This window comes from Equus przewalskii, chromosome 7, assembly GCF_037783145.1.
Source record: "Equus przewalskii isolate Varuska chromosome 7, EquPr2, whole genome shotgun sequence".
Taxonomy (NCBI): domain Eukaryota; kingdom Metazoa; phylum Chordata; class Mammalia; order Perissodactyla; family Equidae; genus Equus; species Equus przewalskii.
Genome location: NC_091837.1, coordinates 62,507,905 through 62,652,083, shown reverse-complemented (window position 1 = coordinate 62,652,083; position 144,179 = coordinate 62,507,905). Strand labels below are relative to the sequence as shown.

At 36.2% G+C, this 144,179-nt stretch overlaps 1 long non-coding RNA gene across 2 annotated transcripts; it reads right to left on the bottom strand.

Moving 5' to 3' along the window:
* Window positions 1–38,697: 38,697 nt before the first annotated feature.
* On the bottom strand, window positions 38,698–139,467 carry LOC139084542 (uncharacterized). Of its 2 annotated transcripts, none has more exons than XR_011541998.1 (3): window positions 139,355–139,467; window positions 42,807–42,895; window positions 38,698–41,815 (listed from the first exon to the last, which is right to left on the bottom strand). It is a non-coding gene; the product is annotated as an uncharacterized lncRNA (long non-coding RNA). The 2 variants fall into 2 exon arrangements; XR_011541999.1 differs by lacking the exon at window positions 139,355–139,467 and adding an exon at window positions 45,986–46,116.
* Between the last annotated feature and the right edge of the window lie 4,712 nt (window positions 139,468–144,179).

Sequence of the window (144,179 nt, the reverse complement as noted above, 5' to 3'; positions counted from 1 at the left end):
CCTGTAAAGCCTTTGCACATATTTTTCTTTCTGTTTAATGGGCTTCTACCCAATGCCCAGCACGTTCACACTTGGTATGTGATTTCATTTTCATCATCCTTGAGGCTTCATTCAGCATAGATGTCATTCATTATGTGATCTTCCTCAATCATCATCTCTAGAAGAATTAGTTATTATTTGTTGTCTGTTTCAGTCCATTTTACTGTTTCCTTCAAACACTTCCTCACAATTTAAAATGATCTCTTTTCTTCATTTGTTCATTGTCTCTCTGCTGTATTTCAATGTTATCTCCATGATGGAGGAGCTTCATTTGATTTACTTACTGCTATATCCCCAGTGCCCAGCACAAGCCTTGATACAGAGCCGGCATTCAGTAAATATATTTTGGGTTAATGAATGGTTAATGAAGTAAGAAATGCAACTCATGCCTATAGGAGATGCTTACTCTCTAGACCCTAACCTATCTGGCTTGACTTGTAAACTAATCAGAAGAAAATACTCTCAAACCTTGGAAATGATATTTCTCATATAAAGTCACACTAATTTGATACCTTCTTTTAGCAAGAAGCACAAAACCTTTAGAGAAAAATTTAATAGCACTTCTGAGGAATCAACTGAGCGTGATGTTTTCTCATCATTTAAACCTTGGTTGGGATTTGAATTTCAGAGAAGATATTCAGTAAATAGCAGACACCAACCAAGCAAGAAAAATATAACAGAATATTAAGTGAAAATGGACTGAGGAAATGCAGCTATAATTTCAAGTCAACTGTGTCTTTTGACTGTGATCAGCAAGTCAGCTTTTTAAGTACATTAGTTGATCGACATTATCTAGCAACCACTACTACCTGCAAGTCATTGAGTAAGTTACTGGAGATATCAACGTTAAACACAAAAGGTTGCTCTCTAGGAACTCACACTTAAGTAGATGAGATACTTAAAGTTCACTTCTCAACCTTATCAAGGAAATTTAGAAGATTCTGTATCTGATCCACAAAATGTGTTCAACTCAATATTAAGCCAGGATTAAGCCTTTCTACATGCTAGCCACTATATTCAAAGGGTCTCATCTTCACTTCGCCCTGATTTAGATTATGAGATTCTGGACCATGTCTAGATACTGTAATGGTATGAGACTTTGGATACTTTAGGAGAGTATAAATGTATTTTGCATATGGGGGACATGGATCATTGGGGGGCCGGAGGGTGGACTGTGGCAGACAGACTCTAGGGTAGACTCTCATGATTCTTACTTCCTCGTAGTCAAGCCCTCGTGTGATCCTTTCCCTTTAGTGTGGATAAGACCTGTAACTTTCTTCTAACATGTAGAATATGGCAAAGGTGATAGGATGTACATGATTACATGTGTGTGATTATATGGTTATGTTTCGTAAAATTATGGTGCCCACCTTGCTGGAGTCTTTATCTCTTGCTGACTTGATGAAGCAAGCAGCTATGTTGGCTTATCTCATTATTTCTGTGGTTCAGGAGTCTTGACATGATTTATCTGATTTCTTTATTTCAGAATCTCACAAAGATATAGTCCAGTATTGTCTAGGTCTGTGTTCTTACCCGAGGCTCAGCCATGGAAGGATCTGCTTCCCCACTCACATGAATGTTGGAAATAATCAGTTCCTTCTGGTAGGACTGAGGGCTTCAGTCAGATATAAATGTGTTATTTTAAGCCACTTACTTTGTGACAATATTGTTTTGTAGTAATAGATGCTAACACAGAATTGCTTTGCATTCTCCCTGGATCTTCCTTTATTTTCTCTGCTTCCTGGGCCAGTCATGTTTTGTTAAGCTCCATAACTAAAATCTCTGATTTCTGTAGGATGCCTTCTTCACCAAAGTCACAGTTAGTAAGAGTAGACATGGGTTTCATTCCATCCTTGTGAGTTCCAGCTTATCTTCTGAGACTTCAGGCTGCTCATAATCTTTCATTCTCCTTTGGACTTTCGGCTCCAACATTAGACATGACAAGCCTTATGAAGACTGATTAGCAACCCTGCAGCCATAATGTGTAAGCCAATTCCCTGTAATCAATCAATCAATCCATCAATCCATAACTATCTATCTGTCTGCCTATTGACCTATTTATCTATCTATCTATTTACACTTCTGGTTCTGTTTCTCTGATTGAACCTCAATTAATAGAGTATATACTAGGCACTGGGTTATGTGTTGAGGATTCAAAAAGTGATAATACATGGTTCCTTGCCTTGATAAACAGACCAGTGAGGAAGACAGGTATACAAATGGAAAAAATCCAACACAATACAATAAGCCAAAGTGAATTGCAATATAATGTTTTGCATAGCTGTAACAGAGAAATGACCACAATGCTTTGGAGACTCAGAGAATGATGCTTCTGATTGCTATTGAGACACAGGGAAAGATTAACAAAGGAGAAAATATTTAATTAGTAGGGATTTACCAGAGGAAGAATGAAGATAGTTTTGGGAGGAAGAGAGAAGTGGGTAGAAAGACAGTGTTGAGATACTGATGAAAGCAGGGAGACAGCATCAGAAAAGAAGTTTTGGGATGAATGATAATTTCCATGAAGTTGTTTCATAGAGTGTTTGGGTTATTAGAAAAGTCACATAGTGACGGAGTGTATCCTAAAGTAAGACTTTGTATCCTATGGTAAGAAGTTGTCATATTTTCCTGTGGATAGCAAGAAACTATTAAAAGTGTTTCAGGAAGTTAACTCTAAAGGCAATATGGAAAAGCAGTTGGAGAGTAGAAATCTAGTGGTGGAGAAACAACCAAGTATGTTATAATAGTCCAGGGAGAGAAAGATTATAGCTTTAACTAAGAAAGAAGTACTGGGGATAGAGAGAGGGATGCAGACATTCCTGAGGTAGACTCTTAGGATTTAGATTGGGGTAGTGGCTATGCAAAAGATGGAGATTTCTATAATTATTTCTCAACTTGCATATTAGGAAATACCAAAGATGTTATTTAGTATACCAAATCTAATAAGCACCTCTTTAACCTTCAGTTCTGAGAATTTGAGAGAGGTGAGGATTTTCTCTTTTTCTTTCTCTTCTTACCAATTTAGCATATTTTTAGGGTAACAGGAAAAAAAAAAAAGTGTGGGAGATCCTGAAGATAAAGCAAGGGTAAGCATATTGGAATTATTGAAAATCATGGTGATGAAAGATGAAATTCCAGTACAGACTGAAGAATATATTTTCCTTTGAGATGGAAAAGGTAACGCCTTTGACAAATTTGGATGTAAAGAGTTTGATAAGTTGTGGGGAAACAAAAGCATTCGTATACTGCTAATTGGAATGTAAAATGGTACAGTTCTTTGGAAAACGTTTTGGCATTTCCTCAAAAGTTTAAATATAAAGCTTCTGTATGAGCCAGGAATTCCACTTCAAAGTATACGTCCAAAGAAATGAAAACATATGTCTACACAATAACTTTACAAAAATTTTTGTAGCCTCATTATTCATGATAGCCAAAAAGTGAAAACAATCCAAATTTACATTAATTGATGAAAGAATTAAAAAATGTGGTATATGCATTCAATTAAAAATTCTTCAGCTATAAAAATGAATGAAGTACTGATTCACAGATGAACATGGATGCACCTTGAAAATGTTATGCTAAGTGAAAGAAGCGGGACTCAAAATATGACATACTATATGATTCCATTTATATGAAATATCCAGAACAGACAAATCCACAGAGACAGAAAGAAGATTAATAGTTGCAGGAGCTAGGGGCAGAGGGATTAGGGAGTGAGTGATAACAGGTACAGGCTTTATTCTGGGGGAAAGGTGAAAAAGTTTTTAAAATTAATTAGTGGTAATGATTGCATAATTCTGTAAACTTGTTAGAAATCACTGAATTTTTAAAATCACTGAATCCTTTAAAAGGGTGACTCTTATGAGAAGTGAATTGTATATACATATTTATATATATATATATATATATATATATATATATATATATATATATATATATATATATAAAAGAGCAGATATGTTGAGGGGTCACCCATTTGATGGCCTCTATTTTCCCTAAACGTGTATATCAAACGTGCAATGATAAAAATTGTAAGAATATTCTGGGATTATTGTCAATATATTTACATTAAAGGAAAAGATAATATTTCCTGTCTTTACTAAGTCTCAATAAGTAAGAAGTGAGGTTAGTAGCAGCTGCCCTTTCTGGTGTTCAGACTCTTTGCAATATGCTGCTCCTTGTGTTATCAGTATTTACGTAGATAATCTTTTTTAGAGCTGGAGAACCTGATTCAGGGAGACTTCAAGATAATCTCTTAATTTGGGGGTCATGTTTCTTATGTCTACAGCTAGAATTTTCTCTGTTTCAAATGGTTCACTTGTTTTTAGAGGGATCTACACCCAGCAATCTGACACTAATGCATGTTGGAGATTGATTTAACCCAGGAAGCACAGTGTTTTAAAATAGCAAACAAAGGTTCATCAGTCTCCGGTAATAAATTTCATTCTATTTTATATGTTTTAGCCCTATCTACTTCATCTGTAAACTGGAATTCAGAGGAGTTCTCTAATTTAGTAATGAGTCTCTGGTTCTTCCAATTTTGACACTGGTATATTATAAACCAACCAACCAACCAACAAACAAATTGGATCAGGGATAGTTAGAATGCAAATCCAAATTTCTTGTCAGTCTCTCAGATTTGATCTAAAATGTGTAACAGAATCACTTTAGTTCACACTGTTCTTTAGATTCATTGTCTGGATGGATTCATGTGTGGAAGGTTAGGCTACATGAAGGGTAGAAACTCACTGTCCTAGCCAAGAAAGAAGGAGACAAAAAATAAACTAACATTGTAAACACCAAGTGAGAACTTAAACAAACAATTGATCTTCTAAGGATATTCTATGCAATATTTTACACTTGTGCTATTTTAATATGGCCATTAAAGTAAGTAGGCCCCTTGTTTAGTTGCTCAGAGAACAACCTTCACTTGGCATCCTCTTGGTACAGAGCAGTGTCATAATGAATCTCTTCCTCCCCATTAATGTCTTTTACTAAATATATAAAACATTTTACTTCTTATTAATGCTGTTCGTTAAGTTAAAAAAAAAATCCTGAACACATATATTTCTATTAAAACCAGTGGGATCCTAAATTCACTAAAAAACTTTTGCTAAGATATATCCTGCACATTTTTATCAGTGTACTGTAATCATAGCAAGGTAGAAATAGTTGCACCTGACAACTGTGAGACAAATTGTACAGAGGGGGGAAAAATCTGTTTGGGAACTGAGGTCTGAGGAACCCAAATTCCTGCCTCTACAACTTCTAGTAAGCAAAGGCCTAGAGCAAAACTACCACTGGAAGGAAATTTTCAAATTACTCCTTTACCAAGTTAAGCACAGCAGGCTGCCTCATTCCAAGTATTTGCACACAGGAAGGTACACTGACCCAGCATGAGTTAATCAGAGGTCACCTCCTGTTTTCTATTTGATTTTGGCCTCAATCACTTGGCAGCTGCCCCCTTGCCCTTTCCAAAAGTGGATAGACAGGGAGCATAGCAATGATCTCAGGAGGCCAGAACTTCTGCTAGCCCTATATCTTGGCCTCTACTTCTCTTGTGTTGGAGTTACTATACTTACAATTATGTGTATAATATTTACATTCTCAACTAAAGAGTAAGCTCCAAGAAGACAGGGTCAAGTCTTGTTTGCTCAGCGTAGCATCCAAGAGTCTCAATGCATATATGTTGACTGACCAACATGGACTAGAAGAATAAACTGAGTAACTTGTTGTCCACCTACATAACATCCCCAAATTTAAGGTTAGTTTGCACTGCCATCACACCTGGATGGCCTCATCCCAACTTGCCAAGGAATGGAGAATGCGGTCGGATAATGGGATCCAACCTCCAAACCCTAAACATTGGCAGTGACAAACACCCCATACAGGGGCACAATCCTTACTCCTGCTCTATCAGAGGTTTAGACTGTATCCTCCCCAGAGCTCCCTTTAGATTCTCTATACTTGTCCTTATGATTTTATACCTCAACTGATTTGGGATTTGTCCTAAATGCTTCCATGACACCACAGCCCAACCAAGAGTTCATGAAGAGGCAGCAAGTGTGAATTTGACATCTCTAGTGGTGTAGCACGGCTTCTGACAGTGACCATGCCCCAGCTCCAATTTGGCTTAAATGAACAAGGTTCTAGTAAAGAATTGATGTTCTCTAGGAACTTGCCTTCATTTTCAGTCTCCTATAGACAGGTTTTCTCAATCTCAGCTCCATATGCACCCAAAATAGGACAATGGGCCAATTTTTATAGACTTATTTTCTGTCTTTAAAGGTTGTTTGGATTTAACAGCATTATAACTTTCAGAACAGTTTTCTTCCTCACTTTTTAAAAATTTTATCCTTAGAATTGAAAATCCTGCTGCATTTCAGACCTTCTTATAGCTGCATTGATTAGTCTTCCAGGAAGCACAGCTGTGGCAATAATCCCGTCTCTGCATCTTTGCAAGAAAGCGGGAAGGCAGGAGATAAGAGTTGCCACAGGGAGTCTATATTTAATCTACAACTGGCTTATCCAAGTGTCTTATTGCTCCCCGAGGGTCTCACCACATGCACTATTGTGAAAAAAAAATGATAGAGAAGGAAGGATAGAAAAATTCACCTAAGATTGGTCTTCAACTAATTAATTCATTTCAGAATTGGCACAGGAGAAGTTTTTGCTTTGCTATTAATGCAGACTCTGAGAAAACTAGTCCTTCTCTATACCAGCGCTGCTCACCTTTCTGGCTTTGCCCTGTGGCTGCTATTGGGGGACAGCTGAGCTTTTTCTTGGCAACAATCATTAAGGCTGCTGGGAGGCATCTGTAAATGGTAACTTCAGTAGCTCCATCAAGGAAACCCCACTGATCTACACTGCAGAATTTTATAGGCATTCACACAGTGGCACAAAGTGGGTATCTGAGACAATTATAAAATCAATTACCAAATAAGTAAATACATAAACAATTAAAACACAAAACAAAGTAAATAAACCTACACCCTCAAAGAGGGGAATAGAGGAATGCTACTCTTCTTTAAAAACAATTTTTATTGTCCTTCCATTTCTTAGGAGACTATAGTGATTATCTACCTTATTTGACATCAAGTTGAAAACACACCTGACTTTGCAAGTCCTCTGTTGTCTGGTCCCACCCCAAATCTTCAAGTACTCTAAAATGAAACCTCAGTCCAATGTCGTTGTCATGAAATCACACCCCATTTGTACTGACCTGAGAATCTTTGAGCTTTTACTTTCCCCTAGAATGATCTTCTTCCTGCTATATGCTTATCTTAATTTCTTGAGAATGATCTCAAGTACACTTTTTCCCTAAAACTTACATTGTCTTATTTCTCCTTCCTTCTCTGAACATCTTTAGCATATGTTATTGTTATTATCATTATATCACAGAATTGGAATTCAGTGAGTGCAGAGGTTGGGAACCAGTTAGGAAAAGACTAAGGTCAGTCAGGACTGTACAATTAACGTGTTTTTCCTAATTCTCGAGATGCTGAATTGCTTATGGATAGCAAAGGATTAAATGAGAAGATCTCAGTCCTTTTCTTTTACAAGATAGTCACTAACAATTATGACCTATCCATTTTTTTAGGATATTTTTATATTTTATTCCTCTAGAACAAAAGATAAGTCATGTTCAAAATCATTGACTAAAACTTCTCATAGGAACTAAAACTCTCCACTCAGTCTTAGGAGAGACTGCAGAGAAGAGAGACAATGGAGCTCTTCTTTGGAGCCAGTAGAAGCTAATTAAAATGAACAGTTGACACCTGAAGGCATAGAATTCACAAAATACAGTGACTAAGAACATGGGTTCTGTCACTGAAGTCATCTGAACTTCTCTATTGATTGTTTTGTAGGGAAGGATGACACATACCTGGAAAAGTGAGGGGCATGGGTACTGGATGGAGAAAACTCTGAAAAGACTGCTGGAAGAGAAAGATGAGAGAGTGGGATGCATTTCTGCCTGGTGAAGTGCAAAAAGTTCATAAAGGTTGGGCCAAAAGCTCAACATGTGATACTCCCCACTTCCCCTTAAGTACAGCTTTGGGACAATTCTTTGAAATTGTACACTATTCAGAGTAATGAGTTGGTAACTATCTGCAGAAGACTACCCAGTAAAACATCTGTGAAACTGAACCTTTGCCTTTCTTCTCTCTGTATAAGAAGACAGTCTTACTTTTGGATATGCAGGAGACAGCAACTCCAGCTCTCTGAATACTAAACTAAAAACCCCAATATGTTTGGTCAATGCTATTTATTTGATCAATGCGATAGTGTTTCCGGAAGCTGTGCTTGCTTAAAAATATCCCATGTTGTATAATTTAAACCCAGATGTCCCCCCATCAAATTCTATATGAACAGGTTTTGTTGGTTTTCAGAAGCAAATAAATTAATAGACAGAATTTTCTCATTTCATTTTTTCTCACATAAACTTAATTAAAATCTGATGTCTGTCATACTTGTCCTACTAGGAAAAAAAGACAAAAAAAAGAATAAGAAGCAAGCATTGAAAATAGCTGATTATACTTAGATTGATGTAATTAAATGAGCAAATGTAATATAATCAGTGTCTGATTGGTGGTTCATAGGATGGAACAGTACTCACCAAGAGGAGCGCTATAGACTTTCCCAGATGATCAAATTCAAAAATTAATGCTGAGAATTTTTATCAAGCATATATAATTAAGATGCTTCCATTAGCTAAGCATTATTTAGTAGTAGAGACCAGAATAGTTTGTGAATGTGCTTGTGTGTAGATCAAATCTTAGCCAATATCAGTTTCTGCTCCCTAGCCACTATACTGCCAGAATTCTTCAATATCACAATCACCGTTATTAACCAAAGCAAAAATTCACTTGACCATGTACTATGTCTGTTGTATAGAACAGCTAGTCTTAATCCAAAATAGATGCCCTAAAATTTCTCTTTCACTTTTCTTTTGATTTGACTCACTTGAATGGTATTTTCTGTTCTCTTGCAGGTATCTCAATGTAGTTTTTTGCTTGTTTGTTTTGTTTTGCTTGAAAATAGTTAGCAGGGCATAAAGACAATATTCATGAAATGCTCTCTCCCAACTTCCCCTAAAATCCTATATTTTTGGATAAAGAAAGTATGGAACAAAGTAAAAAGAAGTAGAGAGAGTGCACTTGCACATGTGAGTGATGGTGTTGGGTGTGTCTGTGAGCATCTTCCCACAGACACAGTTGCACTTGCACAGTTAGCTCCCCCCTTACTGAACTACTCTCCCCTTTGGTTTCCATGGTCTTATACTCATTTTTTCACAATCTTTGGCTGTATTTCTTTGTTTTTCTTGCTCTTTTCTTCTCTTCTACTCAAATATTACACACTGGAATTTCTTACTTCTTTCCCTAAACCCTCTTTTCTTCTCATTGTACAGTCTCTTCTTAGATTATAAAATGCATTCTCAGGGCTTATATTACCACTTACTATGTTGACAATACTCATGTTCTTACATCTGGCCTCAGTTCTTAAACCTAACTGTCTACTCAACATTTAAACTTTTCCATTTCTCTTCATCTAATAGACTTTCTACAATAAGTACTTTCTGACCATGGGACTAGATTAGAATCTATCTGTTATTCATTCACAAATATTCTCTGCTTTTCCTTTGTAGCCATCATCATAGGATAATTAAATTATTTAAAAACAGAGTGAAATAATTAATTAATTTATGGTTATGCACAACCTTTTCATCTCCTTTCACACACCAAAGCAAATTACAGTTTAGCTTGCTCATCAGCTTCTGCACTTGTATTATGCTGATGGTAGAATTTGGTGAAGTGGAGAATTGGGGAAGTGGGTGAAGGAGCTTGATTCATATTGCAAAGGGCAGACTTACTCCTGGAAAAGGAAGTGAAATTTATTGCCACTGAGAGTGAGGGAGGCATATTTCAAGGCAAGCTGTTAGGTTGTAGATAGAGTCTGGGGGCAGTTTGGAATGGGAAGAAAGATTTTGGAGCAACTGCCATATATATGAGTTATTGAGAATGAGACAGGTGGCGTAGTTTTCTCTGAATCCTAATTAACTTACTTGTTCAAGCTTTCTCTTTTCCACTTAACTGTGAAGTTACATGAATGGAGAAACAATGCTTATTCTCCTCGATGATTTACGACTAGCACCTATCAAGTATTGAGTTATTGGAGGTGCTTGATCAACATTTCTTGATTAATGGTTAACTATCTGTATGCATGTTTCTAAGTTACTTTATAAACTATAACCATGAGCCTCAGTGTGAACTATGGGGACATGGATGAATTAGGGAAAGGCTTTTGACTCCTTGAGGTGAGGTTATATACATATCACCTACTAGGTTTGGATTAAAGTTTAGACTGAGTTATATTATTTTCAAAACTTTAAGAATTATGCAAATTTAGGCTGGGGTCATCAAAGAAGGCTTCTCAGAAAGGATAGGAGATGAATACAGGAAGATCGAAAAAAGTGGAATAGAAGAAAAAATTTTAAAACATTCCTCAGGGAGGAGAAGAAATTTCACCTACTATTTCAACAGTTTGCATTTCTTTGAGTGCAACATTTCCACAATGTTGTAGGTTGAACCAAAGTCTAAATAGAATTATTTTGTTTTAAGTCATTGAGTATATGAATTAATAATAAGACTTCTGTTGTATGACAGATATGTGTTTAATTTGATTTTGTTTAAATTAATCTCTATTGGTCTCATTTTCCTTTTGTGAAAAAGAGTGTATAACAGCGCTTGACAATAATTTCCTGCAAAGGGCAAGATAGTAACTAGGCTATTTACCTTTTAGTAACTAGTATAAAGACTTTCCAGACCATATGGTCTCTTTAGCAACTACTGATCTCTGACGTTATAGAGTGAAAGCACTCACAGACGATATGTAAACAAGCGGATGATGTTGTGTTCTGACAAAACTTAAATTATAAAAGCAAGAGATTGGCCAGATTTGGCTAATGGGGTGTAATTTGCTGACCCCTGGTTTACAACAATAAATATTTTATGGATTGGTCATATGAAATAAATGGGATAACTGAAATATGCTTATCACAATGCCTGTCACATAGTGTAACCACTGACTATATTATAGTTATGGGCATTAGGCAAAATGTGTTTTGAAAGACATGTATTTACTTATTAATTTAATTGTTTATTAATATTTGCTTAGTTCTTCTTATATGACAGGCTCTGAATAGTTAGATATAGGTATGAAAAATAATTACAAAACAGAAAGTCAAGCATATTAAATAAATTATGAAGATAAAAATAGTACAGAGAAAATTCTGGTCTGGCCATGAAAGAAGAACTGGTACCACATTTGTCCTCCAATATTAAACACCTAGAGAGCTGAGTACAATATATGAAACAACTGCTTGCAGACACTGGATACCACTCAGCATAGGACTTTGATGTCTTTAGAGAAGCAAAACAAATAGAATGAACCCTATGAGTACCCTGGCATAGTGCTTGGAGGCACTTTCAAGACCTTGGTGCAAAGAAGGGAATCCCCCAAAAATAATGGCCATCTTATTGAGTTGAATATAGAAGGGTCAGAGCTCAGAGAGGTGCAGTTGGCTTGAATTTATGGGACAGAATATTGGAAAGGAAAGAAGTATGCACAGAAAAGCCTCAAAAATCTGATCTGGATAAGGGTTCCCTTAAGATATTGACTAAAAGAACAAAAGGACAGAACAGAAAACAATTACTCTTGAAGATCTGTAAGGTGAACAATTTCAATTGCTCACAGAGAGCTGGGGGATATTTGAGTTTCTACCAGCCAGAGTAGAAAGACCTCAGTGAACATCGAGGGTAGGAATTTGGGTAGAAATATCAAACAAAAATATATTTCTTAAGTTTAGGGCTAAATTAGCCCCAGAGTACAATCTACTGTAGTCTTACCCTAACAAATCTTAAAAACGAGCTTCAAAAAGAACCAATATCCCTAAGTAACTTAACCATCTGCCAAAACAAATATCAACACCATCTAAAGTAATATGATAAAATTAAGGCATTTAAAAACATAATATTTGCAATGTCCAACTCCAGTGAAAACTTACTGGACATACAAAGAAACGCAAAAAATTACTCATAGCCAGAAGAAAAATTAGTCAATAGAAACACACCCAAAATTGTAGAAACGATAGAAGTGGCAGGAAACATTTTAAAACAGCTGTTATAAAAAAATGCTGAAAGGTTTAAAATAATAGGGGAGGAATAGAGGACATGAGTTTGGAGTTGCTGTATTAATGTTAAATAAAAGAGGGTTCAAAACAGAGGGAATTAGTAGAGACAAAGGGAAAGTTTTTATAATTATGAGTCAATTCAATAAAATGACATAATAATCATAAACATAAATGCTCATATATCTAACAGTCGATCTTCAATATATATGAAAGCAAAACTGAGAGAATCTAAAAGAGGAATAGGTAAATCTGAAATCATCATTGGAGATTTTTAAATCTCTTACATTTGATAGAACAATTGGGAGAAAAATTCAGTAAAGACATAAGTGATTTCACCACGGTATTAAATAGTTACTTAAATGATATTTGTAGAACAATATCCCAAAGGAGTGGAGAATGCATATGCTTTACAAGTGCTCGAAGAACATTTATCAACATAGACCATGTGTTGTGTCTCCAAACCTGTCTTAATAGATTTAAAAGAAATTAATGAAATTATATAATGTAGGTTTCCTAACCACAATAGAATTAAACTAAAATCAATAACAATAACAATTGGAGAAAATCTCCAAATATTTGGAAACTAACACACTTCTAATTAAAAATTGGGTCAAGAAAGAAAGCATAAGGGAAATTAGAAAGTATTTGAACTGAGTGATGCATTTGTGACATGAACTAAAGCAGTTCTTAGGGATATATTTGTGGTTTTAAATTTGTCTATTATAAAATAGAAAAAATTCTAAAGTCAATGATCTAAGCCTCTACTGTAAGGAGCTAGAAAAAGTAGAACCAATCCAAAGTAAAAGAAAATAAATGTAAGAAAGGAAGTCAACACAATAGGAAACTGACAAACAATAGAGAAAACTAACAAAGTCAAAAATTGATTCTTTCAAAAAGACCAAAAAAATTTAGAAAATCCTAACTAAACTGATTAAGAGAGAAAGTACAAACTATAAATTTTAATAATAAAAGGGAAGTTATCACAACTGATTCTAAAAACACTAATAGAATGATAAAATATTATTATAAACAGCTTTATGCCAGCAAATTTGACCACTTTGAATAAATGACAAATTCTTTGAAAACTAGAATTTAGCAAAACTGATAGAAAACTAAACAAAAAATGAAATATCCCTATATTTATTTAATACATTTAATTTGTCATCAAAAACCTTTCCTTAAAGAAAATTCCAAGACTGGATGTTTTTATTGGTAAATTCTACAAATCTCTAATGAAGAAATAAGTATATTATTACAAAAGCTTTTTCAGTAAATAGAGGAAGAAAAAATATTTCCCAACTATTTTATGAGGTTATCATAAGCCTAACACCAAATGCCTTGTATTACAATCTCATTTTCTTTCTTTCTTTTTTTAATAATCATTGCTGGACAACAAAATTGCTACATCTCACTCTAGATTCCAACTCTTCTGGAGGCAGCCATTCTGGTATATGTTGGTATCAGGGAATCCACCTCTAACTGTAAAGGGACACACAGAGCAGCAAGAAACTACTGAGGACACTGCTTGAGACCATCAGTCACATTAAACTAAATTCATGGCTAGAGCTTATATGGACCACCTAGAAGATACAGATTTGTGCTCCATTCTCAGCACTGATAACTGTGGTTACAAACTCTTAGGGATATGATTTCTCTTTTGATTTTCTCAGACGCAAGACTGTTTTGTGTTCCCTTAGGTGTATGTGGACTGGGGAGTGAGAAGCACTTACTTCTGGTTCACCCTTAAATTGAGAGTGTAACCCTATAGAATCTAATTTTATCAGGGAAGTATGGTATAATTAGACTCCCTACTTTGTGCAGGCCTTAAGCTTTGTCTTCTGTTCCTCAGGTCCTTCATAAAATGCATGGACTCCAAAGTCAGATTGATTAGTTTCAGATCTCAGCTTTACTACTTACTAATCATGTGCCTTTGGGCAAGTTAACCTTTCTATGCCTTAGGTGCTTCAACTGTAAGATTGAGAACACGGTATATTTATCGGACGCGGTTGTTATACTAAATGTGATAACACATGTTAAGCTTATAGAAAATTCTGGATGTATAAATAAGAATTCAAGTAATGATGGATAAATATAGCCTTTCACCCACAGTGATTTATGGTCTAGCAGGATAGTTGCAAGATGTATATAAATAATTTTGATAAATCTAATGTGATATGCTCCATAAGTGACACAATGAAGCTGTTAAGAGAGTTTAAAAGAAGGAAAGGATATTTCACCAAAAATACCAACAACACTTAGGGGGAAAAATCCATCAATGTAGAATAATAGTTATGTTTTTCTGTATCAAAATAGTATAGACAAAAGCAGATTAATTATGTGTCCTTTCCCCAGTCCTATGTAACAAGCCACATAGACAAACAGACACAATACAGATCTACAGGCAAGCAGGCCCTCACTCACATATGTGCTCTAAATCATTGCTCTGGACATCTTGCTGTGCCCTGCAGTTTGTTTATTTTGTGGTCATTGTATCGGTGAAATAAAAAAAAAATATAAAGAAGAGTTTTGGTGTCTTTTTTCTAAATGAGGAGAAAATTTGGACTTGAAGCTTTCAGAAAAGTCATGGATATCTACCCTTCAACACAGACAAGAAGGCAAATTTTGTCTTATTTTATTATGATGATTATTATTACTTTCGGTCACAGCCTTGAAATTGCCAAGGGATTGTTCGAACGCAACTCTGGTCACAATGCTCTGTGTGCCCTCCTCCGGCATCTGCCTTTAATCACAGACAATATGGTTTGTGTTTAGAATCGAATGACTGTCATCATCTAGCGCTAATGTTCTCTGTCACAGGGACTTAACAACCCATTTGGGGAACACTCTCAGAGACTTTCAAATTCAATATTCTCTCCAAACTCCTGGCTTTTCATTAACTATGCCATGTGGGTTTCCAAGGCATGATGCCCAATGGTATTATTTTTCCAAAGAGGTCATAGGAGAGAGGAGGTTTTTTTTTCTCTTTCGAGTGTACATTTCAGCTCATCTAAACATGCAAACCCACTAAAGTCCCTATGTAGAAGTCTGCGTTCACGGATAGCCTACATTCAGGGCTCAATATGATTTTACAATAGAAAGTGCACATGCTTTTGGATTGCATAATATGCAATTACCCAGCACATGATTGAACTGAATTACAAACTGTTGTTGATTTTCTGCATGGAGCTTACTTGGCTCTTTGATATATATTTTCTCATTAGCTTTCCCCTGATTTATTTATGATATTGTTATGCATATAAAGGGCAGATTGCTGAAGTTCACATTGCAATGACCGAATTAGCAGTTGAAAAATTCACGGTTATGATGTGCAAATGACTCCCTGAGTGTTCTGAAGGTGTGCTCTCCTCTCCTTTATCATTGTGAAGCTGTCAACTCTATCTTTATGACACCTCTCATATCTATCCTCTCTTTACCTTTCCCCTGACCACCATTTCAGAGCCCTGTCTTCTCTTGCCTGGAAAATTGTAGTATTTTTCTAATCCTTTCCATGCTCCAGGCTAATCTCCTTGAAGTTCATGCTTCTTAGCGCTAAGATTGATCACCTCAAATCATTGTCCCAGTCATGTCACTTCCAAATCCAAGAGGAAAGATAAAGAAAAGAAGATAAAGGAGAAAAGAAGGTAGAAGAAAGAAGGAAGGAAGTGAAGAGAAAGATGAGAGGAGAGCAGGGAAATTTCTAGAAGAAACTAGGGATGTAAGTAGGAAGGGAGAAACATAAAGAAAGGAAGGCAGAAAGGAAGGTAACCGCACATGTGATAGCGGAAAGGCGGCAAAGTTCTGTACCATTGATTTCTGTCTGACATCACCTTCCTTTAATAGGACTTGTTGTTATGCAGTTGAATATAGGCCAATGATGGCTTCTGCAGTTACACACTTCAGTGGAACATTCTGTTCAATCTGCCTAACTAGCTACTTCTCCACCTGTGTATCTCTCTGCTTGTCTAAATGGAAGGCTATTCTCAATGCATGCAAGCACAGGACGTTATAGTTAGGCCATTTTCAAATAATTGTGAGAAAAAGAAAGGCATCCTTCTCTCACCCCCTTGCAGCAGGGGCCGTTATTGATTGCATGTGCTTGGAGGATTGGTAGGGGGTGCAGAGGACAAATGTTGTTAGTGTCGATCATACCACGTGAATCTGAAATCTAAGGCATACGAGAGAAGAACGCTGTTGAGCAGCTTTAATTTTCTCACAGTCTAAGAAAGTGTCTGAATTAGGAGATGGGAGAAAATAAAGAGATCATCACGCATTGGAAGTGGAAGTGATGTTTCTTTCTTTCATTTTTATGATTCTAAAGGCCAACTTATAAAGAAGAGCTATATAAGCAGGTTTAAAAATTCTGAATTATAAGATAAAAATTTAGTGCCTCACAAAACCAAACAGGGAAAGTAGAAATCTTAATAACTACTTCTTTTAAAAAATGAAGGAAATGAGGAATTGAAAATGATACAAGAATTCAGCAATATTTATATTTACGAAACATACAAAACAATGACTTGTCTAAAAAGAGATTGGCAAACTGCTAGTGTGTTTTTTAAGAAAAGAGATGTGTGAATAAGTGAAATCGTGTGGCTTAACGTGAAATCATATTTCAAATAATATAAATTCAAACTAACAATAAGAATATAGAAGGGAAAGGAACATTCTTCTCTAATTAAAGTAAATGTTGATATCCTTCTCATCTCCATTCTAATGACACAAATTCCTGAACATGAGGATTGAAAATATGCTTATTTTTTCACCAATGCATCTCTATTAGCTCAGAGACAAGAATGTAGCAATTACTCAATTATTACTATTTGCACGAATAAATGATTTAATTATATTGTAAGATGCATTGTGCCTTCACTATTCTCAGGGCCAGAAGAAGAATGAGATCAAGAATTACTGTTATTTATGGTAAGGATTAGCTTAAAATTCTTGTTGAAATTTTTTTTGACGTCCAAAATATATTTGGAAGTTTAAGAAAGGGGAATGTATGGTTTCTACACAATTTTTTTTAAGTGAACATAGTTTAGTATTAGTGATGGACACCAGTAGCTCTTAAAATATAAATGATCTATTGACCGTAACTTAAGATTAAAAGTGAGGTTACAGCAACCAAGATTCCCTTCAACAGGTGCATGAATAAACAAACTGTAGTACATCTATACAATGGAATACTATTCAGTGATAATAAGAAATAAGCTATCAAGTCATGAAAAAACATGCGGAAACTTAAATTCACGTTGTTAAGTGAAATAAGCCAGTGTGAAAAAGCTACCTACTGTATGATTCCAACTATGTGATATTCTGGAAAAGGCAAAACCATGGAGACAGTGAAAAGATCAGTGGTTGCCAGGGGTTAAGGAGGGGATGACTTGGGTCAGTACTGCTCGTGACGAGTAGGAGCCAAAACATATCTTTTCCCCCAGATGAACACTATATTACTAAGCCAGAGTCAACTGAATTTGTACTAAGTCCTAATTATGCCAGTTGTGCTCAATAACTTCAAGTCTTAAAAACGTACTGTCTGACTAATTGTGGGAGAGACACTGTATAAGAAAAGGAAAGAATCTAGTCACCTTATAAATTTTCTCTCCATTTTAGAGGAATAAACGTTGATAATTGTCAACAGTGAATGATTAGTGAGGTATATATAAAGAGACACAACTTCAGTCAGCAAACACAATCTAAGAAAAGGTAGTGGTTGTACATCGAGAAATTGTTAAATGAATAAGCTATATCTATGCTTAAAGTTAAAATGTGCAAGGAATACAAGTATCTTTTCCATGATTCCAAGCTTATCCTAACTTTTTCTGCTATTGACCAAATATAGATCTCAAATATGTTTACTAAGAGAACTTCTACTTCATGTTGGTATCTTAATGTTTTATTTATAGAACAACACCAAACAAAATGCCTGTAATCTGTGTGTTGTGCAGAGGTGGTCTGGGGAGGGTACATTTCTCAATTTTCTGCTTTTTATTTCCGGAGAAAATGAAAACATAGATTTGTTCCATAACCAAAGATATTGCCACTTGCTCACTGATACTAAAATTGAAGGCAAATCAGTAATAGGAACTAGCATCTATAATAGTCCCTTTCAAGCTGTGGTCGACAAAATTCCAGAAAGCTTGGGAGCTTTCTTGGGGACAGTGAGGGGCGAAAAGAACAGAGAGCATGTGCAGAATGCTGAGCTCCTGACATTTACTATAACAAAACAGCTCCATGTGCTTGTTTTATATTTTAGACATAAGCATATGATTTTGTTCAAATAAATGCTTTCTTGGCTAAAAAAATAATTAGAAAACTGTTGGTCTAGAGATAATGCTTTGAAAATTCAATCTAATATATTAATGGCATATGTCACAAAATCAAATGTAGGAACAACCATGTAGAAAAATGAAGAGAACAGTGCGAGATAATGCTAATAGAAGGGGAATAAAGGTGAAAAATGTTAAACGGATTTTGGAAATGTATACTGAAGAAAAAATATTGTAGAAAAATAGGTCTTCTAACAAATGAGAATAGTCATTGAAAAGCAATAATTTTAAAATAGTTGAGATATTAGACTCATTTAAATCAGTTTAATAATAACAGGAAGGAAAGTGAAATTTCATTCATTGGAAGAATCTTTTAAAATATGTTTTATTACATACTTGTTGAAATTTGTGCCTCTATAATTCCCTATGAAATAATTTTTATACAAACAATGAAATTTGGTTGTCCTTTAAGTAAATCATTTCAAATTTAATTTATAGATTTTTTTTGAATTTAAGAGAAACCAAAGGACACCTTCCAGAATAAAGGAAAAATAGGTTTGAAGTGTGTTGAAAGAGATCTTACAATAATAGGCAATTATTGTAATACAGAAGAAATATAAGCTATATTCCAAAACTTTTAAATTTAAAGATATTTAAGGTTAGGGTGCAATATTGTATACATTCCACGTTATCTTTTGGACAAGTTCAAACTCCTTAGCCTTACATTTGGTGTTTTCCATTAACTGACCCAACATTCATTGTTTGCTCATACTGAGCAATAATTATTAAATACTGACCATGTGCAGGGCAGCATATGGGATGATATGCACGTTACTTTCAAGCTTTCATTTATGTTATTCATTTTATTTAGAATTGTGCCACTTTGTCTTTTGTCAATACAAATTCTATTACTTCTTTAAAATCTTTCTCAGGTCTTGTTCCATGGAGTTCTCTCAGAAAATGCAGGCCCAAGGAGATTGCCCCGTCTGAATTCCTAAAACAATTAAAATATGACTGTTAAAATAGATGCTTGATTATATTATTCCACGTTCTCTAGCAATTCCATTTATATATCTTATCTCCAACTGAGTTTTAAGTGTTTGCTGAATGCTTAATGAATAAATATGTGTTCAATGTTGAATGAATTATAATTCCTTGAGATTAAGGTCTTTGTCTAGTCTTTCCTATTTCTTCCCAAAACTACCATATAACTTGGCAGCAACATGGTGTTAAATAAATGTGTGCTGATTTTTAATTAAATAATTAGTGGAGTGCAATGGCTTTTTTGTGTTAAAAATTTACGCTTTTAAAACCACTTTCGTGTCTACTATTTTTAATGGTATTATTATAACAATTCTACTATTTGGTGTGTGGAGAAAAAGAGAACGAAATCCACTCAACTCGTCAGTGTCAAGTAGTACCTGAGCAGAACTTACATATTCTGATTTCTAGTCCCATAATTTTAAGATTACGAAGGAAACTCATTAAAGTTTAAATTCTGGGAAACATCAACTTTCCTAAAATATAGCTAAAAATTGCTTTTAAATTTTCTTTTCTCGTCCTTTCTCTTCTTTGTTCTCATCCCTGAGTTAACATTCACTGTCAGAAAAATTTGTCCCAGAATACTCATAGAGTGAATAAGGAAGTCCAGACATAACAGATGTTCTGACACTGTGCTATTAACTATCACTTCTTCCAAACCTTGGTGCTTCTGTAATGATCCACATTTCTTTAGATTTTAATTTACTCCTTTCTGTATATTTTTACTTCCTCTGTTTGGGTTGTCGCCCTCTTCATGACAGGACTGGATCATATTTACTCCTGCGCCCATCAAGGCCCTCCAGTACAGTGTCTTCAACAGGGTAGGCACTCAATAGACCTCTGCTGAAAACAAAAGTTATGTGCATGTTTGTATGTGTGCCTGTGTACAAAGGAACAGATCAATAGCCAATGAAGATCTAAAAGGAAGAGGAATTTTTCCACTAAGTGTCTATACAGAGCATCTAAATTTTCTGTTTCCAATGTGTCCCACTCCTACTTTGGTAGAAACATAAATCCATTGCAATTCAGTTTATGTCTATTCCACTCCACTGAATCTCTTGGGGCAAATATTAGTAATGACTTCATGTATCAAAAGACAGCGGAAATTTCTCAAATTTTTAAATATTTTTTGCTGGACTTTTATAATAGCTATAATAGTATTTACAATTATTTCCTTTTTCTTTATCTGTGAAACTCTCTATATCTTTTGCTTCAGTAATCCACTTCATTCGTCTAACACAGCTGTATTGGGCTACAACCATGTCCTATGCACTGTGCTAAGTGATGTGCATGCTGAGATGAAAAAGAAAGGTTCTTCCCACATGGAACTCATATTCAAATGGATGGAAAAAAACATAATATAATAAATAAATGAATTGGCAACTAATTCTTATTTGTGGCAAATTCTATGAATGAGACAAGCACGATATTGAAGGAGAGGTTGACAGGAGTGGACGAGCTTAGATCTGGCAGCTGTGGAGGTCCTGTCTGAGAACGGAAGGATGGTATAAAACATACACCACCATGATGATCTCACTTGGTGAAGAACATGGAGTCAAACTCATTTGGCAGGGGGTATAGGGTAGCTACAGGTGCTGAGGATGCAGAACTAACGAATGACACGCTAACTGGGTGTGGGAAAGGACCCAAGATTTGGCATAAGAGGAGGCTGCAGAAATAAACAGGGCCAGATTATGCAGATCTTGTGAGCTTGGGGAAATAAGTAGGTTTTATTATAAAGGTCGTGGAAATCCTTGAACAGCATTCAACAGAGGAATAACTTGATCTAGTGCCTGTTATTTAAAGATTACTCTGGCTGTTCTGGGAAGTCCTGATAGGAAGGAGAAAAGTGTGGCTGTCTCTTGGCACCCCTCTCCGGTCTCTGATAACATCTCTAGCTGTTTTGTTGATTCCTTCCACCTGACTCTTACACATGGGTTTCTTTGTTTTGTTTTCAGGCCAATGCTGTTTTTCTCTCTTCATGTATTATCCATTAAAAATCCCACCTAGGTCATGGTTTTAGCACACACCGATAGCATAATGATTTCTAAATCTAAATCTCTTAGACAGACATCCTTCTGGCTTCTGTCATATACATCTGCTTTTCATCTGAACATATTCATTTGAATACCCATGGATGACTAGAATTCAAACATCCAGAAGAGAATTAATTCTTTCATCATCCTTAGACTGACTCTTTCTCATTTATTTTCTATCACAATTTCAGGAAAATGAAATAGGAATTGTCAGTCTAAACCCAAACATGAAATTCATTTGGACTTCAATCTCTCACCATATCTAATAAATCATAAATTACACTGTTTCTCCTAAATTCCTCCTGAATCCTGGTGCATTTTTGCAACCCTACGGTAACAGCACTAGTTCAGGCACTCATCAGCTCTCTGGTCTCAGTAGCATTCATGCTTTACTCTTGTTCCTTTGAATCTAGACTGGCCCTTCACAATCATATCTTTAACAAGCCGTTTGAGCTTTCAAGACTCAACTTTGGAAACAAAGCTCAAGAAGAAAGAATCCACAAAGTAGTCCAAGATATATCAGAGGCAGTAAATGGGTATGTAGAGACAGCAGATCCCCAAAGTATCTCCTGCACATCCTTTAGGAGCCCCCTCCTCCCTCTCCTTGATGTCACTGCCTTTGTGTAGGTTTGAATCTTCTCCATCCAGGACTCTTACCAGCGTCATCCAGTACATACACTGGATCCATTTATCCCGTTTCTAATCCATTTTCCATGGCAGTCTTTCTAATAAATAAATTTTATTACATTAACCCTAAGTTTAAAATTGTATTTAATGGTTTCTTATTTCATATGGGCTCAAGTCCAAACACCTTAGCTTGTCTCTAGGACAAGCTTCACCTTACAGTCCTAGCCTTGGATTCTGACTCTCCTGTCTTCCATTGTTCTCTTCACTCAAACCACACCAGAGGCCCAATATTACCAGAACCCTCAAGTCCACTCATTCCTTTCTGAATATGCATATATGCTCTCATCCTATAGCAAATGCATAATCATATTTCAAGGACAACTCAAATGTGACTTTTACTGTGGAACTCCTTCCCTTGTCAGCGTAAGTACAGACTGCCATGGAGTCATAGAGAAAAGAACAACCAACTTTGCATAGCATTCATTGTTGAATTACCATTAGAGTATGGGCTGTTTAAAGTGAAGGACCATGTTGCATCTTATTTGTACTTTTAATAGTGCATAGCACAGTGTTTTATCCTTTTAAAAGTTGATAACACGTGTTTGTGGAATGAATGAATAAACAAACGGAAAAATGAATGAAGAAAGATGACTGCAATCATAGAATTAGGAATAAATTTAAATATTACTTGGATGAAAGGAATGGAGAAAATAATGAGAATTGTAAAAATGAGATTCATTATGTGAAGAAATTCCTATCAGTGGTTAAAATCAAGACCAAAATAAAAGCAAACAGTCCAGAGAGAATTTAATGCTTTTACCAGGTGAGAGAAAACAGAGTGGTAAGGGTTGATCACACAGAAAGGTTATAGCATGTGACATGTAGGAAGAAATTATAATTGGAAATTGGAAAGAGGCAAAAGTGAAACTAGAGAAAGAGAAAGGGAATGTGAAGAAAATGTTAAGTTACAGGCATGATGAAACCGCAAAGAAATATACAAGGGAGGCACAGAAAAATACGACAACAAAGATTACTTTAAGCTTGTTTTTAAACTTTTTTGAAACTTGAGTGTGGGGTGAGGGAAGACACAACAGCATCAAGAGAGGATACCTGAGTTACAAGAGTTTAAGTGGAGGGATTTTAAAAAGCAACTAGACCAATTTTGATTAGGATTTTTCAGAGTAATTCGTTCGAAGTCCCTACTGAGATACAGACTGATTTCTAGCCTTGGTTGGCACTCCTGTTTCCAAGAAAGGATGCTGTACAGTAAAAATTGGTTTAGATTTTTGAAAACAATGTTTGTTTAAAAAAAGGCAACTTACAGAAAAGTTGAGAACAAGAAAAAAGTTTGTATTTTCCTAAACCTTTTGATAGTAAGTTGCCAACCTGATACCCCATCCCCCCTAAATATTTTGGTGTGTATTCCCTACAGACAAGGACATCTTCCAACCAGCATTTAAAATCAGGAATTAATATTGATACATTCCTACCATCTTCTTTTCAGAATTTGACCTATTCAAATTTTTCTCACTGTCCCAGTAATGTCTTGCCTGGTAAAATGGTCCATTCAGAATAGAGAGCTCATTAGTTGTCATATCTCTGCTTCAGTCTAGAAGAGTTCTTTAGTCTTTTTTTCTTTTCTCACTTTTAGAATCTTAATGCTTTTGAAGATTATTTTTGAAATTATTTTGTAAAATTGCCTCCAGTTTAGGTTGGTATGATGCTTTCTTGTGATTGGATTCAGGCTCCTCTTCATTAGCGGGAGGATCGTAGCAGTGTTGCCAACTTCTCATTGCGCCCTATCAAATGGTGCATGATTGTCATTTGTCCCATAGCGGATGATGTTCATTTTGATCACTTTATTACAGTGCTGTCATCCAGATTTCTCCAAGTAAAGTTACTTTTTTCCCTTTTTTAACTAATAAATATTTTGTGAGGTGGTACTTCTAACAATGTAAATATGCCATTCCTCATCAAACTTTCACATCGATTTTTTATTTGTATCTGTATGCACTCATGGTTTGTTATTCTATTAAATGGGACCATCAGCATCAGCATCACTTATTAGAAATGTGAATTTCCAGGCTCCATTCTGGATTTACCTAATCAGAAACTCTGGTGGTGGGGCCCAGCAATCGTGTGTTTTAACTGTCCCTGTTGGTGGTTGTGATGCACGCAAAAATTTAAGAATCACTGGAATACTGGATTTCAATCCTGGTTGTGTTTTAAAAATCACCTACAGGGACATTTAAAAGCTATTAATTCCTGAGTCTCACCCCCAGAGATTAGACATAAATTGCTAAAGGATGGAGCCTCATCATCATTCCTTTTCATTTCCTAAAATGATTCTAATGTGCAGCCAGGGTTTAAAACCACTGGAGGATTTTATCTGAGGCAGTGGTTCTCAAACTTGGCTCCACATTGTAATCATCTAGGGAGCTTTAAAAAATACTAATGCCTGAGTCTCAGCCATAGAGATTCTGCCTTAATTAATTTGGAATGCAGGATGAGCGTTATAATTTTAAAATATTATAATCACCTGGGAGAATTTTCAAACCACTGATGCCCAGTTCAGGCCACTCCCTATCCTAATTAAACTCTACATAACTCTAGCACTTGGGTCCAGCGTCAGTAGTTTTAAAAACTCCCCAGGTGATTACAATGTTCAGCAAGTTTGAGAACCAGTGCTCTGGGTTCTTCTATACCTCACAATACATTATTTTATAACAAGGCTCCTCCCTTATAATAACGATACAACTATACCTTGTTGAAGCCGTAATGTGTGCTAGCATGGTGCTAAGAACTTTGCGTTTAAATATAATTATCACAAGAACTCCCTGCAATTTATGGTATTTTTACACTAAACAGATGAGGAAATGAGACTCAGGGCAAAGAATTACCTTGGCCCAACCCACACAACCAATAAGTGGAAAAAGAAACACTCCAACTTAGCCTCTGCCACTCCAGAACCTTTGTTCTTAGCAATTAAACTCCATCTCTTCTCATCTTATATGTGTGAGTCTTGCTTTTTATGGGCTCATTTATTTAATTTTAAAAAACACCTTGATTATAAGGAGATATTATACTAGGTTTCAGATATGCAAAAATTAAAAGAACAAAATAACATGCACAAAGACTTCAGAAGTCCAAGGAGCTTCTCTTCAAGTGGGCAGAGTGCTGGGTTGGGGGGCATATTAAAGGTCTAGTACCACATTGTGACTCAGCAAGAAAGAATGGAGGAAACAGCTCAGGATTTGGAGTCAGGCTGAATTTGGCTGAATCCTGCCTTTGCCTATCCTTCTGATTTCTTCACCTATAACATGAGAAGATGATAACCATTTCCTAGGATTTCTGTGAGATTTAAATGATGCAAAATAGCTAACGCATCGTGCCTGCTGTGAAGAAGATGCTTATTAAACTAAATTAACATGGCTCCAAGTCTTCTTTTATGAAATTGCTTTCTCCCAGGTGTAAGGGAGATGGGAGGAGCAGGAACAACAGACATTTGGATAAACTTAGCATCCTCTTCAGACCAGCAGCTTGGTATTACCTAAGAGATTGCTAGAAATGCAGATTCTAGAGTTCCACCCCAGATTTTGTCTTTCAACAAAAGCCCGGGTGATTTGCATGTGCAATAAAGTTTAAGCAGGTGTCCTAGCAAATCTATGATAGGATGAAATACATGTCACTTAAATTTTGATGGGACATATGGGGAAGTTGGTGGTTGGGCGTGAGGTGGAGTTAGGGAGGGAGTTTTGAAAGATTTTAGAACATAAAATTTAAGCCTCAATTATATACAATTCTCCTTCAAGCCAGCCCTAAGCTAAAATCTTCTTTTTCACAGAATCTGGCTACAGGTTTTAAATTCCTTTTCTTATTACCATCAAGTTAATGACGTTCCAGCCCAATTCTATCTGCGATTATTCAGTGAATCATGTTGACCGGTTGCTGAGGGTTTTACTTTGAACTTTTGAATTAAGAAGGTGTTTATTTTCAGGCTAGGACTTTGGCTTTTTCTCCCAAGATGAGCTGTTTGAGAAGGAAATGAACTAGAAAGTGGGAATGGTTCAGTGGTAACAGTATATATAGTGGAAAGAGTTGTATACCATCCTCGGACCCTGTCCTTGTGATAGAAAAGAAAATGCCATCCAGTCTCATGATTACTACTGTCAGGAATAAGGGAGAGAGAATGGCAGGGACAATTAACCCACATTCTCTTCTTAATGTTGAGTGGTTTTTCCTGGTTAAGGTTGTTTTATGTCCATAGACTATCTTGCACACTTTGAAGGTACAATCTACAACAGATGTAATTATGAAATTTCTAACATTGTGTTTGCAGCTATTCGAAATTTTGATTGCTCTTGTTCCAATTACATCCATTGCATTGTGCATGCTTTTTTTTTTCCCAAATGGCATTAAAGGTTGCTCTTTGTAGAACGGTTGTGGGGAAAAAACCAGGGTGTGGGGGAGAGAAAATATCATCAAAAGAACTGCAAAATAACACCATGAAAAGGATAGCATATTGTAGGAGGCGCTGATATGGTAGATGGTCCTTATTCAATGAAGAGTGAATCTAGACCTAACGACCAGATGGCAGAGCTGAACACAGAAATTCCATATGTGTGATGGCAGCGAGGGACGGCCATTGACATACTTGCTTTTCCAGCCAAATGCCTCGGCAGATGCAGAGTTTTACACTTTAACATTGCAATATGGCACTAAAACCCAGGAGAAGAGTTAGATGCAAGATTTAAAGCTGATTTAAAGTGGCAGAGTTTAAGTCAGATTCTATCCTATCAGGGTGAAAGCTATAAAGGGAAAGTGAGGGGAGATTAGCCCTCTCTAGGATTGTGTTTTGGATCTGCTGGTCTCATCACGTTTTCTAAAGAGGAGCCAAACTTGGTCATATTAGTTATAGGCTTCTTCCTGTTCCCAAGCCTTTCTAAAAAAATAAAATAAAATAAGAATCAAGTCTCAGAAATGGATTATTGAAGGAAAGCAGCATTAACATGCTCTGCCTGGAGTCTGAAAGCTCATAATGTGAGTTATTCTCTACTTTGAATAAACTGCGAGATGTACTTGAAAATTAGATTTTCATTTAATTGCATTTTTCTGTGTGAGGTGCTTGAGGCAGCCATCTTTGTGGAAAAGGGATCATGTCTGTGCTGCACTGCTTAGAAAGCTCTAAGAAAAAATTAGTGAAAAAAAAATTAACAACATCCAAAGACTTTTACTGTTTTAATACATAGATTTTTTGGAATATTGACAAACATCAGTTTTTTAAAATTGTTAAGCTATGGGCTAGAAAGTCATTTGCAGCCTCTTTTCTTGGATCTCAGTTGTCTTCCATAAGGAAGATGACTGCCAAAGGCAGCAACAGCAAACTTATTTCCCCAAACATATCGTAAGTTGAGCAGGGAAAGAAATTATTTTCGACTTTTATGTTAACTTTGTCCATGCTCTTGGTGTGATGTGTTGTTTGAGGTTCACTGAAGGCAATAGTGTGAATCAGCTTTGGTCTTATCTCACTTGCTTCTGCAGTGAGTCCTAATGGCCTGTTAAGAGGAAGAACCATATTCTGTGACCACTGCCTTCCCTTTTTAACCAACCTCCCTCTATTTTCCTATGTGAATCTTATGATTCAGGGGTACAAAACTGCTAGCCATTCACTGGACATACCCGGTATTTTCACATCACTGCATTTCCCTTCCTGGTGTTCCACTGAATGTTATCCCTACTTTTCTATATTTTATTATTTTTTAGTGGTTTCTTTTTAAACATGAATAAATGTGATCATAGTTCCTGGAAGACAGGGATGAGGACTTTAGTTCTTATTTCCCCATGGTGCCAGGGGCACTGATATTTAATAAGTATTTATGGAATTGAATTAATGATCACAAGACTTACTAGGTCCATATGGTACACTGAGAAAACCTGGGGGAGGGAAGGGAAATGCCAAGAAATAAAGTTGTCTTAGTACGGCTCATAGATATGGCGGCACTGGGGTACTGTCAGACAGGACAGATCATCTGCTGCTGCCTGCAGTACATTTGATGCCTACTGGGTAGCAATGCAACCACCAAGCTCATTGCATTGTGCTCAGTTCAAACTCTACCTCCTGCAAAAGCCATGTCTGATGACACTAATGAGCTATTAGTCCTGCCTTTTATGAACTCCCAAAGTAAATGGTTTAAGGTAAGCAATAGCAGTAAGTGTGCTCATAGTAACAATAGCAATAATTAACATTTATGAGCATGGACTACATACCAGATACTATATTAAGTAAGCATTATCTCATTTAATCTTCCAAACAATTCTGTGGAATAGCATTATTATTTTCTTTATTTTTAAAGATTAAAAATCTTACATTTAAGATATATATATATATTAGGGAGATTGTGTAATCTCTCTGAGGTTATACATCTGGTAAATAATATAGGTGGAATTAAAGTCTGTTCTATTTAATTCTAGAACCCAAATCTTAATTGCTGTGGTATTACACAGAATAGAATACCCTCTTTGGAGACTTTGAACCAAGTTTGTGTCAGAATATTTTTAGGCTATTATTCACGGCGTGTCTTAGTCTATTTAAGTTAATGTTCAAGCCCTTTCAAGTCACATGAACACAATCAAGCACTTCTATTTATTGGTCCAGAATGTGGTCTTAGCACCTTCCAAAGTGCATGTGTTTCCATAAGCTATTTTCCTTACTTGAGATTTTCTTACCGACCCCCAACCATGCACTTGATTTCAACTGTTTCTCAAGATTCAGCTCAATTTCCATATCCACACAGAAACTTCCCCTGTCCTCTTAAGCCCAGAAGGATCAATTTATCTAAAGTAGCTTTAAATATCTCCACCTCCCTTGACCTTCCCAGTAACTGCCTAAGTCCAGGTTGCCATAATTTCTCACTTAGACCATTACAAACACACCTTAACTGGGCTGTTTCCACACTGTCTTTTCTACCTCTCATCTATTATCTATTCTTTTCCAGAATTAATCATTACGTACTATGTCACCCACCCTGTATACATAGTCCAGTGGCTTTCCAGTGACTTTAGGATAAAGCCTTTTATCATTAATCAAGGCTGCAACCCTGGCTCCTGGGTAACTTTCTGAGTTCAGCTGCCCTATGCATAACCTCTCATTCTTTGTGCTCACTCACACTGGCCTTCTTTCCTTGACTCTTTCCTGCTCTCCTCTTTGTTTCTTACCCCAAGATTCTACACTGGCTGCTCCTTCTCCCTGGATTTGTTCCATCTCTGCCTGCTTTGCTCTTGAGCATCCTTCAAATTCAGAACACTTCGAGTATGAAGAAGAAGAACCAATAGCCTCTAAGCCATATGCTAACTTGTGGCCGAATACTAAAGCCAATGTAACACTAAAAAATTTTTCTAGCTTGAGTTAAATTAATCATCACTTTTAGAATTTGCTCAATATTTTAGAGAGATAACTGAGAATTAGCAGCTCTCTCCCTCCTTAGAGGGATACATAGACATCAAGACTCACAACATTAGAATGCATTGACTGATTCCTTATTCTCCATACCTACAAACTTGCAGCATATTGTCTACAATAATATCCGATATCTCAAATACTCTTTTTACTTGACCTTGTGACCTTGATGTTCCTCCCATTCAGTGATGGGACCTGTGACCCGTTTCTTTGATCCTGGGCTGAGTTCTGTGACTGCTTTAACTAATAGAATAGGGAGGAAGTGAAACTGATGCTCTGTGTCAATTGATCAATCAAACACCTATATTTCTTAGCTTCAAATTATGGCCTTAGCACATGGGTAAATGGAACATGCTTTTCCCTTGCTCTTTTGGGATTCTCACTCTTGGAACCCAGCCACCATTGCTGTGACCAGGCCCATTGAGAAGTTATATAGAGAGGTCCCACACAGGAGTTCCAACTTTCAGCACAGCCGAGATCCCTGCTGGCAGCCAGTATCAACCACTAGATTTATGAGTAAGGACACAGCCAAACGATTCAAGCCCCCAGCCATTGAATCATCCTACCGCTGAGCACAGATAAGCTGGCTGCACTGAGCCCTGCCTGAATTCTTTACAGAATTTTTGAGTATAGTAAAATGGTGTTTTTACATTAGTTATTTTTGGACCTCTTTGTTATGTAGTGATAGTGACGACACCTAACTTTAATGGCAATCCCTGAATTCACTGTTCTCTTTCTAACAGGTCAAAACCATAAGACTTCTAAGGAAAACACTATGGGCCCAAAGGCTGATGATAGTGATTTCAGTTAGAAAGGTAGTTCTGGGAAATTTCCTCATCTAGGATTATGTTCTCCTTTAATATTTTTATTTTCCTCTTCTTTGGGGTCTTTTCTATGTAGCTGCTATGTTAATATAGACCCAGAGCCAAGTTCCACTTTAGAACTCCTAGCAGGCCCATGTTGGGGTCCAGGAGAAAGAGGCATAGATTTGACACCTTAAGTGTTGACTTGGTTTTAGGGAGAAAGGCTGGGCACCCTTGGAATTCTTTTTCTTTTTCTTGCTCTCTATTTACCACATAGATGGTTTATCTTTAAAGTTAGCTCTTTGTTAGTTAGGTAACTACAGTTATCTTGCTTGGACTTTAAAACAGAATAACCAGCCAAGATTGTCTTAGTTTGGGCTAATATAACAAAGTACCATAGACTGGGGGCTTATAAACAAAAAAATTGATTTCTCACAGTTTTGGAGGCTAGAAGTCTGAGATTGGGGTGCCAGCATGGTTAGCTTCTGAACTCTCTTCTGGAGTGAAAGTGGCCGTCTTCTCCTTGTACCCTCACATGGCAGAAAGAGGGCAAGAGAGCTCTCTCGAGTTTCCTTATAAGGGCATTAATCCTATTCATGAGGTTCCACCCTCATGACCTAATTACTTCCCAAAGGCTCTACCTCTGAAAACCAGCAAATTCAGGATTAGGACTTCAGCACATGAACTGGGGGGGAGGGATGCACAAGCATTCAGTCCATAACAAATATTCAGGCTAAGATTAGAATGTTTATTTATCTGGAGTATCTTTTCTTACATAAACTCTTCTGAAACCTCCAGCTGAGCGGGACAGACAGACTTCTGCTAGTCAAGGATTCCCAGAGTCTGTTTTCTGAATTTCATCTTCTTGAAGACATGTTTAAGATTTCCCTGTTCCATTTTCTTTGCCTTTGCATGCGGCTACCATCCTTGTTTAAGCCGTATGTATGTTTTCTACCTAGAATACTGGAAACAAACAAACAAAAATCAAATAAATTCCAATCTCTATCCATTTTATTCCATCTGCCATGTGATGAATTCAAGTTCATATAAAAAATGATTAAATCATAGGAGTAGGAATACCTGAGGTAAGTTCTGGTTTTGCCCCTTATAATGTAGATAACTTTGATCAAATTTCTTAACTACAGTGAACCCAAGCTTCATCATCTGTAATATGGAGTGAAAAATGCCACCAACCTGATAGGGCTGTTGGGAAGATTAAGGAAACCCACACATGTAAGTCAGAATAGTGCCTGACCCACGGTAAGAGAGACCAGCTATATAGGAAACTTACAATGTGTGGAGGTCAAAAGATAAGAATACAAAAGTGTCATATGTAAAAGATTAATAATTATGTTAATATGTACAAAGCACCTGCTCTAATCTGGGAACTGTCCTAGGTATATAAGAATTAATTATATAGTTTCCCTATCAATTAAGGTTCAAGAGTTTCAATCCCAAGGGACAGACTCTATGGTAGAAATGTAAGAGAACTTTGCAGGGGAAGGTGGTTTTAAGATTTGAACATATTGATTTGAGATCTCATTGATTCATCTATATAGAATTGTGACAAATTGAAAATTCTCTCTCACTGATGGTCTGCTAGAAATCCCCTGCTTTTTTTCACTGCAGCTGAAGAATTTATTTAACTATTGAATATGCATTGCATTAATTAAAACAATTTGTGTTGTTCTGTGCTTGATTCTTGTCTTGCTTACAAACTACATTGAAAAATGCCTGGAGGCAGGATTATGCTCTCTTTGTTGCCTCTGCTATAGCACTTTAACTTTTGTAAATACTTGTGTCGAGAAAAGTCATACAAAGCTTGAATATAAGGCAAAAAAGAAAAGAACTTGTACTTTTGATGTCATTCTGGGGGCGTAATTTATCATGTTCAGATAAGGATTATTTAATTCTCTAGGAAAATGTACCTGCCTTTCACATTGCTTTTAACCATTTAATTAAAGCGGACACATTTTGATGCTATGTATTTACTTGCAGGTTCTGTCTAACAGAAAAGAGAACTTTAATGATTATTGCCTTGTAGAACATTAACCAATTTTGTATTTAATCTGGCAATTTTATTTCTAATATTTATTTTAAAAATTACCTAGAACATCCAGTTATTCAAATGCTCTTAGGATCAGCTTTATCAGCTTGCTGGTTTCCTCATTAGTGACTTAAGAAATCTTTGACATGTATACGGTCTATCTGTACTGGAGTCATATTTTTAACTTGTGAAAGTTGTGTTCTGATTCTTGTTAGCTACATGTGAACCAAGAATTTTAAAAGTATTATAGATTACTGATTATAGCCATAAATTTATGGCTATAAATTTCCCTCTAAGCATATTCATATCCCTAGCTTCTCTGGGCTGTCAAAAGTGCTCTTCTCCCTCCCAGGTTCCATCTCTGGAAGCTACATTTCTTTACATGAAAAGCAGACACAAATGCTGAAGTCAAATTTCTTGTCTGCTTCCATTCTTCTCTGGTACTAATTTGAGAATTTCTCACAATTTTGTTAGCTCTCTGGTGCTTTTTGATTTACAGACACACCATCAACATACACACATCATATACATTTGAATTTTGTCCAGTATTACTAGCTGTAGTCAGCTGGAATATTGGCATGAATTACTAGTCTACTATCACTAGAAAGGAAACTCTCCCTTCTCCACTTTTCCAAATGTCTCTTCTCTCATAAACTGCACCCTCTAAAAATCAGAAACTCAACCTAAAGTCTATAAGCATCTAAAGTAAATATCACAAAGTGTGCACACTCATTTCTTTTCATAGAAGATTAGCCTCAGACCATGTTGTGATTCAGACTACTTACTATAATATCACACACATACATAACAAATTTGCAATCTAGTTCTCTATTCTACCAAAGAGCAGAGCAACAAATTCAGTAGGGGAACGAGAAGCAGAGTGACTTTGCTAGAGGTAAACATACTAACTGCAGCTTGAAGTAATGTTGTCAAGGAAGAGTTAGTCAAAATTCAAAATAATATAGCAATGAAAGGATAAACAGTCTCTCCTACCTCCATACATAAGCATTAATGTGCAATCGTGAATACTTTTAACAATGTTTCCATGCCCTGCACAAAAATAGCAAATGCTGTTTAGCAAGCTCTACCTTAAAAACATAGTGAGGTTCGTGATGAACTTAGTATAAATTTCATTATTAATTTCTAAGTGTAGATTGGCAAATTTCAATTGTATCCACCTATATGAGCAACTCCTTTGATGATTGCCATTGAGAAAAAGGGTATCCTTTCCTTTCCCCAATTACTTCCTTACATTGCCAATAATAACTAAACCTTTTAAATACCTGTTTCTTTGTTGGTTTTAATAAAGCGACTTAAATTCTACTTACTGTGTGGCTAAATTTTAAATCGTTAATTATTCTTGAAGTTGGAATATATTTTTCAAGGCCTTTTTTCACTTTATGCCAACGAGCACTGAGCTGTTTTCAGTACAGAGAAAGGAAACAAAATATTGCTGATATAGCAAATCTTTTTTTCTGCTGAGTCTTTTATCCATTTTGGCCAGTAGTACATATTGGAGTCTTTAAATTATTACTTTCCTGTTCATATAACCATAATGTATAACAAATTGGACATCAAGCTGAATGGATATACCTACTCGTTAAATTTATTTATTTCTTTTGATCACTACTTTAAACCAATCTAGTACTTTATCTGACCTCAACTAAATTCCTGGGAAACTGGATCTATTTTTAAACAGATGTGAATTTGGCCAAGAAACACTCTTTGATCTGCTCTACCAAGCAAATTGTATACATTTATAAATGAAAATGTAAACGAATAAAGAAAGGCTAGAATAATATTTGCAAGCCCAGCATATCTTGCTAGCATAGATCACTAGTCATCCATGCTTCAAGAAGTTGGCCTTAGCAATGGTGCATCACCTTTTCTTCCTATTAAGAAAGGTCATTTTATACTTGAGATTGTCTAAAGGCTGTTGTACAAGTGCTGGAATTAACAGTGTATAATATAACTGTAACACTGAAGAAGAACTTTGAAATTTTTATTTTCTCCTTTCATTTTATTGAGTTTAGAGACATTATTACTTTGAGAAACTTAAGCAAATATGCAATCCCAGTTAAAAAGCCATGCATTTTAGAAAGTCTAATTAACTGTATCTAATCCCCACCTTCAACACTACATCATCTTAAAATACACCTGCATTTCAAGTTAGAAGGGTAGACAATTTCAAAATATCTACTATAAAGAATGTCTGAAAATTTCTACTGTTGTTTAGCCCCCAGAAGTCAAGGATGCTAGTCATCCTGCGCTTTGTACAATAGTCACTCATAAGAAAAGCAAATCAAACCCCCAAATTACTAGGTGATGGAACAGTTTTTAGAGAAGGAAAGGAAGAAATTCAAGAAATTCAAGAACATGGAATCTACGGGTGAAAAATATGGGCACTAAAATGTCCTGGACACTCAGGAGATGGAGCAAGCGTGCCTGAGGATATAAACATGGAGCCAAAGGCATGGCGTTAGAACCCTGAGCTATCAGGGCGTTGAAGACAAAACATTTGCTCCAGTCCAGTTTTGCTTCCTGGAATTTAGAGAGGGTTTAGGAGTTTGGATTTCAAAAGATTTTTCTGGCAAAAACAGAATTAAAGATAGAGACTGATGGAAATCTAAATAGAATTACTACTCACTGACAACGGCTGTGAAAGTAAATTATGATTCCGAATAAACTCTTGGGGAAGATTCTGTCTGCAGATAATTAGTTTTCTCTTAGAGCCACTAACTGATTCTTTTATCCCAAAGGTAGGATGCCCTTATCCTGAGGCATTGAGTCTGGTCCCTGGAACTATTAGCACGAGAATTCTATGAAATTCAAGGGCTTAAAAATGTCATTGAGGAGTATCTCTCCCAGCAGTAGCAGACTAGATGTTTTGAACTATGATTCCTATGATTCCTAATTGAGAACAACCAGAAATGTTGAAAAAATATTAAGAATAAATCTGTAGGAAAACATAGGGAATATCCAAAAAGCAACAATTTGGGGATCCAATAACTTGGAGAAAAGTAAAACCTAGAAAGGTGAGGCCAGCTTCTGGCATTGCCTTTTCACTCCAGTCATTTTTTTAATTCCTAAATGTACAGCTGAGTGGTCAAGAAAGCTGAACATATTTCTGCAGACTCGTGGGGAGAAAAATTGGAGTTCAGGGACTTCCAAGAAGTTATTTTTGAAAATAATCTATCACATTTCCTGATAACTATTTATTTTTCTTTCAGTTTGATTGAAAATATATGAAATTATTAAATTTTAGATAGTTTCGTCTTGTTTAAGCTTCTATTGAAAAACTATTTCCATATAAATTCCCATGAGTACAATCTCCTTCTCAGGCTGAGCAGCTGTATTCCTTTTAATGTTTTCACTCTTTGATTATTATTTAATTTTTTCACTTAAGTTTCCCCAGTAATTTATGGTAACTAACATCTCACCCAATATCCTCACAGTATTCTTAAATTTCTTCATTAGTTTTCACTAAATGTTAAGCTAATGGAGGCCTGTGATGTTGTGATATTGTGTTTTAATGTGCTCAGTGACTTGTACAAGACTGAGTGCAAGATATGTCATCAATAAATGTTTCTTTAATGTTTATTTAGTTGATCATTTTTTTCTCTCATATACCACTTATTGGCTCTACCATTATTCCAGAAAGAGATCACATAGTTTCTTAAATTCTCCTATTCAACACACACTTATTCAATTCCCACTATCTTCTAAGCACTGTGCAAAAAAAGATGAAAGAACATAAAAACCAGAGAAAGATTTTGAGAAGTTCGTAGCCTAGGGAAGAACTAAAACATATAAACATCACCTAGGAATACAATTTTTAATTACTTGAGCTGATTATAAAAATATCCATTAAAAATGTGGTAGCGATCAATGTGGGATGGTTTTCTTGGGAATAGAACACCTTGAAAATGGAATACATGATTCATAAGGACATGGTGTCCATACTAGACCCCAAGCAGAATAGATCATCAAATCATCAAAATCATGGTGTTTTGAATATGTGATTCTTTAAATTGTTGAAAGAATTAGAAATTGTGGAACCTTAAAATAATCTATGTTTTTCCACTCATTTAATAAACATTTAATAAGAAGTATTTTGTGGACAGCAAAATGCTAGGTTTGGAATAGAGCCCAAAGAAACATATGACATAATCTCTGTGGGTTTGATGTTCTTTGGGAGAAATACAAATCATTTGAAAATGGTTCATGATGCACCTTCATGACCTTCATGATCTTTCTTATGCCTATCACCACCCATCTTTCGCTTGAGACTAGTAGTCATATTGAGTCTCTAGAATGTCCTTGAACAGGACATTCTCATGTCCTTTGATTTTGCCTCTGATCCTTCTTTTGTATGGAAGCTATTTTCCTTATCTTCATCCTACTCCCAACAACTCTTCCCAGGTCACTCCACATATCAGTCAAAATTCAGACAGTACCTCCAGAAATTTGTCCTTTATCCACCATGCTGGGCATGTATACAATACTTTCCTATGTTTAGATCATAGAGCGGGGATAAGAGAGTGGTAAGAGATAAACCTAGACTGATAGGAAGGGGCTAGATAATAGATAGGCTTTTAGTTATTTTAACAAATTTGAATTTTATTTTATGAGTAGTGGGAAGACACTGAATGGTTTTAAGGGAGGCAGGAACTTTCCAGCAATAGTACTCCAACTTCCTCTTACATTATCATGATCAATTTCATAATTTCCTTAAATGCCAGTGAGAATATTTTGAGGGTTGGGATCCAAAGCCTATTTAAATTAAGCTCAATTACATATTCTTATTGCTAATCTCTCTTCTGAGTTTTAATCTCTTATTTCTATCTGCTTGTGGGCAATTTCCACTTCAATATTCTTTCACATCAAAATAAACCTGTGTAATATAAACTCATTAACAATGTCCTTGTATGACCCTACCTCAGTTGAAAGTGGTTCTCTATTCCTACTATTCCAGGATTGAATTTTTTGTTGTTGTGGAAATGTAAAAAATCATAAGCTGAAAAGTGGAAAACCTACCTAAAATTGTTGTCCTGCTACCCAGGCAAATTGTTTAGACTTTCTGAACTTCACTATTGTTATCTACATAATGAAGAATCAAAATACAAGACTTATACCATGGGTACTAAGAGTGCTAAATTTAGAGTTACTATTGCTTCATCACTCTCATTCAGACCTCTCATTTTTTTAATTCAATGTATATCTAATCAAGTTTCTCTTCCATTTTCATTGCTCCTGTTCTCTGTCTACAAACCTGACTCCCCATGTTTCTACGTCTTATTAAATTGAATCTATTATTATTGCATCCTTGGGAAATTAAATTAGCTTCCACACTGGATTCCCTGGTTCTTTTAGTCTCTGTCTATTTAAACCAGCTTATGTACCTTATGTCATTACTCTTGTCAAGAGGATTCTCTTGCTTATAAGATAAAATTAAAATCTATAAATTGGATTCAAATCCTTCTAAGGTGCATTGTTCCTCTCCACATTTTCCAAAATGACTCTTATACAAATCTGTCCCAACCCTAAAGAAACCCACATGCTCTTATTTTTTATGAAAATATTCTCAATTATATCTTTCTGCAAATTGAAGTCCTTTTCCATTGATTAAGCGAAGTCTTTACTGATAAGGAACTTCATCCAAGAAAACTATTTCAATCCCTTGAATTCTTATGGCAATGATTCTCTCTTGCCCTAGTTTCACACTGTTAACCTACAGGAAATAATTGATATCCAGTATCATCTCTGGACACATAATGTTGATGGTTGGTTTTGAGCATTGATACGTGACAAAACAAGTAGTTAATGCTTTTTTTATGTGATAACAGCTCCCTACTACATACTGCTTTATAGATTACAAAAATATAGATTTTATTTAAACAATACATTTTACCTGATGGTAATACGCTATTACCCTTTGTTAGATGAAGAAACCGAGCTTCAGAGAAGTTACAAATCCTTGATTTTCCCAAGGATTCACAGCTGGTAAAGGAGAGTCAACGCCTGAATGCAGATCTCCTCCCTGATAAACTTTGCCTACTACTAAGCATCATTCTTTCATCTTCTTTACCTCTCTTGAAATACATAGCTGTTTGAGGATGCTTGCATGTGTTTTTGCAGGTGAATAAGATGTAGGCAGACAATGTCCACACTTAAAGTAAATCTCACCAATTATTTACACCACAATACAAATGAGTTTATTAAATTTTTCTATTAGAGCAAGTTGTGAGGAAGACGTTACAAAGCACCAGGAGAGGCAGAAAGAAGTGGTTTGATGGAATAGAATAAAATATTTAGGAAGGAAGGGAAAATGGGAGACGCTGGAAGAGACTCTTTGCTTTAGCCTTGAGCTGGCAAAATTTCACCACTGATAATACAAAATGGTGCCGTGAAATCAAGAGGGTGACCTAGACAAATCTTCTTGTCAAATGGTATGTTTTTCCCGTTCAATACATCATCTCTGGCTCTTTATTTTCTCTCAAATAAATTCTCTCGGAGAAAACACACATTCTAGAAAATAAAATGTTCAAGCTACAAAATGACATCTCAATTACTTGCTCATTCAATCATTCTTACAAGTAAAACAAAATTGATCAATAATGTTTGCTGTAGTGTGCCCCATTAAGCAGCTTTTCTTCCTACTATATCTCCATAAAGCTTTCTATTTCCAAAAGGACAAGGATTGAAAGAATAATAACAAATATATGTCAAGAAGGAGAGTATATGGTATGTTAAATCTGTTTATGCTAATCTTAGTTTATCCTTTCCAAAGTGAATGAAATGAAATTTTGAGAGCATCCACTTCATGACCTTAATTCCCACTCTGAAAGTTGTCTTTCCTGGGATGCATTTGGGTGAGAACATAGTTATTAACTTGATATACCAGATGTTCAATTTGCTCTTGGTTTCTATAGTCTTTTTATATTAATTTTGGCTAGTCATTTTGACTGTTTACTTATGTACATAATTTAGGGTTTTCTATTCCCTCCCCCTTCTCCTAACATCATTTGCTGCAATTTTAGCTATGATTTTGCATACATATCAAGAAGTAAATCTAAACTTGGTAAGTGATACAAAAATAATTTTCTTTTTCATCCTTTCCCCTTTTCCCTTTCCTTTGGCATTCTATCCACACACAACATATATTCTTTAATACGGTTTTGAAAAGAAAACAATAACAGCAAGGGATGATCTTTTAATTGACTTTTATAACTCTAGTGAATGAGAAGATATTATCTACCAAGCATTCATTCTCCTTTCATTATTTTTCTGTTCTTTCTCTCTTCCACCTTTTTCTCATCCCATTTTTCTCTCTTTCTTTTGCGACTATGAGTTTCTAAAGGTCAGTAATCCCAGTAGCAGTTATATAGTATATGCTCAAGAACTGATTGCTGAATCAGGGAATGAATTATATACTGTAACATCCCATTGGCTCCTTTGCAATTGGTTTCCAACCTTTATTAACCTCTTCTTTTCCCTTGTAATTTTATAAGCTCTATGAGAACTTTATATTTAACATGATTTCTATTTATTGGGTACATATACTGTGACAAGTACTGAGGACATAGCAATTAACAAAACAGTTAATAACCTTTGCTATCACGTTACTTTCATTCCAATGAGGAGAGAGAAAAAAAGTTGAAATTAGCAAGTAAAATATACAGTATATAAGCTGAATATAAATGTAAAGGAGGAAAACAGGAAAAATGGAGAGGGGCTTTTGAAGGGGCCTGCAATTTAAGGTGTTGAGTGAAGTCTTCACTAAGAAGGTGCCAGTTTCAAAAGGACTCGAAGAAGGTGAGGGAGTGAGCCATGCTATTTAAGGAGGATACAGCAACACCAAAGACATGTGGCATGAGTCCGGCTGGCACATATGAGAAAAATCAAGGGGTCAATATGGCTGGAGTGGAGTAAGCAAAGGGGAGTTTAGTCAATGAGTGATTTTCTCAGTGATAAAGTCTGTTTTAGTTGGCTAGGACTGCCATAGCAAAATACCATAGGCTGGGGGTTTTAAACAGCAGAGATGTATTTTCTCACAGTTCTGGAGGTTGGCAAGTCCAAATCGAGGTGCTGGCTGGTTCGGATACTGGTAAGTGCTCTCTTCCTTGTTTGCAGACAGCTGCCTTCTCACTGTGTCCTTACATGGCAGAGAGAAGAAGCACGAGAGAGCTCCCTGGCCTCTCTCCTTATAAGGCCACCAATCCTATCTTATCAGAGCCCCACCCTTATGACTTGACTTAACTGTAATTACCAATTTATAGGCCCTGTCTCCAAATACAATCACAATGAGGGTTAGAGCTTGATCCTATAGTGCCTTATCCAGCACGTACTCCTGTGTTGTATTTCTTATACGTATTCCTTGGTTCTCCCTGCCAAAGTGCACAGTCCTTAAGAAATACTTTTTGGTTTTTTCCTAACAACCACAGTGCCCAGGCTAGGGCTTAGTTCACAGTAGAAGGTAAATAAATGCCTTTAGTATAGTGATACCTTCTTGTGCCTTTCTTCATTAGGAAAGCTTTTTTAGCCAGGATATAGTATAATATTCATAAAATACAATTAAAGCTCTAAATGTGTTTTGAGTCTCATATATGCGTATTCCCATGTACATTTGTGTGTACATATAACACAAAAACAGCTATGACAGAAGCAAAACGTTTATATATAAGATAATTTTGCTGCCCAAGATATTATGGTGATCATTCCAAAATTGTGTTTTCCAAGGACAAGTTTGGATAAATAAAAATGCTCTGTGAATATTCAGCTGTGCTTTTGGATTGAAATTTCTACTGTTCTGAACAGATCCCAAGAGTATTTCTACATTTAAGGTTCTAATACATCTTGAAAGTCTAGCTCACTGTAGAGAAGAGAGCTTGATTTGCTCATTTTCTTAAGGCAGGCACATAAGCTAAGTCAAAAATATCTTCTGGAGAAATAGTTGTGTTATAGGCATGTTTTACGCTTTGAGCGTTTTTATAGAGTTAAATCTTTTCACTTTCGAAATATGGAAGAATCATCCTTATCATTTGTTAAATCAAGCAGATATAGCATGAGCCCATAAATATATTTTATAATTTATAAAGAGCATACCATTTGTTAGATTTCCAAATCTAATAATATTGAAGCTACCAAACTGGTTCCCAGAAGAAAATGATAATAAATGATAGTTCATTAACGTAGCCAAAGTTGCTAGAGATGGTTTGACTTGAAAACAGGAAACAGATTGAAATCCTTATTAAAATACAGTTGAGTGACTTTGAGAAAGTCATTTGTCTCTTTCCTTGAGATGCTGTATCTGGAAAGAAAATGGGAAATGATTAACATAATGTGTGAAATAACATTTAGTAAATTGAACAATGCTATTCAAACTAAGGTATTTTAAAAGCCATCTGAAGTAGGAATCTCACCTTCAATATCCTTAATACTGTTACTGATGCTGTTACCCTGTTACTGTTGGGAAGGGAAAGAATTCAATCTATGATTTAAATACAGATCCTAAAAATGGAAGTTTGTACATACTAAAATGTAAAGGTTCAACTTGTTTTTTTCTCCTTCGAAATTGACTACTGGTAGAGAAAGTCATTGCTCATTGAAAAATTCCATATAAACTTTGATTTTTTAATTTCTGAATTTCCCTTGGGCAGTAGGAAGAGAATTGGACAGACATCTGGAATCACCCGTTATCTTAGCTATGATTTGGCATATCCCAGGATGGTCCATATTAACATATCCCTGGATGGCAGAAGTTATCATATGCCTTCATAGCATAACTTGCATATTTTGGAAGGCATTTCTGAGAACAGATTTTTTCGACAATGAGCATGCCAAAGGCTTGACATGAAAAGTGCTTATGCCTAATGTCTGTCATTCTCTCTCTGCCAGTTCATCTTTCCTGGGCTGGCCCTCCGCCACACTGGCACCTGAAATGCAGCAAACAATGTCGTTGGATGCTGAAGGTGTGACCGTAAGTTGTGGTTATCTTCCAAGCAATTACCATATGGTGTGCAATTCAGGTCTTCATCTCCTTGTTTGATGGGAGAATAATAACAATGACAATAATGCCATTTAATAACGTATTTTATGTTTATGGACTATTTCATTCCCATATTTTTGTGTCTTTGAATAAATTGATGCAAGGGGAACTTAGGCACCATTAAAGTTTAGTCACTTCTCCAGAGTGGGAGGCTGTTGTATATAAAACAATTCTAAAGCAGGCCTGATGAAGAAACAAGGGAGATTAGCATATTGAAACAGGATTAAGGAGAAATTTAAGAAAAATAAATTACCAAGTGAAGCATTCCTTTATACAAAGCAGGCCCTGTGTCCAAGCTTCTGTTTTTTCTCCATCATTCATAAGAAATATTTTGTGAAGTGTCTGTAGAACAAAATAGAGAAAGAAAAGCCTTCTGGAGGTAAGTTGCCCTCATAAATACGCATTGGGCTCTCTACTAGACCTCAAATTCAATGTCTACGACTGTCAAATTTATGAAACTGGATCACCATTTTCACAAAATTTCAAACCAGGAGATCACTGTACCCAACTCATAGGAGATTGAGTCAAGTCTGAGATGTCACTCAAAGTTTATGCAGCCAATAAACATTTACTGAATACCAATGTGTTGAAGATTTAGTGATTATATAAGTTTTAGTTCCTGCAATCAAGGATTTTGCATCATCATGATGGAGATTGAAAATTAAATCAAGGATTATGATCCCACACAAGAAGGGCTGTGGTAGAGCATATTGCAAGTGGGGCATCTCTGAAGTCTTCCTGGAGAAGATGATTACCGTGCTGTATTTTATAATGAAAATTAGAGTTAATCGCATAAGAGAAGAGAATGGATTTTTACACACAGCAAACAACATGCCTATACAGTCATGCATCACTTAACGATGGAGGTACATTTCGAGAACTGTGTCATTAGGTGATTTTGTTGTTGTGCGAACATCACATAATGTCTTACACCAAACCTGGATGGTATAGTGTACTACACATCTAGGCTATATGGTACTAATCTTAGGGGACCACCATCCTATATGCAGTTTGCTGTTGACTGAAACATCATGATGCCGTGCATGACTGTAGTTATGGAGGATTGATCTCCACTACATATTTAGGAAACTAAAAGAATCAGATAGAATAAAATATGTGATTTGTTTTTAAATATTTAATCTTTTTAAATTTTATTTAATTAATTAATTTTTGGCTGAGGAAGATTCACCCTGAGCTAACGTCTGTGCCAATCTTCCTCTATTTTGTATGTGGGTTGCTGCCACAGCATGGCCACCAACAAGTGGTGTAGATCCATGCCCAGGAACCAAACCCAGGCTGCCGAAGTGAAGCATGCCAAACTTAACCATGGGGACAGCCCCATTTTTGATTTTTAAAAGAGCTCTATCAAATGGAAAGCACAGGCATTCTTTTTCCCATTTTATGGAAGAGGACATGAGAATTCAAGAGGCTAAGTTACTTTTTCAAATTAAGCTATAATGGACAGGAAGATCTGGTCCTAGAAGAGTGGCCTTCAGGTTTTCCATTTAGCACTCTGTGCACACACTACATTGTACAAATTTATACTTCACAAGGAAGATGGACTATGATAAAGGAATGCAGGATGATTAGTTTGTACAATGGGAACAAACTTTTGAGAAATCTCTAGAGAAGAATATGCACCCTCTCCCTATTGCAATCTGCTGAGAATTTCTTCCTTTCCCACATAGCCATTGTTTATTTATATTTTCCTCTTTATGTGTAAAAATTAATTTCAGTGAAGCCCTTCATATATTTAAGCACTGATAAATAACGGTATAGCTTTCTCCACCAAATGATCCAAATTATACATTCAATACAATTTCTTAAAATATTATTAAACAACTTCTATGTACAAAATATTTTGAAGTTACTAGGGAAAGTGTATGAGAAAGTAACAAATATGAGTATGGAACTATCCCTTCCTGTAGTAGCTGATAGTCTAGTAAGGAATACTAACTCACAGAGAACTCTAAGTGAAGACAGAATAAGTACAAACAGCATAAAGGTACTCTGGGGATTCGAGGAAAGATGATTCTAAATTCATTGTGAGGATACATGGAAGATTTCTTAGAGGAGAAACAGTTTATGCTGTAATCTAAGGGATAGCCATAATTTTTTTTATTTTTTGCTGAGGAAGATTTGCCCTGAGCTAACATCTGTTGCCTGTCTTCCTCTTTTTGCTTGAGGAACATTCACCCTAAGCCAATAGCTGTGCCAGTCTTGCTCTATTTTGTATGTGGGTCACCACCACAGCATGGCCACCAACAAGTGGTGTAGGTCCTCACCTGAGAACTGAACCCAGTCGCTGAAGTGGAATGTGCCAAACTTAACCACTAGGCCATGGATAGCCATAATTTTAGTAGATGTTATGGGGTCAGAATAGTTGCAGAGAGAGTGCACTAAGTGAAGAAAAGAAAAAGATCAAGAAAGCCTAGAATACACTGCATAAATAGAGTAAGTGAGACCAATGGTGATAGATCCACCTGGAAAGCTCAGAAATTGTAGAGATGTTTATATTCAAAAGAATTACTAGGAATTTATATCTATGGTCATATTAAAATTTACTTATTATTTTCCTTCCCATTATATGTATATGTCTGCATATCTGTGTGTGTGTATATATATGTGAATGTGTGTATATGTATGTAGGTAGATAAATGTTATATTTTATACACATATACACATAAAACAGAGAGAGAAAGAGTTTTAATATGAATTCTATCATTTATAGATGGGTAAATTAATGTCAGAATAATTAAGGGGTTTATACAAACTTATACAGGTAGTCAGCAACAAAAACAGGCTGTAAACCAAGTATGAATTATCCAGATTTGGATGGCATTGTGCACAGGAAAAAGTCCTCAAAGTGCTGTAGAAGCTCTTCTCAAATTCATCTGAATTTACATTTCTGGTCTCATCTTCTCTCAACACACTCAACCTTTTTCTCACAATGAACTCTCAGTGTTACTGAGCCACCCAGACCTGTTTTAAAAACCTTCAAGCCATTGCACGTGCTGTCCTTCTTCTGGGAAGTTCTTCTCTGGACAGACATTCACGTATATGCAGCCAGTTTTATGAAAGAATGACCTGTGATGCAAAAAAAGCTCTGAAGCCAGCTGCACAGGGTGGGATGGGAATGGGGTGGGCAAATCTTGAAGCGGGTGATATATGGATACTACCATGAAATTTATTTATTTATGTAGTTATAATTTATAACCTGCTTACTTCCAGAAAGGATTTGAGTCAGCTAGCTAAAATTTAAAATACTTGCAAAAATCCTATTTTGAAGTTCTTTGATGTGAAAATTATACTGCACAAGTTGGCACACCAAGAGTTTCTCGTCTAATTTCTGCCTCCATGTCTGATCCATTTCAGCAGTGCAATTGCTTGATGATTTTTTTTTTTTTAAGCAAATTTAACTGAACAACTCACACTCTCAGAAAGGCTTTGATTTTGCTTTGGTTTGTGCTCAGGGCAAAGATTTCTGGCTCTAGTTTTCCCATCCACCATCGTGAATTCACTTCAAATAAAATGCAAGAGGAAATCAATGTCCAGTGTCTTGGCTGAAAATGAAATGAAAACAAACATTCAGGATGCACTGAGCATGCAGGTTTCTGTAACTAAACTTGATCAAAGGACTAAATGTGAGGAAGCGGGCAGAGTCTATTTTTCTTCATTAGGAAAGGCCCAAGGGCTAATAATTAGGAAGCTGGGATAGTCCTCTTCAGTGCTGGCCCTAACATTTAGTGCATGAGATGAGAGATCTTGTTTCCCAAAAAGTGTTTCTCTGTGTATTGGTCACTTTGTGATGCCTTAAATCTCTCTCTTCATGCTTTTCTTCCCTCCTTCCTCTCAAAATTCAGTTAAGGTTATTGAGGGCCCTCCTGTAATATGCTATTCCAGGAAGGAAACTTATAATGCCTTATAATGAAGAAAATTAAAACCTGGATTAATTTTTGTAGTAAATTCTGTAACAATTTAGTTACTTAACATAAAATGTATCTGTGGTTATTATATTTAAAAAGAAAAGCATTCGATAAGAAGGAGAGCTTTAGAATGATTCCCTCAGAGTGAGACACCCAAAAGGAAAAGAAAAATAACCAATCACCGTTGAAAAGTTAAAGAGCAATTTGGGATTTTTGAGCTTGTCAGAGGAAGAGGTGAGGAGTCAGAAAATATCTGAAAGAGGTAAGAGACCTGGAGGACAGAGGCCAGAAGATTGAAAGGAGCTCTGAAAAAGTCACTTGAATCTGAATCTGAGTTAAAATAATAAATCCTGCTAATAAGTCTTTGGTTCTTGATTTCAGATTTTTTGCAGTGAGAAATAATCTTCTGAGTTCCTATCTAATCCACTTGTGCATTCTGTTTTCTGGGCTAGGCGTTGGGTTTTAATTCACTTCCAAACATTCAGGCCAAACTACCAAAATGTGTCTTTGCTGAATGAATTTTATGCCTCTAAACTTTCATTCATTTCACAGTTTGTTCCATATAAGCCTGTGTTTTTAAAGCTTTTCCTCTTCCATCTTCTAAGGGGAATTATAGAAGAGAAAATATAAAATGCTGAGAAAAGCTATGTTGGTTTAGGTTAGAAAAAATAAGGGGGAGGTAAAGCCAACTTGGACTAGAGTTGAGGAAGAGAAATAAGAGATGGAGCGGAAGTAGATTGTGAGAAAGTGTAGGCAGAAATGTGAAAACATTCTTTGGGGCATTTGTTGTGTGTTGAATTTAACTCCCACTTTGATATGCCTCTAAAAGACTTCCACAAAGATTTCCATTGTATCTCAGTATTTTTTGGAAGTCATACTTTGTGTTTTATTACTGCATCACCATACAGATCTAATAGCTTTGAGTAGAAGAGACACAGTTCCTGACCTTATGGAATTTGAGGTACAAATGACAATGATCATCTGCACGAACATAATGACAAAGTGTCATTAAAGTTTTCAGCCCTTTATGGTCATCATCTCATTAATATGTTCTGTAATTTTTCTCATTAATGTCTGGATCTATACTGTCTTTAAGGCTCTATCAATCTGAGGGAAATGCTCAAAGAACAGAGTCAGAGAGTGTAAGCCCTCTCTATTCCCAACATACCTTCTCTGTATCTTATCTATTGTCAATAGAGACAAAGATTTTAAAATCTGAAGATGAATCATCTTGATTTCAACTCTTGAATTCTTATCTTTACTCCCAGGATTAAAACACCCACTCCAGTGCATGATATTACCACTTAGGTTTGTCCACAGCTATTAAGTAAATTACCCATAGCACTGGAAAATGAGTAGCGTGAAACATACAAACTCTATATTCAACTGTCCCATTAGCTGTGCCTTGATTCTCAACAATCATGGTCTCAACCAGATGGCAAATGCTCCATAACATGTGCTAATTGGTAATAATAGTAATGGCCAGCACAGAGCACTTACTAGGTGTCAAACCCTACTCTGAGCATTTTCAATATACTAACTCATTAAATTCTCCTAACAATCCTATAAGGTAGGTTTATTACCACCATTTTGCAGATGGTGAAAATGAGGCAAAGAGAGCCTTAAAAATTTGCATATAGTCACACAGCTAATGAGAGAGCCAGCATTCAAACCCAGGTTTTGTGGCTCTCTATTAGTTTTTATGATTAAATTCATTCCCTTACTAATACATCAGTTGATGTTGAGATCATCCTCACTCCTATTCTGAGGACAGGCAGTCAGTTGGATTCATAGGTGCTAATGTATTTAATGGAGAATCTTGGTTATGAGTAGTCCCCTTCTCCCAAATAACCATTTGTCCCCTCTTTATATTTTAATAACGGCCTCTCGGAGACCTTTTATATTAGGTTCAGAGTTGGTAGGAGCACCTTAATGCAGTTTCCTCATTTGAATCCTTCTCACAACCAGCTAGTGAGGTGGGTACAAATACCCCTTTTTTTGTCAGAAATAAGGCCTAAATATCAGAAAGTTTACATGTTACCCTTGGTCACAGAGCTGTTCTGTGCCGTAGCCTGGAATCACACCACATTTTTTTTATTGTTGTTCTTGGGCTCTGCTATAGTTTGCATCTTTGCCCCCAACAATTTATGTGTTGAAATCTTAATACCCAAGGCGATGGTATTTGGAGATGGGATTTTTGAGAGGTGATTAGATCATGAAGGTGGAGCCTTCATGAACAGAATTAGTGTCCTTATAAAGGAAAGTTGAAAGAGCTCTCTTGCCCCTTCCACCACGTGAAGTTATAGCAAAAACATGGGTGTCTAGGAAGTGGACTCTCACCAGACACCAGATATGCCAGCATCTTGATGTTGGACTTTTTAGGCTCCAGAACTATAGGCAATAAATTTTTATTGCTTGTAATCCACCTTGTTTATGGTATTTTGTTAGAGTAGTCCAAAGGGACTAAGGCTATTTCTGCCATATCATATCAAGAACTTAAAATCTTGGAAATATCCTAGTTAAAAACTGGCAGAAGACAAAAACAATAATTAAATGTGCGGCAAATATTACAGGTAAAATTTAATTGTTTTTACTTAGCTCAGCCCCAAGTATTCAGCCCTAAAATGAGGATAGATCTCAAACATGACTGTAAGTTTTTTCTTCACAAAGGAACTTTGATACAATAATGAACTGAAGTATAAATTATCTCAATTGACTGAATCAAATTATAATAATGTGGTGGTAATAAGTTGATAGGACTGAGTGAAGAAAATTTTAAGAATATCACCAGTAAAACCTTCCGGGCCCAGCTAGTAAAATATAAGCAGAAGGCAACTTCCATGAATGTTTGATTAGCAAACAACAGGAAATTTTTGTGCATACTTTTTAGGTGACAAGATAAATCAGCATTTGTTGTGTGATAGCATCTTCATCTGTGACCATACCTCTTATAAAACCCACAGCATTTTCAACTAAGGACATAATACTGACCCTTAAGAAAATGATTTGAGACTTTTTCAATCCTTCATTACTTGATTAATTTATAAATAAATATTTTTATCTGTTTAGTGATTTTGAGACACAGATGTCTTAATAAATTCTACCACATCTGTTAACCTCCCTATCCTCTGTATTTTGGTTCTAAAAATAAAGAAATAGAACTGGTCCCTTTACCATCAAAACTGAGGAATTCAAAAGTACTTGAGATATAAAAGATATGTTACTTTTTATGCTCAGATTTAACTGAAACAAGCATGAAATTGAATTAATTCTCCATTTTGTTTTGAGGGTATATGTGCAATGTGCTTGACTACAGAAACGATGATGTAATTAGATTTGTGGTTTAGCATTTTCAAAGAATTTTATTTGATAGATACACATAAATATATACAAAAGAATTTTGCATAAATAAGGGTAAAAGAAAATTATAGTAACTGAGTCAAGCAAATATATTTAAGCAATTATGATACAAGTTAAAATTAAATTAATTGATTTATCTTAAAGTTAGAATGATATTGTAACATATTTTTGAATAAGAGAAATATAAACATAGATCGCAAGTGATTATTTTGGCATGTTTAGTAGTTTCAAAAAGAAGAAAATTCAGTTTGGACCACAGAGATTACCTTTTGTGATTCAAGGACAGGGTGGCTCAGAGACAGGGTGAAGTTAACAAAACTTTCTTTGAAAAAAAGAGAAGACAGAGGAGTATAGTAAGTTAGATCTGCATAGTAGAAGCTGCTGAATAATTTTACTTTAAAATAGTAAGATGTCTTATCAATGATACTCAAAGACACTAAGTAACTGACACATCACTTCATCGCACATTGAATAGGCCTGGCTTCAAACGCAGTATTACATTGGTTAAATGAAGCTTGTTATAGGAAAATAACAGTGGTCAAAGCTGCTATTTGGGGTTTCAACAATAAAGGAGCAGAAAGGTAATACATAGGCTGATTTTCTCTACTCTACCTCATGCTGAATAAAAGCTACACCCACCAGCTGTCCTTTGTGGCTATGTGGAAATTATAGTTGAATTTTCTCATGAGTCCTTGCCTGTCAACCACTAATACACTTAATTCTGGTTAGATTAGAAAATTTAGTGCAGGACTGGTTTGAGAGAGAGTGTGTGTGTGTGTGTGCACGCACACTGAAAGGGGTTGTGTGAGTGGAACTGATGTGAGGATCAGCTGGTGAGGTATGACATGGCAAGAAGGAAAATAGAAATGGAAACGAGGGTAAAGAGGTTCTGTAGCCTGGGATATAGACAGAAGCAGAGCCCTCCAGGTTTCCTGTGAAATTACAAGCAGCAAGAGAAAAGCGAGAAGGAAGAACTCAAACTGGTGGAAATGGCATTGCTGAGTGTCGCCTTGGTGCTACCTCCAAGGACACGTTTACCAAGCCCCTTCTTCATTGAGCTGCAGCAGTCAATGACCTCACCAGCTCTGGCATAACAAAGGATTGCTGGATTAGCTATTTTGACTGCATTGATCAGCAAATTCAATACAACACTAGCTTATCTGACTTTTAACAACTCCCCCACCACAATTGACCAATGTTTTAGCTGGAGTGACTGGTCGTGTCTGTTAAAATTGCTGAACCAGCAACGATGGTCAAATTTTTCCAAAAGCTTGAGAGAGGTTGTGGATATCTCAGTATGACAGATTTGTACCACAAATGAGTCTTGTTAAAGAGATGAGAGTATTTTTACAAGACTCAATTAGTAAGACTCTGTTAAGATTTGCTTTTAGAGTAAGATGGAGGAATGCCCAGGTTTCCGGTCAAACACATTAGATCAGATCGTGTACCCAGAGACACAGTCTGCCTGACAGGAGAAGCGTAGCTATAGGATGAGCTATCAAAATCAAAAGGAAATTCATCTGAGCTGTCACTCATTTACAAATACTGATCAAAGTCAGGAACTCTTTTTTTTGTTCCATGGGAGCAGGACTGGTTTTGTGGGCTTACACAGGACCCCACACTCAGAAGGGTTTCACACTTGGTTTAATGTTCTACTATTGCCATTTTGAAATTCTTAATATTTCTTTTTTGTGTGTATGAGGAAGATTGTCCCTTAACTAACATGTGTGACAATCTTCCCTCACTTTGTATCAGGGACGCTGCCACAGCATGACTTAATGAGCACTGCATAGGTCCACGTCTGGGATCCAAACCTGTGAATCCTGGGCTGCAGAAGCAGAGTGCACAAACTTAACCAGTACACCACTGGATGAACTCCAGAAATTCTTAATACTTTTTCAACAAGGGACTCCACATTTTCATTTTGCCCTGGGCTCCATAAATTTCCATAGTTGGTTTTGCAGAAGGGAGCTATTGGAAGTATGGGAAAAGAAGATGTTGACATTGAAGCCATGTCTAATTTCAAATTACAGTTTCTAAAACTATAGAGTCAACTTCAAAATCTATACCACTCCCTCCCAGGCCTAGCCACTTAAATATGCTTATAACAGTAAAGAACTCCCTGGGCTTATTTTTACTATGTTCTTCTGATTCGTGCATGAGGGGAAAAACAAAACAGAAATTATGAATGTAAAATTTCATTCAAATCTTCCCCTTAAACTTTGAATAGCAGCATTTCTTTGTCTGGCAGAATACCAGAGATAAAGTTACACAACCTGGACAGTTTACATTCGCTTTCCTTCTACCAAGCAGGGAAACTGGTTATTGCGTTTTCTAGAAGATTGAATTGTTATAATTACACTGCATGTTTTAATAATATGTAAATAGCTCCCAGATTTTGGCAGACATTTATCTCTGTTTTATTCTCAAGAGTTTGTGAGTATTGTTCTACCTAAGAACACATTAGGTAGCGTGATGTGGGAATGTTGGGGAGTCCTTGGGAAGAGTTGCTCCTTGACATACTAAACACACCAGACGTCATTCACTGAAAATAACAAATGCAATCACTTGACTGTCTTTATTTTCATGACTCTAGGAAAGTCACTTTCATTGTCAACCTAGACTATGTTTTTATCAGATTTAAAGAACCCAATTATTAACATTTTTCTCTGTGAATGAGGGTAAAGAAACTGATTTTTGTTTTAAGTAAGGGAGTTAAAATTTACCTTTTCTTTATCTGAAGACCAAAAGAAAGTTTTTCTCATCCCCACGTTAAAAAACAATAACAAAAACTTCATTCTCTTGATTTTATTTCCGAAGCTTCTTCTGAACTTTCCAGTCCCTGTTATTCCAACTGCCATCATTTTGGTCCCAGCCAGTCATATCTAACCTAGGCTGTTGGTTAAAATTGGTGTCTTTTCCTTCAGTGCCCCTTCTCTCTAAGTTATATGTGGTTACTAAGCCACAAATCTGATTGGGCAACTTCCCTATTAAAGCTGCACTTCCAGCAGCTTCCTGCTCTGCTTGTAATACAATCCAAACTCCTCAGTTTTGTAACTGATCCCTGTTTACTTCCTGGTCCTCATCTTTTATCATTAGGACTTTCTCGTTGTACTTTCCTGTCTTAATAAAACACTTACAGTTTCCCAACTGTGTCATACATTTTTTTCTTGTTCATAAATGATTCAAGGTTTTTGTCAATGTTGTTTCCCTTTTGCATCTCACATCCACCCTCCTAATGTGTTTCATGGATGTTTTCTCTCCAAGTCTGATATTCATGCATTCATTCAACTAATACTAATTAAGCCTTTCATTTCCTAGAACTTTTAGAGGCCCTGGTTTTACACTGGAGACCAGAAGGCAAAGTCCTTGTTTCATAGAGCTTATATTCTAGTAATTAAGGATTGATATAATAAAAAAATTAATATAATAATGTCTGGTAGTGATTACTGATATGAAAAAACCTACATCAATCAAAATAGAAGGTGATATTTTAGACTGATGACCAAGACAGATTTTCTGAGATGATAACATGTAAGTCTGAATGTAGAAAATGTACCAATTAAAATAACAGAGAAATGAGCATTCCTGAAATAGGAAATAAGAAGAGAAGAGACCTAGAGGTGAAAACTGCAAGAATTCCTGTGTGGTCAGAGCAGAGTGGACACAGATAAGAAGGATTAGGGAATGTAACTGGGGATCAGATCATGAAGGAACTGGCAGGCCATGGAAAGGACTTTAAATCGAAGTCTGAAGCGTGATGGGAAATGACTGATGGGATGAGAGTGGGATCATCACATGACCTTTTTAGATTTTGGAAGATGCCTTTGGCTTCTCTCAGGTGAACATACTGTAGGGAAAAGAGTGGCAGCAGAGAAGCAAGCTAGGAATTAGAAATTCATTGCAGTAGTCCAGGGCAGAGATTCATGTGGCTCAGACAAGATGAGAGTAGTTATATTTGCAAGAGAATTCACTGATAGATTTGAAATGTAAGAAAGCCAGGCATTATGGATGACTACAAGGTTTTTGCTTGATGAATAGGTAAATGATTGTAACATTTACTGAGGAAGAGATGAAAGATGGGAAAGATTTGTGGGTGGTGGAGTGAGATATTATATAGTTTTATAGTCATTACATAGTTTAGAACATGGAAAGTTTCATATGTTGTTGTAGAGACTGGCTAAATGCTCACCAAGCCCACCTCTTCTTCCTAGGAACATAGGAATACTATATTATTCAGCCTCTTTGGCATCTAGGTTGAGACCATAAAATCTGAGAATAAGTGATGTAAGCCACTTCTGAGCTGTCTATCTTTGTGTCTCTGTTTCTTTGTCTCTCTTCTGAACACCTGGAAGCGAAAGACTCACTATGGAAGAGACAAAGTATGGCAGAGGTCCTTATGGAAGACAGACACTCAGGAGGACCACCTGAATTTATGCTATATTATATTAATTAGAATCACAAACAAAGCATAAGCCCCACAGTAATATGACCAGGTAAAATTTAATGCAAAGAATTATTAACTTACAACAGAGAATCAGAGACACAAGAGTTTGGTTAGAAAGAATTAAGAGAATTATAAAGAATATAAGAATAGCAAATATAGGGAGTAGCTTCTATCCCTAGGGCTGAGACAGACCATCCAAGGAAGAGCCTTCCTCTTAGGACTAAGATCCAGAAGTACAGGAAAGGTCATGACTTTGGCTCACTGAATGTTAGAGATGTTACTCTGATGCTGCCCTGGCAGAATGTGGTGGAAATCCACTATTTGAACCTTGCCAGAAAGATGTTCTCTAGGGGGCCAGGAAAGGCTATTCACAGCACAGTATCTCACTGAAGGCACTTTGCTATTAAACCACCCAAGGGAGTTTCTGGGAGAAGCTCCAGGCTGCAGGGTGCTGCCGCTCACTATTCATATCGGTAGCCATATGCTGGAGAAGCCACTCACACTTCAGGAGATGAGCACAGGAAAAGCCATGGGCTCTGGCAAAAACCTGTTAAGAACTCATTGGAGTTCCAAAATTGCTTCCTTCTGCAATGTCTCTCTGGTGCCTTCAACTGACAAACTTAGCATCATACAAACTAGCAAAGGAAAAAATAAAAAAGGATCCAGTTCTATTTTCATAGATCAAGAAATTAAGTCAATTTGAAACTGAGAGAAAATAAATTGATAGTGAAACATTACTTCATTGTCTTCCTGCTTGCTTTGTTTCCAAGAAGAAGTTGCCTGTAAATCCTGCCTTGTCCCTCTGAATGCAATGTTCCTTTTTATGCTCTGATTGCCTTCAAGACACTTTCTTCATGTTTTGTTTTCAACAATGAGTAAGATATGCCTAGGAGGTTTTTTGAGACTGGAGTGGTATTTTTCTTATCCTGCTTTGTGTTCTTGAGCTTCCAGATTTTGTAATTTGGGGTCTATCATTAATTTTGGAAAATTCTCATACACACTTTCAAATGTTTTTTGACCTATTTTCTTTATTTTTCTGAGAATATAAACACATGTCTATTAGAGTATTTGATTTTGTACCACAACTCTTGGGTGGTCTTTTTGCCTTTTCAAAAACAAGTTTTCAGGGATCTCATCAAGATGGCGGCATAAGCAGACTGAGCTTATCTCCTCCCAAGAACACAACCAGGTTACAACTACCTTTGGAAAAATTCACCTGCAGAGAAAACTGAAAACTGGATAAAAAGAACCCCCACAACAAAGGACAGTCCTGACTAAGGTGGAAGAGGCAGAAATTCCTGCTGGAGAGGAAAAAGCCACCTTTGGGAACAGTGGAGCTTCTCAGCTGGCCAGGTGGGAGACACCCTAAGGTACACAACCCTCCCTGAAAGAGTGAGGTCTGGAGTGGGCCAATACTGCTATAAGCATCCTTCAAACTCAGCCCAACTGAGATGAGGGTCTCACTGTCTGGCTTTGCTGGCTATTAACTACAGCAAAGATACCCCTAGAAAAGCTGTTGGTGGAAAGCCGAAAAGACCCAGGTCTTAAAGGGCCCACACACAAACTCACTCATTGCAGCAACCTAAAACCACCAGAGAGAAGGCTGACAGCCCTTTGGTGAAATAAGATTCACCTGGTGGGCTAAGGGGGCATCTTGGTGAGAGGAGGGACCTCTCAGGAGACTGAGACATTAGTGGGGGCCATTGTTCTGAACTGGTTTAGGCATGCTGACACAGATGCCTGGTGGGCGCCATTGAGGTTCATCCCTTGGCCTGTTAGCCCAGGGCTCTGCCACACCCACTAGAGCACAGATTTAATCCAGTTCAGCCTGCCCTAGGGACTGGCCCCACCTAACACTAAACCTTCAGGCTACTTTTCAGCCTGCATTGACTGGGTTCCTTGATCCTCTATAGGCAGGCAAGTGTGTCTGCCTCTGTGGGGCAGGGCCTGTGTGAGGACCAGGCAAACTGTGGGGGGCATTGGTGGAGAGATGGGGGCCTCTGCAGTGCAACATTGGGGTACACTCCAGGGGTTTGAGAAATGTGCATGGACTAGGACTGTGTTGATGGTGTGTGTGGTCCTGTGGGGGTTGAGGGTTATCAGCGCCAGAAGACCTGTGCTTCATAAATAGCCATAAAAAGGATCAGCCCCACCTTCCAAAGCCTGAAACACTTGAATGCTCCATGCCAAGGGCCAGCCCAACTCAGCAGTACTCCTAAGAGAACTGATAGTAGGCTTGCAGGCCTGAAGCCTATCACAACTGTAAGCCCCTGAGCCTAGCAACCAGCTACACTGGGCACCAACCCAAGTAAGAGGAAAACTACGATAGGAGTGTGCTGATAGACTGTGTAGCCAACATTGCTGAGGCTCCCCAAATTGGATTTACAAACAGTTGGTCAGGGAAGGAAAGATTAGACTCCCTGGGTACCTGCAATAGTAATAACCCTGCCACAGCAGAAGGACACAAGTAGCCCACAAAGGGGTCACTCCTGGATCTTCCGGACTGGTGACAAGAGGGAAGCACACTGCTGAGCCTCATAAGGCCACTTCTCCAAGATCAGGAGACATAGCTGACTCACCTAATGCATAGAAATAAACAGAGAGAAAGAGGCATAATGAGGAGACAAAGGAATAATTTCCAAGCAAGGGAACAGGACAAAACCCCAGAAAAAGCACTAAATGAAAGAGAAACAAGCAAGCTACTTGACAAAGAGTTAAAACAAAATATCATAAGGATGCTCACAGATATTGGGAGAAGAACACACTGAGCTCATCGGGAAAGAGCTGGAAGATATAAAAAAGTCAGACATGAAGAATACAGTACTGGAAATTAAAAATTCACTAGAAGGACTCAATAGCAGAGTAGATGAAGCAGAAGAATGGATCTGTGAGCTGGACAAAAGACTAGAGGAAATCACCCAAGCAGAACAGAAAAAAGAAAAAAGAATTAGACAGAATAAGAAGAGTCTAAGGGAAATCTGGGATAATATCAAGCATGCTAACATTTGGATTATAGGTATCCCAGAAGAAGAGGGAGACAACAGGGCAGAAAATTTATTTGAAGAAATAATAGATGAAAATATTCCTAACCTGAGGCAGGAAACAGACATCCAAGTTCAGGAAGCACAGAGAGCTCCAAAAAAGATAAGTCCAAAGAGGCCCACACCAAGACATATTATAATTAAAATGTCCAAAATTAAAGATAAAGAGAGAATCCTAAAAGTAGTAAGAGGAAGACCACAAGTGACACACAAAAGGAAGCCCATAAGGCTATCAGCAGACTTCTCAGTTAAGACCCTACAGGAGAGAAGAGAATGGCATGACGTATTTAAAGTGCTAAAAGGAAAAAACCTACAGCTAGGAATGCTCTATCCATCAAGGTTGTCATTCAGAATGGAGGGAAAGATAAAGAGCTTCCCAGACAAGCAAAAATTAAAGGAGTTTATCACCAAAAAAACAATTCTACAAGAAATGCTGAAGGGACTTATTTAAGTGGGAAAGTAATGACCACAAATAGACATTTAAAAAAATTATCATAAAAAACAAAACAGCAACAACAACAAAACCAGGCAATAAAATCACTTGTAAAGCTAAAAATATAGTAAAGGTATCAGATCAACTACTTGTGAAGATAATATGAAGGTTAAAAGACAAGTGTACTAAAATCACCTATTTCAATGATAAGAGGGTAATGGATAGACACACACTAAACAAAAGACTATATATAATGTGAAAAATATAAAATGTGGGAGGAGGCGAGTGAAAAAGTAGCGCTTTTAGAAAGAGGTCAAGCTAAAGAGTCTATCAACTCAATATAGACTGTTACATAGAATATTAAATAGGATCCTCATGGTAATCACAAATCAGAAACCTATAATAAGCAAGAAAAAAAGTAAGACAAAAGAAATCAAACCTATTACTAAAGATAGCCATCAAACCACAAGGGAAGAGAGCAAGAGAAAAAGACAGGAACAAAGAAGAACTACTAAAATACCCAGAAAAAAAGGTAACAAAATGGCAATAAATACATATTTATCAATAGCTACTTTAAATGTCAATGGACTAAATACTCCAATCAAATGCCATAGGACGGTCAATTGGGTAAAAAAGCAAGACCCCTGTATATGACGTATATAAGAGACACACTTCAGATGTAAAGACACTCATAAACTGAAAGTGAAAGGATGGAAAAAGATATTGCATGCAAATGGCAATGAAAAGAAAGTGGGGGTAGGAATACTTACATCAGACAAAGTAGACTTTAAAACAAAAAGTGTAACAAGAGATAAAGATGGGTACTACATAATGATAAAGGGAACGAGCCAACAAGAAAATATAACACTTGTAAATATCTATGCACCCAACAGAGGACAACATAAATATATAAAGCAATTATTGGCAGACATAAGAGGAGAAATAGACAGTAACACAATAATAGCAGGGGACTTTAACACTCCAGTTACACCAATGGATAGATCATCCAAACAGAAGATCAATAAGGAAACACTGGCCTTAAAGGACACATTAGATGAGATGGACTTAGTAGAAATATACAGAACATTCCATCCAAAAACAAAAGAATACATATACTTTTCAAATGCACATGGAACATTCTCCAGGATTGATCACATATTAGGCCACAAAACAAGTCTCAATAAATTTAAGAAGATTGAAATAATACCATGCATCTTTTCTGACCACAAAGGTATGAAACTAGAAATCAACTACAGGAAGAAAACCAGAAAAGTCACAAAAATGTGGAGATTAAACAAAATGCTACTTAACAATGATTGGGGTCAATGAAGAAATCAAAGGAGAAATCAAAAAATTCCTGGAGATATGAAAATGAAAATACGACATACCAAAATCTGTGGGATACAGCAAAAGTGGTTCTAAGAGGGAAGTTTATAGTAATTCAGGTCTACCTCAACAAAGAAGAAAAATCCCAAATAGACATAAAATTGCATCTAAAGGTACTGGAAAAAGAACAACAAATAAAGCCCCAAATCAGCAGAAGGAAGGAAATAATAAAAATCAGAGCAGAAATAAATGATATAGAGACTAAAAAAAAAAAAAAAAAATAGAAAAAATTAATGAAACCAAGAGCTGGTTCTTTGAAAAGATAAACAAAATTGGCAAACCCTTAGCTAAACTTACCAAGAAAAAAAGAGAGAAGGTTCAAATAAATAAAATCAGAAATGAAAGAAGAGAGATTACAACAGACATCTCAGAAATACAAAAGACAATAAGAGAATACTATGAAAAGTTATATGCCAACGAATTGGATAATCTAGAAGAAATGGATAAATTCTTAGAAACATGCAGCCTTCCAAAACCAGACCAAAAAGAAGCAGAAAATTTGAATAGACCGATCACCAGTAAGGAGATCAAAACAGCAATCAAAAACCTCCCAAAAAATAAAAGTCCAGGACCAGATGGCTTCCCTGGTGAATTCTACCAAACATGCAAAGAAGACTTAATACCTATCCTTCTCAAACTCTTCCAAAAGATTGAAGAGGAGGGGAGGCTTCCTAACCCCTTCTATGAAGCCAACATTATCCTGATACCAAAACCAGACAAGGACAACACAAAAAAAGAAAATTACAGGCCAATATCGCTGATGAACATTTCCACAAAATTCCTCAACAAAACACTAGCAAATCGAACAACACTACATTAAAAAGATCATACATCATGACCAAGTAGGTTTCATTCCAGGAATGCAGCGATGGTTCAACATCTGCAAATCTATCAACGTGATACACCACATTAACAAAGTGAAGAATAAAAATCACATGGTCATCTCAATAGATGCAGAGAAAGCATTTGACAAGATACAGCATCCATTTATAATAAAAGCTCTAAATAAAATGGGTATAGAAGGAAAATATCTCAACATAATAAAGGCCATATATGACAAACCCACTGCAAATATCATTTTCAATGGAGAAAAACTGAAAATTATCCCTTTAAGAACAGGAACCAGACAAGGATGCCCACTGTCACTACTCTTATTTAACATAGTATTGGAAGTCCTTGCCAGAGCAATCAGGCAAGAAAAAGAAATAAAAGGGATCCACATTGGAAAAGAAGAAGTGAAATTGTCACTCTTTGCAGATGACATGATTTTATATCTAGAAAACCCTATAGAATCCACTAAAAAACTTTTAGAAACAATAAAGGAATACAGTCAAGTCACAGGATACAAAATCAACGTACAAAAATCAGTTGCATTTCTATACACTAACATCGAAGTGGCAGAAAGAGAAATTAAGAATACAATCCCATTTACAATTGCATCAAAAAGAATAAAATACCTAGGAATAAACTTAACCAAAGAGGTGAAAGATCTGTACACCAAAAACTATAAAACATTGTTGAAAGAAATCGAAGAAGACACAAAGAAATGGAAAGATATTCCGTGCTCTTGTATTGGAAGAATTAACAACGTTAAAATGTCCATACTTTCTAAAGCAATCTATAGATTCAACACAATCGCTATCAAAATTCCAACAAAATTTTTTACAGAAATAGAACAAAGAATTGTAAAGTTTATATGGAACAACAAAAGACCCCGAATAGCCAAAGGACTCCTGAGAAAAAAGAACAAACTGGAGGTATCACACTCCCTGATTTCTAAATATACTACAAAGCCAAAGTAACCAAAACAGCATGGTACTGGCAGAAAAACAGACACACAGATCAATGGAACAGAATTGAGAGCCCAGAAATAAACCCACACATCTCTGAACAGTTAATATTCGACAAGGGAGTCAAGAGCATATGATGGAGAAAGGAGAGTCTCTTCAATAAATGGTGTTGGGAAAACTGCACAGCCACATGCAAAAGAAAGAAAGTAGACAGTTGTCTTACATCATGCATAAAAATCAACTCAAATTGGGTTAAAGACTTGAATGTAAGACCCGAAACCATGAAACTTCTAGAAGAAAACATAGGTAGTGTGCTCTTTGACATCAGTCTTAGCAGCATATTTTCAAGTACCATGTTTGACTGGGCAAGGGAAACAGAAGAAAAAAATGGACAAATGGGACTACATCAAACTAAAAATCTTCTGCACAGCAAAGGAAACCATCAACAAAATGAAAAGACAACCTAACAATTAGGAGAAGATATTTGCAAACCGTATATCAGATAAGGGGTTAATATCCAAAATACACAAAGAACTCATACAGCTCAACAACAAAAAACCAATAACCCAATTAAAAAGTGGGCAAAAGATCTGAACAGAGATTTCTCCAAAGAAGATATACGGATGGCCAACAGCAACATGAAAAGATGTTCAACATAATTAGCTATCAGGGAAATGCAAATGAAAACTACAATGAGATATCACCTCACTCTGGTCAGAATGGCTATAATTAACAAGACAGAAAACAACAAATGTTGGAGAGGATATGGAGAGAAGGGAACCCTTGTACACTGCTGGTGGGAGTGCAAACTGGTCCAGCCGCTATGGAAAGCAGTATGGAGTATCCTCAGAAAATTAAGAATAGATCTACCATATGATCCAGCTATCCCACTGCTGGGTATTTATCCAAAGAACTTGGAAACGCAAAGGCATAAAGATACTTGCACCCCTACGTTCATCACAGCATTATTCACAACAGCCAAGACTTGGAAGCAACCTAGGTACCCATCAAGGGACGAATGGCTAAAGAAGATGTGGTATTTATACACGATGAACTACTACTCAACCATAAGAAATGACGAAATCCGGCCATTTGTGACAACATGGATGGACCTTGAGGGTATTATGCTGAGTGAAATAAGTCAGAAGGAGAAAGTCAAATACCGTATGATCTCACTCATAAGGAGAAGATAAAAACAATGACAAACAAACACATAGCAATGGAGATTGGATTGGTGGTTACCATACGGGAAGGGGGGAGGGCAAAAGGGGTGATTAGGCTCACAAGTGAGGGGATGGACTGTGATTAGTTTTTGGGTGGTGAACATGATGTAATTTACACAGAATTTGAAATATATCATGATGTACATCCGAAAGCTAGATAATGTTATAATCCAATGTTATTGCAATTAAAAAATAAATAAATAAATAAAATTGATATAAAAATAAAAGCAATTTTTCACTCCTTTTATATTTTGGTTTGGATAGTTTCCAATGCTCTTCTTTCGAGTTCTTTGATCCTTTCCTCCATTAAGTGTATTGATGATCCGATAGAAGACATTCCTTATCTCTGATACTGTGTTTTTTCAATTCTCATATTTCCATTTGTCTCTTTTTCATAGTTTCTAACTCTTCCACTGAAATCACCCCTCTGATTTGAAAGTTGTTCAGCATTTTCATTAGCGTGTTTAACACATTAGTCATAGTTGCCTTAAGTTTCTTACCAGGTAGTTCCGGCATCTTTCTACTTGAGTTTAGTTCTGATAATTGTTTCATCTTTTCTGAGTATGTTTTTCTTGCCCTTTCTGTGCCCTGTAATTTTTGGTTAGAAGTGTTCTGTAAAACAGTAGAGACTGAGATAAAATGATTTTTATGCCTGGAAATGAGCACAAGTTCTGCTAGGCTTTTGATGTTGACTTTGAGCTAGTCTAGATAGGAATTGCGCTGGGTTGAGATTTGCTGTTGCTATAGTTCACCTTTGTGTACCACCACAGGCTTCAGTTAGTGTAGGTGTTGGTTTCTCAGAACAATGTCTATTCAGTTTTGAACTTTATATCTTCCTTTTGTGCTGTGCCTCAGAGTGGGTCTCCTAGTTCACTCCTTTTCCTCTCCTGTCTCTCTTCCAGCAGTATTCTATAGTTTTTGAAGCCTGTTAGGTTGGTGGCAAAGACTATGAGGGAGTGTGTTGACTGTTTTTCTGATTAAGCCTCTGACAGGGAAACATTGTATCCCTGGATCTTGGAGGTGTGGCCTTCTCAGTTCTCTTGCCCTTCCCGCAGCTGTACTTGTGGGTCCGGCTCACAATCCCACCCCTCTCTTTTTTCCTCCCTGTTCTTTTCTCCCAGCTACAATGATTTTTCAGCAACATCCTGATGACAGCAGTACTTATTTCTTTTCCCTCGCACTTTAAGGCTCTTGTTCTATTGTGGAGATAGAGAAGAAGGATCTAGAAAGAATTCCTTGCCCCTCCTGAATGGCTGCTATTCACTTTTCCTAGCTCTGCACCACAAAGGATACTTTTCAAGATCTTTACAAACTTTCTACCTGGCAGTGTTTATGGAGAAACAGCCTGTAAGAGGATGTGGACTTCCCAATTTCTGCCGCTCTCAGGGTCTCACACTATCCTGTCAACTCACGCTTGGCCTTCACCAAATTATTGACTCTTCCAGTTCAACTCCTTACCACTGTCTATTGCTTCTTCCCAGCATAAGAACATGTTTGCATCACTTCTGTGCCCACAGGCACCAATTCTTTTTAGATTTTGGGCCAGTTGTTTGCTCTCCAACTTTGGTTCTCTAAGGAGTTGAAAAAAATACATGAATTTGAAGTTAGTCTGGCTCTTTTTTCTTTTAAGGGTTAGAGTGACTCTTCTTCCACTTACACAGCCTGGGAGCAGAAGCCCCAAATTCTATATGATAGGTTTTTAAATAAGGACTAAATATATACCTAAGATGGATAAGTTAGATCTCTAAATATTAAGTGAAAATTAAATTTGCTAAATAATACATATAGTATGACAGAAATTTTATAATTTTTAAAACACACAGAACAATAAAATATAGTGTTTATGTGAATATTCATCTATTAAAAGCGCAAAAACAGACTGGAAGAGTTCACAGCAAATTTATGATAGTGATTGTTCCAGAGGAAAAGGTAATAAAAGAAGTTTCATGGGCCTGGCCTGGTGGCATAGCAGTTAAGTTCACGCATTCTGCTTCGGCTGTCCGGGGTTCACCGATTTGGATCCCGGGTGTGGACATGGCACCACTTGGCAAGCCATGCTGTGGTAGGCATCCCACATATACAGTAGAGGAAGATGGGAATGGATGTTAGCTCAGGGCCAGTCTTCCTCAGCAAAAAGAGGAGGATTGGCAGTGGATGTTAGCTCAGGGCTAATGTTCCTCAAAAAAAAGAAGTTTCAACTTTATCTGCAATATTCTATTTCTTTTATTTAAGAAAAATTACTTTAATGGCCAACTACCACATGAAATGAAGTATCCCCAAGGCCAAAAGCATCATCTATTCCTTATGATGTGTCACTATGAGTTTAATTAGTAGCTCAGCTATGGCAGCCTTTCTGCAGGCAGACGATAGACAGTTGTCTTTAATACTCCATAGTGTTGAAGCTGTTGCAACTTTATACAGCACAGTCATATGAGAAATTCGTATTTTTCGTTTTATATTTCACTTTGAGCTCAGCATTACCCCAACGAATTTCATACTTTTTCAGCTTCTAGAAGGGGTAATAAGGACACATTTTTTTCTTAAGTGCATACCATAAGTACACAGATACTGTGTTAAAAACTAAAAGAAATCTTACTTAATCTTCACCCAATCTTATGAAAAAGATAATTATTCCCATTTTCCTGACAAGGTGAATGAGACCTAGAGAAGTTAAATAACTCATCCAAGTTCAATCTATGAGAAAAGGTAGAACATGGAGTCTATAAGACCCACAGGAGCTTGGAAAGCTGATTAATCCTGAAGAAAGGGAAGCATCCTTAAACGACTGCAAAGAGAAGGAAGTATTTCAGGGAGTTAGAGTGGTCACAAAGAGAGCATAACTAATGGTCAAAGTTATATCAATCTGATTCTACAGAACTGAGGCAGTGTATAAACATAAAAATGTCAATAATGTGGTCGACACTGGGATGCACCTCCCAGATATGTCTTCAGTAAGGTCTTTATAGTCCCCACAGCCAGCAGTGCCTCAGGGACTGACCCAGCCGCAGAGAACTGCCTTTTAAGAGGGGGTCTGCATCTAATGATGGGTTGATGGAGGACTGTAAAGCCCCATCCTTCAGCCTAGCTAGTGGCAACTCTGAAGGACTATTTTGGTTTCAGATCCTACCATGGGATTGTTCGAGACTGTCACTGAGCCTGCATCATGGGTGAAATTTTCCCTCCAGTTTCCTTCCTTAGTCTTCCACAAGAAGTTTTGATTCCAGGGACACCTTTCAATATATACTCTACACTCTAAATTCTGTCTCAAATTTTGCTTCCTGGAGAACCCAACCTGCAATAAAATGAAGGCAAATTCAATTAAAATGTTCAAACTCTTTATTCACACAGACATAATTTGAATATAAGTAAGAAAAAACATATTTGAAGTATGTAAAATAAAGTTAATCATAAAAATGGCAAGGAACCACGATGAGTCAACTATCATAATGATGATTAGCATCTCCATACCAATATCGATCTCTGCCCTACATTTTCCTCCCCACCTATTCTATATTCTAGGATTCTTTTCCTCTCCAAAGAGATTCTAGAGTGTTCTTACCTTATAATTTCTGGATAATCCCTGCCTATCTACTTTTAAATGCGCCAGCTCTTTTTGTTTAAAAGGTTTTACAACAAAGAAAGAATAATTACAAACGTTGGAAATTTACAGATGTCAAAAAATTTCACTGAATTCTTAATTTCTTTTCCAGAAGACTCTAGTAAGCCCAGATTCCTTCTGCTCAGTTTTTTGAATACTGAGTATATACATTTAATAAGACTGATAATACTAATATGATGATGATGATAATAATAATAACATGCATCAGAATCAATTGGAAGCATTGTTAAAATACAGATTGCTAGGTCTCACCTCCAAAGCTGGTCTAGGGACCAAACTTTGAGAAGCACTGCTTTAGGATATCTTGATTCCCTCACTTATTTCACCTATGATGCGTGACATATGACCTGCTTACATAGGTACCAAGACAGAGCACCAGTGTCAATCAATGTATTAAAACTTTATTTCTGATGTTTTATCTAAGAGTTAAATAGAAGTTTTTCCCACAACCATTTAAATGTCTTATATATTCTCTGGGGTGCATTTTTCCCACTTTTGAGCCCACATGATACAGGTCTGCAGACTCTAGGCTGCCAGGGAGTGCTCCACATGAAAGCTCTCTCCTTTTCTACAGCTACCTCTTCCCTCTTGGCATCCTGAATGTTCTCTCTTTGCAATCACTCTAACTCCCTGAAGAAGTGTTCTTCTTGGTCTAATCATTTGAGGATGCTTCCCTTTCCTCAGGATTAATTAGCTTTTCAGGACCCTGTGGATCTTATAAACTGCATGTTCTCTGCTGCCAGGAATAGTGGATAGGCTAAGTTTTGGCTCCTAGTTGAGTCACTGACAAATGCCAGAGAGGCTTTCCATGCTAAGTAATTGTTAAATTTCAGATACATTTCAAAGAAATAGGATTAATTTTCTGCTTAAAACTTATATAGTGCCTTCACAAGAAATTATTATTCCTCTCTTAATTTTGATTTCACATACAAAAATTAAATTTATCCACCTCCCAGTGTGATAAGGAAGAGCATCATGCCTAATAGCTACTCATTGCTAAGAGTCTACATTCTTGCTGAGGAGAAAAAGGTTACATGCATTAAGCCCTTCTCCAATCATTGGAGGCAAAATCAGAAGTATGTTGGAAGGCATGTATTAATCAGCAAGTAGTAAAAGTATCACCATTTAGTCCTCAACAAGTTATAGAAATCAGAAGAGGAATACGTGTGGGCAAGCAAAGCTTTTAGAGGGTATTCAAAAGATGAAATGTAGTACCAGTGGGTATCCTCAGCGTCTCTTCAAAGGAAAGATAGAAGACTTGTTTTCATTATTATTTTGAGTTATTCTTTTCAGCAGTAAATAGTTAAAGATATTAAGGGAAGGTTAATGGTTAAGAAAGAGCAAATAATTTTTAGTAGGAAATTAAAAAAATAACTATTTACTTACTATATTTTTATCTAGGGATCTTTGAATTGTATAACTATATTATAGAGGATACCAAGCTATTAATATTTAGTAAAATAATCATTAGTTTTTGCCAAATAGGTTAGACAAGTTTGCCATTGATTTATACTGAAGATTCACCCTTTGAAGTAGTGGAAAGGGCAATAAATAGCTGTAGCTATAACAAATTAAACAAATTAGTGTATTTTAAAGTACTTTGAATGTTTCTAAAGCAATTCATTAATTTAAGTAACTGTGAAAACAACTTTGCTTTTCTTTGGGGTATGAAGCAGATACCAAATACTTTAGGAATTGAGAGAATGGACTAACACAACCAAGGAAAGCCAAAAGAACCTGAGCTCCTTATAATTTTAGTAAAAAACAAAAAAAGGTGAGAGGGTATTTTTAACAATGAAGGCTTTGCCTCCTTTTCTCCTTTATGCCGTCTTATCAATCAGTGTATGGGCCACGTCATAATTTAGATGTCCATTTTTATACTTTTTAATCATCTAATTTCAGAACTTAATCTTTATTACCAACTCCCTCAAAAATAACAATAAAAAAAGAACAAAAAGTAAAGAAAATGGAGAGCCTGCAAAAATCCATTTTCCTCTCTTTGTTGAGCTCCTGGTACGACATTTGTATTCAGGGCATCCAAGCTCCCTCTCAACTCTCTTCCTCGCAGGAGTGCCCACTCTGCCCCTGTGCAGAAGGGGCAGCGCATTAAGTGCTGAAATGGGACATGCCTCACCTCTCAGATGAGTATCATGTCATCATTACTAGGAAACTAGGCAATAAAAATCAAATATGGATGATCTCACCTTTTTCCCACAAGCCTGCCTTGCCCTCTGCCTGAAGAGATTTACTCTAGTGTGCTGCCCACAGTTCTTGCCTCACACCGGCCAGTGCTGAGAGTGACAACTTTGTGTTCAGCCCTGCTGTAAGGGGTGAGCTCCTATCTACAGTTAAGACCATTAACATGCCTCAAGGGTTTTATTTTTGTGGAGAGCAAAGAATGAAATGTAATTAGAGAACCATTATACAGTCAGCCTGAAGCCCATACTGCGCTCTATGGAGGAAAGACACAATTAGGTGGAAGACGAAGAAAAAGAAGCAACAAAGAAAACTTACTGTCCCTCAAATGGGGGAAATTGACAACAAAAAAACAGAATGTGTTTAGCCAACTCAATTAATCACCTATAATGCAATGGGAAGATTCCTAACTGGCCATTATAGAATGAATCTGCTTTCTCTAGTGACCAAATAAGTCAAAAGGAAGGGTAGTCGACAATCAACATAAGGTTATTATTGTTGAAAGGTATAGATGAAGGATAATTTAAGGCCAATTAACTATAACATCCTCATCATTGTCTCAATTAGTCAGGTAAGAGTAATGAGATATCATCTCGATTTATATTATAATTATGTTGGTAGGGAACATGATATGGATAACAGCCTTCATGACCCCCAATAAAACTGTTAGTTAGATTTGGCACATAAGTAATTAAAATGTTTTTCTATCAACATCCAACTCAGAACTTTCCCTTCCAAACAAGATGGAGTAGGAAGGACTGGATTTACCCTCCCATCTGAAATAATAAAAGATGAAAGAAGAAAGAAAAGGAAAACATATTTCTCAAGATATTAGACATCAGGCAATGAAGGACAGTGATCTTTAGGAGATGGCAGAGGGGAAGTTGAGCCCTATGATTCTTCCAATTTACTGTCTGGAGAAAATTTCTAGGCTGAAGTGCAGGAGGGAGGAAACGAGGTAATGGCTAGTTGTCTCCCTAAGTTGAGGAGACAGACCTGGGAATTCAGAGAGGCCAACATGGCTAGAATCTGAAGGGCATATTAGCAGAGAGGAGAAAGTGGCACAGAGAGAGAACTTTGAAAATCTGAAGAGAATTCACCTTGAGTATTCAACAGAGTAATAGTCAGAGCATGTTTGTGAGGAAATTACATAAGGCCAGGAAAAGAACCACCAACAAGATAAGAGGGAACAATCCTCAAGGGACACACAGGGCTGGGCATCTGGTCTGTTCTCTGTGGTCAGAGGGCAAGTCTCATAATTCATTTGACCTCATAGAGTGCTAAGAAGTTCTTGCCATAAAAGTGGCTAAATGCTGCTAGCCTAGACTAAATGCTGCTTTGATACTGCCCAATAAATCTTAAAAAGTGTGACCAAAAAGTATCAAACTGTTTTTAAATAACTCCATCCAACACACACAAAAGTAATATTTATAAAAATACAAAAATATTCAGCACCCAATAAGATAAAATTCACAAAGTTTGACACTGAATAGAAAAATTTACTAGGTATGCAAAGAAGCAGGAAAATATAATCCATAAAGAGGGAAAACATGATCCATCAAAACTGAGCCAGGAATTAAACTGATGAAAAAATTGATAGAAAATGACCTTAAAGCAGTTATTATAACTATATTTCATATGTTCAAGAAGATAGAGGAAAGATTAAATGTATTAATTAGAGATATGGAAGAAATAAAAAGATACAAATGAAACACTAAGAGATGAAAATTACAATGTCTTAGATCGAAAATACAGTGGATAGGATTGATTAATCAGCAGATTAGATAAGGCAGAAAAAAAGTGGTGAACTTGCGAACTTAGAAATAGAAACTATGGAAAATGAAAAGAAAGAAAAAGAACTGGAAAAAAAGCCAGGAATAGTGAGCTGTAGAAAAACAAATAGCCAGAAAATCAGGAAGAATATAGAAAATTTGAACATTATCAATCAACTTGACCTAAGTGACATATACAGAACACTTCACTCCAAGACAGGAATCTCAAGTGCGCATGCAATGTGCATTGTGAGTTCATATTCTTTGCGGTAAAATAGCTCTCAATCAATTGAAAAGGATTCAAGTCATATAGAGTATATTCTCAGACTGCAATGCAATTAAATTAGATATGCATATGAATAATAGAAAGATAATGGAGAAAGATAAAATATGTTTAAAGTAAATAACACATATATAAACAACCCAAGAGTGAAAAATTTTACCAAAAGGAAAATAAGAATATATTTTGAACTGATGAGCAGCAGAAACTCAAAATATCAAAATTTGTGGTATACAACTAAAGAAGTAGTTAGAGGGACATTTATAGCAATGAGTGACTATTTTAGAAAAGAAGAAAATCTTAAGTTATAACCTCAATTTCCACCTTAAGAAACTAGAAAAAAAAGAGCAAGTAAAGCCCCAAATAAGCAGATAAAAATAAAGATCCTTGACTTAATCACATCTACAAAGTCTCTTTGCTATGTAAGGCAACATACTCAGAGATCCCAGAGATTCAAAAGTCGACATCTTTAGGGGCCGTTTTTCAGACAACCACAAACAACAGCTTTCATGTGCTAGAAGGAATTTTTTAAATCTGATATCTCTCCATAATACAATGTGCAAAATGTCAATCAAACAGTGCTTTCAATGTTCCAAATGAACCACTCTAGGAACCAAGAATTTTATACTCAACCAAAATATCAACAAAACGTAAGATTTAAAACATGTATTGTCAGATATGGAAGAACTGAGAAGATTTATTTTCATGGACTTACTTAAAAATTCTTAGCATTGGAAAAAAAATTCAAGAAAGAAAGACATAAAAATCACAAAAAATTGTAGACTACACCAAAAGTGCAATAAGAAGAAATCCTGTAAAATTGAGCATATTCCGAGGATATAATTGGTATGTATTAGAACAGAATGTCAGGACTCTGGAAAGGATGCTTTAGGAAAAAAGTGTACTACACTCATGGTGAATGTGATTGCAGGATGGACCAGCTTATAAAACTAATATAGGATATTGGCCCTAAAGTTTTAGGATGAGAACAATGAAACTAATGTTTTGAATGTTAATACAATCAATAAACTTGAGCTATCACTATGCAAACACACTCACACACAATCAAGAGAATGCATATTCATTTCAAGTGATTATGTATCAAACCAAAATGACAAGAGAATAGGCTATAAAGGAAGCTAAGTTCAAAATGTTAATATCACACATGTACTTTAGTCATAATCAAAAAAATGAAAAATTAATAAAAAAGTAGCTAAACACATCCCATATGTTGGGAAAACTAAGTAGCATATCATTAAATAACCTTGGATTAAAAGAAATCATAAAAGAATCAAAAACTACATGGACATAAATGCTGATGAAACACAACCTGCCAAAACTTGTGAAATGCGGCAGAACCTTTACTTGGATGGAAAAGCATAAGAAACAAGAAAAAGTAGAAACAAAATAGGTAGGCGCTCAACTCAAGCATCGAAAAAAAGTAATGCTAACTTACAAAAAGAAAAATAAGTAGAAAGGAAATAGGAAAGATTTAAAGGCATAAATTAACAAAATAAAGAACAAAAATGGTAGGAAAATTAACAAAGTAAAATGCTGGTCTTTTGAAAAGTTTAGCAAAATAGAAAGAACTCTTGTAAGACTGAACAAGAAGGCAAAAGATACAAAGTAAACAAAATACAAAAATAAATGAAACAACTACAGGTGTCAGAGATAAAATAATAGAACCATTATAAAAATTTGTATGCCTTTACATTTGAAAACCTAAAAAAAAAGGATGAATTCCTAGAAAACTATAAAATGCTCATCATGATGAAAAAAAATTAGTGAAAAGTATTAGAGAAATCAAAATCTTAGTCAAAATTTTCCCTTTCCCCTGAATTCAGGCATGGCTGATTTCTACCATATTTAATTAACAGAGAATTTATATCATATATGTATAGAAATAGTCTACCAGATAATTTCCATCGTATAATTTAGAAATATTCTAAATTCTTTCTGTATAAAAATACATATATTTATGGAAAATAGAGTAAAAATTGCCTAGCTCTTCTGTGAGGCCAATATAGTTTTGATCCTATAATAAGTAGGATTAGCAGATAAAGTAGATAAAGTCAGTGGAATGAAATAAAATACAGGCCCATTTTACTTACAAAGGAAATTGAAATTATACTAAATAAAATAACCTAAAAGTATATTAAAATTATATTTCATAATCAAGCTTGTTTTATACAAAGATTGTAAAGATGATCCAGTAAAGAAAATCTGTCAGTACCATTCGTCTTAATTGGAGAATAAAATATTTAAAAGTTATATGATTATCTCAATAAGGGTAGAATAAGCTTTTGATAAAATTCAGCATCTCCCAGTAGTAACAAGCATTCTCAATACCCAGATCTTGATTTTGAAATAGCATTCTACAATTAAATGAATCAGAAAGCCTTGAAGAAAAGATGTAAGCTGAGGCAGGGAAAATATAAGATGAACTAGGAACACCTTGTAGGACCATAAAGTAAAGAAGTATTAAAAATAAATAAATAAGAGGATAAGGAATGTCAAAAGGATCCAGGAGCCAACCTGAAAGAGCTCCCAATGCCCAAAGCTCAGTTTAAAGCAACAACCACCACAAAAAACCCACTTTGTATATACCCAAAGTATAAAATAAATATACATGAGGCCACGTTGATATAATTAAACAATCGAATAAATCAATGGAGAAGAGACAAATTTTTCTAACAGAAGAATTGCAATTGATATACGTAGATACTGCCCCCCTTCAGTGGTGGAGATTAATTCTCCCTGCCTCCCTTGGGTGTAGGATGGGTTTAGTATCTTCCTTCTAGAGAACAGAGTATGAAAAGAGTGAGGAAGAAGGGAGGGAGTTACTTTACAGTGGAGAAACCTGGTAACAGATCCTCAACCAAGTGATGAGGTCTGTATCACCAGTGACAGCATATGGTCATTATGTAACCTCCATGTGATGTGATAAGAAGGGCATTTCACTTCTGTAGTATTCTTTCCTTAAAACCGTAATCTCTGTCTCCTCAAGAGAAAAAAAATCAAACAAACCCAAATTAAGGAAAATTCTTCAAAATACCTAAGTATTCCTCCAAACCATGAAGATCATGAAAAACAAGGAATGGCTGAAAAACTATCACCAGAGGACACAAAGGAGATAGGACAACTAAATGCAGCATCGCATCCTGCATTGGATCCTGGGTCAGAAAAAGAACATTAATGGTAAGACTGCTAATATTTGAAAAAAAGTTGGAGTCTAGTTATTCGTTATGCAATATTAGTCCTTAATTTTGATAAATGTACCATAATAACTAAGATCTTAAAATTAGAGGAATATTTAGGAACTCTCTGTACTGTCTTTACAACTTTTCTGTAAACCTAAAATTATTCCAAATAAAAATTTTATTTAAAAATAAAACAAAATAGAAATAAAACCCTTCAGCTGTGCTCGTGTGATTTGTCCATTTTTCTTAATGTACGTTATATTTCAATTAAATGTTTACTTAAAAAATTCACATCTATTTGTGATTTAAAAAACGACTACTTGCAAACAAGAATAGAAATGAATGCCTTAATTTGGTAAAGCTTCTATAGCCCAAACCTATAGCAAAACGTGGAAAGACAAACCAGTAGATGCTCTCTAAGATTAGGAACAATATACAGATGATGCTATCACCACTGTTCAACATAATATAATATTTGAGTTAGTAGGATCTGCTATAATGATGGAGTAACCAGAAATCAGGGTACAAAAAAAGTAATCTTCATAAAACCAGCATGAACTATTAGTGCCTCACAATTTATCCCAATCAACAATATATAATTGCTTTGTAGAAAAAGCCCTATAAAAGACATAAAAGATGATCAAAATTAATTCCATCCTCTTGGCTGAGATGATTTAACTGTTTGTGTGTGTGTGAGGAAGATTGGCCCTGAGCTAACATCTGTGCCAGTCTTTCTCTATTTTATGTGGGATGCAGCCACAGTGTGGTCTGACGAATGGTGCTTGGTCCAGGCCTGGGATCCAAACCTGTGAGCACGAGGCCACTGAAGCAGAGCATGTGAACTCAACCACTATCCCATGAGGCCAGCCCCTGATCTAGATATCTCTATATTAAAAGCAATCTCAATCTAATTTTCAATTGGATTTTTTAAGGAGCTTGATAAATTCATTTTGAAATTTATGTGGAAGGATGAAGTCAATTTTGAAAAAGTATAAATTGGGGTACAGAGAGTGCCTACCCCAATTAGGCACTCAGTTATGTGCCAGAAATTATGACATACTACAATTATGCAGCAATACAAATTAGTGTGATATTTGCACAAAAATAGACAGACCAAGAGAACAGAGTAGAAAGTTTAGAGATAGACCACTTACGTGTGGGAACTTTAGGAACTTAATACATAATAAAATTCATACTTAAATCAATAGGGAAATAAAGGCTGTTTCTATGCCTCACTGTACGGGGATAAATAAATTTAGATATTGAATAAAGACAGTTTACAAATAGACTTTAGATGGATTAAAGACATATATCCAAGGTAAAACTTTTAAATTAATGGAAGTGAATACACAAGAACATCTTTGTGATCTTGTTGTGGGGAAAAACTTATTAAAAATTCTCAAATCATAAACTATAAAATTTAAAAATTGGGTTTTTATTCAGTGGAAAACACCATGGATAAAGTTTGCAAATGGATAACAAATTGGGAAAGATGTTTTATATTTCTCAAAATAACAGGGGACTAATATCTAGAATATAAAGGATTTCCTGAAAATAAACAAGAAAAAAACCATAACCACAGAAGAAAAATGGCCAGAGGACACAGCATGCAGTCTGGGAAGAGGAACCCCTAAAAACTAGCAGCATATGAAGAAATGCTCAAACTCAGTAGTAACCGGAGAAGCACAATCAAAATGGTCAAAGAATATCACTTTGCACCAATGCATAGATTTTAGTGTTTTTCTTTTGTGGTTTTATATATAATCGAGGAATCAGAGGTGCTGCACTGCTGCTCAGAGAGGGCCTTATGGATGACAGCCTGGGCCTCAAGTGGAGCATTTGTTTTTTTGCAGTTGAGCAGAGGAACATGGCATAGCTAGAAATAACTAAAGGCTCTCCTGCCCCGATCCTGGACCTGGGGGGCACAGGCCTTCTTTCTGGGACGGGTCACTCCACTGCCTGTGTCTGTGAGCCTTAGGAGCCTCCACCCACCCACCCACCCCCCCCCCCCCCAACCCTTCTGAAGTCAATTCCTAAAGCAGGAGAGGAGTCTGGCAGGGACAGCCCTAATTGGTGATCGATGGACAGGGAGCTGGGACCTCAAAGCCCCTAAACATGGAGAGCCCCCCCCTTCCAACCATTTAGGGATCAAATGAGGCCAGGACTAGATGCTTTAGAGTGGAAGTGTACCAGACAGTATTCTGGCAGAAAATTGTCAATTAATTAGCTGCACACTCTGTGAGCTAGCAGCTAATATCCTCAATATATATGCGAGTGGATACTCACCATAATATTATTGTACATTGTAGTGGGAGGTTGGAGGGCATCCACCGCTAGGGAGTAACTGGGTAAGCATAGAGGACCATGCAGTTAGAGGCAACGAACTAGATATTCACAAAGCAACATGGATGCCTGGTGATATAAGTAACAGAGTGAGAGCCATAGCAGAGTATAATATACACTCATGCTTATATATCAACAATGAACATTTTTGAGGAATATTTACCAACAAAAAGGTGTAGTTTAGCTATTAAAGTGATTGTTAATGGGGAAAGGAATGGGGGAACGGAATGGTAAAAACAAGCCAAAGTAAATTAAAAAAATATATATCTGAGGGGGCAAAATGTCAGTAAAAGGAGGAGCTTCCTTTAAAAGAACAGTGATGACGATAGTCAATGTTTCTACATTTTATTGCAATAAATAACAATGTTAAGGTAATTTTGACTCCCTTGGAACTATATGATGGTTAAGGATATACCATGCTACGCATTTTCTTACTTCATCCGTAAATCCTTGAAACCCCCTAACTCGCTCCAGGAGACATGATGCAACTCCTCATTAAGCAGTTTAAGAAAAAAAAAGAACTTTTAATTAGGTGCTTTGATAAAAATTCTAACTCATAATGGATTATGTAAGCTTTCTGCTCTGCAATAATTTCTACTACTAAGAAAATCCATTGAGATTAGCTCTTTCTGATAGCCTAATAAATAAATGCATGTATCAGAGAAGCATTCTTCCTTTTATCCACTCTCTAATTCATTTACCCAAATGTGACAACTCTAGGAACAGATTTGCAAAAGCTTGACAAGTGCTTACTTATCTCCCTTTGATACTATTCTATGAACATAACAGGTATTTCCTCATCTCTCTATTTGCGAAAGTCTAAAATTCCTAATTAGATTTGCTCTTTTGATTGGATCCTCCAGAATTATCTTTCATATAACATTTATTATATTTTTTATGAAAGACGTGTATGCTTATAGAGAATTTGGTATACATGTGTAAGAGGTATAAATCAGACTACCATAAACGAGAATGGGCAAAAACTTTTCTTTGTTTTTCTGTAATTTATCTAATCTTGTCTTTCAGTAGGCAACACATTCTGTTCCATTTCAGGGTATTTATTCTGACCCAGAAATACGTTTTCTTTTTTCTTCCCAGCAGAACTCAAATATCATCCCAATCATTGACAAGTTTAAAGTTTAGTCACTTTGCTTTAAATGCTTTGTCTTTTGGAATTTATCTTGCCTACCCCAAATCTTAAATGTTTTCTCTTTGCTCTGCTTTCCATGGTGGTGTTAGGCTGGCATTCCCATAATGTTCCCCAGAGGCAGGTATCCTATTCCATATCTTTCTTGTCCCAACTACACACATGCCAGGTCTTTCAGCTGATTTTTCCACATCACATGTAAATGTGTGAAACCTTGTAATTTTATAATATCACTTAATATGTAGTAGTCAAAATTTCTTCTTTCCAAGCTATCTTTACCCATCTATCCTCCCATGCGAATTTTATAATCACCTTATCAGCTTCCAAAACAATCCTGCTTAATTTTTATTGAAATTTCATTGTACTTAATCACTTAGGAGAATTGACATCTTTACAACATTGTATTTTCAATATATTTAGGACATATTTATATCTCTCAGTCAAGTTCAGTATTTTTTAGATAACCTATTTTTGATTTCTCAAGTTTTTTCTTAGTTATGTTTTTTGTATGCACTTACAAATATAATTTTATTATATTTTTGAATTGGTTATTCCTGATTCATATGAACGCAATCTTTTAAAATATATTTTCTGTATTTGCCCACCTTATTATACTTTTTCAATAGATTATTTTAACTTTTTTGAAAGATAATTGTATCTAAAATGTAAAAATTTTTTCCTTTCTAATTTTTTTTGTTGTTTTGGTGAGGAAAATTGGCCCTGAGCTAACATCTGTGTCAATCTTCCTCTATTTTGTAGGTAGGGTACTGCCACAGGGGTTGATGAGCAATGTGTAGGTCCACACCTGGGATCTGAACCCACGAATCCCTGGCTGCTGAAGCAGAACACGTGAACTTAACCACTATGCCACTGGGTCTGCCCCTGTTTTTTTTTTCTTAGCACGCTCGAGTCAATTTGGATTCCTTGTGATCCTGTGGGCAGCAGAGAGGAACCCTGCCCTGTCTTTTTGTGCCATCCTCTCAGGTTCCAGTGCTGTATCAGACAATGCTCTGCTGCTATTCACAGGGTTTTCAAGATCAATTTTTTTGGAAGTGGATGGCCGGGTCCTTCTTCCTAGTCTGTCTTAGTCTGGAAGCTCCGTTGAAACCTGCCCACCATGGGTGACCCTGCTGATACTCGAAATAGTGGTAGCAAAACTCTCAGCATCACAGCAACATACAACTGCCACAGTTTGACACCCAGATGATGTGGTTCCCTCACCGGAAAATAAACCCAGGCCTCAGAGGTGAGAGTGCCAAGTCTTAACCACTAGACCACCAGGGCTGACCCTCTAATTATTATACACCAACATTTTTTTTGTTAAATTCTTGTCACATGTTAGAATTTCAAAAAAAACTTTTTAAATAATGCTAGTAGATAAATATTTTGATCATAATACATTTTAATGTAATTCGCTCTAGAAATCTACTATTATATGTAATATTGGAGGTTAAGTCTAAGTGGTGATTCTTAATCACATTACCAAATTACTAAGGGTTTCTGATTTCAATTTCCCCAAAGCCTTGGGAGTTACTAGGGGCAGGGTTGGGGTGTATGAGCAGGAAATGCAGGAGATGGGAAAATATACATAAGCCTGTATTTTTTTCTTTATAAGAGAGGAAGCTTGATCAGATTTTTGCTTCTTTCTCTTCAGAACTTTGCAGCAAACAGCCAAAAGGGGATATGTGGGTTGGTGACTAACTCTAGAGTTTGCTAGATAAACAGTAAGTCTTACTAAATCTACACAAACTACTCATTGGGCATGAAAAGATAAACATAAATATTCATTAAAAAGTAACTATGGGCCAGACATCATGGTAGACAACATAGTGGTCATCAAACATTTGAAAGGTGAGTGTTAAGATGCATTTTCTTTATTAACTTCTCCCTTCACCCGCACACATGCATGCATCCACACATGCACACACACATTCCTGAGAGGCAAACACTATTCTTTTTTTTACAGGAAACTGAGCCAACGAGACATTAAAGTAACTTGATCACAGTGACTTAGCTATTAATACTGTTATTGAGATTCAAAATTCTGTCATTTTCACTGTACGATTAGGTTGCTGGCCCTGCACCACGTTTGAGTTATATGATCGCTAGAGTACAAACAGTGCTATGGGGCTATCTGGGAGAAAGAGAAGACTTTCGGCTGGGGAAGTTCAAGAAGGCTTCTCACACACAATTCAGGATGCTAAAAATGATTTCAGCAGTGGGTATCAGTGGGTCAAAACTAAGGACATACTTTTTGTTAATAATCATAACTTTAGAATCCTATTAACATACATTAGATCAAGAGAATATGGTTATGTTCTAGAAGGCCATGTGGCATCTATAAAATCTGATAAATAAATCCAGCCTGATCAGTACCACGGATCTCTGTAACTTCACTGCCCTTCCCTTATAAATTTCTAAAACACTTAAGCCAATTTTCTTCAAATGCTGTTATATTAAGTTGCAAACTTGCTGTAATTGTGTAGTAAATTCAAGACGTTAACTGCTCTGAATCTGAGTCCTTGGACTCAGAATATATAGATATATGTTGTCCTCATTCACCATCAGTTTCTAATTATGGAATATCCAGTTTAGGTCTAAATAAACTCTTGGCAGCAGTGCCTAATGCCATATGCTGTGCAAATTGTTCTTGTCCCTTTCCTGATGTATGTAGTGTGTGTGTGTATGTGTGTGTGTGGGTATGAATGGGGGGATAGAATTTAGGCTGCATGAATGGAAATAGAAATATGATGTCCACAGAAATGTTTGCATTCCTTTAACTAGGAGCACAACATTTAGTTTACCTTATTTAATTCTGGATGATAAAATTCAAGAATAATATTGACAAACATTGGTGCATGGAAAAGATTCTCTTAGTTATTGGATCGACAGAAAACTTCGTCATATGAGTAGTTTTAACAAATTTAGCATTTTATATCTTAGAACATAAGAATCAGGGAGACCACATAGCTGTCGTCAAACATTTGAAAGATTTTCATGTATCAGAAGAAAAACATGGATTCTGTGTGGCCTAGCAAAGCGTATTAAAGCCAAAGGATGGAAGTCATGGAGGAGAGAGAGAAGGATACTCAGAGGAAAGAATGAGGGGAACACTTAACAGAAAGAGGGATTCTGGGAATAGGTTGTCAGAGAGAGAGCAAGAGAGATGCTGGGAACATACTGTCAGAGAGAGAGGGATGCCAAGAAAACTCTCAGAGGAAGGGATGCAAATGCTCTCAGAGGAGCGGATGCCAGTGACACCCATCAGAGGGATTCTTGGAACAGGTTATCAGACAAGAGAGATGCTGGGAGCACCTGTCTGCAAGAGGGATGCTGGGAACCCAATGTAAGAGAGAGGGACCCTGAGAACAGCTATCAGAGAGAGGGATATGGGTACACTCTCAGAAGAAGGGATGGGGGAACGTCTTCAGAGGAAAGGATGTCAAGAACATGAAGTAAGAGAGAGAGATGTTGAGAACCTGTCAGAGAGACGGATGAAAAAAAAGTTACAGTGAAAAAGAGTTCAAGGCTATAACCACTGATATTTTGCGAAAAAAGATATTTTAACCATAGCAGGCACTGAGTTTCTTGTTATCATAGGTATTCAAACCAAGCCATGATGATAAAGGATTCCATCCTTCAGTGAGGATGGGATTAGGTAATCCATGATATTTTCTAACGCTGAATCTATGACTATATATAAAAAAATCTGCTCACAATCACATTCCTATTTTCTGTGATGATAATTTCAATCGTGTTCAGTGCTGATGCAAACCTCAATGCTTTTGCAACCAGAACCAACACCCCTTTCAAAATTCAAGGGTTTCTACCCTCTTTTATCCCCTTGGCTAACATAACTTCCTGTTTTGAAGAAAGGGGAGAAAAGCCCAAAGGTATCATACACATCAAAGAACTCCTGAAATATAACATTTTGATGAGTTAAGAAGTAAAGCAGTGAGAAATAAGTATGGATTAAATGTCTCTTAAAAAAATGGGTGTTAAAAATTGATGGAACAGCACCTGGCAAACCACACTGAAGATTTTGCCAAGCCCCCAATTTTGAAATATTCTTTGTTACACTTGACAAAGTCAACCCCGCTGAGCGTCTCAAAAGATATTGCCACTACAGGTTGGCAAAGCAACCCATAAATACACAGACCAAGTTTTCGAACAGTTTCTTCAGTTCGGAAACAAAATACAGTCCAATTCCTTCTAAGTGAATGAGAGTTTCCTGGACCACTTCCAATTAGGGGAAATAAATTTGAAAAAACACAGCTATTGAAAATAGCATTGCTGATATAATTATTGTCCTCCTAATAAATGAAAAACTCATACTTCAATTTCATATATATATTGTTGTGTACTTGTCGGTTTAGGGTTTTGTTGTTGTTTTACTCCAAGGGAATATATAGCTTTGTATATATTGCTCTTTCTAAAATCACGGCATTACTGTTATGGCCACCATCTTATCTTTTTTTTCTGCCTCCTTTCTTGCACCTTCTGTGTTCTCCTTTCCCCATTAGCTCACTGCTCTTCTATATTCTATGTTGTCTCATCCAGAAGATGCACCCACTTTCCCTTATCCTTTTCCTTTTCTGTTGCCTGAACCACAGGCATGACAGTAGGATCTTCAGCAGCCATACTGTACTGTGTAGTGAACTTAAGGATGGAAGGCAAGCACTGAGAATGACAGAAGAAATCTCAGTTATTGATGACTATGGAGCTACTACACTATTCCTAGACTGATCCTCCCAAACTCCTTTGGTTTGTGAGAAACATAAACACTTTTTATTTAAACTATTCTTGAGGTTTCAATTAAATATAGTCAAATTTCATTCTGTCAGTGGGATCAGAGAATAAGCTAGACATAATCCCTGCTTATTTCTAAAACTCAACCCAGGTAACTTCTGCTGGGAAACGTTCATTGATTCCAGAAAGCAAGCAATGTGCCTTTTTCTCTGTTCTCTCATATCACCTCTGTGACAGTATTTACAGAAGTATTGTGATTATTGGATTATTTGTCTCTCTCCCTCACTTACTGTATAGGATTGGTGTACCCAGAGAACCAACAAAGTGACAGAGCGCCTGGAATGCAGCAGGCAGTCAATAGATGCTGATTTAATCTATTAATAGAAAGGTCCAAGAAGGTAGGCAAGCCAGTGGTCTATAACAGGAAAATGTGGTAGCCAATAATGTGGCTCATTTACAAGGCTGGCAAGATAGTGCCAGTGATGAGAACAGCAGCCTGCAGGGGAGAACCAGAATGTCAAGGGGACTACCAAGGCAGGTCTTGGACAAAGCAGAAAGATAGAGACCCAGGCATTGGGTCTGCTGTATGAGTGGACGCTTGGTTACAGGACCAAGGCAGCAGCACAGTGATGGCAATTAGTGTGGAAGGTTACACACAATCGATGCAGACATAGTTACAGATTCTTTAATTCCTCCAAGGGCTAGAATGTTGGGGTGTTATTAGCACAAAAGGAGAACACTGAAGCTAAGAAATACCAAAACATTTTCTTAACGTTTTGGTGTTTGCCTGCTATAATCCCACTCTGCTTGCAGCAATGATAAATTGGTAACAAAAGACTCCTTCCCAGTCTATTCTCTAAACCAACAGAACCAGCATTCTCCTTTATGTATCTAAAAGATTAGAGCACTTCAGAATTCCGCCCTAATTCCTTTTCACTTTCATTCCATATACATGCAGTATATAATCCCATATATCTCATCAGATCAATTACCATCTAGATTAGAATAGATGAACACTACAAATATGCTTCCATTCCCACTTCTATCTGCATGCCGGCCAAACCTCACTAATCTATTAACACACTTTTTTCCACTGTGAAAGAATTTTGCCTCAAAGTCCTTTTCATCTCAGCACTATAAGAAAATGCTACAATATTTCAGTGTAGAAACACAAGATAAAATCTGTTTGCCATTCCTGTGCTATGCATATTGAATGCCACCAAATCTTCATCTCCACTAGATCTCTTACCTGAGCTCCATACACATGGAGCCAACTGCTTGGGCATCCCAAATTAATGTCTGAAACTGAATTTGATCTTTCCTTTCTCACTCCTAATCCTTTCCTTTTACATTGCCTCTCTTGCCACCACTAATGGTACTGCCATCCTTTCAATTGTCCAAACAAAAATCTCAACATTAACTTTATCTTGCCTTTTCCCCTCATCCCATCTATAATCAATTATAAAATCTTATAAGTTCTACTTTCTAAATAATATTTAGTCCTTTCACGACTCTTCTGTTACCATCCTAATTTGGGATTCTGTCATTGTTTGCCTAGATTACTAAAGTAGAGTCAAGTTTTGGTCATTTCCAATTTGTCCTCCATATCAAAGCCAGAGTGATATTTCTAAAATATTCTTCTCTGTTTTTTGTTCCACAAAATTTTCCCATTGACCTTAGAATAAAGCCCAACTCCATGATAATGTTTATCGGTATCTTCATAATCTTTTCACCTTTCCTCTCCTTCCCATCCTCATCCAACTTCATGCTCCAGAGTCTTCCAATATTTTGTACATTCTATTCCTTCTACCTACTAACTCTTCTTCATCTTTTGATTCATAGTTATGTCTTACCAAACACTTTGGTATCCATATGCTCTTCATTAATTTATTCAATGGACACATTTTGAGCATATATAATATTCCTTGACATTGCGCTGGTGCACAATAATAAGAATAATGCTGTTCTTGCATGCACACAACTTTTAATTTACTGGAAAGGCATATAGTAATCAACAGTTGCACAAATAACTATTTATAATAACTACTAGGTAAAGTATAATTTTTAAGCAATATACCAGTAATTTTTGTATTTACTGACCTTAGAATTGATATTCTTTACTAGCAGGAAAAATAAAAACACGCTTGCATGGCCTCCCATAAATACATAAACCCAATGCCAGCAGGCACACCTTTGCATGAAGAAAGGGTATAAATGGATCTTGACTTTGTGTGAGTGTGTGTATGTGTATGTGTGTGTATGTGTCCCTAAAGAGATCTCTGATTTTGATATACAGAGCTCAAGGGAAGGGATGGAACAATATTTGTCTAAGGAATGGAGGACATTGGTGGGAAGAAATGGAACCAAATATCATCCTTCTCTCTTTGGGAATTAAAATTCAAGAAACTTCTCAGAGTTGGCTAGGTGAATCTGGCTAATGTTCACTGGCAGAGGAAGATCTTAAAGGGGGAACTTATTGTGAGGGAACACAGTCAAAGCTGTTAATGGGGTGAGTAAATAAGAGCTCAGAATTCGTGAGACTGAACTAATTCTGAAAGAACATATACACAGGCTTAAAGCCTTTGTATGCCCAGCCCTACTGTCATAAAAACTGGGCTTTGGGGAGCATGAACATAATCTTATAGCTCAATTATGTGCTAAAAGAAACGTAAACCAGAGGGACATACTGTAGCCCGCTGTATATGACCCAGGTTTAACAGGGATACCAGCTGGCACTATCAAATTCATGCTGTGAGTCATGGACTCACAGTTGTCTTTCCTTTTGGACATCCCAGTTGGACATCCCAGTTGTCTTTCCTTTTAAGCCTGGCCTTTGGAACTACTCCTTTGGACTAACTAATCCCTGGAGGACTGGCATAATTCAGAAACAAGGGGTCTGAAGAGAAAGATAGGGAACACCCAACAAAGAAAAGCTTGTGAGAAAATGACTGTGATATGATAGTTTTTGTATTCCAAATTAGTGAAGTATATTATGCCAATTGCAGTATGAATTGTGAAAGTTTCTATAAAAAGAAAGGTACAAATAGCCACAGGTGAGTATAAATTTTCCGCTAGGAAATAGAGAGCCAGAGATGTGCACTGCAGGGGATTGTTGTGATTGGACTCGCCTGTAAGGCGTATAATTCTGTGCATATAGGAACGATTTGCAAGGAATGAAACATCTGGGAATACCAACATTGAAATGAATAAGGGAGGGTTATTTCCGCAGTCACAAGGTAAGATGATTTGCAATGGTCTACTACCCTATCAAGAAAATCACCTGTTTTCCGTAACATCTAACATATAAGGTAGAGAAAACAAAAAAAGAATAAAGGAAACAGTGAGCAAACAAAAACAGAACAAAATCAAACAAACCTTGTAGAGCTTAAACACATATGAGAACTATCCTAGAATTTATCTCTCTACTTTCCTCTGCTCTCACTCAATCTCAAAAAGAAGAGCTTTGAAGGAGCTTGTCCACACCTACCAGAGGTAGTCAAAGACTGTAAACTTAAACACTGATAGAGTTCAACAAAACCCCCAAGATCATCTATTTTAAGTCTCTCATTTTGCAAATGAGAGACTCAGACTTTGGGAGGAAAAGTGGTAGGTCTGGAAATGAAATTGAAATCTTTGATTCTCAATAAAACAATCTTGCAAAGGATCCTTTTGAGGGGGCTGGGTACCTGGGAGAGTGAAGCTTTGTGGAAGATGAGAGGAGAAAGTGCTATCTTTTGCTGTCTTAGGGGCCAGGCTCCATAAACTGTAATTGGACAGATCTGGAACTGCTTTCCATTTCTCTGTTGCTACTAACGGTGGAGCAGGGCTCCTCTGTTGGCACTGATGATCAGGATACTAGCAGAGGGCAGCGAGAGGCGCCTCTCTACTCCTCTCCTGAGACAAAGCATAACATGCCTTCCTGGGCACAAGGAAGAAAATCCAGCTCATTAAAAAAAGAAAGTTTGCTCTGACATTTTGCTCCCCTCGTTGCACGTTTCCTCTCTTGTCTTCATTTCTCAGCCTGACCCCCTCATCTCACCTTTGCCCAGAGGGTCAACATAACTTCATGGTTGACACTGATTTTTCTAACAGCAGCAATTTTAACCCAGTAAAAAGTATCCCCAAAGCACAAAAGGTATCAAATTAAAGTGCCTTTCCAACAACTTGATACTGTGACTAATTCGCAAAGGCATAAAGTGAAGAACATGTTGTTTTGTTCTTGGCTTTCGCAACCAAGTGGATGTTCATCTGCCCTTGTCTCACCCCTTAACTTTTATGAATAATTACTTTTAAAATATAACGTTTTTGCATGAAAGATTCACATCTATAGACTTGTTCTATACTCTAATATCTGTCTTCGTATTTTTGCTGCTATAATTATCTTTCTAGATAGTGCTATATAAGTTCAATGCACTTGAGGATCCACCATTCTGTTTTAACTTATTTATTATTCTTTAAATTTATCATGGAATGTTTCAAGCATAAAAATACAGAGAATAGTATAATTAGTAGCCATGAATACTTCACCTATGTTCAACTTTTATGGACTTTTATTCAATTCTGTTTCATTTATACTATTCTCCCTACTTTTCCTCATCCCATATTATTTTAAAGCAAATCCAAGATAGCATATCTTTTCATCTGTAAATATTTCAGCATATATATTTAAAGATAAAGAATCTTAATAAATAAAAAATTATCATACATCTATGCTACCTAAAGGAATTAATAAGAAGTCCTTCTTATCATCATATACATAAATTATTTTAATAAATATTTAAAATTTTATTTATTTAATCTAGATTCAAGAAAGGTATTCACTGTGATAGTTGATATGTCTTTAGTTCTTTTCTAGTCTATAGATTGCTGCTTCCTTATTTTTTTCATTGAAAATTATTTAAGAAACTGAATCATAGCCTGTAAATTTTCCCACAGTCTGAATTTTGATGGTCACACTTCCCATAGCATGGTTTCACATTTTCTCTATCTCCTTCATTTTCTAAAAATTGACCAAATTTTGATCAAGAGATTTAATCAGATTTAGGTTTGATCTTTTGAAAATTGTGCTTGTTTAGATGGTATCACGTACTTCCTTCAGGAAGTATATAATATCTGTCTTTCTTTTTAATACCATATTTTCTTCTTCAATATTGATTTTGTCCACAAGGGAGATTACCTAAATTGTATCAATTCACATTAAAAGTTCTATGACCACTTTAACTGCTTGTTTTACACAATGGATTATATTGCTAAAGCTGTTCTCTTCAACAACCTAAGAGATGTAAATGATGGAGAATAGCGAGGCAAAACTGATAGAAGAGGTCATTAATCAAGAGTCTTGAAGGAATTAACTGGTATGTCAAATTCTAACTCTTGAAAAATAAATGTGCAACTGTAAAGGGTGCTAATAACTCTGGGATTGGCATTGGAAGTATCTGTACAAACCATTCTTGTTGATCTAATCATAGTTCAGCTCACACTTTAATTATATCCTGAAAGAAAATGGCTCTGTGTTGATGTTGGAGATAGAAATACTCAATAATGTGTACTTTTGAATACCTGAAAAAAATACACACACACACATACATACACATGCATATAAATTAATGTATGTTTTTTATTGAAGTATAACATAGATGGACAAAAGAATATAAGTTATATCAGAGCTTGATGAATTTTTTTCTATTTGAAGCTGTCACGTAATCAACACTTAAATAAAAAAATAGAGTGTCAACGTTCGTCTAGGTGCCTCCTTATGCCTCCTTCTGGTCACTATTTTCTTTTCAAGGATAACCACTATTCTGACTTCTAATACTATACATTAGTTTTGCTTGTTTTTGAACTTTACATGAATGGAATCATACACTATACACTTTTTGCATCTGGTTTCCTTTGCTTAACATTTTGTTTGTGAAAATAATTTATGATGTCACATGTACTTGTATATTACTATTATATGTATTCTGTTGTGTAATTATAACACAATTTATCTATTCTACTATTGATGGATAATTAAGAATTGGGTTGTTTCTAGTTTTTGGCTATTAGAAATAGTGCTGTTGTAAACAATTTTTAATATGTCATTTGGTGAGCAAATGTATAGATTTCTTTTGGATATGTACCCAAAAGTGAAACTTGCCAAAGACTTTTCCAAAACCATTATATCAATTTAGATTTCCACCAGATGTGTATGAGAATGCAGGTTGATTCACACCCTTGCCCATATTTGATAGGTCTCCCTTACATTCTAGGCATTCTGGCCAATTTTAAGTGGTATCACATTATGTTTTTTGTTTTTCTTTTCCCTGATGTCTAGTAAAGTTACACCCTGATGTTTACCTCTTTTGTTAATTGCCTATTCAAGTCTTTTGCCCATTTTTCTGTTGGGTTGTTTTGTTTTTATTGATTTTTTTTTAAGGCTCTCTTTATATGCTTGGCATTACTTTCTACTCTGGAGGTAAAGAAGTACGAGGTATTATAAGAAAGAGTAAGAATGTTAGTTCCATAACTTTTATCTGTTTTACACTGCCAAATGTAGCTGAGCACATTGGCTGTTACTCTAAAACTTAGCTGAAGCATTGCTCTTCAGAGATAAACAGTGTTTACTTAATCCTGTGTGCACAATTAAAATTTATCCCTTATGATTTTCTATTCAGCGGTTTAATGATTCTACTCTCTTTCTAGTCACCCACTCACACACAGAAAATGGTGCTGAGAGGCTGGGATTACTTTTTGGCCCGACCACGTTTTTGCTGCTCTTGTTCATTTGGATCTTCACTCAGAGCCTAAACAGCAGAGATCCTCGTTCTCTCTGACGCATGAAATTACTTGATTACTAAATCAGACCTATGAATTACATATAAATCACTAGAGTTCACTTTCTTAAGCAAATTGACAGGACTTTCTTTTCTAATATGCAAAAATAAATCAGACAAAAAACAGAGGAAGAAAAAGATAGGTTTTTACATCTACTGCAATCACAAATAGTTGTGTGCCTAAACGATTCATTTCACTTCCTTCACCCAATCCTTTTGTATGAAAAAAATTATAAACACTTCTCTTCCTACATAGTTTGAAAATGAGATAATATAACATATAGAAACATATTTTAATGACAATGTCATTAAATTTCTATTTGGCATCATTAATCTGACAAAATTCATAGACTTACTAAATGCTGCAACTAGAATACACTTTAACAGCAGACTGTTTTAAAGGTGAACAGATTAAAGTTTAAATTAAGTTAGTCATCTAAGGTCTTATTGCTAGTTAGTTTCTGAATTGTGAATTGTGTCCTCTTCCACTTATAACTTACAAATATCTATTGCAACTATGTCCCCACAACCTAGAATATCTAATGAAAATTTATTTACTTTCTACTGTAAGTTCATACATAAGCCAGAAGAAAATAAGTTAAAGATTTCTAAATTGCTAAAGCTTCCCTGTGCAGGAATACAAACCATTTAAATATAAGCCAAAAGTTTGACAGATGAAATATAATCATTTTATTCATTACTCCAGAATCAAGGGAAAAGGGACAAGTTCTTGAGAAGAAAAACAAAGAAAGACCAAGTGGGAAAGAATTTTATTTTTTTTTGTTTGTGTGTCAAGAAGTTATTTACATAACATAAATGGTTTGTTATGTAAGATCTTATTCCTTTTATTTTATAGATGAAGAAGGCAAGACACTAAGAATTAAATATATGTTTATATCTTTAATCCAACCCCTAAGAGGAGAGTCCAAAGACTCCCTGAATGCTAGCCAATGCCTTTTGTGAGGAAGAGACAAGGAATTAAAAGGCTAGAGCAGGAGAAACCTGCACTGAAATATACTAGAGTGACAATACTTTCTGTGAGATAGCACTGCAGACATCATGGTAAACAGGGCACCATCTTCTAGGATATCAGACTGCCTGACCATATGGTCCAACAGTTGAACTCTTAGAAATATGATATAAAGACATCAAAACTATGTGGTCATTAATCAAGGATTATTAGAAGAAGAATAAAGCAAAGCCTCAAAGCCTTGTTCTGCTTTTAGAGGTAGGGCACCCAAAAGGAAGAGACACCAGAGACTGGAGGGAGAATAACCCAGTAATTTGGATAGCATAGGCAAATTAAATTGTGTTGATTAATTCAGTGAATCAACACAAGTGAAAAGACAAAAGAAGAATCATAATTTTCCTGAAAACTCAGAATAAATGTCCTCCTCAATGTGATATATTACACTGTTGTGCAATTGTAAAGATGTGATAGAGAAACTAAAATGGCTACGGTAAAAAGCAATAGTGGCAAGAACAGTTAAGGCAGAGGGAATTTTATTTATCATGAAAATAATTTATGTAAAAATTGTGGGATTTTGAGAACTCACCACCAGAATACATACAGAGACAGCCATCTCCAAAAATCACCCCCATGACTATCAGCAAGGCTGAACAGAGACAAGGGGAATAGGGGCAGCTGGCAATGAGAACGCCTTTCTTCACACGTTGTAATCCCTTAGTGAGGAGAAAAGATTACATGGGAACTGATCCTGTGATACATATTTTCCTATCAATTGCATATATGTGTAACTCTTTTATCATCATTTATATATGGGTTTAATTTACCTTTTTAACAACTGGCATATTACTTGTTTTTTTATTTGTTTGTTTGGTTTTGATCTAGTTCCTTGGGTTCACATTTGTGGGTTAAAACTTTCCATTCAAATATTAGGGAAGTTATCATATATCAGCTATCTATGTGTCTGTCAAAACACAAATTAAGTGAATGTTGGCTCTAAAGTGAATATCCAAAATGGTCAGCTGTTTTCAATATTGCAAGGTAGTTACCCACCCCCAATTCCTCCATAAAATACAGCTCTCAATGGGTGAGTCAAGTCTTATATTAGTATATTACAATCATCTCTTAATGGGATATAAATCTTTTGGTTTTAAAATACCATTTTAAAGTTGTCATTAAAACATGATAGATTACCAGCTCTTAAGACATTTAATGACTCAGTGTGAAATTGACCCAGTTGCTGGGTTGATAAGGGAGCAACCTATTTATATCTCCTTAATGAACATTAAACGTCTTTCTGGAGTGATGAAGTAGGGGATAGTAGTAGAAGAGGTCTTAAGATGGCAAAGGAAACTGGGCATTCCTGTACATTTCACCCCCTCCTCTGGGCTCCCACAGCACTGTGTGTGCCACAAGCAGGACCTAGTACCTTGATCATCTCTTCAGGGAAAGTTAGTGTATCCCAGAGAACAGATAAATTATCCTTCATTTCAGTTAGGCTACACCAGCCTCCGATCACAAGAATTTGAATTGTAAGCAATATTATTGAATATTCTCTCTAACTTATGCCTATATGTAATGAAGCATTAAGTTCTGTCCATACTACTGCCATGATATTTCTTTTCTTTTTGCTTTTACTCCAATTTCCAGTGCCACTTGCCACAACGCAGGCATTTAGTTCTGCCCTATACCATTTTTGCAATCTTATTTTCAGCTGGCCTGTCTAATTCCTGTCTTTCCCTTATCCCATTCATTTTAAATAAAGCATTTTGGTAAGTCTAATGGTGACATTGGCATTGATCACATCAACCCTTGTTCAAAAGCTTTACGTTAACTTCTTATTGTCTGAAGAGTAAAATTCAAATTCTTCACCATACATTTGAAGTAATTATACCTCTCTAGCCTTGTTTCTCTCTATCCTCTCACTTACTCTGAGATCCAGATCAGGGTATCCAACTTGTTGTTGTTGCTGTTCAAACACGCTTGAGGAATATGTAACGGAGCCTCACCAAGGTAGTGATTCACAAACACATAGGGATGGGCAAAGAGGATAAGATCACAGTTTCTGAAGAGGTACATCTCTTCTTCACATCTTACAGGTCCCTCTTTCCTTTTCCTCTTCCCCTTCTCTCTTTCTTCAAACTTTATTCCTGTAGCCTATGATGACCTTCCCGTTTTTTCTCCCCAATCAAATGTGAGACTCACCTCAAATGCCCTTAAGTGATAAAATAGGAGATATAAAATAAAAATTACTTAATATAAATACAATTTTATAAACATTGTCTTATAAATCATAGTGCTGAAAATTTTGGTAGAGGCCACTAGCTGTTCACCAAAATCTGCTCTCTATTTTGGGGCCATCTAAGTGACATTTCCCAGCTTCTCTAGCACTCAGGCATAGCCAACTGACTAGGTATCTCACAAGGAATGTGAAGAGATAGTGCAACGTGCCACTTTCAGATCTATAAAATCTTTCAGGTGTGTTCCTTTTTGCACATACCTTCTGCGCTCTTTCTTCTCTGCCAGTGAAAAGAGGAAGATGACAATGGCAGAGCCATCAGATGGAAGGAGTTGGGGATTGGGGTGCGGGGTCTGTGTCACTCACAGTTTTTCAGAGAAACAGAACCAGTAGGACACGAATGAATATATATGCATATATATGAAAATATATATATAAAGTGATTTTATTTCAAGGGTAGCTCATGTCATTGTGGGGCTGGCAAGTCCAAAATTAGCAGGGTAGTCTTGCAAGCTGGAAACTCAGGCAGGAGCAAATGCTACAGTCTGGAGACAAAATTTCTTCTCCCTCAGGGAAAGCTCAGTTTTGCCCTTAGGCCTTCTTACTGATTAGATGAAACTCACACTCATTTTGGAAGATAACCCCCTTTACTTAAAGTTAATTGATTGTAGCTGCTAACCACATCTACAAAGTACCTTTACAACAGCACCTAGATTAGTGTTTGAGTAGCTGGATACTATAGCCTAGCCGAGCTGACACGTAACACTATCACAGGGTCCCTACACAGCTATGTGGAAGTGGACTCCCTTGATAGTCTGGGCATCCACATAGAATGTTATGTAAGCAAGAGCTGAAAGTTTATTATTTTAAGCCGTTGAAATTTTGAGATCTTTTCTCATGACCAAATCTACTCCAAATAGTACACAAAATATTGCTAGATAGAGATCTTTCCAGGCCTAATTCAAAGAATAGATAAAAGTAGTTCGTAATTAAGCATTAAATGTTAATATGCTAGTAAATTTCCCTCTTGGATTGAAGTTGGCTTATTATCTTTAGCAAGTTAAACACTTGTTAAAATGTAGGTGATGCTTTAATTTGCCCAAGATGAACACATTTTTCATGGTACTATTTAAAGGTGAATATCCACCAAGCTTCATTTTGGATTATCACCTCCTTGAAATTAGTGGAGTGAATTTCACTGAGGTTTTAAAAATGTTGTGATTTTGGATTAAATGTTTCCAGAAGGGAGATAGCTAATAGCTTGACTCTAAACTCTTGATGTAGTTCTCAAGTAGTTGGAGGGGCAAAGATGTGGCAGTCACACAATTTTAGGATGTAAACCTCAAAATTGAGGAGGCAATTGCTTGCTTGCTTTGGTTGATATTCAGCCAAAATCTATGAGCTCATATCCACTGGCATTAACTACATTTACTACTATCAGAATGAAATTCAAATCATTCAGTGTATAGCCCTAATAATAATCCTATATGACTAGGGGCTGCTTCTTCAACATTATTTCCACCTAATTTATAATCAAGATGTTCAATTAATAATTTCAGCACTTTACGCAGTGTTAAGTCAGCTGCAAAATATGTGATTTTTCCACTTTTCATTTTTCACAATGCTGAGGAATGCATAATAACCTGACAAAATGAGGATGCCAGGAAAGCAATGGTTATTAACAGACTAATGGGAAAAGGAAAGAATTTTAAGAGAAAAACTGAAAAGTTGATTGAGTTCTGTAAAAATGTAAAGGCACAAAACTGTTGCAAAAATAAAGCAGCCATGTCTACAACACTTATTTTTATCATTAGTAAAGATTCCTTTGGAAAATAAAATTGATCCAGAAATAAGAAAGACTGTCACCTCTTTGGGTGCTTTCTCTGTAGATTCTGCCAGAGAACTACTGAAATCCCTACATTTGTGTTGTCTTTGTCCTTGTTTATTCGGACTATTGTTTCTTTCTCCATCTATCCTCTTGGGTGCTATTTCCTATATTTTTACGCTAACCTATTAACAAATGTTACTCCAGGTCAATTACATTTATTATTAATTTGACTAATAGTTATGTAAAATATTTCAGTGCTAAAGGGATGAAAAGAGAAGATAAACAATGTAATAATAATAATGGTTACCCTTTCACTGTGCTAAGTGCCTTACATGCACTTATTTCATCAAATTCTCATAATCCCATGAGGTAGACACAAACAAAATGCTATGAAAGTGAAGATTCAGGAAGGTTACATCTGAGCTGCCTGTTAAACCTAAGTATATTGGAGAACCGACTTTTTAAATGGGCAACAGTTGTTCTTGGGAGCAGTGACAAGTCTAGTTTGACTAACGGGTACAGACAGCACATAGAGTTTAAGTGATAAACTTTGAAAAGAACTTGAGGGCTATATGCCACATGTGCTTCTACAATAAACCATACAAATAAACATTAGGCTCAAAAAAATACACTGACACACTGTTAGGTCCTTTAACAACTGAATCATTTGAGCCAAAGTGATGCACAGCTGCCATTCTAGCATTTGAGGGTGAGTAAATAAGATAAGACTTATTCTAACAGTCACCATTTATGTTATAATGGGAACACATTTCTATTTACCTAGTATAATTAATCGGGGCCCTTGAGAGAATGGAACAGAGGTGGTCCCCTTAAGAGACTCATTCATGTCCTTGCAGGCCTAGAGGAAGCACTGTCTGTGGACGAGCATGTGGAGCGAGGGTGAAGGCTGGAGGACCACGTAGGGAGGAACCTTGAGGGCACTAGATACTTGGGGGATGGGTGGTAATGGTGAGATAAAGGTCACTGGAAAAGGGAGGCATGACATAACCAATTTACCCTGTCACAATATATCTAGGTTCTTTTCTGCTTTCTTGTAGACATCAAGGTATGTGTCAGAAGAAGCCCACTTCAAAAGGAGGGCTAAATTAGGAACAGTATCCTTACTTCACAGCTCTAGCCTTGCCTGGGAGATTCAGAAATTATTTTATCCTTCCAGTCTAGGTTTAGAGTAGTGTTAGATTACCTAAACTGCTTCTGGGGCACAGCCACTATTTGAGCAAAAGATTAACAAGCAAATAAGAGAATGGCACCTGATCACTAGAGTTAAAAGTTCTGTTTTTGCTTTTGAGAGGGAGAATTGTTAGATCTGCTAGAGTTCAGAGAAGCAACATATCCAGGAGGGCAGAAGGACATTTTGGAGACCATTTATCCCAACTCTCCATTTATTTTCATATTTAGGAAAAATTTATGTTTATAAATAAAGAAACCAATGCCCAGACAAGCTTAGAGACTTGCATGAAGTGACAGCAAATTAGTTACAATGTTTTCAAACAAATGCTTCACCATGCTATCTGCCTCTAAAATAACTCTAAGGAAAGAATGTTTTTTTTCCCTAAAGATGTGAGGACAACATGAGGATTTTATGTTAAAGCTATAAAACTTTCTGTTGCTGCTGCATCAACCTTGTACCTGATTGGCTCTTAGCAATGAAGTAGGAAATTCATGATGGAGATTAATTCCCCTGGTATCTAAGAAGCCAGAAACTCCTCTAAAGAGAAAACAAGAGATACCATTGACTTTGTTGAATGTATTCCTATGCCTAATGTGCTGAAATAAATCTAAACCTTTACTGAGGAGGGTTTTTATTCTATTAGAAAGAAAAAAATTGTTTTGTTTTCTTTTTAAAGATTGGCACCTGAGCTAACAACTGTTGCTAATCTTATTTTTTTCTGTTTTTTCTCACCAAATCCCCCCAGTATGTACCTGTATATTTTAGTTGTGGGTCCCTCTAGTTGTGGCATGTGGGACGCCACCTCAACGTGGCCTGATGAGTGGTACCATGTCCATGCCCAGGATCCAAACGAGCAAAACCCCGGGCTGCCTATGCGGAGTACGCAAACCTAACCATTTAGCCGCGTGGCCAGCCCCAGAAAGAAAAACATTAAGTTTTTAATAGACATCTCCAGAGGTGGAAATTACTTTTTATGTAAACTCAGCTGAGCTGTTTGGAATTAGTTATTGAAAGATGGTCTCAATTGTTTTCAAGATCAGGTGAGAGTGAAATATTGTTCCCCAAATACTAATAATTTCTAGTCCTTTAACAGACTATGCAGGAAGACTTGGGGCATCTATAAGTTACGAGTTGAGGGATGCCAGAAGTCTTCATCATTCCCAATGTCACCAATGCTTGAGATGAAATCTTTGTATGTTTCCATTTTGGATCTCAAAGTCTAGTCTTTCTGAATTCCTTTTTGAAATGCAAATATCCTTTATGAGTTAATATTTTAAGCCCTTATCAACTAAAAATCTCCTGGAATTACTTAAGAGTGAGCTGGCAGCACATAGGCACCTAAGGGTAAAAAAAAAAAAAAACAGGGGATCCAGAGGTAGGAAGGGAAATACCAAATCTGGGAGTTGAGGCTATCAAAAATGAACCCTCAGGGCAGCATTATTTTGCCTGGGGCTCACTATGACATCAGAAAGGGCAATATGGGTTAATAGGTGCATCGGAATGTTAGAATTTTTTCACAATTGTCCTCAGAGGCATTAAATATCACAAATGGTTTAAATTAACTTCTTCCCATACAAAAAATATTTAACAATCTTTTACGTGATACGTGCCTTGACATTTTGAAGGATTATTCAAAATCTTTTTGTATTCAGGATAATGACTTCCAAAGCACTTACCATCTTTATGTCAGTCAAATGCAAACACTTTGTTCATCACTGCAGGGGCATTAAGTATTGAGTGTGTAAAAATTATAGGAAGGTAGTGACACAAAATAAAGAAAGGCATACTATTTTGAATTTAAGAACCCCAGTCCTGGTCTCTAATGACTCCTAAGACAGGTGGGTGGATATCCTGCATTTTAAGAGAAATCCTATATCTTTCTCAGTCTTTACTAAGAAGTATATATACAGCTTTTGAAGATTTCAGAGAGGTGGATGGTGGATACATGTCAAGGCAAGCAGGATGATTAATGAGGCCTCTCACACCCTGCTGTGTGCTCCATTGCACCCTGAGGTCTGGTTTCTCCCCCTACCACTCGACTGATGCTGGTTTCACGAAGATCACTGGTGGCTTCCTAGTCACCAAATGCCTATGGCCTGATTTTGCTCCTCATTCTCCTTTGTTTCTGGCATTTCTACTCCCAATCATCTTCCATTTCTGTGAAGTCTCTTCTAGTTTTGAATAGCAAGGAAGTATTCTGATTCATTTACATATCCATTCTTTCATCTTTACCTCCTCTTCCCTTTTGTGTCTTCTATATTTGGCTTTATCTACAAGTTTAAGATCCTGAGTCTTCTGTTCTTATGAGAAATCATAAAGTCTTAATCCCAAATTTTAAACTAGGGACATATTGTTTTGAAAATGCAAATGAGATCAGGGAGGAGAAACGACTTTTTGAAAGTGATAGAAAAGTAATTTTCAATTGGCCATGTATCATCCAACTTCGTAATTTTAACCACTACATTTATAATGACGAGTAATCCTGGAACTCTCTCTTCTTCCATTATTTCCTTTCCAACCATATTCATGGAGCTTCCACCTTGGATGTTCTAAAACAATCTCAAAATTAAGATACCCTAAAATTTATTTTTTGCCCCAATCTCCCTTTAAGAGTCACCATTTCGGTTAATAGAATCATACTCTCTTCAGAATTCTCCATCAGGCTCAAGCCACTGGCCTGAGCCATTTTTTGTTTGTTGCCCACATTCATTCACTGAATCTTTTTAATACTTGATTTGTAAGATCTCTTGTAGCCATATTTTCCCCATTGCTAGAATGCTAGTTCCAGGCCTTATATCTTTGTGTCTAGACCAATTTGTATAAATATTGTTACAGGTTCTTAACATCAGCCCTGATATCAGTTCCCCCACATTGAACCCAGCATATATGGGGTTAAAACTAAAACCCACCACCGCCTTTCCTGCTTCTTTATCTCCACTCACAGGTAAATGCCTGTTTCTTTAACTTTGACTCTTTGAGCTTTACAACTAAATGGGAGTTACAAATTGTTAAAAGCCCAGGTGGCCTGGAGTTGGAGGCACACTAAAGTTTAGCTAATCGTGTGTCCTTAAAGTTTGCCAGGAAAGCTGCTGTCTCAAGAACATCAAGGAGCGGAGGCTTCCCAGACCTCAACTCCTCACTCCAGGCGCTCGAACCGCCTCAAACAGGAAGAAGAGACAATGGCGAAGGACACGCTCTTGCCATCCTCCTATCTCACCATCCCGCCCCCCCCCACCCCACCCCCACCTCGCTGCAAGCAGCCTCTGAAGGCGGAATGCAGGTTGGTGGGAAAACACACTGACCTGCACAAGCTACATGCGCCCCCTCCCCTACCCAAAACCCCCAATAAAAGTCCCTACCCATTCCTCATCGAGGAGCTAGCAATTTTTGAGGCATGAGCCCTTGCTTTGCTCCCTGTGCCTAGCATAGTAAAAACTTTCCTCTTCCACTCAAGACTGTTCTCGTTATTTGGATTGGCATCGGGTTCAGAGACCGAACTTTTGGTTACAATATTTATTGGATGACTAAAACCTATAATCATAATTCTAGGTGTAGAAAATTAACTGCTGTATAGACATAGATCTTACCCTCTAAGGAGCTTATAGTCTAATAAACTCTGATGGACATTTGACTCCTCATTCTGCCTACCTTCTCTCTAATACATCTTGCTTCTACTTCCTTGGTTATTTGATCAACACACCATTTGGATCGTGTTTCTTTCATTCTTTAGACACCTTCAATATTTACCTATTTTAGAGAGATCAACAGTTGATTGGGATTTGAAGCCTTCTACAGCTTGATCCCAACATATCTCTCTAACATTATCACCTCTTTTTCTTTCCATAAAATCTGCAGTCATCAGACTATTAAATTCCTTGTCTCTCAGACATGCCATGTGTAATTTACTCTCCACGGTTCTTGTTGACCAGCGCATCATCACTGATGTGAATCTAAAACTCTTCCCTCTTCCATGCAGTCCTCTCTCTCTCCTCTACATAATCAATAATCTTCTCCCCAGTGAGCCTTCCTTGCTCATCCTCTATGCCCCGATCCAACACTGAGCTTTCGATTTTATTTTTTCCTTAACAAGCCACTATTTAAAAAAAAAAATCTATGCATTTTAATTACTTGTCTTATTTATGGTGTATCTCCCTATTAGGATGCAAGCTCTAGAAGGACAGGAATTTTTGTCCATTTTGCTCACTGCTAATTATCAGTACCTGAAATAGCTTTTATTACATACTAGACACTCAACAAGTTTTTTTGGAATGAATGAATGTATTAATTAATTAGATGGATTCAATTTTTCAGATCTTTGATTTTCTACTCTGGAAAATGATAATTTTTCTATGTATGTAACTTTTAATATATGTATGTATTATATATGCATGATTTTTTGGATATATGTAATGTAGGTATGTCTTTACTTTGGAATCAATCACCTATCATTAAATTAAATGGACTCTTGGCAGAAATCCAAACTCTAGTATCTTGTCTATGGAATCTGGGAGAGAAAGGGTTAGGTTAAAATTTATTTTTAAATTAGAGAGTTCCCTTAGATTAGAGATTCTCAATGTTTTTTTCACTTTCTTTTTTTCGGTACTGACTTCCTAAGGAAACTTTTAGACTTTTTTTCTACTTGCCTCCCTCTCTCATAAAATTTCAAAACCTCAGATATACTATGTTAGTATATGTATTGTTGGCTTTTAAGGGCACTAACTGTTGTGATATCTAAAATTTTTTCCCATCTTCCCCTCCCCTTCAAAACAATTTTTGCTCCTTGGGAGTAATATTGCTTCCATTGAGAATGTACACCTCAGATAGTACAAGAAATATATTTAAAAATGAAAGCAAATATAAATCAACTCCATGGTTAAAAATATGCCTGTGCTGTAGACTAGTGGCTCTCATACTTGAGTGTGCCACTTGGAGGGTTTGTTAAAACACAGTTTGCTGGGCCCGACTCTCAGAGTTCCTGATTTACTAGCTCTGGATTCAGGCCAGGAACTTGGATTTCTCCCAGGTTCCCAAATGATGCTGATGCTGCTTAAGAGATCACATTTTGAGAACCACTGCTGTCGTTATGGTTGTCAGAAAAAAATGTTACTAAATATTATGTTTGAAATATTCTACTGTTGTAATAACTAAAATTTCTTCAAGGTTTAAATAGATTACTAAAAGTCACGGCTAAACCTCTTCCTTCGAGACATTCACACATCGTGCTGGTGATTACACAGAGGATATGGCAGATCTGAGGCCAGAATGGAGTTTGTTGCCTCCCAGCCTAGTGATTTTGTAAGTCAAAGACCCTTCTGGAATTTCAGGCCAAGATGGCCTTCCTGGAGACCTTCCACTTTTATTGCAAGGGTAGCAGCCTCTTTTGTACATGTAATCGCTACTCTGTTTCCCTTTATCTCCTTAAATGAACTCATTATTATCTCTCAAAGAAAATTTAGACTAGTTTAAAGAAATGCAAAATGTCATGGTTTCTTCTTAGGTTTGAATCATGGTTTGAATCTTAGGAATGCAAACAGGTGACTACAGATCACAAGTTATTTAATCTGCCTTGATGGAGCCACCAAGGAACTAGAGAGGGATAGGAATTCTAAGATAAGAGATGTAGGGAAACACACAAAGTAAGTCAAATGTTTTTTCTGGTTGGATTCTGTCAGTGCTGATTAGGGTAAAGCCTAAATTAAATTTTGTTAGTCTAGATGAATTTAATTGTTCATTCAAACGATGAGTACCTGATATAAATATGGTTTTTCTTTATGGGATAGTACCCAAAAGACAGGTGGATTAGAAAAGTTAAAGTGAAAATATTTTCAAAGTCCAAACACATCTCGAAAAATAAAAAAAAATCAGTTTCTATTTGATACTTAACAAGTGCTGTACAACTCGGTCTATGTCAAACTGTGCCTTTGTGTCTAAAAGAGCTGGGCTACAAATTAACACTGACTTGCCTTTATTAGGTCCAGGGGTATTTAGACCAGACTGGAATGCTTGGTCTTTTACTTGCATGAACACCTTTAAGAAGCAAGACAAAGTGAAATTTTGAAAACAGAGCTTCAAAGCCTAAATAACAAAGCAAACAGAAAGCCTATTTGATTTGGCCACTTCTCTATCTCAAGGATCATGCTATTGATCCATTGCACATAGATTAACTCCAATGCACTACCAGTCATTGTCTGAGATAATCTTGTATTTGCCTGCACAGCACTCCACCTGGCTTCTTGGATAACAATACCCAGGAAATGAGGGAGGCTGTGGCAAAGCCCTGGAATAAAGAGAGATGCTCTTTGTTTCTCATACCTCACTGTCTTCTTAGCTTTTGCTCCCTCCACCTTTCATTTCTCCGTTTGCCAAAGAAAAGAATTAATAGCATGGAAGTTTTAGATCTGAGGCAGATTTCGTTGGCATCAGTGCTTTTTCCCAACCTATTCTCAGCTAAGTGGCAGGTCGCTAGGAGACTGTCTATATGCTAAGTTGCTCTTTTGCTCAAGGCTTTCCTGAGAGGGGAATTATTTGCCAACTGCTGAAAAGCAGGCATTTTACGTGTCCTTACTTTAGAAACCATTTAAAGTTGTTTATTCCCATGTTGGGAATGAACAGCAATTTAAAATGACCAGAAAAGTCAGTCACGTTCTGAACGTATACAGCAAGTGTTCTTCATGGTGCACCCCTACCTGCAGCATATTTCCAGCCTCCCTCTCCCTTGTGCCTGTAGAACGGGCATCACTTCACAGAGAGCTTTGGAGGAGGGTGCATTACTATGTTTAATACAGTTTATTAATCTCTAACGTGTTATTATGGCTATACGATTCTACCTGAAAAATAGTTAGGCATTCTCACGGCTTACCCCTGAGCCTCCTGCTTAGTAGTTATAGACTACAGTTTCTGCAAGTCTTAAGTGAGTAGTTAGGTGAGCAAATAAACACAAGTATGTCTATACCGTAAATGCAATTTAAACACCTACAGAAAGTTGGAAATGAGAGATTTCTCGTGCTCAATTACTCATGAGGCAGAATTTTACATTTCTCAATAATCTAAGGCAAGTTTTCAGTGCTTGAACAATAATTAGGCACTCCAGATTCCTCTGTCCCCACACCTGCCAAGCCTCATACCCTCATTCTCCTATCAGATTAGTTCACTTAACTTAAACTGTCTTCTTCCTCAACTGTTTGAAAAACAACATACTTTTCATTTTACTCAAAATTCAAGTTTTTGAAAATTTTTTGATGGAAAGGATTATTTTGTTTAATACTTACTTTCATTTGGCATATCTATATATATTCTTTCTGCAATACATATCTAGTATGTGTATAGATAAATATTCTCTCTATATCTAGATTAATATATTCATGTTAATATATAGATGCATATAGGTGATGTGCATCCTTAGGTATTATTTACACACACACATGTGTATATAGAATACAACATATGTATCTATATTTCCATACTTATTCTTTTCAAATAATTAGGACATGTTGCTTAAATCACTTTCATTTCTTGGTAGAACGTTTCAAACTAAAGTGCAATCAGATAAATAGCAGTGTGAAGTTCATAGTTTCAGCTTGAGAATTGTAGATATCTTCAAATTTGTGGACTCACCATCAACCAGGGACGTCTGTTAGGTTCACAGAATCAGAAATTAAGAATCATTGCTGTCCGGAGCTAATAATAAATTAAACTCACATGGGAACATTTTGCAACTCAAATGAAGCCCCAAGGTAGAGGCTGATTCTCCATTCCTTTTATCCCCACCTCCCCTCAGGTCCGCTTCCACTTCCGTCTGGACCACTGCCAAAGCCGCTAACTGGTCTCCACTATGTTGAAATTTTAGTTTTTCTCATGATGACGACACGACTTATCTTTGTTATGCTTAAGATTTATCATGTCAAATTCTATGTAAAAAGCTGTACTTGCTTGTTAATATTTAAGAGTAAAGTGAAGACTCCTTAGTATGTCATGTGATGACATTTTCAAACTGAATCCACATTTTCCAGGCTGATCTACTCCACTCTATTGCATGCACTTCCTCTTAAGACCACATTGAAACTTTCTTTTCCACAGAGAATACCAGACTTTCATAGCTCCCTGACGAGTCACCTCTCTTTAAAAGTAACATTCTGCCGTGTTTTCTCTTTTCCCAGCTTAGATGACTTTGTGAACCTTTTGATTGCTTAGTTTTATATATTTTTATAACAAGCTATACATTCATTCATCCAGTCACTATGCATTGAACTCCAGCCTAGAGTTATAGTAGAAGAAAAGACAAATTCTGTGTCCTTAAGGGGCTTACATTATAGTGAGAGAAGACAAACAATAGTCAAACAAAAATACAGGAGATGAATTCAAATATGATCTATAATAAGGAGAATGTAGAACAAGTAGGGTGGGTTAGCGACCTTGATCATCTAGTCAGAAAGGGCCTTTATTGGGGATAATGCATTTAAAGTCAAATCACAGTTAGGAGGAGGCCCTCCTGCAAAGTGCCAGGGGAAGAACATTTCAGGTCAGGATAGGGAGAGAAGCAAATAAAATGATTCCAAAAGGTTTGTTCTAGGAACAAAAAGAAAGTGTAATTGGAGAGTAGAAAACAAGGATAATAAGTAGTCAAGTCAGATAGGATGGCATTTTCCAGGTCCACTGTATTCCTGTCTGCCCCCTTGTTTATTTGCAAAGCAAAATTTTCATTAAAAATATCATATAACTCTGTGATTCCTCAAGTAAACTGTAGGCTAGGGAAGCTTAGAATTGACAGTGTTATTTTCATAATGGGATATGAAAATCTCTGGCCAGATGAAGTTGCTGGTGGAAGTGAGAAAGAAATTGGGTGCATCAATAAAACATGAGGACGATTTGAGGGTCACAGTAAAATAGTTTATGGTGTAAAGACCTAGGAGATTTCACCAGTGGAAGGACCAAGCCAAAAAGAGATGGAAAAATTCCTCTTAAACTTTTATTTTTCCCCATCCCGTGATGTTGGTTGCCTTTGTGGTTGTTTTGTTCAATACCTGAGCAGCTACCTGCATCATAGCAAGGTGCAAACTCTAGGTTCACAGTTCCATTTCCAATGCTTACAGCAATGTCTTGGTCTTAGTCCTTTCCCCAAGTGTAAAGATGTTTAAATTTACTTCTTCTCCTATGCTCTTCAGCTTAAGAGTTCTCAAGTGTCCTCCACTCTAGAATTTAAAGGGCTAGTCAATTATCATCAATAAACATTGTTTAGCTTTGGTTTGGTTTTACATTATGAGTTTTCTTGTTTAGTAGTGATTTAAGTGACTTCAGTTAGAAAAATAAAAAGATAGGGGCCAGCCCAGTGGTATAGTAGTTAAGTTGAGGCACTCTGCTTTGGTGGCCGGGGGTTCATGGTTTTGGATCCCTGGCGTGCACCTACACACTGCCATGTTGTAGCAAATCAAGCCATGCTGTGGCAGCATCTTACATACAAAATAGAGGAAGACTGGCACAGGTGTTAGCTCAGGGACAATCTTCCTCAAGCAAAAAGAGGAAGATTGGCAACACATGTTAGCTCAGGGCCAATCTTCCTCACACACACAAAAAAGAAAAAGATAAAAGATATGTAAAATGAAGAGAGACTAAGAGGCAGAGAAAGTGAAATGACCCTTGTGCCTCATTTCTCTTTTTCTTTCCCTAGGGGACAAATTCTATCTAGGTGTTTCTAGTGAGTGTGTGAGTATGCTGTGTGTACACATGTGTGTGTATGTGTGCGTGTATGTTAAAGAAGAGTAAGGCAGTGGCATATTAATTTTACATTTAGCCATGGCACAGGACTCAAACTGGCAAAACAGAGCAATGTAGGCAAAATTGGAAGGTCAAGAAATGTTATTTCTGAAAAGCAATTCAATATGTATGGCTGTTGGAATCAGACATTTACGGGGTAAATTCTGGATCTACCACTTATTACTCCCTTCAGTTTCTTTCGCTATAAAAAGAGCACATTGCCCACCTTACAAGTGCATCTGGCATAGTAAATGCTAAATAAATCTTGATTCCTTTCTGCTATTCCCTGGACCCTAGAGATACCCTATTATGGAATCTAGTGTTCTAATAAATCCGATGCTATTGGTATATCTATGAATCAAGGCATTGAAAAATATAAAAGTTACGTGATATTAAACCTATCCCTAAAATACTTAAAATTTAACTGAAGAAGTAAGATGTTCATAGAAATAGTAATTAGAATTGTTACAAATAATAACCATTCCAAAAATCTAATTAGCATTTCAAACACTGCATCTGAAATGGTAAGACTCTTATGTATATTAATGCATACAAGATTGATGAAAATAGAGGTAAAAATTATACTTACAAATTCTTAGAGTTGTGGGTAGGATCATAGTGATTATTTAGTTTAACTCTCCCATTTTAAAATGAGATATTCAGATATACGATGTGATTCATTCAAGTCATGCCATTAGTAAGTATCAGAGCAATTAAATGAAACAAACACAGAAGAAGGATCTTATATAAGTAACGACCTCAAATTATATTCAGTGGAAGAATATACTTGGAAGTATATGTTCCAAGTCTACTTGACTCATTTCTAATTGCTTTAGTATACAAATATACCCCTTTGGCCCAAGTAAAATTACTTTTCAAACTTAGTCCATTGGACTGTAACATGAACAGTAAAAGCATTTAAGCAGACAGAGGTCAATGTGTTTTTACTGTTGTATGATGAAGAATGATCCATTTTTAAAGCTACCTAACAAAATGTATTAACTTCTGTCACCCCTTTTGGCTGGGATATTCCATAGATACACTTGTTCAAAGACACAATCAGTGGGTTCAAAAGGAACTTCCAAATTGATGATTTCTTTAGATCAGGAGGCACACAGTGTTTAACATCAAAGTTTGGTGTTATGTGGCTTCAGTTGACCAAAACCTCTTTAGAAAAGGGATGAAATGTAGAAATATTAGAAGATCTGTGGAATAGGTGTCTTAGTTATTGAGATGAATTAGAAGCCAACTTCCATAGTTTTATGGTTAGCAAAAACTAATGCTCTGTGTTACTAAGGAAGAAACAGGAGAAGAATGTGCTTTCTCCAATAGCCAGTTTTGATTACTAGTAGGTAGCTATAACGTGAAATATAGAGAAATCTAAGAAAAAAACATTTCATGTAACTCATTTTTTTCCAGTGATTCCCACCTTTGCAAGTTCTTCTTCTTTCTGACCTCTAGAGGAGGTCAGACCCTGACAAAATGGAGTTCAATAAAGTATATATAGGGAAAATAAGAAGCATTCCTACTCAAAATGGTACATAATAAACATGTAACTTATACTATGAAAAGTGAAATTGTCAGAAAATATTAATAGATTCCAAAAGGGCTAGAAAAATTCAAATGAATTCATTACTGTCAATGAGATCTAGGAAAGCTACCATATTCCTAGTCTTTGAAAGTGTGTCAGGCAGCTCTGCATCACCCATTTATATATATTTTAAATTCTACCTCTATTTATTATCAAATACAATGCAAAATGCTATCCAGATGTTATCCAAGCATATGTTTTAGGGCTCTTTTCTAGCATAGAATGCTGGGCTGAAAAGGCTTTGCCTCTCACCTACCATAACCCCTCCTTCTGTCTGAAGTACTCCTGTGATGCTTATATACAATACAGCACTTAAGCATATAGGATTTTATTTTCACTTGAGGTTGAATCCCTTGAGTTTGTCCCGTCACTTTAACTGCATTTTAAGCATCTTCATGACAGAGCTTATATTCTATTTTTCTTCTTGTTATATGTTCTTCATAGTGACTGTCAGGCCTTGGAAATATGGCAGAGGCCTGAGGAGCTCCTGTTTCTCTGAATGGAATAATAATCTTGTTTATATCTTTTTAATCCAAAGAGAGAGTTAAGTGATGTTTTAGAGAATGGAAGACTCTTAATAACATAATACAAATAGAAAGTGAAAAGTGTTTAACAAACAAAAAAGATGATGTACACCCTTACTTATGGTTGGCTGCAGTATGTGGGGGAGTTGGGTAGCATTTGGCAGAGCTCTCCTTCCCTGGCTCACAAACTCCTTCCTTGAGTTGATGTCTTCCTATTTGTGTGATTCTTAATATTCTGAATGACTTTTATGTTCCCACATTTAAGGAGTCATTATTATTATAGTTCATAATCTATCTAAATAGCCATTAATACCATTGTTGCTTACCATTTCCTTCTTAAGTAACCCCAAGTTACAGCAGAAAAGAGAGGAGTTCACAAAACAAGTTTTACATCTATTCCCGGCAGCTCATAACAAAACCTTCACTGAATCTTCTGATTGCAGCCAGAAAATGTGCAGAGCACCTTCATGGAATAGAGCCATTAAACTTATCTGGTCTTAGAGCTAGAAAAGATTTTGGAGCATTTAATTTTACAGAAGAGTAAAGGGTAGCCCAGAAATGGAAAATGACTTGGCCAAGGGCACACAATCAATCCTTCAAAATCTCCATGGTTATATTAACAATTGTGTAGATGCAGTTGAGTCAAGCTAGAGAACTAATTTTCAACCAGGGGTGATTTTTCCTGTCAGGGGACATTTGGAAATGTCTGGAGACAATTTTGTTTTTCACAACTTGGGGAGGGAGTTCTACTTGCAACTAGTAGATGGAAGCGAAGGATATTCATAAATGTCCCACAGTGTACAAGAAAGGCCCCCACAATAAAAAAAATAAGACCCAGAATATCAACAATGCTGAGGTTAAAAACCCTGTAACTGAGAAAAGGGAAAACAGAAGAAACAACAAAACCCTGTATGATTTATAAGATATTTCTTTCTTTAACTTCTCTTCTCCCTTATTCCATATCTGTGGCCAGGTGTGTGTCTATCAACTCCTATTGTCCTACAATTCATTCTCACACTCTTTAAATTGGTGGCATTAGAAAGGAAAGGTGGAATTTACTGCCAGGGAGAACAAGGTTGAGCTTCATGGCTGTATCCAAATTCTGTTATTTAAAGGAGGTTCAAAGAACCCCAAATCCTGTTCATAACTCTGTTTTCTCTTAGAAATCTTGGGCATATAAGCCAACTCAGTTCTGGAAACCCTTTTGGGAATATTAGGGAATTATGCTATTAACATAAAACAATGATAACACCAATAAAATGTAGTGCTTATGTGGAAACAGGAAAATGCCTGCCTCAGGCTTCATTCTGACCTGTTCAATTTTCCAATCTTTTATATATTCAGTCTTCATAGCATCTCAGTGTTGTTGATTACTGAGAATACCATTTGTCCCTAAGTAACAATTCAGGGGTCTTAACAAAACTAACGTCTGACAGTTCATAAAACCAAATCCTGGGTCCCTTCAGACAGTCAAACATAGGGGTCCAAATTAAATTTATGTAGGTTTTGTTCTCTATATGATATTGGTACTACTCGGTCCTGTAGCTGTGTTTACATTTGTAGCAGGAAGTGAAGATTCAAAACAAGGATCCAGATTCTCTGGTTTAATAATTGTGAGGTTGATTCTCATCACTCCCAAATTCTGTTGACTTTTCATCTTTTCTCCCTATCCTTTCTAGATACATTAATGCTCTTGATTCTCTCCTTATAATTAATCCTGCCCTTAGGGAAGGATCTCTCATGAGATAGTCATACATTAACATTAATGTAGTCCGATTTTCTATTTTTCTTGAGGATATATGTTTTGAGTGATGGGTATGAAGCAGATAAGGAAGGTGTTTTTAAAGAACAGTTGGTAGGCTATCTTACCTATAGACTTAGTCAACAAGTCCATCTGGGGTAGAAGTTAGTTTAGGGAGAATAGCGGAAAAGAAGATTTCATAGATATGGTAAGATTAGTCAACAAGTCCATCTGGGGTAGAAGTTAGTTTAGGGAGAATAGCGGAAAAGAAGATTTCATAGATATGGTAAGACTAGATTATGCATTCTAGACTGAGGAAATTAAGCTTTGAAGGTAAGTGGAAGGGGCATGACTAGGTCAGTATGTTGTGAAATTGGCTGAAAGGTGAGATGACAAGTTGAATTGAGTGAGGAAGAAATCATAGGCAGAGCAATCTTGTATTAAGATACTTTCTGTCCCTGTCCCCTTCCTATATTCTATATTCTCTCCAAAAGCCTTTTCTCTCTCTTTCTTCCATTTCTAACTTTCTTCTATTAAATCTCCTTGACTTCTACATCTGTAATGTGAAGTAGATACACAGTGAGGCTTGTTCGATAGGCTGGTTATGTCTTCTTGTTTCACCTCCATTTCAATGTTAGGCTACCTAGCAACAAAAGAACAATTGCATTTACATAAGGTGATCCTGGACAATTCTGAGACACTGTAATTGGATTACCTTTCCAAATTATTGCTGTCATCAGTAAACATGAAACAAGTAGACCAGAATCCAAATTCACATGTGTGTCCTGAAGTCAACAGTCAGGGCTAATACAAGGAGGAAGCAAGGGAAATGGAAATGAGGAGAAAACTTGCTTTGAACTTCAGTTTTACTCATATCATTTATCAGATAAACCGCACAGCCGGATTTCCTTAATGCCTTGATCTTTTTTAACACAAAATCTGATCAACTTGCATAAAATTTTCTTTTATTCATATGGCCTTTAACCTTTAATACTTTCTTTTCTAACTTTAGATATAATGGTAGATTTGATATTTCAGAGATTTTCATTGTATTTTTTTAATCCTTAATAAAGAAGGCTTACTTTAACAAAAAAAAAATCAGTACATAACTAAAATAAGGGAATTTAAGATGTATGTGGTAAAAAAAATGCTATTTCTTCTATGGGTATATATTTTTATTAATTTAATTGAAAAATTAAGTGATAAAGTATTGCAAACATGTACAAGGGGAATTCAAATAATTTTTTCTTCATGCTTCCAGTTCTCTATAGTACATTACATCAGTTAATGGCAATTTGTATAATTTGTGTAATGACATAAATTGCCACAAACCCTCACTCTGTGAAGCGCTGTCAGAGTCATAAATCAGGAGTCAGAGAATGAGCTTGGGAAGCACAGTCTACCAGCCTTAGGGTGAAAGAGGAATGGGTCAGGGTGACAATCATTCGTGAGTACCCATGCAGGATCGAGAAGGAAAATGAATGGAATGACATGAGAAAAGCGTGACTGAGTCAGACCTTGATGAGCTAATCCTCCACATCAAATGGAATAATGCTTCACGGCTACATGTTGTTTTGCTCAACTTCTAAAATTACTTTCCCTGACTTGTGATAACTTCTCCATAGGGGTCTAAGGACAATGTTGAGAATAAATCTCAAATCCTTTCAGAGACTTTCCAACACAGGATTCTTATTTTAAATGTGTGTTTGTGTGTGTATGTGTGTGTATATATATATATATATATATATATATATATATATATATATATATCTCTAAGATTCTATCTTACTTCAGGCTGACAATTTAGCCTGCCACAATTTCATGGATGCTAGCAGAAGACATGAAACTTTTGGGTCAGAGACAAAAGACTTTGTTATTTAGGGCAATAGTGGTAGCCAGATTATCAGTGTTTTCTTGCACCAATTGCCTAATCCTCAATTCCCACAGCATGACACAGAGAGCCAGACAACATAAAGAGGTCCAGATGAGTTACATTACAGGAAAGGAGCATAGAGAATCCAAATCTTTTAAAACAGGCAGTAAACATGCCTACCCTCTGTTCCAGAGAGAGACAATACTTTTTATGTTCCAAGACTGCAAGCAAACCTGCCCTTGGCTCTGGAGGGAGACACAATTTCTGTTTTCTAAGGCTGTTAAGTATACAAATATCTTTGAAAAGATAATTCAAAATAAAAGCAATCAGTGCTTCTGCTTGCAAGACATGAAGAAGCACAAGACACCCATGGAAAATCATCTTCCAACACTCTTTAAGTGGAGAAATGCTCTGATAAATCTCATGACTTTGACTCCCCTTGGGATGTGAGTCTATGTGCTTTTCCTCCTGGAGAGATACTTCTCACCTCCCACCACCCCCATTCTTGGAACTAATGAACTTGAGCTACCTAGACAGTGGAAAATGAAACAAAACATTAACTTTGGTCTTTTAGCATTGGCAGAGGGTCTAAAGCAATAATCCTTGGCATTTATCCCTTTACCTTTTATTATCTAAGCACTTTGTGAAATTATCTAGTTAGTTAATCTTCTTAACACCTTGTGAGTGAGGTTAAATGATGCAGTTTCTAAAATAGATATATACAAATTATAACTTGATAGATCTAGTGATATCAGTTTGGACTATAATTGTTCTTGGTGTTTGATGGGATTGCAGCCATTTTATGGGCCACTGGTTGTAGTTTCTTCTACACGTCATCTGTTTTTACAGTCTAGCATCTGAGGGAACAATCCAGAATGGCTCAATGAAACCACTATCCATTCTAACTAAGTCTATCTCATAACACATAATATTTTAAATATTTTTGGGGTTTTTTTCCTGCTATTGCTGGTCTCTGTTGTAACTCTATTTCTAATTCTAGAAGCAATTATATGAACAAAAGCTATAAAACCTAAAAATTTGATAAGAATTTGAAAGATCATGTAGGTTTCCTTTTTTCAATGAGTAAATTCTTCAGAATTGATCTTTTCTTTTGAAATAAAGTACAGATAAAATCGTTTTGTAGTCGGTGAAGTAAGAATATAATTTATGCTGCTTTAACATTTTGTTAACGTAACTAATATTCTCCAGACTTCACAAGATTGTTAGTACAAAAAGGGTCACAGGATCTCAAATTTCAATGTAGTATGAAATTTTTCTGTTTTATTTTTCTCTGATGAATTCCTAATACATAAACAAGAGCACACATAGCATGCACTGTAAATATTTGTTGACTGAATGATAGCATAAGCTTTTAACCCTCTACAAAGTCATTATGCCATGCCAGCCAAGTTTACCTATAAATCCACGTATAAAAAGAGTCTACCATTATGAATGACATTTCTTGGTCAAGCATTATCACTGTCCCCTTACTCTCTATCTTACTCAGCAATTGCTTCAAGGAATCCACATAGACATGGCAAACCCCTCATGTTGCCAGGCATATGCTGGGTTCTGGACAGAGCAAGGAAGAAGGATTTTCTTCCTCATTCAATGACATAGCTTGCCACTCATGGGCCCCAGCAAAAATGTTTGGATCCATGTCCCATAAATTTTTCTGATTTCAATTTCCCTGTTCTCCAAACCTTGAGGCCTCATTCATGCAGCCAGAATAAGGCTAGGATTCTTTGCTATCCTCCTTCACGACTTCTCTCTTCTCTCTACCTTACAGTTTCCACACAAAACTGTCTCTGTAAGGGCTGGCTTACCCACTTGCAGATTAATTCTTGTTTCAGAGACCCTTGTTTCTTATGTTAAGTCATATCTGAATTTTAAGTTACCTTAGATGTAATATTATCTTGTATTAACTGATATTTAATAATTTAAATTCCAAAGGAATGCTTCTCTTTTGAAATAGTTACCTTGTGCAAAGCAAAATATTTACTTCAATGTGACCAGGCCTGGTAAAGAATATTATTGATTAAGATGTATAACACAATCTTTTTCGCTTTCTCTCTTCTTTTAATAAGACAACTTATAACTCATGTTTTCTGGTTGTATCTGAATGACTGAATCTGCACAGCATTCACCTTATTTTCCTTCATGTCAATGACCACATTATCTGCTTTAGCTAGATATTTAAATACTTTATATCCATTTCTTCATATTTGAAGTTTATTCCACACTTCCAAACCCAGGTAAATGATGATAATGTGATCAGCCTCATCACCTAAACATAGACCACTGGGATAAAAAACATGTGCCCTAAGAAGTAAAAGTTCAACCTGTTTTTGACATAAGTGTCAAGACGATCCAACAGTTGCCCTTGCAACAGATAATTAGGGAAAACTGTCAAGCCTGCAGCTTAATCCTGTATACGTCTGCTCAAAGTCAGCTCTGAAAACTGTGGGATCTAGGAAGACAATCTTTTGTAATTAGCTAAGGCCACAATAATCCATAAAAACATCTGATCAAATTGATTTCCAGTCCATCAAGTGTATCTGTCAACAGCAACCTTACCGATCATCCTGGAGCTGTGACCACCTCATGTAAACCTCTAAGGTCATTTAAAGGTTTCTTTGCCTTGTAAATACAAAATCATTTTCACTTTTTGACAGGCTATCTTTTCGTGTGGGGCAGTAAGGAAGAGGGAACATAGGAAAAGGATGGACTGTCAGAAACTTGCGCAAGCCATTAACATTGGAGAGGTAGAAATGTCTTCTGTAAGATTAAGCTTCTGCTAATGTGTAGCCAACGATATTTGTAGTTTATGAAGAGAGAAAATGATGCTGTATCTGCTTCTGCACTTGAGATCTTGACTTTGCTCTTATGGTGTGCATTGCAGAATATTTCTCCCACGCCTCTCTTTTTACTTGGATGTGCTACTTCCATTTCCCCGCCTCACCAAGGTTACTCTCTCCTAGTGCTAGTGTCTACACATTTTCAAATACAATCACTAAACTAACCTTCCTTAAACTCACTTTTTAGAACTGGATTCACTCATATCATTTTCTGCCCCTCTCTTGCCTGCCATGTATGTTCTAACACTTTCCCCAGGCTAGTGTCCTATGCACTTTGTTGATGTTCTAGGAAAGCTTCAGCAACTTCTCCCTTACCCTTACTTTCTCCATGGCTATACATAATGCCTCTCTCAGGTAGAATTCTCCTAATTCATTTCAAAATTCCAGTTTCAAATCAGTTTAAAACCTCCCTTACCTCCTCTGGATCCTCATTTGATCCTAATTTTCTCTCACTTTTCAGTGTGCAGAACTGAAAGAAAGAGTCCGTTTGCTTCACTTCACTTTCTCTCACCCAGCCTCTGACTGCTCCTCAGGATCTGCCATCATTCCTTCTTACCATTCTCTTCTCTTGTCCTCTGTGCTAAGGCTTTTTTCAGCCATTGTTTTCACTTTCTCTTTTCTAAGATTTCTTTGCAAGACTATCCTCTAAATGAAGGATACTTCCGCAAGAATCCAGCCCCTTATTTTCCGTTCTTCTTTCAGCACTATCCCCATGGCTCTTCCTCATCTAAGTTGATGAGCCTCATTTTTGTGTCTACAGCAGCTTAAACTTTTGTCCATATGTTCAATTGCCTAAAGGCATCTACACTTAAAAAACCTCATATTCATGCCAATCTCAACATATTCAAAACCGAATTAATCTTCTCCCCACAACTGGATTTCATTTTCAAATTGTTTCATTCCAGTAAGGCAATTGTCCTGGCTGCTTTCCTTCCCTTGCTCTATTTTCAATTTGTCACCAGGTTGTTTTATTTCTTCCTTCAAATGTTGCCATACAATTATTACTGCCCCTCTTTCTTTTTTTACTCCTTCTATTGTAGTAAAAGTTTTCAAAATCCCCCTCCTCAAATTAAGAACACTTGTATTAGATTTCTTTAATGAGATATAATTTATATCCCATACAACTCATCACTTTAAAATATAAAATCTGGGGCTACCCCATGGCCCAGTGGTTAAGTTCGCGGTGCTTTTCTTCAGTGGCCTAGGGTTTTGCCGGTTCGGATCCTGGGGGCAAACACAGCACCACTTATCAAGCCATGCTGAGGCGGCATCCCATATAGCACAGTCAGAAGGACCTACAACTAGAATATTCAGCTATGTGCTGGGGGGCTTTTGGGAGAAGAATAAGAAAAAAAAAGTTGGCTACAGATGTTAGCTCAGAGCCAATCTTAAAAAAATAAAGTAAAATTTGAACTCTTATGTTTTGGGGTCTGCTTGGTTGCGCAGCAGTTAAGTGCACACATTCCGCTTCAGTGGCCCGGGGTTTGCAGGCTCAGATCCCCGGTGCAGACATGCGACCGCTTGGCAAGCCATGTTGTAGTAGGTGTCCCACATATAAAGTAGAGGAAGATGGGCATGGATGTTAGCTCAGGGCCAGTCTTCCTCAGCAAAAAGAGGAGGATTGGCAGTAGATGTTAGCTCAGGGCTAATCTTCCTCAAACAAACAAACAAAAACCAAACAAACAAAAAAAATCTTATGTTTTTTAAAATACTCACAAAGTTTACAGCCATCACTTTTATTTAATTCCAGATCATTTTTATCACCCCCAAAAGAAACCCTATACTAATTAGTAGTCACTCCCCGTTCTATTCCCCCTCTCCCCGACTCTCAGACCCTCACTACTTACTGCCTCTATGGATTTGTATATTCTTGACATTTTATATAAATGGAATAATATAATATGTGGCTTTTGTGGCTGGCTTCTTACACTAGCATAATGTTTTCAAGGTTCGTGCATGTTGTAGCATGTATCAGTACTTTATTCCTTTTTATTGCTGACTAATAATCCATTGTGTGTGTGTGTGTGTAGTTTGTCCATTCATCAGTTGATGGGAATTTGGCTTGTTGTTCACTATTATCCTAAGAAAATGCAATATTTACCATAACAGATGAAAACACATGGACATGTATAAAGGTGTGAAAATGAAGACAGAGAGAAGTGTATAGACTTGGCATATATATCTGGAATTAGAATCACCTAGATTTGTTGATGGGTTGGATGAGAGAGAGAAAAAGTAATCACAAATGAACCCATAAGCTTATAAATTCTATGGTCTTTCTTCCCAAGGGGGGGAAATTATATAATAACAGACAGAAAATTGTTCCTACAGTAGGGTACCTGGAGTCTGAGTGCCTATAGGTTGAAGAGAGTACACTTGTTCTATAACTTTGCTTTGAGAGAGCTCCACTATACTAATGAATTTAAATCCAGAAGTTTTACATATATATATGTAAATATATATTATAATAACACATGAAATAGAATTTGTAAATATATATTATATTACATAAATACATATTATATATGCTGAATATTTTTATGTAAACATCTACGTACAGAGATAATGCCAAACTTATAACAATGCCTTCCAAAGACACTCTTTTGGAGTGTAATTTTTTATGCTAGTTGTGTACATCACCTCCACCCTTCATACATGCTAACCAATTTAAGACTTGTGCTTGGCTGGAACCTTTATCCTAAATCTGCTCAGGCCCCTAATAATGCCTCTGCTCTTGCCATTATCAGTCATCAAGTCCTGACAATTTTTCTTCATAAGTAGAAAGTGGATCATCCCTTCACTCATCCCTTTGCCATCATTCCTATTATTTCTATATATATACTCAGTCTAAACCACATCCCTCTCTGTCTCCAGACTTGCACCCTTCAATTTATCATCAGAACAGCTTCCAGCCATATTCAGACAAAATGTGACTCTGACCTGTCTTGACACTGAGAAATTTTCAGGTGTTTCCCATAGCCAAAACCCAGCCTAGGGGACTGCCCTTTACTTTCCCAAAGAAACCATATAATACTACAATACACATGGTGCACATGGTAAATTGTATGCACCATATGTGTCATAACTATCTGTTCATATATTGTCTTATTTCATTTTATCCTAAGACAAAAAGTAAAATTCTGGACTATTGCCTAGGATCTGACTTATAGTAGGTCTCAATTAATGCTGTGTAAATAAATAAATTGATATTAGGTTAGACTGGTGTAGGTTAGATTGGGATTTTAAATATTATACCTACTCCAATGTTTTGCACACTAGTTATAATTAAAACACTCTTAGTCTTACAGAAATGAAAAATAGCAATACCACCTGGAATGCTAGAGAAAGGTACTTCATGTAAAGACTGACTACCTGAATTTCAGTAACTTACATCTAAACGTGGAAAAACCTATTGGACTTTTGTACAAGAGGGCAAATTAAAACAGGAAATTATAAAAATATTTCATAATTTCTTGCAGAAAGTGAAATTTTTGCATATTTTCTTATTTTCATATAGGTTACAAAAAAACAAAGAAAAAAGTTTTGACAGAGAATTGTCTGCTCAAATAAAATATATATATATACATAATAAGAACAAAAATGTGAATAGCATTAGGTGAAAAATATCATGTTCAGAGCTCCCAATCACATTTTAAGGAAGCCAGCAACCTTTCCAAAGACAAATTGACCCTCAGTCGTTCAGAAACGTGGTTAGAACATACAGTTAACGTATTCTTTAATTGTTTTCAGGTTGAAGTTAAACACTTCTAGCCTCAAGGCTGGTGGTCTCAAGGTTGTCTAATTTTGAATGTGGAAAACCTTTAGGTAACACCTGGGTTTCCCATGCAAAGTGTGTAAAGTACAGCAAAACCCGAAAAGCACTCAGTGTTTAAAATTTAGACTATTTTTCTGTCATTATTTTCAGTTCTGGGAATTTGTAATCTTGTTAATTTGGGTTAACGTGTTGGTTGGGATTCCTACTCCAGGAAGGGACAACTATAAAGGTTCTAACATTCAATAAATTACCCTTCAATTTCCAAATTAGTGTGAAATATACTATATCTGTATGTTTATACTCATCACACCACCTCTACTAATCAACCAAGACTCTGTTAATTCACATCAAAACCTTTAAGAGTGGGTCAAATCTCACCACTTTCAGGAAGCCCTCTTTAATTTATTTGATCATCCTTTTAGTTAACATCCTCCTCTCTGTTCTCTATAAACTAGAGTTTTCAGTTTATATTTTATCCATTTGGGCTTTTAACATGACTATTTTTCCATTATTTCTTAAAGATTATAAATGTGGGATTTCCAGTGTAGTGGACACCTCTGATGCCCACTCCATCTTTGAGATCATCTAGCAAGTTTCTGCAAGTCTCAGACCATTTAGTTTGCATCTCTTTTTTTCCCTATGTTTGAAGAACTTGGTACCACAGGAGCTTGCTTTACTGCTGGAAAGCGTAATCGGGAAGCGCAAAGAATTAAAAGGGCAAAAGTCATCAGCAGAAACATGGCCCCATCTCCCTGGCCTCTGAGGGATGATTCAAAAGCATGATCCACAGTTTCTCAGAGTGTCCCTAGTGGTATTGAAACTCAGTTAATTTGCTCATTAATGTATGTTTTTTTATATTATTTCTAACTTTGCTATTTTCCTCCACTTTCTTACTTATGGTTCCTGCAATCACTTCCCAAGTAAATTATCTGCCCTTAATTCCTTGCCGTAAAGTCAAATTTGAGGGTATCCAATTTAAGATAGCTGGAAAATGGTAGGTGTTCAATAAATCCTTGTTGAGAAAGCCAGGAGAGTATTGTAAGTGACTCAGAAATCATATAATTGTCAAAGATCTATGTGAGAACAACAGAATACTGCAGTTGCACCATGATACGGGTAAGATTTTTCTTCAGAGTTTTCCCACTTCTTGCTCTGAATTCTGCTCCTTCCCTTTAAAACCTCTTTTTCAGAGGTCTGGTGTTCTCATGCTTTTCCCAACTCCAGGACTCTCAATGTTGTGTTTTATCCAATTACTCTCTTGGGGTGACTTCCAAAGTTCCTGTCCTCTCCTTTATAATTTCCTTCCCTCAAAAATTTCTCACAGTACAACTTATTTTTTTCCCGGGTCAGCCCTATATAAACACATCCATGTCCAGATCCAAGGCATAGCATATTATCTTCAGAGTAATTTGCTTTTTAATAGGAATATTTGAGAGATTCATTGCCATAGCCAACCCATGAGTTATATACAAACATAAATTCTAATTGGAGAAATTCCAGGCACTGTGGTAGATTAGTAGAAGAAACAATTTTCAGGAAGGAGGAGACAGTTTATATTACACCAGATATATAACGGTGTATGCTACCTGCTTACTGAGCTGGATTTGTCTTCAGAAAACATTCTATTTTAAAGTTTATTTAGACTGAAACAGAAATTTCCCTCACACTGTGACTGAGTTTTCTTCTTTGTTCCCTCTGCTACTTCTCAGTGTAGAATAAGTGTGGAGTAAGGCTGTTCGAGGTGCATGGTGGTAGAAAGCATGGGAGAGAGTTTGAACATGTTTGGTATTTTCTTCTACATTTGATACTATAGGAATATATCTCCCCATCCAAAAAGTGGGGAGTATAGCTGTTCAACCCAAGTGCAGGAATTGTTACATTTTTACTGTTGTGAATTTTTGGATGCTTGAGTTTTCACCATTATTATTTGCAAATTCTGTTTATCTTCAAGTTGCATAATGATCTTAATGTAAAGATTCTTTGGTAAGGATTTAAACCTTAGTATAAAAATGTCTTCACATCCAATTTACATTAAAATCATCAGATTTTTCTCCATGATATTAGCAAAGAAATATTCTTTCTTCCACTTTATATTTATAATGTAAACACCTATAATTAATTTATTAGTCATCTGCCTATAAATTCAGGATATTTGGCTTCTGAAATACCTCCCCGGTGAGCTAATTCTATGGGCCAGAATGGAACACAGGACTTTGGCCTAATTTCAGCACTTGCCACACCATGTCACACCCAATATTATCAATGAAATCATCAATCAATATGCTGTCCTTATCAATATCAGTATTAGAGCTTTTCAACATGATAGTATATACCTTCCCACTATTTGGCATTGCTCATAAATCACAACTCTTGAGGTGTAATCACTCAAGCCATTAGGAAGACAAGCAATTGGACACTTAGTCAACTCAAAGTCACTTAAGTTTATTTATAAAGATCTTTCTTTATAGCATCATTTTAATACCCTCTTTTAGAACATAGTCTAATTTAATGTTGTGCTTACCCATTTGTGGTTGGGAGATTTTACCTTTACTGCTATTGTTTTTCCAGGGATTTGCCATTATTTACAATTTCTTAAAGCTCATCAGCTTTGAGAACTAAATTCTTTAGAAACTTCACACAAGACCCTGGGATCTAATTTTCTGACTTGGGGCATTTGAGCACATTTGAAAAGAAAGCTGGGAAAGGGAAGGGGTTTAACACCTCTGAATGGAGGCTGTGTGTCAAACACCATGCTTTGTACCATATTGTTTAACTTTTGTAATGCATGGAGTGTTATATTTCCCAGATGAAGAAGCTGCAGATCTGAGTTTCAGTGATCTGCATGAGGGAGCACTGGCAGTAAGGATTCCTACCCATGGCTGTTGGACTGAGCTAAACCTGTGTTTTACCATTGAAGCAATTAGACTCTCAAATCAGAGTTTACTTCTCTCTTCCAAATGTCTTTGACAATTTTTTTTCTTTTTATTCATCTGAGGTCCGAAATAGCATAAAGAATTTTACTTTTTCTTATTTATCAACATATCATCATTGCCCTCAAGGGGTGAACTAATCACTTCCTTGAAAATTTGGTGAGTGAGGGAAATATCTATATATTCCTCATATTTTTATTTTATTTTGTTTCTTTTTCATTAATATTTTCTTGTAACCTTGATTTATCTGGTCTTCCAGGCATAACTTATAGATATAAGGTATTTTTTGTTTGTTCTCTACTATAATCCTCTCCTCTCATCTAAGCAAGCTCTTTCTCACCCAAGCTCATTGAAAGGTCCTTGTACATTGACATCATTGTTATTATTTATTTCAATTATATTTTAAATAGATTTATTCTTTAATTGACATATGATAAAATGCACATATTTAAAGTGTACATTTTCATAAGTTTTGATTTATGTAGACAACTGCAAAACCATCACTGTGATCAAGATAATGAACCCTCAGATTTTTTCTCCTGACCCTTTGTTATCTTCTCTCCTGCAATTTCCTCCCTCTACATCCCATCCTCGGGCAAACATTGACCTGTTTCCTGGTACAATAAATTAGTTTTCATTTTCTGGAATATTATATGAATGGACTAATACAATATGAACCTTTTTTGCCTGGCTTCTTTTACTCAGCATCGTTATTTTGAAATTCATCCATGTTATAGCATGTATCAACAGTTCATTTGTTTTTACTGCTGAGTATTATTCCATTCTATGAATGCACCACAATTTCTTATCCCTTTACTGTTGATAGACTTTTTTGTTTCCAGTTTTGGACCAATGCAAATAAAGCTATGACCACTCACACAGAAAGCTTTGGATGGACGTATGTTTTCACTTATCTTGAGTAAATAGCTAAGAGTGGAATGGCTGGATCATATAGTGTATATATATTTAAAAATTTAAATAGTTGCCAAGCTGATTTCCAAAGGAATTGTACCACTTAACATTCTCACCAGCAGTGCATAAGAGCTCTAGTTTCTCCACATCCTAGCTAACAATTGTGTGCATTAATTTAAACACTTCCTTTACTGGCTTCTGAACATAATGGTTGGTAATGCTTTTAGACTACCTTTTCCTTTTGTCCACAGTTTTGTATCACAATATGATCTCTCTTTCTGTTCATTTGTTCACAAATTTAACTTTTTTAAAGAAAAAGTATATGTCACACTGTGCTAAATGTTGTCAAATTATAAAGTGAACAGACTGCCCTTTCTCCTCAATAGTACTCTTCCTTTCATCATATACATTTATACTTTCTTTTTTTTTTTTTTTTTAAAGATTTCATTTTTTTCCTTTTTCTCCCCAAAGCCCCCCGGTGCATAGTTGTGTATTCTTCGTTGTGGGTTCTTCTAGTTGTGGCATGTGGGACGCTGCCTCAGCGTGCTCTGATGAGCAGTGCCATGTCCGCGCCCAGGATTCGAACTAACGAAACACTGGGCCGCCTGCAGCGGAGCGCGCGAACTTAACCACTCGGCCACAGGGCCAGCCCCGATCATATACATTTATACTTTCTGTCTTGAGCTACGTTGAACTGCAACTGAGAATTCCAGAAAGGAGGAGCTGGACTAACCTCAAGCAATGATGATCACAGAATATCTTGCCTGCATGTGTGCGCACACATGCCAGGAGAGGGCTGAGAGTGACAGGTGGTGAGTACTTTCCTTCCCTCAAGCTTCCTCCAGCATCTGAGCTAAGATAGCAGCTCCATTTCTTCCCACTAGAGAATTTTACTTATGACCTCTGGCAAAACCTGGGGCTCAGGAGCTGCTAAGAAAGGGACATAATTGTTGGTACTCAAGGCAATCCTGCTGTGGAAAAAAGGTCTGGAAGGAGAAACTGAGCGATCAAAACTTGGAAAGTAAGTGGTGACTGAAATCCTTTTCTTTTTTAAAGATTTTATTCTTTCCTTTTTCTCCCCAAAGCCCCCTAGTACATAGTTGTATATTCTTAGTTGTGGGTCATTCTAGTTGTGGCATGTGGGATGCCACCTCAGCTTGGCTCGATGAGCAGCGCCATGTCCGCGCCTAGGATTCAAACTGATGAAACACTGGGCCACCTGCAGTGGAGCATGTGAACTTAACCACTCAGCCAAGGGGCTGGCCCCTGACTAAATTCCTTTTTGGCCTTGACATTCAGAGCTGCAAATTCTCCCTAAACTCAGTTTGACTCAACCATTGGACGTTTCAAGGTGACCTCCTCTAACAGTTTGTCTTGCTTCAGTCTTGCTTCCAGAGTAAAGAGAACCCAAATCCTTTTCTTATTGTCTCAAAATCTTACTAATACATTGGCATTTATCAAAAATGGATCAGAACTTCCCTGATTTAAGTATTGAAAAGAAATATGATGTAAGGTTTTCCTCTACACTTAGAAATCTATGTGTTTTATTAAAAATTCAAGGAGCTGATATTAAAATTGCCCTTTTTCTTATAAAGTGACTTGTGTTTGGGGTCATTTACATGGAGTGCACTATTACTTCAGTAGTATTTTTATTCTTAAATAAGTTTATAGTTCCTGCTTTATCCTGCAATAAAAAACTCCAGAAAGATAGAAAGTTGTTTGTTGTTTAAGGATTTTAATTTGTAGTTAGAGATTTGTGGTAAATTCTATCCTCCAGGAGATTTCTGGAATAAAAATATAATGGTTGCTATTTTTTAATCACCTTCCTCTTATTTCCACCTCAGTTTCCCATAATAATGTGGTATTTTTGTCTGTCTTTCCTCCTTTCTTCTATTCTTCTTTCTTTCTTTTTTGGTATGAGCCAGTCTCTGTGCTAAATATCATCAGAGTCCATATACTGATTAGACCAAGCTGTTGTCTATCCATTTGTAGTTATAATTTAGTTGGAAATTTTACATTTCTCAGGCCTAATGATTCTCATCAAATCACACTGCACAGGAATCTATCATTTATGCTTATGGCTAGTTGTGTTGATGAGACCGCAATGCAGGTGAAACAATGACCAGCTCATTGTAAAGAGAGAACTTTGTGGAAATAATACTACTTTGTACCACTTTTGTGTTTTAAAGTTTTAAAAACAATTTCATATGCATTTTATTTCATCGACCCAGCAGCACTATGAATACACAGATGTTGTGATGGATTTGCATTGTTGTTTTAGCTAAGCTGAGTTTACATTTCCCTGACTTTCCTTCCTTGTGTAGTTCTGGGTTAATGCAGGACACAAAAGACAGTTTGCATTAGAGTTGACAGGTGGGAATGAAGCAGTGGCCATATTCCTTTAACAATCACAAGATTCGTTCAGGGGCTCTAGCACTGTTTCAACTCACGAATGTCACTTATCTGCTGGCTCATCTTACTGGCATGGAGCATCAGCTAGGCCCATAGCTCCTTCAGTTACTGTCATCTTGCTTCATCTTTTCTGATTCCTAGGTCTAGTGTGATTTAACTCCGTTAAAAAGGGTGCCAGCTTCTCCTGCAGGTAACCTGCCTCAGCAAAGTTGGAGACTTTATGTGGTGGTAAGATATCAACATGGGTTCCATTATATCCTGTGGGTCCTAATTTGTTCTTGCTCTTCCCCATTTTCTATCTTTCCTTCCCAACTCATGACATCAGGCTCCAGAACCACAGGCACAGATTACAGCCTTACATAGACTCTGTAACCAGCTCCCAAGTTGTGTAAGGTTAAATTCTTATAATAAATCCCTTATCCTGCATCCCTCATGGTAGTTCTGCTTCTCTGACTGAAACTTAAGTGAAGAGATAGATATCACAAGGCTATATTTGTAGATGAGGAAGCGGAATCTCAGAAAAAAATTACATAGTTAGTAAGTGACAAACAGGGACTCAACCAAAGTTGATATAAGTCCATGCACTATAATAACAATGAATTAAGAGATGAAGGTGGGATGGAATGGATTGGGAAATTTCCTGGAAGTATTGGAGTCATTACTTATATTATCAAAAGTAGAATGAGAGGTCACATACATAAAGAGGAAGAATCAGACCATGAATCTCACTCACACTTTAGAGCTTCCATGTTTAACATCTCCAGTGAATTCTCTTTCCTCTCTTAGATTGCTGCTATCACTCTTGCTTTCCTTTAACCATATTCTGTTTTTTTTTTTTTTTTTTTTTGAGGAATATCCACCCTGAGCTAACATCTATTCCCAATCTTCCTCTATTTTGTATGTGAGCTGCCATCACAGCATGGCCACTGACAGACGAGTTGTGTAAGTCTGTGCCAAGGAACCAAACTAGGGCCACCAAAGTGAAGCATGCTGAACTTAACCACTATTAACCACTAGACCACTGGGGCTGGCTCTCCTCTAACCATATTCTTTTATTTTTCTGTGCGGTGAAGAAGATTGGCTCTGAGCTAACACCTATTGCCAATCTTTCTCTTTTTCCTTGAGGAAGAGCGGTCCTGAGCTAACATCTGTGCCCATCTTCTTCTATTTTGTATGTTGAATGCCACCACATCATGGCTTGATGAGTGGTGTAGGTCCATGCCTGGGATCTGAACCTATGAACCCCAGGCTGCTGAAGCAGAGTATGCCAAACTTAAACACTGTGCCACCAGGTTGGACTCTAACCATATTCTTGAAGTTAAATCTAGGATACGTCAAGCTTTGAATTTGAATTTCCTCTTTGAATAGCAATTTTTCCATGCAATATCTTCTCAGAAACAACTGTATATTCTATCCTGCTATATTTACTTGTTGCTGAGATCTACGAGAAAGCTAGATGGATAGATAGGTAGATAGATAAACGATAGATAGATAAAATCTTGTTTTAATTTTAGATCATCAATTTGGACATGACATTCAAAGTTAGGAATTTTCATTAGCTATGAAGAACTAAGATTAAATATGCAATTCCTATATTGCATGTTGGTAGACGGAGTTTTCAAGGAACATCTCATCCTCATTTCATGTAGGACTCATAAATACAGAAGCAACTTTTTTGTAAAAGGAGAAAGAGAAGTGAATATAATTCTTTGAAGACAGTGCTTTAACTTCTCAATGTATCTCTAATTTAACCCCAAATCATTAGTCTTGGTTAATAAATGATTTTTACAGATCCAATACAATTACTGGTCCAATTTTTCACTTTATTCCAGTTAAATTAAATATTATAAATATTAAAAAACACTGAACAACAAGTAATGTCCAGCATAGGGGGGAAAAGCAATTAACAAATGTGTTTATCAGAATTTTGTAACATAATTTTACAATGGGTGATCTCTTATCTTAAATATGGTACAGAAATATATGGAGAGCAGATTTAAGACTATGACAAATATCTCTTCTAAATAGGCAAATATGCGTTTCTGAAAGCAAATTTTTCAAGGAGAAAATGATTAGCCTGGGAAAGACAACTGGATGCAAGATCTACACTTATTCACTTAGCAAACATTTTTGAAACCATGGTCTGTATGAGGAATGTCCTAGGTCCTGGGGATACAATGATAGGCCATACATGATCTCTGCTCCTTGCCCCTGAAATACAAGAGGGCTACCTAGACACTTGTGTTGTTCAGTGTGTACAGGCTATAGTTGATCAAGCCGTGTTCAGATAAAGTGAAGAACTCAAGAAGGCCTATCCACATCTCTCAAATGGACCAGGGTAGGTGAATAGGGATAAGTTCATACTGGGTCTTAAAGCATAGAGGTTAGTCTATGCTTCAAGTCAAGTGGGATTACAACATGAGAAAAGTCAATCTATGGAGAAATAGAAAGATAGAGAACTGCAAGTCATTCCGTATGCTTAGAACATAAAAGTGCATGAGGAAGAAAAGCAGAATGGAAATTTAGAGAAATAGGTAAGGGTCAGAATGTGTGTGTGTGTTTTTTTTTTTAATAATTATTTTACAGTAAAGTATCAGAAAAGTAAATAGTAGAAAGTTAGTCTTATTGCCAAATTAATTCAGATTGTTCCTCTTAACATTTTATTTTCTGCTGACTAAACTGGAACGTAAGACTGAAAATATCAGTCTATTCTTGTGAAAGGTGTTTGGTGTCTTGAAGAGAAAAACATATTTTTAAAATTATCATTATTAATATTTTTTAAAGTCAAGCCATCAGATTAATTTTGTGTTTTGATCTTAAACCTAAAACACTAAATTCTAGAAAGAGTGTAGATTTCTAATATTTGAGCAATAATTATGTTTTTATAAGCAGATCCCTAGTCTTAATTTCTCAGAATCTAATGCTATATGTACTATTGGTGGAATATGAATTCCAATAGTAGGAGGTGGTTTCTGAACTCCAAACCTGGCAAGATGTTTCCGGTGAATATTAGCTCGCCTTCCTAGTTCTTCCACTACTCACACCCTATGTCAGGGAGCCACAAACCAGGGCTAACTGAGACCCAAGTTACATGAAGCAGATCAGAGGGGATTTGGTACATTCATCAAAAGAGAAGAAAATGAAGCCTATATCCCAAAGGACCCTACCGTTCTGGTGCTATGTGTTGAAGGGAAGCATCTTGAATAGTAAGGTTCTCTGGTGCACATTGCTAATTGCAAAAATAGAGGTTTTAAATTCCTTGTTAGTGACAGTAGAGCCAATACACAGTAAATCATCTGGGATTAATTTTTCATCAGTGAAGTTTCAGACAACAGACACAGCACATATCTCTTCAAATGTGAATGCCCGTGCTCACCGTCCCCCACCCCAAAATACACACTCACACTGAAGCACAATCTATATGAATCATGTGAGTTTCATGGTAGAAATGACAGTAAAATGGATTCAAATATTTGCCAATAAAAACCCTGATTAGAAAGAGGAATTTATTCAAAGAAACCAAATATGCTTTTCAGATAGTTCCTCAGTCTTCTAGCTTTGCCACACTATAAGCCTGAGAGAATGAGAGAAAGAGAGAGATTTTTTGCTCTCCCTCTTGCTATTTGACCTTGTAGAGTTGCAGAAGTTAAATGGAGCACAGGTTGGGAACATCTATTGTTCTCATCCCAGCTGCTCTGAACTCATAGAGCACATTGTCAGTGAAATGGAAAAGAAATTAGCAGCTCATTTTGTGCAACGTGAACTTTCTCTCTCTGTCTCACTCATGCTTGATGGGCACACTCACTTTGATAAATCAGTCCCTACGCCTTATTACCATGCAAGAACTGGAAGTAAGAAATGTCAACAGCACTCCCCTGCTCCCATTAGAACTAATCAAGCTTTTCATCTACCAAAGTAGTAGTTAACTTTTATTCAGATGCCCCCTGTTTGGGGGGATTAGGTTGAGAGGGCAATTAGGAAGATAATGGAGGACAGATCACTCAAATGCCCCAAACTACTAGTCATTGCAATAGTTATATGCTCTCTATGTTATCAGGGACTGTAGTAAAGGGCTGATCCTGCATGCTATTGCAAGGAGGCTATACCTCACTGCACACCTCTGGCCTCCTTGCACACAGAGTTCAATTAGCAGCTAAGGATGAGTTCAAATAGATTTAAAAAATTAGTCACTTTTGAGACCTTTATGGGGAAATTTAACTTTGTCATCTTTTCAGCCAGCCAAAAAAGAAAAGAAAAGAAAGAGAGTCAGCGGGAGCTAGCTGAATGTGCAGATGTGGCATCATTGGAGCATCTAGAGATGAGGGCAGGCTCAGTATCTGCTGAGTAGCCAGCAGTTCCAGGACAGTAAAGACTGTTTTAAGGTCACAGGTATCACTGTCGAAATGCAGGGCATTGGCAATTGCAAATATTCAGAGAAAATTGGTACTCAACAAAGAGTGAAGGTCAGTATATCTAGGAATTTTTTTTTAAGTGAATATGTTTATAAATTTGCATTCCATGAATAATACCTTGGAAAAGGTGACCTCTTCTGGCAATCCTGTATAGGGCCACTATTCTTAATCACTCTCTTTTAGATCTCCAAGTACACAACCTTTAAATTAGAAAAGATGAGTTTTCTGCAGCTATGCCAAAATCTGTTCTGGGCCCATCGGCAAGAAAGTGACTGTTTGGGAGAGAAATAAATGGTCCACTGTTCTGGATAACTCCAGAACCTGAGAGATCTGGGATATCACAGATTTCACTTCTTCTTTACTGTGTGTCAGTTTGGGCAGACCTGGACAGGAGCTTGAGCAGCAGCAGCAGCCTCGTAGCCATCATTTGTACCAGTTAGAAATTGTATTTGGGTGCACGTGATAGAGACCTGAGCAGAAAGTCTAGAGTTAGGTCTTAATAATAGGCCAGCATGGACCCAAGCTCCTTATACCTTTAGGCCCCATATTCCTTGACAACCATTTTTTTCCATTTGGAGGCTCACAAAATAACTGATCACATTCATACTCTACGCAGAAAGCAGGAAACGAGATAATGAGGTTTATGTACCCTTTTAAGAAGCTTTAAGTTAGAATTCAACCCCACAACTGTTGATTGCATCTCATTAGCCAGAATTTTGTCACATGGCCACATTTAGCTATAAGAAAGGCTAGAAACTGTAGTCTTTTACCGGGGCTCATAGTTACCTCAATAAAATAGGGTTGTTGGGATATTGGTTACTCAAGTCACAGTTTCTGCTGTATCTTTATTCACTTAAAAAACATAGGTAAGCCTTAAACCAAACAACAAAGTTCCTTTCTAAGAACATGTAATCTTATAGAGTGTTAGTGGAGATACTCACCATAGTAAACAAATAAAGAAAAGCACTTGTACATAAATAAAGACATAAACTATCATCAGGGGGGATATTGAATAATAGTTAATATTCTAGTGTCTAGAATAGTTCCCAGCATAGAATAAGTGAAAATTATTTATGAAATAAATTTATCACCATATTTATTTACTTATTAACTCTTTATAGAATGTCTACGAAGTGCCAGTAGCAATGCAAAGGCCTTTACGAGATAAAGACTCAAAGATGATTATGACAAAGAAGGATATTCATAATGATGAAAGCATTAATTCATCAGGAAGATTATTATAATAACAAATATAAATAAACATGATTTACAATAGAGTCCTGAAATATATGAAAGAAAAACTGACAGAATTAAAAATAGAAATAAGCCATTAAACAATAATAGTTGAAGAATTAAATACATCATTTCCATAACTGATACCACAAAAATAGAGAAAATTGTCAAAAGACATAGAAGACTTGAACAATATTATCAGTTAACTAGACCTATCTGACACCTATAGAATAATCCACCCAACAAGAACAAAATACACATTTTTTTCAAGTGTATATGGAATATTCTCAAGGATTCACCATATTTTAGACCATATAACAAATGTCAACAAGTATATAAGGATTGAAATCATGCAAAGTATGTCCTACTACCACAATGGAATCAAAGTAGAAATCAATAACAGAAAGAAAATTGTGTAGTACTCAAACATTTGGAAAAGTAAATAAAGTACTTCTATGTAACCAATGAGTGAAATAAAAAAAAAAAACAAGAGAAATTAGAAGATATTTTGAAGTGTGTATGAAATCAAATTATAATTTATGAGATGCAGCCAAATGAGTTCTTAGAAGAAAACTTAGAACTTTAAAGGCTTATAATAGAAAAAAGAAGGTTATCAAGTCAATTATAAAAGTTTTCAGCTTATTAAACCAGCAAAAGAAGAACGAACTAAACCCAAAGATTGAAGGGCAGAAATAATAATGATCAGAGGACAAATTAGTGAAATAGAAAACAGAAAAAGAATAGAGAAAATTTGTGGAATCATAAGTTGGTACCTGAAAAGATAAAATTAACAAATTTTTTGTTAGACTGACTAGAAAAAAAGAGAAAAGGCACACCTTTTAAAAATCAGTGATGAAAAAGGGAACATCACTAAGGATCCTACAGAAAATAAAAGGAATTTAAGAAAATAACATGAGCAACTTTATGTCAACAAATTAGATAACTTAGGTGAAATGGACAGTTGCCTAGAGACACAGATTACAAAATTGACTCAAGGAGGAATAGAAAATTAGAATAGACCTATATCAAAGAAATTTGATCAGGCATTACAAATTTCCCCACAGAGAAAAGCCCAGACCCAAATGCCTAATAAATTCTACCAAATATTAAAAAAGAAATAATATCGATTTTTCACAAACTCTTCCAGAAAATAGAGAAGGATAGAAAATTTCCCAACGAATCTAAAAGGTCAGCATTACTCTCAATAAAAGCCATATAAAAACTTTTAAAGAAAACACCAGGTAAATATCCCTAATGAATATAGACACAAAGTGTTCAGTAAAATATTAGCAAACATATAAGACAGATTATATACGATGACCAAATGTGGTTTATATACTAGGAATGCCAGGATGGCTTAATATTTGAAAATCAATGTGATACATCATATTAATAAACAGAGCTCAAAAAGCACTTTATCACCTCAACAGATGCAGGGAAGGCACTTGAAAAAAAAATCCAACATCCATTTATGACTAAACCTCTCAAAAAACTAGAAATAAAAAGGAATATCCTGAACTAATGGAAGGCATCTGTGAAAAAACTCAGCTAATTTTATACTTAATGGCGAAAATATGAATGCTTTACTCTAAGATCAGGAACAACACAAGAATGTCCATTCTTGCCACTTCTATTTAACATTTTACTGACTGTTCTTGCCAGTGCTAGAGAATAAATAAGTTATACCTCCAAAGGAAGTTGCAAAAATAGTACAGAGAGGTATGTGTTACCTAATAATAACATTTTACATATTTATAGTACAAAATCAAAGTCAGGAAATTGATATTAGTATAATCTACAGAATTTATCACATTTCACGAATTGTACATGCACTGGTTTGTGTGTGTGTGTTTTCATGAAATTTTATGAGGTGTAGACTTGTTTAACCATGACTACCATTAAGACAAAACTATTTCCTTACCACAAAGATTTCCCTTGTACTATCCTTTTGTAGTCAAATACACCCTTAGCCCATTGACCCAACATCCCTAATCTCTGGTGACCATTAATCTGCTGTTTATGTAATTTTGTCATTTGAATAATTTATACGTGGAATTATGCAATATGTAACTTTTGAGATCGGCCTCTTTGTTTTGTTTTTTCACTCAGTATAATTCAGTGAAGACATATTTAGGGTGCCATGTTATCGGTAATCTGTTCCTTTTTTATTACTGAGTCTTATTCCATGGTATGGATGTAACACAGTTTGTTTAATCATTCTTCCATTGAATGATATTTGGGTAGTTTCCAATGTTTGGCTATTACAGATGAAGCAGCTATCAACATTCATGTACAGGTTTTTGTGTGGATATAAGCTTTCATTTCTCTGTGATAAGTGTCCAGGAGTGCAATTTCTGGGTCATACAGTCAGCATGTATTTAGTGTGAATGTGCCAGTCATTATTTTTTTGTAATTTTAGATATCCTAACAAATATATGGTGATATCTCTTCATGATTTTAAACTGCATTTCTCTAATGGTTAATGATGTTTACCATATTTTAATGTGCGTATTACCATATGTATATCCTCTGTGACAGAACAACTGTACATGTCTTTTACCCATTTTCCAACTGGATTTTTTTTGTTTTGATTTTCTACTGTTGAGTTTTGAGTCCTTTATGTAGTGTAAATATGAGACATTTTGCAAATTTGCAAAAATCAGTTTGCAAATATTTCTACCAATCTTCATCTTCACTTTTTATCCTCTTAACCAGAGCTTTTTCAAATCAAACATTTTTACTTTTGATGAAGTCCAATTTATCATATTTTTATGGCTCAGAGCTTTTATGAAATGTCTGTGTAGCCCTAGGTCCCAAAGATTTTTTTCTATGTTTTCTCCTACAAGTTTATAGTTTTACATTTACACATCAATCTATTATCCATTTTGAGTTAAATTTGATAAAATGAGTTATGTTTAGGTTGGGGTTCAATGTAATTTTTTATTTATTTTTGCTTGTGGATGTCTGATTGTCTCAGCTCCATTTATTGAAAAGAGCATTCATTCTCTGCTGAATTACTTTTGCATCACTGTGAAAAATAAGTTGATCTTTTTATGTGGATCTATTTCTCCAGATTTTATCTTCTCTTTCATTGATCTTTGTGTTATCTCTCCACTAATACCACCCTGTCTTGAACACTGCAGCTATATTCTAAATGTAAAAAATCCTTTACTTTATTCTTTTGTTTTTTCAAAATTGTTATAGCTATTCTGGTTCCTTTACTTTTCCATACAAATTTTAGAATAAGCTTATCTATATGAAAAATCTTGCTATGATTTTGAAACGAATTACAAAACATAGACAAACATTTACTATTTAGTTTTCCAATCACAGTACATCTCCATTTATTTGATGTCTTTTATCAGTGTTTTGTAGTTTTAAGCATACAAGTCCTGATCATGTTTGCTAAATCTATATCTAAGTATTTTATTTTGAGTATTTCAAAGTAACACTTTGTCTTATTTTGGGTTTTCACACATTCATTACTATTTTATAGAAATACAATTGATTTTTCTGTGTCAATCTTGTATGCTATGAGCTTGTTGAACTTATTTATTAGTTCTAGAGTTTTTATTGTTGGATTTTTAAAAATATTTTGGGATATTCTATAGAGACCATCATGTCAACTGCAGACAGGGCATCTTTATTTTTTCTTTACAATCTATAGGTTTTTATCTCCTTTTCTTGCCTTATTGCACTGGCTAGGACTTCTGATTTTTTTATTCATCCTATTAATATTAATAGGGTTGGATTGATTAACTTTCAAACATTGAATCAGTCTTGCATCCATGAAACCCCACTTGGTTGTGATATATCACTGAATTAAATTTAATAATATTTTGTTGAGAATTTTACATCTATGTTCATGATATTGGGCTATAGTTGTCTTATTTTTTATTTTCTTTCTCTCATTTTGGTCAGAGTAATACCATCCTCATAAAATTAAGGTTGACAGCCTTCCCTCTTTTGTCTTTTCTGGAAAGGAATGTGTGCAATTACTACTAATTCTTCTTTTAAAGTTTGGTAAAATTCTCCAGTGAAACAATCTGTGCTTTGAGATTTCCATTTTAAGAGATTTTTAAGTGTAATTTAAACTTATTTAATGGTTATAGGATTATTCAAATTACCTATTTTATAATAGATGAGGTTTTTGTAGCTTATATTTTTCATGGAATTGGTCTATTTCATTTAAGTTGTCAAGTTTACGTGGCTGGTATTATTTACAGTATTCCTCTGTTATCCTTTTTATGTCTTTGTGGTCTATAGTAATGACCAATACTTAATTCCTGATATTGGTAATTTGTGTTGGCTCTCTTTTTGTAAGTCTTGATAGAGATTTGTCAATTTTATTAAACTTTTCAAAGAACCAGCTTTTTGTTTTATTTATTTTCTCTACTGTTTTCTTGTTTTCAATTTCACAGATTTTGCTCTTTATTATTTCTTTGCTTGTGATTGCTGTGGGTTCATTTTTCTCTGATTATTTTTTTAAATTTATTAATGTGAGAATGTATATTACTGAGACCTCTCTTCTTTTATAAATTAAGCACTGTATTACAATTCTTTGACTCAGTTGTATTTTGGCTACTTTCTATGTGTTTTTATTCTACATATTGTATTTTCATTTTCCCTCAGTGCAATATTTTCTTTTTTAATTTCACTTAAGTCATCCTCTTTGAACTACAGATTATTTATAAGAGTGTTATTTAATTTCCAAGTATTTGGAAATTTTCTTCTTATTTTTCTGTTACTGATTTCCAGCTTGATTCCAATGCGGTAAGAAACACACTCTGTATTATTTCAATTATTTTAAATATGCTTAGGTTTATTTTATGGCCCAGGATATGGAAAAGGATATTCAGTTAGTAAAATTATAAACTACAAAATCTTAATACATATACTATAGACCATAGTCATCAATTTAAGTAAGGAAACAAGTGTGAAAAATATGTGTGAAAAATCCACCTGAAGAATAATGTAAGGAACGCAAAGAAAACGAATGAATAATTGGTCTTGAAATTGAATCACAAAAAAATGGCTTATGAGCTTTCTGATTGTTCATTTGGCAGTAAAAATCAAAAATATTTTGGGCAATCTTTTCTGTATCACAAGTATGAATGCAGGAGGAAGGTTTATTTGATAGAATTTTTTAGTGGCTGTGTCAGTTTTTCTTTGTCAAATCTATTTCTTTTCCCTAATAGCATCCCAGTTTTCTTGTTGTTGGAACAGTACCTATTCTCCATTGTTTGTAATTTGATTAACTTCATTTTTGCTTATATGAACTCCAATGGAGGAACAATTTAGTGAGTAAGTCCTAGTCATCTTGCCAGAGAATTTGAATCCTGAGAAAATTCATGCAAAGATTGGGGACTGGCTGGAGGCAATTCATGTCTGAAGGATCCTTGGTTGATACTTTCTTACCATACTATTTCAGTTAAACAGTTGTCCTAACAGGTTTTTTGTGGTCTCAGTTCTTGCTTAATGTCTTTCAGAATTTTCTGACTCTTGACCATTTGAAAGAATGGACATTCAACTTTCCACTTATTTTGTGGAACTGGACTCCTGCCACCAATAACCTCTCACTAAAGCCCCATGTTTAGAAAGCAAGGGTTTATAGTTATTGCAACCAAAGCCTAATTGTGATGCTAAAAGGAGTTTTCCTATTTAGACTGTGGAGTTGCTAGAAAGAGAGTGTATTCTAGTGTTTAAAAGTTCAAGTTCTGTCACATACTACCTGTGAAACCTTGGGAAATTTCCTTAGCCTTCTTGTTTTTTAATTGGGAATATTAATGTTACCTACCTCAGTGAGCTATTGTGAAGATGAGAAGAGTTAATACTGGTAAAGAGGTTGGAACAGTGCCCAACCCGTACTAAAAATTCAGAAAATATCAGAAATCTGTTTCTATCAGTCACTTGTGAAAAGCCTCACAAAAGATACCAAATTTCAGGGGATTTTTGAATATTGGAGGAGATCAAAAGCAATCTAATTATTGTCTTCGGAGAAGTTTTGAGTAAGAAAAAAATTTTAAAAAGTCATCAAGAAACAGAAGTCCTTAGAAACACATTTAGGAAACTGAGTTAAATTTGAAGGTAATCAGCGAGGAAGATCATGAAAATTCTCACACATCTGCCCCTAAGCATCTTTCAAAATCAAGCTTAAGTCTGATTTCAGTTCAGACCTTTCCCAATAACTCTACCTTCTTCTTGACCTTAGGTAGCACAATTAACCTGGCAATTAATTATTGTCTGTAGTAAATCTTTGGTGACTTTTGGTTCTCTTTATCCTCTCTCCACATGTACTTACCTCTTACTTATCTGTCCAATTCATTCTCTTTTCTTTAATCTCATTACTACTTCTGTGTTTTAGGCCTGTGGTATTCTCACCTTGACTTTGCAATAGCTTCTTTTTTTTTTTTTTTTTTTAAAGATTTTATTCTTTCCTTTTTCTCCCCAAAAGCCCCCCGGTACATAGTTGTGTATTCTTCGTTGTGGGTTCCTCTAGTTGTGGCATGTGGGACGCTGCCTCAGCGTGGTCTGACGAGCAGTGCCATGTCCGCGCCCAGGATTCGAACCGACGAAGCACTGGGCCGCCTGCAGCGGAGCGCGCGAACTTAACCACTCGGCCACGGGGCCAGCCCCTGCAATAGCTTCTTAACATATCTTTCCACTCTAGACTTGACACCCATTCCCAAGTGACTTATCTGTATTTCTCTTCCTTTTCCAATCTATTCTTCCGTCTCTCAGCAGAATAATGTGTCTCAAAGTCCACAATCGCCACCTTCTCTCCAAAGCCTTTTCAGATCCCTGTCTCATAATAAACAGAGTTAACTGTTACCTTCCATGTAACTTCTTTAGCATCTAAATAAGATCTATCACAAACTGAAAAATATTCCAGTTTTCCTACCATTTTTGCCATGCTTTGAGTACCTACAAGCAAGGAATATATTTTATTCCTGTTTGTATCCCTCATATCCTAACACTATATATTTCACATAGTAGTATTGCTTAAGTCCACTCTAAGTTAAAATAAATCGCTATTTAATTTTTACTTATCTGTGTCTTATCGTCATACTTTTTCTTCTTTGAGGTAGGAGATCAGACTGTATTTTTTCATTCTTTCCACTGCACCTAACAAAATACTATTCATAATGATTCATTAAATTGTTAAATTGAATTGAGCTGAATTGTATATCTCAAGAACTGGAAAGAGAGACAGCCAAGTTCTTTTTCTTTAATTTTGTTGCTTATCTATTGTGAAGCTTTGAACAATTCACCTAAATACATAATACTTCATTTTTCTCAACCCCTTAACGTCAATAATGATACCTTCATTCTTCCTCTAGTGCATGTGTAAATAATTAACATACTTTGTAAGGATTTGGAGGATGCTGGAGAAGAACATTATTAGTTATCATCAGCAGCAGCAGGAGAAAAGGCTTGCTAAGTACTGATATGCGCATGATTCTCTGCAGAGCAAGATAAGTGGGCAAGTTCCTTGCCCTCTGGGAGCCGACAATCAAAAATGCACAAGACACCCAGATGTAACATACTTAAAGAAAATATACTCAAGAGCACCCAAAGACAAATGCCAAAATAAGATTATGCACTTCTTGAAGCCAGGCATTAATACACAATGCATTAAACAAATTAATAATCCAATCATATCTTGAGAAAATAATTTCATCATTAGCTTATATTAGGTAAGCTTCTTGCCCACTTGTATAGACACCTTAGCCACAAGGGTCAAAGGAAGATAGAATCCAGGCAGGGAAAGAAACTTCAGATTCATAAAGAACTCTGAATTGACTAGGCTGCTAGACTGGAACCAGAATGGGATGCGTGTGTGCATACATGTGTATATGTGTACGTATGTGTGCACAGAGGAATGATGGTGATAGTGGGGTAATGAAGAGGGCAAGGATTTAGAACAAACATCAGGAAGAAGTATGTTGTCATTATATAAGCGTGGCCCATTAAAGGTTTTTTAAGCTCATCACACTTGTTTAAGGAAAGAGGAATACCATGATGAGTGGCAAGGCTTAGAAGAGGAAGCTCTTTGGCAATAATGATAGCATAAAGGATTTGAGTGTGAACAAAACTATAGAGCTAGGATAACAGGTAATAGATTCTAACTTCCTATTAGCTAAACAGGCTGTCTGTCATCCTAGTTCAATGCCTTGGACAGATCTCTGGTACCTTTAGGAGAATAAAGAACAATCAAGAAACTGAGGGTTTCACTGAAATTATCACATAATTAATTGGTTGCATAGAAGGAAAACAATAATGAAAAACTATACTGAGTAGTGTGACAGAACATTCAGCTTTTGACCAGGTAGGCTGGCCATGTGTCGATATATAGCCACTACACTGATTCCTATTAATCCTGGCTTTAAGATGGTCTATAATGATGTTAGTTCCAGGAAAATTGAGTAAGACTACTTAGCCCCTGGCTGCAATGGGCAGCTCAGGTCCAAAGTGACTGCTTTTTGAGTCTGTATTCCAAGGGGCTGGCAGGACCCCAGGCAATTCACAACTGAATCACTTTGACCCAAAGTCATTTGTTCAATCTTGGTTGACAAAAGGTAACAGAGACTTTCTACTGTTTGGAAAACAAATGGATCTCTTGGCTGTTTTCATAAAGATCGACAGAGAGTTAAAATAGCCTGAGGTTAATATTATAAATCTTTCTAAAAGAGATTTTCAGAACATATTCTTTATCCCAGCATTGGATCAATCTCACAAAATGACATATTTTCCAACTACAGTGAAGCAAAACAACTTATTCTTGAAAAAGTTGAAAATATTAAGAAAGCTCTTCCTTTCCTGGCTTTTTGTGTGTTTGTTTTGTTTACCCTTTTCTTCTTGAACATCAACCAAAGAAAGAACTCAGACAAAAATGTGTGATGAATACAGATTGACCTTTTCAATAGCTTTGTGCCTATTCACCTAAACTTTATTGGTGTCAGAGAGCTCCCTGGATGCCCACAGTGGGTACAACCCTATGGTCGACTATCTTGAGGTGTGGCTTTTAACACTGTGGAATAGGAGAGACAAAAACAGAACATGATAAAGGAGGCCAATCCCTAACCCATATAATCATAAAGACCTGCTACAAAATTAAAATTTGCTGGGAATGTTGACAAATAAATTTTTTTGGCACAGTCTTATACATGCCAATTAAATAAGAGAAGAATTAATAATAAAAATTAACTTTGATCTTGGAAAGAAAGGATACTTTGAGGAGATATGAGGGAGTCTAAATTAAAATTGAAACAGTGAGCCCAGGGACAAGAGTCCAGGGAAAGAATAAAGGCTGTAGACAAATAGAGCAGACTATATCATATTTATACCACTTCCTGATAAGTCTTACAGTTTTGTTTTTATAAAATACTAAAAACTTGACATTTTTTTTCCCTCTTGTATTTTTTGTTCAAACTTGTTGACATCTCTTCTTGCACTGGAAAGTTTTTGGAAGCAGAATGACCTGACTTTCAGTTGTAGAGTCATCACTTACTGGCAGAGCAAAAATGAATGAACTTTCAGATTGTCCTCTGAATAACAGGAAGGCAAGTTTATAGCCCTGACTCTGCTCTCTTCCTTATATGGCTTATAGTCACAATTTGCTTGTTATTCCTGACTGTGTGTATGTGTGTCCGTGTGTGTGTATGTGTTCAGACATGTGGGAGAGTTGTTCCTATCCCATCTTAACTGCAATTTGGAGCAAAAAGCAGGGTTCAATCTCATTCCCTTTGAGGTTGGAGGATATCATAATAGCTACAATGATTGGTTGTTTAAGAATGCTTTATCTCTCAGCCAGAATGTCTGGCTGGGAAACTGCATCATGAAAGAAGTCTGGAGGGTATCTCACCAGCCAGTATATTCTAGCCGCAAGGACTTTGTTAGGAAGATAATCCTTCATTCTTCTTACTTTGAGAAAGAAAGCTTGGCCAAGAAAGCTCTCTATGAAATAGATAGAGTAAAATAAAGCTATGTTTAGTGTTAGTGGCAAAAAGGAAGACACAGTGAAGAAGTCTACTAAGAAGGTAATTTTTATACAGAAAATATAAATTTTAGAAAAATTTTAAAAACTGGAATCAAATGTGATGCAATTTTATGTTTATGATACAAAATGAGTCCACCATATATATGTATATGTATGTATTTGTGTGTATACCTATGCACATACTTATGTGTGTACATCTGCATCCAAAGAAAAACCCGACCAGTGCAATATTAAGAAATTAAAGTTGATGAAAGGTGGAAGATCAATCTACCTAAAGCATAAGGACATGAACAGAACACTGCTGTATCTCAATGAAACTGTAATTCAAGAGAAATTTATTTTAATGTCTTTAGTTTTACATTTATAGAGTCACTAAGGGTATGAAGGGTCCTTTAGATCTGTAGCACATTATCACTTTTTATGGGGGAAATTCCATGAGAATAATATTATCTCATTTGAAGATTAAAGAATGATTCTTTTTCCCAAATGTCTACGGGGGTTACTCTTTCTTTTCTTGCTATTACCTGCTACATTTCTTTAGTGTCCATTACAGGATCAACTGAATGAGTTTTTCATCAAAATGGCATTGACTGCAACAGAGCCTGAGAAAACTTGCTCTGACTCTCCTTCAATACTTGGAGGTCAAAGCTGTCTAAGTCTTGGTTTCTAATTCTGGCTCTCTTCTGCCACTTCCTAGCCTTTCTGAGCCTCAATTTTCTCATCTGTAAAATGAAGTAATTGACTGTAACGGTCTCTAAAATCATTCCTAATATTAAAAGAGAAAAATAAAAAACAGAATAAGAAGGACAAAGAGGACACTTAGGAATATTTGGATACCTTTGCTTCATGGTCTGGTAGAGAGAGACACCATTTGTCATCCACAGATCACGGACTGCAGAAAACACAGTGGCAAGGTAGAAAGTGCAGCTCATAGCTCTGAGGCCGACTGCACACTCATTGTTATGTAATTTTTATTTGGTGCCAAGTGGGTGCACAGTGTGCCAGGAATTCATACTTCAGAAATAACAACGGTGCACACCCAGACAAAGAGCTTAGATGGAATGTCTTTGTTCAGGGAACAATTAAAATATATTTGTACTGAATGATAAAAACCTTCCCCAAATGTAAGGCACTGTGGCAAAGCACAAGGTGTGGTTGCACTTTTCAGGCCATAATGCAAATGCTATTTCCCTTCACTTGCCAGTTATTATGGAACTAAGGTTAAAAAGAAAAAGGATTACAAGAAAAGCCTAAGTCTTCATTAAGTGGCCAAATGTTAAATATATTGCAATTTTTAACTCCACATGGAATTAGAGATTTATGTAACATTGTGAGATAAAATGAAGGGACATAGGATTGGTAATTTGAGAAATGCTATTCGTTCTAGAAGTCTCTTGGGCAATCTCTCTCCTTTGGTGGAATAGGAACTCTATTTCTTGATCCATTTCAAAAGGGCTTCCACAAAACCAAGATCTATCAACCAAGATGGCTCTTTGACCATGTATCTTGTTTCCCTTGGCAACTTCACTCCTGAGACACAGGGATGCTCAGCCTCAGACCCCTAAAGCTAGTGAAAATAGAAGAAAGAACTGCATTTCCTACAGAGGAGTCATCCTGCTAAAAGTAAGCTAGGTTTTCTGTACTGTAGACTTCAGTCGCCCCATTAAATGTTGGCTTACACTGTTTTCTAGGGCTTTCTTGCCTATTTCAGCTTCAAAACTAAAGAATTTCAAACCCTTCCGATATGATCTCTGTTTGTCAGAAGGTCATACCCTTTTGTGACTTGAACTTTGTTCAAAGCTTGAAAAAGTGTCTCAATCACAACCATATTTTGTTTTTCTTCAGAGCAAATTTTGCAGCATCATTTGTGATGGAAGCCACTAGGTGCTCACTCAAGCGACATCATCTCTCATCCAGAAGGAGAAAATCAATTTTTATTCTTCAAAGAAGAGCAGCAAGTAGTATTTGTCATTTATATTCAAAGAAGAGTCATTAAGCACTTTTTTTCTCTCTCTACCTAGAGTCTTAAAGAGGGAATTTACAGGAAACAGATAGATATGAATTAGTTTATGTGTAAGGCCAAGTATCACACAAATGTCTTTGACATTCTGAAAATAATCCTAAACTAAAAGTTGAAAATGAAAAGACAGTCTATCTGAATATTTGCTATTATTTTAGTGGCAGATTCAGTAGGTCATACCACTTAACTAAGATCTGGATTGTAGTTTACATTTTTATGTGATGAAGTTTAACTTTCACACAGAGGAAAATTTTGTTCACAGACAATTATCTTAGAATGTCACTTTCAGCAATGAAAATTCACGTATGTTAGCCATTTAGTTATATTCAGTTTCAGAAAATAGGAGGAAGTTGGCACTTAATGTCTATTTGTTTGAATGAATGATTACACAATGCATGTTCTGGGGAATGTAGGGTCACAGCTGCTTTCTTTTATGTTGGAGATAATATACCCTATTTTTCGGTTTTAGGTAATAGTTTAATATAATATACCCTATTTTAATAGTATAATAGTTTAAGATAATATACCCTATTTTTCAGTTTTAACCTTCCATTCTTGCTCTTCTTTTTTCTTTTCTTAGAGAGGCTATTTAATTCTTCATCCAGTGAATATGTAATAATAAAATAAGAAAACGTGTACTTATAGAGCTAGGGGTAGTTAAAGGTACTAACAGAGTCTATGCCTCCTTTTTGGGACTAGGCTTTCCCTGAACACATCCCAGAAACAAAATGAGAGCTTCAGATAAAATGTGTTCTGCTGGTGTCAAGAGGTAAAATGCATGAAAAACAAGCAGTATAACAACGTAGAGATTATTATAAATAGATCTATAGGTAACAGAGCACAAGATAAGTAGATCAATTATTATACAGATAGATGTTGATGTTGAATACCTAGAACGTACTTGGCATGTAGTAGGAGAAAAATTAATATTCTTTAAAAGAATGGATAAACATTTACATAAGTAGATTGATAAACTATCTGACAGTATAGCACAATGTGTAAAAACACAATTTAGTGTCAGACAGACCTAAAAATTGAGTTTAAGCTCAGACACTTCCTACTTTTTCAATGGACACGTAACCTTGACCTTTACAAACCTCCCTTTCCTCATTGATAAAGTAGGTATAAAAATAATTATTTTCTGAGAATTAAATTTATCTTCTGAGGATTAAGTTAATATTGCTTAGGAAAAGGCCAATCAGGTAAGCTATGCTCTGCTTATGTTGTTTTTTCTTCTTACTATTTTTATCATTACTAACAGTCTAACAACCACCAGCTGTAATAGAAGAAAATTACAATTTCTAGTTCTAGGATTTAAAGCATATTTATGAACAAAAAATTGTATCCTAGACAAACACAGATGTGATAACTAATTTTGGACAAATGACAAAAATGTCCTCTGAACTTTAGAAGTCCATTAACTATTTCTCTAAGCATTCATTTGACATCTCATAGGAACACTGTTCTCACCTACATGCTTACTGGGCTTCTGAAAAACCACCCAAATTTAGTTGGGAAGATGAAAAGTAAACACAAACCCGTGAAACTCTTAACCTGCAATCCAAAAACCTCCCAAAAGATTCATGTGTAGATTTCAGTGGGTGATGAATTTGGATGGGGAAAAAATTGCATCTTTCACTTCGTTAACCTCTAACTAAATCTTATCATTTCCTTCATTTATGAATGTAAGCTACAAACTACAATATTATTATCAGTTCCTGAGGCTGTCGACAGTAGACACCACAGATATTTTCACATTACATTACTGTTGTCACAGATACCTTGAAACATCATTCAAAATCATAGTAGTTGTTAGATCTACTGTTAAATTGTGTTATATGTGCAACAATCATACATAGCACTACATCAAAAATTTAGCTTTTATAATATATCGTAACTGTATTTTAATATAATTGGTTTCTTGTATAATCTTAGATATTTTATTTTATCACTTAAAATCATTATTCTGAGAAGGAATCATAGTCTTCACCAAACTGCTAATGGGGTTCATGGCACAAAGAAGGTTAAGAATCTCAGGAATAAAGAGATGAGTTGGAGGAGAAAGAAACACGATGATTGTCTAATGACTGAATTTTATTATGCAAATGAATGAGTATGTTAGGTAGCTCCAGAGAGAAATAAGACCTCTTGAATGTTAAAAAATGGTCACCTATATGAGTGGTAGGACAACCTTAAAGCAATGGAATGGACAACAATGATTGGTAGCATGTTTTGGGAACAGGATCTTCATACTGGGTTGGTTATGTTCGCCTTAAAAGAATATTTTAAGTTGGCTTGTAAAATTTTCATTATAAATATAGTTAAAAAGAGAATGAATTCTGTTGTATTAACATTTCCAATGAAATAGAGTAACTACAAAGGTGATTTAATACCCACCAGTGTTTGTTTAACATGCCATACAAATGGGTTCTTTTTTATAGTTGGAAGCTTTACATCCATCCTTTATCTTTTTAAAATCATATTTCTCTTCTTCTTCCCTCACAGAATTGTATTTTATTTTATAAATAGTACAGAAGGCATTAAAGATTGATATTTTATTAATCAACTTGCATATTTCTTTGATACAAAATATGTAAATAAATTGAATTTTTAAAATATTTCTTTAACCAAAGTGATCTAAGTAGTAAAATAATACTTAAAGAATGCTATCATTACAATGATTACTATTAGGCAGTTGATCAAAGAATAAATGTAATAAAATATTTGATAAACAATTATTCATTAAAAAAGAAAATAGTGGACTATTTGAAATGCATCATTTAATCAGTTGGTTGGAGGCATGTGGTAGATGGTATGAATCGATGACCACAATTATCCTTCCCATCCGAGCCCCTTTTCAGTCTGACTCTGTATTTCCTTCCATCAAAAGGTGAAGTCTCTTTTCCTCCCCTTGGATATGGGCTGGTTGTGACTTGCTTTGGTCATCAAATGCAGCTCAAGTACAAGCAACTTCTGAGACTAACTCTTGAAAAAGCTTGAAGCTCCTATCAGCTCCCTCTTCAAATACTCTCATCACCATGTCTGGAAGCTCAGACTAGACAACTGAATTATAGGAGATTATGGGGAAAGAGAAGCCCTGAACCCAGCCCTCCCAGCATATAAACTGAGCTCCACCCTAGACAACCCATCAGCTGAATATAGCCACATGAGTGAACCTAAGCAAGACAGACAGAAAGACACTGTATAGAATTATGAAAAGAGATAAATTATTGTTGTTTTAAACCAGTAGGTTTTGGGATAATTTGTTTTATGACATTAGACCACTATAAAAAAAAGGGGGAGCAATTACAGTGCCTGATTAAAGAAATGGCCCAATTGCCCCCTTGCTTGGTGTTCTTCTGACTTTTTCCTTGGGTCAGTGAATTAGATTATGACTGTGAAATTGAGGTAGAAAAGAAACAGCTACATCACAAATAGTTGAGGAGATGGACACCGCAGTTGAGCATCTAGAAATTGATTCTCTTAAATCTGTCCTTGTCCTTGAACCTCTTGGAAATTCTTTACACACACCCCAGCTGAGGATCACTGTTCCAGCCTGAAGGGCATGATAAGGCTGTACAACAGTGATAAGGTATTTCTGAAAGAGTAGCAAGAGAAAAACAGCAGCTTCTGAATTGTATG